This window comes from Talpa europaea, assembly GCF_964194135.1.
Source record: "Talpa europaea genome assembly, chromosome: 6".
NCBI classification, from domain to species: domain Eukaryota; kingdom Metazoa; phylum Chordata; class Mammalia; order Eulipotyphla; family Talpidae; genus Talpa; species Talpa europaea.
The window spans coordinates 71,426,955-71,571,133 of NC_140072.1; the positions used below are offsets into that span (position 1 = coordinate 71,426,955).

General features: G+C 37.5%; 2 protein-coding genes across 4 annotated transcripts in view; both read left to right on the plus strand.

Moving 5' to 3' along the window:
• The first annotated feature begins 11,172 nt into the window (after nt 1-11,172).
• Nucleotides 11,173-64,140, plus strand: GCC2 (GRIP and coiled-coil domain containing 2). 2 transcript variants are annotated; one of them, XM_084235683.1, is made up of 19 exons: nt 11,173-11,256; nt 12,161-14,617; nt 15,279-15,348; nt 29,517-29,617; nt 29,721-29,819; nt 34,506-34,625; nt 35,064-35,228; nt 35,528-35,632; nt 36,568-36,730; nt 45,445-45,545; nt 45,641-45,718; nt 46,387-46,524; nt 47,235-47,356; nt 48,959-49,135; nt 54,266-54,483; nt 56,024-56,212; nt 57,172-57,326; nt 58,821-59,022; nt 63,744-64,140. In XM_084235683.1, the coding sequence occupies exons 1-19, from the start codon at nt 11,239-11,241 to the stop codon at nt 63,812-63,814; spliced, it is 4,749 nt and encodes a 1,582-aa protein (XP_084091809.1). In that variant the 5' UTR covers nt 11,173-11,238; the 3' UTR covers nt 63,815-64,140. The 2 variants fall into 2 exon arrangements, with proteins under 2 accessions (XP_084091809.1, XP_084091808.1); XM_084235682.1 differs by having other exon boundaries at nt 11,198-11,256; nt 57,187-57,326.
• A 31,493-nt stretch (nt 64,141-95,633) lies between these two features.
• Nucleotides 95,634-144,179, plus strand: part of LIMS1 (LIM zinc finger domain containing 1) — a gene marked incomplete at both ends in the record, with an annotated part of 151,834 nt that continues 103,288 nt past the window's right edge. For both annotated transcript variants that reach the window (XM_084234719.1, XM_084234718.1), the window contains one exon: nt 95,634-95,665. In XM_084234719.1, the coding sequence (XP_084090845.1) occupies nt 95,634-95,665 (32 nt within the window). The remainder of the gene's footprint in view (nt 95,666-144,179) is intronic.

Sequence of the window (144,179 nt, forward strand, 5' to 3'; positions counted from 1 at the left end):
ACCCGCGCAGACTGGGTCTGTCTCACCTTGGTGAGATACCATCCTTCGCGGTTACCTTGTCCTGCTATACAATTTGCCGCAGCCGCAGACTCCTGTCTCCTCAGTTCTCCTTATCACTTTAAGCGTCTCCTCTACTTGATCGCCGGAAAGGTTTCTACTCAGACAAGTTTCGTGTCTGGGACTAGGAACGTATTCTGACCACTGGGTGTGATTTTGTCTTGCAGGATCCTGTTCAAGATGGGGTGGCTTCTCCAGCCCCCCCGGGGACCGGGAAATCTAAGGTGAAGAGAATCCCTAACTAGCCGGCTCCCTGACGGGTAGAAGGGTGATGAATTGGAAAGTTTTGGCATGGGGAGAGGGGTGACCTATTTAAAAGAAATAGCTTTTGTCCAAGGAACATTGGTTTTGACTTACCAGTTACCCATCTATTTCCTTGTGTTTTTACTTTTTACGTTTCCTGGTATTTAAAGAGTTGACTTGTTTGCTTCCTGTCCCTCGGTAGCACTGCTAAAAGATTCAGCAATTTTTCAAGCATCCAAACAAAGCATTCTTATTTACGAAAATTATGTAGTGACAAAGCAATGACACAGGTAGAGAGACGTTGTTCTTTCTGTGGGCTCCTTCTATGATGTGAAAAGAAAGTTAAGTAATTTTTATGGCCCTGTGCTGTTTAATTTACTCAGTGAGTCTAACAAATAGTGATTTATTATTGAGGTTCATTGCTTGCATGCTAAGTTTCAGATACTTGCCTGCCTAAATGCTCAGTTACTTGATTTAAGCTCATAAGATAGGTACTATTGTTATCCCTATCTTACAGTTGAGAAAACTAGCTTAATTTCCCCTGGTTTTTCATTCAAAGCCTAAATGTAGCCCTACTCATCTTCCTGTAAATATGTTTACCTTTTTTAATCTTGAGTAGATTAAAATAATTTTATAGTTCTAAGGAACTTTAAGTAGAATTAGCCCTAGTCTAAGCTTGCAAGTAAAGAAATCAAAACCTAGAAAGTGCTTTAATCTATGACAAGAATATCTGTAAGACAATATGTGCTGTTTTAAAATTTTTAAAGTAGTTACTTAACTAATAGTTTTTTAGTTGAAGTTTCATTTGCTAATTTTTTTAAAATGTGCTGTTTTGTTGACAAAGATTTATTGAGTAGAATGTTCTTATTTTTAGGCAGACATTTTGTGTTTTTTGTTAAAACAAGTCAGTAATATCTATATCTTTCAGCTGGAAACGTTGCCCAAGGAAGATCTCATCAAGTTTGCCAAGAAACAGATGATGCTAATACAGAAAGCTAAATCAAGATGTACAGGTATTGGGTTGAAAATACTCATCTTAATCACAATCTCATTTAATCCTGATTCAAGTTTTTAGTCTTGGTTTTTGTTTTTTGGTATTTGTTTTTTTTTTTGGGGGGGTAGTACATTGACTTATTTACACTAGTAAAATCTTGGATAGTATAGTGGAATCTTTTTAGCATTTAGCACTCTAACAATTTGTTTGATATTTATCCTCTCATAGCTCTAAATTTCATTTACTTTCAAATAATTAAAATAAATTCAGAAGGATTTTAAAAAACAATTCTTTAAGCATTGTCTTTCTTCACATGGGTTGATTATTATTCAGAGTAAAGAATTTTTTCTGGGGTAATCAGTTGAAATGTTAGAGACAAGGTTATGGGCCCAAAGAAAGTAAAAAGAGGCCACAAGTAAAGTAGTGCAAGATTTCTTTCCTGGAATTTTAAAGTATGTTTATTTGCTGAAGTTGATTGATTCCCTATTCATTTCCCCTTTTTTATATTTCAAACAGATAAAGGGATCAGTGTTCTTTTTTAGTATGTGTGGGTGAGCACTTGCATTTCCAGTGACTTGACATATGTTAACTACCCAGCCTAAAAGCCAACTTGCTTTATACTAGAAAAGATCAAATTGTGTTTTTGGATGTTGGATGGTATGGTAAACAGAGTGCTTTCTTTGGAAATGCGTTCCAGCTCTAGACCTAATGAGTAGACAAAACAGATTGACTTTTTTGCTTACTAGAAGATTAGTTGTTACTTTAAGATTATAGAGTAAGAACTTATTTAGAGCTGAAATAATAGAATATCTGACATTTGCTTCAAAAATATCAAAATGGTAAGAAAAGATGGGAAGGAGAAAAATACAGGTTGGGATGAGGTAGGAGTAGCCATGTAATTGCTATATCAAGATGATAAGTGCATAGAGATTAGTCACATTGTTCTTTTTATTTGTTTGTTTGAAGTTTTCCATAACAAAAAAGGGAAATAAAAGGTAATTCTGGGGAAAGTTGATTTTAAAATACTGCTTCTGAAATTTATTTTATTGTGTTTTTATAAGAATATGCTTATCACTTCAGCCAAAAATATTCATTTCTAAACTAGAATCTTTTACATTTTTTTTCTTTTTTTTAAGAATTAGAGAAAGAAATTGAAGAATTCAAATCAAAACCTGTTGCTGGAGGAACTGATGATATTATTAAGGTAATGAAACAGTTGTGAATATTGTTTTAATTTTTATTTATTTGGAAGAAATATCTAATGATAAGTCGAATTTCTTTGAGGACTCTCAGCCAGCTAGAGCTCTGTCTTTACATCTTGTGTTACTACTTCTTTTCTGCCCTTGATTAAGTTTTTTACCTTTGTAGTGGAGTGTAAAAAAGAGGATTAAGTAACTTCTCCATCCCTTTCTCTTCTGACATGAGTACTCTAATCTCTCCTGATTATCCCACATACTCTAATTATGATTGTTGCCTCAATCCCAGTCATGTACTTCCCTCTCCCCCTCCAAAATCCATCCACATCAGGATTTTAATTTGGGGGCTGATTATCTATAGATAGTATATAACAGAGCAGATTAGTTTAGATAAAATGACAACTGACCCATATCTCACAGTTGTGTTTCTAGCTTTTAGGAAATAAAATCTTCACCCGTTTCCGTTTTCTTCCTTCATACTCAGCATGACTGACTCTTCTTCCCTGGACTTTTTCAGGTCTTTTTACTTTGGAGACTTCAGCTTTTCAGTTTCCTTTCTCCTCAATCTGTGTCAGTGACCAGAGGCCTCTTGTTCCTGTAATATAATGCTGTACTTTATCCTCTCTTTCTCCATTTCCATGAATATGTCAAATACCTCATATCTTATTTGACATTTTGTTAACCCCCTTACTAGACTTTCTCTTTTTAGTGTTACATAGTCCCAAGTCACACATTTCTGTTTTGATTTTGTTCCCTATTTAAAAACTGGAGTTGCTTATTTCTTACTCCCTTAATGCTGTTTTTTCCTTCCTCCACTTGGCCTAAACTTTTTTTTTTTAAATTAAAGTAACATAGCTTATAACACTATATGATTCAGAGGTATAGGATCACACCTCTTTAGATGTATGTAACCACACCCCACCTACCACCAAGGCATCCATATTCCTCCACTATAGTCCATTCAGCCCCCTTTAAATCCTGTGCTCCCTACTTTTACCCTTTGCCCCTCTGTAGCCTCAGTTCTACAGTCAGACTCATGGGGTTTCTTTTGGTTTGGTTCTTTCTGACCCTTTGTTTTGTTTCTCTGTATTCCACATTGAAACTGTCTAATAGTTGTCTTTCTGCTTCTGATTTCTTTCACTTTACATTATCTCCTTCAAGCCTAACCTTCTTTAATATTTCTTTAGCTTCTCAAAGTTGTGCTGTAATTTTTTTTCTTGCTTTTTAGCCACATTTATAATTTGAATCTTGCTATTTATTCTTTGTATATCATCTTACTTTCTCATTATGTGACTCCCAACTTGTGAGTAGTACACGATTGAGGAACTCCCAGGGAGTTAGTACAAGGGGTCTTTAACTCTCTATTTATATTATACTATCTGGAGCCAGACTCCCTGGTTAAGAGCCACAGATGCCTGCTCTTCCACTTATTAGCTATGTGATGAGCATGGCAGAGTTTCTTAACTTCTTTCCCTGTAACTCAGTTCCTTCATCTGCATTAACAATAATACATACTTTCCATGGGGTAGTTGGGTAGTTGTGAGCTTTATGAGGTAATACATTTATAGCACTTAGAACTGTGTCTGTCACAAAAGTTCTCAGTAATTATTCATTGTCATTATCACCACTTATTTTTTTGTGGAGAGCATTTCATACAGACACCCACACACTGAAAGGTCTTTGTATGAGGTTATTTTCTCACAAAGATTCTTCTCTGATTTTGTATTAGTTAACTCTTACCCCTTAAAATACTTCTATACAATTGTATTTCAGGATACCTAAATACTTGCCCATATTTCCTGCTTATCACCTTTCCCTTATTCCCCTGTACTGTCAAAACTACCCTAAAGATGAGTTGTTTTTTTTTAAGATTTATTTATTTATACATGCAAGATCTGGGGTACAGGTCAGAGGTGTGGGGGGTGAGAAGATTCACCAGAGACAGAGTGGGGAATAGAACAGGAAGACTGACAAATACACTGCTGAGGGGAGCAGCGGGTGAGCCAGGAGAGGTCTGCTGTGCCATGTGGGTTGCTCCCTGGCCAGCTGGGAAATCGAACTCGTGCTGTGGAGGCTGCAGACAGCTTCATAGGTTGTGTCTTAACCCGTGAGCCACCAGGGAGGCCCTAAAGATGAGATTTTAAAAATTTCTTTAGGTAACTTTACCTTTCAGGTTCTAATTGAATATTAAGCATTTTATCCTGACCACTCAAGCCTCAGGAAAAAAAAAATTGGTAAATTTAAATGAGAATGAAATCTGGATTTCCAAAGATCATCTTAGGCTAATGAGAAAATTATTTTGGGTAATGATTAAAATATGTATGAGATAATTATTTAGCCGCTCTAAATATTCTATAATATTTTAATAAAAATCAAATTGTATACTCTGTAACTCTGGAAAACTGAAAAACTGTTCTTGCTAAGTTTTGTTTCTTCATTGTGAAAAGTACACAAGAAAGACATGATTTTTAATACAGAATGTTCTGTTCTTCATATTTATCACTTTGTACAGTTTTTAATTTAGAGATTCCTGATAGTCATCTTCTAGTGCATTGCAATACATCTAAAGTTATTGCAAGCCTAACATTTTTTATCTTAAAAAAATTAAAAATAGGGCCTCCTTGGTGGCACGGGGGTTGAGCACTGCACTGTGAGGCAATCCGAAGCCTCTGCAGCAGGAGTTCAATCCCTGGCCAGGCAGCAACCCACATGGCGCAGCAGACCTCTCCTGTCTTGCCCACTGTTCCCCTCAGCAGTGTATTTCAGTCAATCAGCCTATTCTGCTCCCTGCTCTGTCTCTGGTGGGTCCTGTCCACCCCCTCATCTCTGGTCTGTGCCCCAGCTCTTGTTTGCATAAATAGATGGAGCTTTAAAAAAAAAAATTTTTTTTTTAATAAAAGCCCATATTTCCCATATCAAAATTTGAGGTATATGGTATAACAATGAATGTATGGACTTCTTTCAAATGCAAAAAGAAAGTGAAAGCTGCATTTTAAGATATTAGAATTTTTAGTACATATCACTCATGTTTTCTTTTTGCTGGACCGGGTTTGTATTTTTTAAAAAGTAACTTAATAATTCTATGCCTCTGATCTTTAAAGTTTTTTATAGCTCTTTTCAATTAATGGCTCTTTATCTCTTAAAATTAATGAATGTATTTAGACTTTTTCAGCTATTTGCCAATCATAAATTTATGTCGCATTACCTTATATAACATAAAAAAAATTTAAAACTAAAATTATTTAAACTAAGGTAGTGTGGGTACATGATCTAGAGATAGAACTAATAATTACTTCATTATAATAAATAACTTCTGGAAATTATGTCTGTATTTCTAAATAAATATGCTTCTTTTGTTATTTCTTAATTCATTTTAGATATTAAGCTGTTAGCTTCCTGTTACTGTTCCTGCTAGCAGATTAATAGCTGTATTTCACAATGACTCCTGCTTTCCAAATGGTCAAACAAATAATCTTTTATATTTTTTCCTGGACACTTGCCAGGAAATGCTGCACTAATTTGGTTAAGTTGTTCTCTACATCTACTGTACAGTTTTCCAGGATATAGAAATGCCTTTTGCCGTTATCCTATGTGTGTGTATACTACCTCACCTATCCCATCCTCAAATTTGCTCTGTCATCATTCATTTTTTTGGTTAACCTCATTTTAGGAGAGCATGTCCTTCTGCAGCTTTCTAAGAATAGATTCATGAGAGGAAATCTTCATGTCTTATACTTTAAAATGACTATATTCATGCACACTTAAGTAATAACTGTAGCTTGAATATATGGCTGTTCTGTTATCTTGAGCAGCAGAGTATTTCACATAAGTTCAGAGGTAGTCATTTCTGGTATGATTGTAAACTGATGTTTATTTGAGATTTTAACATTTAGAATTAACTTTATCTGAATTCATGGTTAAATGAGTCTGAATTTCCTGTCTGCATAACTTTGGGTCAGGTTATGCCAGTTTTATAGAGTAACTTAGAAATTCATGCTTTTTTTATTTGTCTTGTACAGGCTCATCTGTAACTGGGATAATCTGTTCCTTGCAAATTTGATAGGCAATCAACTATAAAACTTGCAATTTCTTTGGTGGACAATTTTTAAGTCCCAAGTTTGATTTTTTTTTTAATATCCCCAATTTTTTTGTTTTTTTAAATTTAGTTCATGTTTGTTTTCTTTATACTACATATGAGTGAAAGCATTTAGTGTTGTGCTCTGGCTTGTTTCACTACACATAATACCATCTCTGTTGCTGGAAATGACAGTATTTAATCTTTTTTCAATAGCTGAACAGTATTTCATTGTGTGTATATCACTTCTGAGTCAATTTGTCAATTGATGGGCACCTAAGTAGTTCCCAGTTATTATAAATAGTATATAAATATTTGCTGCAGTAAACACAGGCATGCATATCCCTTCAAATAATGGTTTTGGGTGAATACCCAGAAGTGAGATAATTGGATCTTATGAAATTCCTACTTAAAACAAAGGAGCTAAGAGCACACAACAGAGTAAGGAATCTCTCTTCCATAAATAGTATCAGGAAAACTGGACAACCACAGACTGTAGAGTGAATTGTGCCACTATTTTACAACAGGCACAAAAATTAATTTAAAATGGCTTAAAAACTTGGATGTCAAGTAAAATACTTAGAAGAAAACATAGGTGATTATAGTCCTTCACATAGTCCTTGACATGTTTGGGGACTCAGTTTATGACCAGAATAATGTTGCTATTAAATGTGCTTCAGTGGATATGTGAGTACGTGTGTCTCTTTGAGTTAGTGTTTCTGCATTCTTACCTAGGAGTGCAATATGGTAGATCTGTTTTTATGTTTGAGAATCCCACATGCAGCTTGCCATAGGGATTGGACCATTCTACATTAACACCAATGCTGGGACACCAATGCAGTCAGAGAGCTTTTTTCCACACCTTTGCTAACTAGGTCTTTTTTGGTTTGGACCATCCTCATAGGTATGAGATGGTATCTTGTTGTGCTTTTCATTTGTACTTCTCTGATAAGTGATACATTTTTTTATGTGCCTGTTTACCATTTATGTTGTCCTTCAAGAAATATCTGTCTAGCTCTTCCACCCATTTTCTGATTGATTGGGTTTTTTGTTGTTGAATTGTAAGAATTCTTTGTCGATCTTATAGCCCCTTGTCAGATGTATGATGTGCAAGTATTTTATACCATTCAGTAGGGTGCTTTTTGTTTTAATGACATTTTCTTTAGCTGTGAAAAGCATTTTAGTTTGGTACAGTTCCACTTGTTTACTTTTGCTTTTATTTCCTTTGGCATAGGAGTTGAGTCCCCAAATATATCACTAAGACCGATTTGGTGGAGTGTTTTGCCTGTGTTTTCTCCTATTTTATCGTTCTTTATATTTTGTGGTTTTAGGTCTTACATTCAAGTCTTTAATCTGAGATTGTTTTCTAATCACTTATTTTGAGCTTATGTTTTTCTTTGGTGTTCACATATGGGTCTCATGGAGACAGCAAAAAGTTGGGTTTTGTTTTCTGATCTGACCAACCACTCTGCCTTTTGATTGGCAAGTTTAGTCCATTTACATTTCAGGTGATTAATCATATTTTGCTACTGTGATTTTTGTCCTTAGTTTTCTGGTTCTATTTCCTTGTTCAGATTTTTGTGGCATATTTTTTGCTTTAGATAGAAAAGCTTTCAGAATTTCTCAGAGGGTAATGCAGTGTTTGCAAACTCCTTCAACTTCTGTTTGTCTCAGGGGGGCCTTTATTTTTCTCTGGTATCTGAAGGATTGTCTCTCAAATATATGGTATATTCTTGGCTAACAGTTTTTATCTTTCAGTATGTCATTCTGTTCTCTCCTGGCTTGTAGGGTTTTCTCAAAGAAGTCTATTGAAAGCCTGATGGGACTACCTTTATTGATTATCTGCATTTTTCCCCTAGCTAATTTCAATATTCTTCCTTTGTCTAAACTCTTAGCGTTGATATGCACATACTCTCTTTTTTTTTTAATTTTTTTTTTTTAAAGAGGCACGTATTTTATTTATTTATTTATTTGTTTATTTGTTTGTTTGTTTATACATGCACTGGGTACAGTCAGAAGCACGGGAGGGTGAGAGAATTCACAAGAGCCAGAGTGGGGAGCAGAGCAGGCAGAAGGACCGAAGTACACTGCTGAGGGGAGCAGCGGGCAGCAGGAGAGGTCTGCATGCCATGTGGGACCCTCCTCCGGTGGCCGGGGAGCAGCTGGGGATCGAACCGGCGCTGCAGAGGCCGCAGGGAGCTTCACAACCCAGCGCTCAACCGCTGCGCCACCGGGGAGGCCCTGCACGTACTCTTTTATCTTCACACACTTGTATATTTAGTTCTTTCCCCATGTTTGGAAACTTCTATTTCTATTATTCTATTATCTATTATTTCTTTGAATTAGTTCTGTATTTCCTTCTTTTCCCCTTGGAATACCCATTACTCTTATATTGTTTAATTTCCTAATGGAATCACATAATTCTTGAATTGTTTCTTTAATTTTTCCCTTCATAGTCCTTTTGTTACTGCCATCTGAGTACTTTGTACATTACCATCTTCAAGATCACTGTTCTTATCTTCTTTTATTCTGCTACCATCACTTTCTCCAGAATTGTTTATCTTTTGATCTTTTTACATCCTGCATGTCTGTTGTTATTTTTAAAGCTTCAACTTCTATTTTCTTTTCATTAATTTCTCAGGTAATTCATTTTTATGAGTTTCCTTCCAATTCTTTGAATTTCTTTATCATGGCAATTTTGAACATTGTACCTGATAGGAAGATAATATCCATGTCTTTTGTGGTTGGATTCTGAAGTGTTGTTCTCTCCTTGTGTTTACATAGTCTTTTGAGGTCTCTAGGTGCCATGGGTTGTATTTTTCCATTTGCCTATTTTGCTGCTGTAGACTTCCCTATATTTTCATTTGCATATCTGCAGTAGGAACTTAAAGATTTCTTCTGCTTTTCCAGCAGGTAGCATTGTAGAGGGTTTTTATGGGTTTGTTTTTTTCCCACCTTTATATGACTTTAGATGTTTGGCCTTTCCAGGTGTCCATAAGTTCAGATTTCTAATCTTGCAGCTCCTGAGTATGGTTAGGGAGTGTTAGGGGGATGGGCCTGGAGGGGTCCAGTCTGGTGAGTGGTGGGGGACTTGGTTGTATTTGTGGCACTCTCAGTATCCCTCCCTTCAGGGTTCCAGACCTGAGTCTGTATGCACTTTCTGTGTGCTTCACAAAATCTGTACTAGCCCCAAGTGGTGAGGGGGAGAGAACACATCCCAGTTCATTGTTCTTGTCTTTTCACTGGGTCCTGGCCTACTGAAGCACCCCAGTTACTCTACAGATACCTTCCTTCAGTCAAGTGTATTTGCCTACACATCATTTAGGTCTCCCTTCCCTAGGTCTCTTGGCCAAATAGCACTGTGGTTTGTGTGACTGCCTCCTGCCCCAGACCACAGCTTCCAAGCATCCACCTGCCTCTTGTTTAATGAAACATGAATATTTTCAGTGCCCCTCTGGTGTGGTCTGTGCTGGTCTCTGATGTCCAAGAATTACTCTGGTTTTGCCCCATGTCACGGGACCTGCTAAATGTAGTACCAGTCGGGGTTAATATTCAGATTATTCTCTCAGAAGCAAATCTGGAAACTTCTAATGAAGCTATCTTGGTCCTGTGTCCTGTATTTAACTCCTTTAAGCCAAATGATCATGAAAAAGCATTGGCAAAAGGGACAACTCCAATACCTTCCTCATTACTTCCAACCTCATGAAACACACTGACAGTGTGTAGACTGTAGAGCCTCCTTGGGTCTGAAACCCCAAAGAGGAAGGCTAGTAGCAGTACCACAAACATAGGCTAGCCATCCTCCTCCCCAGAGCATTCACACCAGTGGCTGAATCCCGCCATGCTCCTCCGTCATCCCTAGTTTGATTTTTGAGTAGTTACAGAGTAATTGTCCTTTTGAGTAGTTACAGAGTAATTGTCCTTTTTACTTGAATTAATGCAGCTGTATTTTTCTGTATATTTTGATCCATTTTATATCAGTTTAAAATGTCACTGCTAAGTACTTGTGCATAACATTCTCTTCAATTGCTTAATTTCTAACTTATATGTAGATAATGTTCTATTTCAATTCATGCTTTTGTTTGTTACTTCTATCTTGCTAGAGATTGCCTATTTTGTTAGCTGTTATCAGAAAACTGACTCTTGGCTTGTTGATCTTTTTTTCCATTTGTTTTATTCCCTCTCCTATTTAATTTTTGCAAAGAATAAACCTCTCTCAGGTTTGAGGACCATGGTAAGGTGATTTCTTACATATTATTCTAGCCACTCACTCAGATTGTGCACCAGTCCCCAATTTTTGAATCCCTCATACCCCTTGGCAATAGCTGGTACTTCCAATTCCTAAGTAGTTTATAGAGAGTATTTGCCAGTTTCTTCTGTGTATTTCCCTGTGCAGATCCTTGGCTTATAGCTTTTTCCTTTAACTCATTTTCAGGGTTTTTTTTTTTAATGTGTTAAAATTGCTCATATTCCACTTTTATACTTACTTTAGCATCATTTGAAAAGGTGAGGAAATAATTATGCATTGGGTTAGTTAGTTCACCATTTTTAACTTTGACCACACAAATCATCCTGTTCCGAAACAGGCACTGACTGAACGTCTAGATGCTATTCTTCTGGAAAAAGCAGAGACTGAGCAACAGTGTCTTTCTCTGAAAAAGGAAAATATTAAGATGAAGCAAGAGGTTGAGGTAAGGCAACTTTTTAGTGTTTTTTTTATTATTAACTTTTATAATGTAGTTATGTGTTTCAGAGCTAAAACTTTAAAAAGCATCTGATCTGCTTTTAGCATTTGAAAAACAAGGTGTCATGTTGTAGTTTACTTATTTAATCTTTTTATTGCTATAATTCCATTCTTTTATAAAAGTGGGGGAAAATATATTTTATTAAAAAGGACTTATATAGGGCCTCCCCTGGTGGCGCAGCAGTTGAGCGCTGGGCTGCGAAGCTGCCCGCAGCCTCTGCAGCGCCGGTTCGATCCCCGGTCGCTGGAGAGGGTCCCACATGGCACAACAGACCTCTCCTACCGTGCCCACTGCTCCCCTCAGCAGTGTATTTCGTCAGTCTGCCTGTTCTTTCCCCAGCTCTGGCTCTGGTGAATTCTCTCACCCTCCTGCGCTTCTGACTGTTCCCAGTGCTTGTATAAATAAATAAATAAATCTTTAAAAAAAAAAGAAAGAAAGAACTTATTTAAAGTGATTATTGATCCTCATACATTCTGGAAATACCATATCTGTTCACTTATAAGATATTCAGTTGCCTGTTGGGATTGGGTTAATTTTCTCCAGAAAGTTCCTTATTAATTCATTCAAGAGACATTTATTACTGCTTTGTGACTTAATACTACTTATAAAGTTTATTACTTTTTAAAAGAAAGAAAACTCAGAAACTTCTTAGCTTTTAATTATTACTTGGAAAAACATGTTAGTAGTGCTAATTAAGCAGAATTCTTGGAATCTCAGTTATCATATTTTTCTAAGTACATTTCTATTCAGTTCCTTTTCTGTCTAGTGAGTCTGTGGCTAATACTTTCCTGAGAGAAGATAAAAATTTTATCTTTTGTCTTAAATACTTTTTGTGTCTTTTTTATAACAGAATTCACTAACTAAGATAGAAGATTTGCACAGGGAGTTTGAACAATCACAAAGAAATTATGTGAAAGAAATGGAAAATTTGAAAAACGAATTAGTGGCAGTACATTTCAGACACAGTGAAGATAAAGCTAGCTTGCAAAAGGAATTGGAAGAAAAAACAAAAAAGCAATTAGAGCTTTCCAAACAACTTAAATTTCAGAGTGACTCTGAAGATAATATTGAAAAACTACAAAAACAGAATCAGGAAATTAGGTCAGCCTTTGAGGAGCAAATTTCATGTATGAAAAAGCAGTTTGACACTACCATAATTGAAAAGGAGCAAGAAATTACCTATCTTCAAGAAGTCATTAAGGCCAATTCTCAGCATTACCAAAAAGATATTAATAATTTACAAGAAGAATTTTTACAATTGAAAGCTACACACGTAGAAGAAGTAAAAGAATTGATGTGCCAAATTGAAGCATCATCTAAAGAACATGAAGTAGTAGATGATGTAAACAAGCTGAAGGAGAACTTAGTTAAACCATGTGAGACAAGTGAAAAGAAATGTGAAAGTGGCGAATTAGAAAACTTAGGGCAAGCTTCAAATGCAAACCAAGAAAATCAGCTGCATTCTTTGCTCTTACAAGAAAATACTTTGGCAGAACAGGTAGTAAATGAAAAAGTCAAACACTTAGAAGATACCTTAAAAGAACTGGAGTCTCAACATAGTATTTTAAAAGATGAGCTAACTTACATGAATAATCTTAAATTAAAACTTGAAATTGATGCCCACAATATAAAGGATGAGTATTTTCATGAAAGGGAAGACTTGGAATTTAAAATTAATGAATTATTATTAGTTAAAGAAGAACAGAATTGTGTAATCGAAAAATTAAAATCTGAGTTAGAGGATTCAAATAGACAATTTTGCTATACAGTAGAACAACATAACAAAGAAATACAAAGTCTTAAGGAAGCACATCAAAAGGAAATATCAGAACTAAATGAGGCATTTATGTCAGGTTCAGAAAAAGAAAAATTAGCATTAATGTTTGAAATACAAGGTCTTAAGGAGCAATGTGACAGCCTACAGCAAGAAAAACAAGAAGCTATTTTAAATTATGAGAGTTTACGAGAGATCATGGAAATATTACAAGCAGAATTGGGGGAATCCGCTGGAAAAATAAGTCAGGAATTGGAATCAATGAAACAACAGCAAGCATCTGATGTTAATGAACTTCAGCAAAAGCTCAGAACTGCTTTTAATGAAAAAGATGCTCTTGCTGAAACTGTGAATTGTCTCCAGAGAGAGAATGAAAAATTATTATTGCTACAAAAATTTGTGCCAGAACTTGAAAATACCATAAAGGACCTTCAGGAAAAGAATGAGGTGTATTTGGTTAGTCTCAACCAAAGAGATACCATATTACAAGAACTTGAAGGCAAGATAAGTTCTCTTACTGAAGAAAAAGATGATTTCATAAGTAAAATTAAAAGTTCTGATGAAGAAATGGATAATCTCCATAAAATACATGAAAGGGAAGAAAGATTGATTGTAGAACTTAGGGAGAAAGTGGAGCAAACTACCCAATATAACTGTGAACTAGAACAAAAGGTAAATGAATTAAAGGGAAGACTAGAAGAAACTTTAGAAGAAAAGGATCAAAATTACCAAAAACTAGAAAAGCTAATGGGCCAATTGAAAACTCTCTCTGAAGATCAGGAATCATTGCCCTCTGAAGTGAAATCTCTTCATGAGGAAAATAATAGACTAAATGCAGAAAAGAACCAAGTGAGTAGGGATTTAGAAGCTCACCTGTCGCAAAAAGAAGAGGATATGCTTAAGGAACAAATTTCTGAATTGGAAAAGAAACTTAAGTTAGCCATTGAAGAACGAGATAATTTAAGCAAATTGTTTGAAAATGAACAAGTTCAGAAATTATTTGTCAAAACTCAGTTGTATGGTTTTCTTAAACAAATGGAGTCAAAAGTTGCAGAAGAAAATGAAGAACAAAATGTTGTAGATGTCATACAAGCTATAGGTGAATCCTTAGCTAAAATGCAAGAAGAAAAACTCAATTTGACATTTCAATATGATGAAAGGATACAAGAGTTAGAAAAAGATGTTAGGTGCCTACAAGAAGAAAATGCAGTTCAATGTGAGGAACTTAGGTCTTTGCTAAGAAACTACGAGCAAGAAAAAGCTCTATTAAGGAAAGAATTAGATGAAACCCTGTCAGAAAAAGAAGCCCTGCAATCTGATCTTCTAGAAATGAAGAATACTAGTGAAAAAACAAGGCTTGAAAATAAGAATCTTTTAATTCAAGTTGAAGAACTATCACAAAAATCATGTAGCAAAAATGAAATAAGTAATGAAAATGAAAAATCTTTTCAAAAAGAATTTGAGAATGTAAAGCAATTACTAGAACAAAAAGAATCTGAACTGCAAGATATGAGAGCAGAGTTAATATTAAAGGTACTGTTAATTTTAACTTCATGAATTTAAATTTTTAGTTTTAGTCATAAAGTCAAAAATATATAAACATTTTTGCACATTGGAATCAACTAATTTTTTAGTGTATAATCTCAAATGCAAAATTTCTGGAGAATGCACTAAACAGTTCTATTTATCATAATATTATCATTTGTTTATCATATTATCATTAAATTTTAGATCATTTTGGAATCTTACATTAATAGGGGTTAAATTATTAGGAGTTAAATGTGTTGACTAAAATTATATAACTGGTCACCAGCCAAACATGAAAAATTTTGGATTTCATTCTTTTATATACATATACCTTTAAAAGAGGACACTTGAGCAAAAAGGCTATGGAAGTATTTAATCCAATATTTTAGAATTTTCTATAAAAAATTATGAATGAAACTAATCAGTGTTTTCCCTTTTATTTGATATGTTAGCTTGTTCATTTTGGCCTTGTATATTTTTTATGGTAAATTCTATATGCATGATAAAGGTCAGTATTACAGGCTCTAGCAAGGGGATCGAGGGGAAAGACTTCACCAAATTGCTTTTTTGTATGTTTTTCTTTGATAATTTTCTCATGCTTAAGATGATGGGCAGTTCATCAAGGGAAGTGAAGTGATTGTGTTTTTGTTTTTTCTGTGAAATCTAGGATTCCGTAGAGAAATCACCTGTAGAAAATCATCAGCCTTCTTCAGTAAAAGATCTGGAAGAAAAAATAGGTAGCTATGGTTTTGCATATGTTGTCACAATTACACAGATTCTTCTTAGTGTTAGAATCAATTGGAAAATGTAACTAAATAGTGAGTTGATAAAAATAAATTAAGTAGCACTCTCTTCCTAATGACTCCTTTCTTACCCCTCTCAAAACTCATTTTCTGTTGTTTAACCCAGGCAGTGATACGATTCCATTTATAAATGGTTCCATAATAGTTTTTGGATTTTTCATTTATTTAGCAAACTTTGTTTGAATGCTCAGGTATCTAGGTACTGGTAATAAAAGGTGATTAAGATATTGGCTATGTCTTCAAAGAGATCACTGTCAGAAGAAACTGTTATTGCAGTAGTTTGAAGTGTGGACAATGTACATTGTGGTCAGTACTGGAAGAAGACTAACTGCTTCTTTTGAAAAACGTCAGAAAGTAATATATGCTCTTTCTTTGCATCTTAAATGAATATTTTAACACAAAAGGTATTCCAGCAATAGGGAACATCAGGAGCTTGTCTGTTAACATGTAACACCAAGGAGCATACTAGGAAGGTCCTGGAAAGGCAAGAGTTCAATCATAAAAGCATTTCTATGACCTGCAGAGGAGTTAGGATATCATCATGCTCGCTTATTCCTCATAGAAACATTATGGAGTCACTCTTACTCTCATTTTAAAATGAAAGAAATAAATACTTGTAAGAGTTAGTTAATGTACCCATAATCTCTCAATTTAATGCCCAGATTGATGGCCGAGAGGTGAAGAGGGTACTTTACATAGTTCGAAAGCCTCCTCTTGTAATGAATGATTGGGGCAAGACAGGTTAGCTGAGAGCAGAAACTGTTTTTATGTTATCCATTTGTTGTTGGGTGACTCATTTTTCTTCACATAATTCTTAAATTCCTTTCATTTTGTTGAAAATGGTTGCATTTTATCCTTTCTTACAGCTGTATATACTGCATCTTCTTCATCCAGTCATCTGTTGAGTTACATTTAGGCTGCTTCCATTTCCTAGCTATGGTAAATAATGCTGTAAACATTGTGGAACATGTGGATTTTTCTGTTGATGGCTTCTGGTTCTGTGAATATAGACCCCAAAGTAGGATTTCTAGGTGGGTCTTAATAATATTTCCATTTTTAGTTTTTCAGAGTAAATCCAGATCACTTTCCCTAATGGTTGGTCCAGTTGACATTCTCACCAATAGCATAACAGGGTTCCATTATCTGTATATGTTTCTAACACTTGGTTGTTGGGAGTATTTTTAATATGTCCTATTTTCAAGGGTATGAGGTAGTACTTCTTTTGTAGTTTTGATCTGTATCTCTTACCACAGATGACATTTTTTAATGTCTTTTGGCCTTCTGGAGATCCTCTTTGTTGAATTATTTGTTCTGTTCATCTGCTGCCCTTTTGTTAACTGGTTGGGTTATTTGATTTTTTATTGTTGAATTGTATGGGGCCTTATATATCTTGTATGTTAATCCCTTCTCATATTTTGTATTAACATTTTCTCCCATTCAGTGGGGTGTCTATTTAATCATCTTGTTTATTCTTTCACTATATAAAAGCTTTTAAATTTTGAGATAATCCCAATTGTGTAAAACACAATGTAATACACAATTAATGTGTATTAATGTAATACACATTACACAATATTTTTGTTTTTAGTTCCTTTCTGTGGGGATTGAGTCACCAAAAATATTTTACTGTTGATATCATGGAACGTATAGCCAGTGTATTCTATATATTTTATTGTTGCAGGTCTTACGGTTGAATCTTTAATCCATTTGGACTTGGTTTTTGTGCATTGGTATTATCAAGTAATCCAACTTCCTTTTTTTATATCTGGCTTTCCATTTTTCCCAGCACCGTTTATTAAAGAGAGAGTCCTTGCTCCATTTTAGAGTTATGGATGCTTTAGCATTGATTAGGTGCTGGTATACAACATGGGTTTGTTTCTCAGTTCAGTTCTGTTGCTTTAGTCCATGTATCTATTTTTGGGACAATACTGTTTTATACTGAAGTTGGAAGTCAGGTAATGTGGTACCTCCATCTCCCCCCTTTTTTCAAAGCACTGCTTTTGCAGTTAGATTCCCTTTATGATTCTGTATAAATTTTAATATTTCTTGTTTCATTTCCTTGATAAATATTAAATTTGCTTAACATTTTAAGCAATATACTAATATTGATTTCTCCCCATCAGTGAACATTGTATATTTTTCTATCTCCTTATGTCACTAAGTCCTTTAATAACATCTTGTAGTTCTCGTTGGTCTTTAATTTTTTTTTTTAAGATTTATTTGTTTATTTATACAAGCACTGGGTACAGTCAGAAGCGTGGGAGGGTGAGAGAATTCACCAGAGTCAGAGCGGAGAGCAGAGCAGGCAGAGTGACGAAGTACACTGCTAAGGGGAACAACGGGCCGCAGGAGAGGTCTGCGCACCATGTGGGGCCCTCAGCTGTCTGCCGGGGATCGAACCAGAGCTGCAGAGGCTGCAGGCAGCTTCTCAACCCAGCGCTCAGCCACTGCGCCACTGGGGAGGCACTGGTCTTTAATTTAGACTTATACTTTAGACAAGTTTTTAATTCTTTCTGAAGCAATTATAAATGGAGTTTTCTTTCTTCTGCTGCTGTTTTTTTGTTTGTATATAAAAAGACTAGATATTTTATGCTGATTTTATAACCTGACCCTTTGCTGTATTCATTTGTTCTTTCTAATAATCTTTTTGTGGAGTCTTGAGGATCCTCTATATATAATATATTGTCTGTGAATAGTATTCACTTTTCTTTTCCTTCTTGTATTTTATTTATTTCCTGTATCTTGTCTGATTAGCTCTGCCAAAACCTCTGGTACTGAGTTAAACAGAAGTTGTGACAGTGAGCATCCTTGCCTTGTTCTGAATTTTATGGGGAAACCTTTCAGATTTTCACCATTGAGTAGTATATAAGTTGTTGGTTTGTAACATATGGCCTTTATTATATTGAGGTAATTTCCTTGTATTACGATGTTGTTTACAGTTTTTGTCATTAATGGGTGCTGAATCTTATCAAATGCTTTTTTTCTATATATTGATATTATATAATTTTTACTTTTGTTGTTATGATGTATTACATTAATTGATTTACTTAAATTAAATTGTCCTTGCATCCCTGGGGTGACTCCCACTTGACCATGATTTATAATCCTTATGGTATGCTGTTGAATTCAGTTAGCTGATATTTTATTGAAATTTTTACATCGAGTGTTCATTGGGGATATTAGTCTATAATTTTCTTGTCCTGTCTATTCACTCTTGGTTTTTAAGTTAATGTTGCCATCATAAAGTATATTAGGGAATATTCCTTCTCGTATTTTTAAAACAATTTGAACAAGGTGGGCATTGGTTCTCCTTTAAAAGTTTGACCAAATTCAGTTGTAAATCTCTCTGACCCTGGACTTCTGTTTTATGGGAAGATTTTTTTATTGCTGTTTGAGGTTCCATGCTTGTGCGCAGTTTATTCATTTGTTTCTTCCTGGGTTAGTCTTGGTGACTTTGCTCTGGAAGTGTATCCGTTGTCTCACCTTATTTGCTATTTGTGTGTAGTAGGGGTTAGGCTTGGGGCACTTGGAATATAGTTTTGTTTTTCTTCTTAGTTTACCTTGGCATGAGGGGGTTTGGGGCTTTAATATGCAATCTCTGTTTGAGGAGTGAAGTTTGTTGCTCCTGTTGGGGGGAAAGGATGTCCTGAGCAAATTCCTTATAGGCTTTGTGGGTGCCACCCCCACTCCATCAAGATACTGGGAACTACAAATCCCATGATCCCCAAAGGGAAATTGTGGGGACCCAAGAGCAGAGTTAAGCAGCCATTTTCTCTGTTTGTAAATAAAACCAGCCATCTTAACAGGGTCGGGGCTCACTTGGCTTGTGCTCTTGGCCAGGCAGGTTTGGTCTCGGCAGGTCATTTGGGATTTTCAGGTTGGTGGAACATGTAGCACACATTTAAGAATTTATTTCCCTCTTTTCTCCCAGAGTTGTACATTTCCTCATTCCCCTTTCCTTATAAATAAACCTTTGGTTAACCTTTTGTGTGTGCCTGCAGTGTAAGTACCTTTTAAGCACACGGGTGAGGACCCATAGTCAGGCAACCAATTTTAGAGTGGGGTTGCCCTGTAACACTCCTACCTCCTCTTTCCTTCCACTGCATGCTGTATTCTGTGCTTAGGTTATCTTATCTTCACACCCTACCTCCCTACTATTCTATTCTTCTGCAGATCTATGATCTATGAAACTTGTCTCTCCTAGTGGAAGGGGCTAGGTCTGGACTGCCAGGTTCAAACTTCATGAATAGGTGCTGCTTGGCAGGCAGGAAGCATCGAGCCTGAGTGTGGCAGGTGGGCATGTACCAGTTTGTTGCTATGGCCCTTTCTGCTCCACCCCTGCATCTGCTGCTGCTTCTGCAGTGCTGCAATATCTGCATGCCATTTGTGTACTTTCCCAGTGGATGCGTAGATTATGTCACAAGGCCTACTCTCTGCTATTGGGCTTTTTATGGAGTCCAGCCTGGCATCTCTTTGGTCTCTTCCAGGAAGGGTATGGGGAGGGAGCTTTAGGTGTCTGTTCCAACAAAGTTCCCACTGCCCCAGGTCAGGTCTGCGCCTACTCAAGTGTCCGCAGAGTTCCTCCAGGAAATTTCACTATGGCCCAGGTTCCCCCTATCATGGCTTGAATGGTTTTACCCTAGCCTGTTCTGCTGGCTGATATATATTTCCCAGTCATGCTCCCCTTTCTTCCTCCCTGCTCCTTTCCCCCAGGGGCCACCAGCCCTAGTTCGTGATCTCCATGGTAAAGTCCTGCCACTGTATACTTGGGACAGAGTGTCTGGATCTTCCTATGAGCAAATTTTTTTTACAGTTGTTTTGAGGGAGAGGGTGGGCCCAGCCTCTCTAGTCTATGTTGTTGTAAAGCCTGTAGTTTCTTTTAATCTTTTTTTTCCCTCTATTGCCATATCCTTACCTGCTTTTGGTTTCAGAGTACTGTCAGCCTGATAAAATGTGCTGGAAATATTCCCTCTTCCTCACTTTTAGGGAAGAATTTGCAAAGCATAGGTATTGTTCCTCTTCAAAGGTTTGGTGGAAATCAGTAGTGAAACCCTCTGGTCTGACCTTTTGTTTTGGGGAGCACTTTTGATTACTGTTTTGTTTTCCTTGTGATTTCAAATTTCTCTTCTCATTCAGTTTTGAAATGTTTGTCCATTTCTTCTACATTATCCAGTTTATGGACATAAAGATGACATGTTGTTACAACTTCTCTTTCACTTCTAATTGCTTTTCTCCCTCATTTTTTCCAGTGAGCCCTAGATAGAGGTTTGTCTATTTTGTTTAATTTTTTAAAGAACCAGATTTTAAGTTCATTGATCTTTTTGATTTCTATTTCATTTATTTCTGCTCTAATTTTTATTATTTCCTTCCTTCTAGTGCCTCTTGATTTCACTTGTTATTTTTCTAGTTCTTTAAGGTATAAACATTAGATTATTTATTTGAATTCTTTTTTGCTTGTTGTAAGTTTATTGTTGCTGTATACAGCCCCCTTACCACTACTTTTGCTGAGTCCATAAGTACTGTCAGGTATTTTTATATTTCTTCTTCATTTTCTCATTAACCCATTAGTCATGCAATACTGTGTTGTTGCTCTGTGTCCACATATTAGAGTTTTCTCACTTTATTTTTGTGGTTATTTTTTCTTTTCTTTTTTTTTTTTAAGTTTTTTTTTTTTTTATAGAGGCATGTTTTATTTGTTTGTTTGTTTGTTTGTTTTGTTTATACATGCACTGGGTACAGTCAGAAGCGCGGGAGGGTGAGAGAATTCACCAGAGCCAGAACGAGGAGCAGAGCAGGCAGAAGGACCGAAGTACACTGCTGAGGGGAGCAGCGGGCTGTAGGAGAGGTCTGCGCGCCATGTGGACCCTCCTCCGGTGGCAGGGGAGAAGCCGGGGATCGAACCGGCACCGCAGAGGCCGTGGGCAGCTTCGCAACCCAACGCTCAACCGCTGCACCACCGGGGAGGCCCTGGTTATTTTTTCTTTAATACCATTGTGATCAGAGAATATACTTGGTATGATTTCAGTCATCATCAATTTATTGACACCTGTTTATTGATTCAATTGATCGTCTATACTTAGGTTTGTTCGATGTGCATTTAGAATGTGTTCTCGGCATTTTGGGAGTATAATGTACTATAAATATTTATTAAGCCCATTGTAGTGCCAGGACAGGGACAGAGCTGGTTTTGTGTGATCGGAGCAGACCAGGTAAAGGAGGAGTCCTGGAGCCCTCGGTGGCTGTCTCAGGCTTTTATTGAGCTTTTACATGTAGTGTAGCAATCAGGTACACAGCAGACAGGGGGGATAGGGAGCCAGGAGGCGGGTTGGCCTCCAAGCCCCCAGCAAGTCTTCACTCTGGGCTTCTCTGGCATTCTTTCTCCCCTTCTCTCTCCTGCCTCTTTCTCCTGCGAGAATAGCTCAATACTACTGCCATGGTCCAGAGAAGTAAACAATGTAACATAACAATGTAACAAAAGGCAGGTGCCCCATCAGGCATGCAGTCCTAATGGCAGGAGGGCAGAAAAACCTGAAAACCATTTACCCTACAATCCACCCTCTCAGGGTTTTCTGCTATACAATCTACATATGTTATATACAATTTTCCCTTAACAAAAATAAACACTGCAGCCATGGCCCATGAAAGAAAAATAAACAATACAACAGAACACAAATAAGGCTGCAGGGCACCAAACTAGTGGCAAAAGATGATTATTGGTACCAGCAGATGATCCACCACTTCTGCTGCCAAAGGCACTGCACATACAAGGAAGGGGAACCACTCAGGAATCTGCCATCACAAGCCAGGAGCCGTCAGGCTTCCTGGCCTTCTCTGGCTTTAGTCTCAGCCACAAGCCTCACGCCGCATCCACCCCCAGGATGCACTCACTCTTGGATTGGCGATTCTGTACTCTTTGGGGATAATTGCCCAATCCTCAAGAGTTTTCTGTCTGCGGTCACTCCAACACTGGGCTTTCATAGCCACCAATGTGACACACAGACCCCTGCACTCAGGCCAACCCATTGCACATGCACATGGGTCAGAGATCCTTGGATACAAGCTCCACATGCGGCCTCTCTTGGTTCCCATCTTTGGCTATGGGCTCCACCACAAGCCATGTTCCCCACCCATCCCCCAAGGAGGGGTTCCTCAGCTCCTCACCCTCAACAATGAACAGGGCATCACCCACAGGTGATTTTAAGAGACTCACTGGCCTTCTTTAACATACTTAGGCTGCTTAACAGCCACTCAGCACCAGTTTTTGCCTTTCTAAGTTGGCTTTTTGATACATCTCCTCCGCCTAGCTGCTGGGCAGTACATGGGCTGCTTTTGGCCACTGTGACCCACTGGCCACCCACAGATTCCCGTCTCCTGGGGTGTACAAACAATACCATCCTCCTTCAGGGTCCGCAAAATACATTACCCTGCCAAAGTTCCTCTGCCGTCTGGCAGGATTGTCAGTCCAAGTCCATCCATTGTTCCCTGTGTCAGCACTGGTGAGCTCCAAATTGTGGACCTTTCTTCCCTGAAGATTATGCTGCCTCAGGTTGTGGGCTGGTCCTCACGGGCCATCTCCTCTTCCACTTGAGGTCTCCTCCCACAGCTCCCAGACCTTGCCCACCTCTGTGGTCCTGCAGCATCTCCAGCTCTTCCCACAGCTCCTGGACTCTGGTCTGCCTTTGCTGCCATGGCACATCCAGCCTTGTCATAGGCAAACACAGTTTGCTACTCTCAGTTCCTACTGAGGTCTTCAGAGGGCTCAGCACCCATCTGCATCGGAACATCGTGCCGACTACGCCAGTTGTAGTGCCAGGACAGGGACAGAGCTGGTTCTGTGTGATAAGAGCAGACCAGGTAAAGGAGGAGTCCTGGAGCCCTCGGTGGCTGTCTCAGGCTTTTATTGAGCTTTTACATGTAGTGTAGCAATCAGGTACACAGCAGACAGAGGGGCTAGGGGGCCAGGAGGCGGGTTGGCCTCCAAGCCCCCAGCAAGTCTTCACTCTGGGCTTGTCTGGCATTCTTTCTCCCCTTCTCTCTCCTGCCTCTTTCTCCTGCTTCTGCTTCTCTTGGTGAATAGCTCAATACTACTGCCATGGTCCAGAGAAGTAAACAATGTAACATAACAATGTAACAAAAGGCAGGTGCCCCATCAGGCAGGCAGTCCTAATGGCAGGAGGGCAGAAAAGCCTGAAAACCATTTACCCTACACCCATGTAGTTTAATTCCTTATTTATGGCCGTTATTTCTTGTTGATTTTCTGACTAGTTGATCTGTCTGTGTTGTGGTATTGAAGTTCATTGCTAAACTAATATTGATGTCAATATCTGTTTTTGGGTTTGTTTAATACTTTGTATATTTTAGTTCTTCTTCATTTGGTGCATATATATTGATGAGTGTTATGATGTCTTCCTGTTGTGCTTGTCTCTTAATTGTTATATAGCGCCCACCCCTGTCTCTTCTTAACCTTTTTTTTCTGGGAGTCTATTTTATTAGATATAAGTTTGACTGTCCTTGCCTTTTTATGGTACTTTGATTGTTCTCTAATCATTTACTTTGGATCTGTGTTTATCTATGGCATTGAAATGGGTCTTCTGGAGAATGCAGAAAGCTGGGTATTGATTTCTTTCTTTTTTTTTTTTTCACATTTTACTTAACTTTTATTTTTTATGTTCCCCATACAGTGACAAAGCCCTTATTCTGACCCAAAGCCCTCCTTTCTCTGCCCCCCAACCCCCATAAGAGTGTCTCTGGTTCACAGTTATTTGTTGATTTTGATATTTTCTTTCCTATAATTATTCATTATCCTGGTCCCTTTTTTAAGTTTTTTAGATTCCTGCTATGAGTGAGACCATCCGGTATTTTTCTTTTTCTTTCTGGCTTATTTCGCTGAGCATGATCCCTTCCAGCGCCATCCATGTTGCTGCAAATTGCTTGTGTTTATCTTTTTTGAATGCTGAGTAATATTCCATGGTATATATGTACCACATCTTCTTGATCCAGTCATCTATTTTTGGGCATTTGGGTTGTTTCCAAAGCTTAGCTATTGTAAACAGTGCTGCTATAAACATAGGGGTGCAGGTGCTCTTTGGAATTGATGTTTCTGTGTCCTATAGGTAAATACCTAGGAGTGGAATTGCTGGATCATATAGAAGCTCTATGTTTAGTAGGTCCAGAAATCTCCACACAGCTCTCCATAGTGGTTGAACCAGTTTGCACTCCCACCAACAGTGCAGGAGAGTTCTTTTTTCTCCACAACCTCGCCAACATTTGTTGTTGCCAGTTTTTTTAATATGTGCCATTCTCACTGGTGTAAGATGGTATCTCATTGTAGTTTGATTTGCATTTCCCTGATTACAAGTGATGTTGAACCTTTTTTCATATGCCAGTTGGCCATTTGCATTTCCTCTTCAGAGAAGTTTCTTTTTAGCTCTTCTGCCCATTTTTTGACTGGATTATTTTCTTTGTTTTTGTTGTGTCTCATCAGCTCTTTGTAGATTTTTGTGATCAGTCCTTTATCATTAGTGTTGGGTGCAAAAATGTTCTCCCAGTCGGTGGGGTTTCTCTTTGTTTTTGTTATTGTCTCTTTTGCTGTGCAGAGGCTCTTTAATTTGATGTAGTCCCAGCTATTGATCTTCGCCTTCACTATCACTGCTTTGGGTGATGTGTCTGTAAAGATGTCTTTGATGTGCATGTCATGTAGTGTTTCGCCTATATTTTCTTCTATGTATTTTATGGTTTCAGGTCTTATATCTAGTTCTTTAATCCATTTTGAGTTGGTTTTTGTGTATGGTGTGAGGTAGTAGTCAAGCTTCATTCTTTTGCATGTAGCGACCCAGTTTTCCCAGCACCATTTATTGAACAAACTTTCTTTTCTCCAATGCATGTTCTTTGCTCCTTTGTCAAAGATTAGTTGACCATAAATCTGTGGGTTTATTTCTGGATTTTTCTATTTGATTCCGTTGGTCTGTGTGTCTGTTCTTGTTCCAATACCATGAAGTTTTGATGATTATGGCTTTGTAGTATAGTTTGAAGTCTGGGAATGTGCTGCCTCCATTCCCTTCTCTTTTTTTCAGGAGAGCTTTGGCTATTCGGGGTTTTTGGTGATTCCATATGAATTTCATCAATAATTGTTCTATTTCTCTGAAGAATGACATAGAAATTTTGATTGGAATAGCATTGAATCTGTATATTGCTTTTGGTAGGATGGCCATTTTAATAATGTTTATTCTTCCAATCCATGAGCAGGGGATGTCTTTCCATTTCTTTGTGTCTTCTTCTATTTCTTTTAACAGTGTTTTATAGTTTTTTTTGTATAGGTCCTTTACTCTTTTGTTAGATTTATTCCCAAGTATTTGATTTTTTTGTTTCGATAATAAAAGGGATGGTTTTCTTGATTTTTTTCTTCTTCAGATTTATTGTTTGTGTATAGGAAGGCTACTGACTCTTGCGTGTTGATTTTGTATCCTGCCACTTTACTGAACTGATTGATTAGTTGAATTAGTTTTTCTGTGGAGCTTTTGGGGTTCTCTATGTATATTATCATATCATCTGCAAATAGTGATAGTTTGACTTCTTCATTTAAAGCAGTCTTTATTGAAGAAAGGTCCCTGTTCTAAAATGGTGCTTTGGAGACAGGCACGCTCTTCCGTGCACCTGGTCTGCCCCTGCTGTGGGTGCCTGTTCTCCGTCTGGGTTTGGACTGCTGGCCTGAAAGGGCCTGGCGTGGGCAAACTTCCCAGCTTACCTCTGGCTCCTCTGGGAGCCTTCTGCCGGTTTCAAGCAGTCTTTATTGACGAAAGGTCCCTATTCTAAAATGGCAATTCGGAGACAGACACACTCTCCCGCACGCTGGATCTGCCCTGGCCGTGGGTGCCCGCTCCCCCTCTGGGCTTGGACTGCTGGTTAGAAGGGGCCTGGCTTGGGCGAACATCCCAGCTCACCTCTGACTCCTCCGGGAGCCTTCTGCCAAATTCAAGCAGACTTTACTGAAGAAGTGTCCCTATTCTAAAATGGCCATTCGGAGACAGGCACACTCTTCCACGCGTCCGGTCTGCCCCAGCCGTGGGTGCCTGCTCCCCCCTGGGCTCAGACTGCTGGTCAGAAGGGGCCTGGCTTGGGTGAACTACCCAGCTCACCTCTGACTCCTCTGGGAGCCTTCTGCTGGTTTCAAACAGTCTTTACTGAAGAAAGGTCCCTATTCTATGGGGTGTTGGTGATTTTTTTTCTAGTCGCTATGTGGCGCCAGAGATAACTCCTAGTGTCCTTGGGGAGCTGTTTTTTTTACCCAGTGGGACAGGGGAACAGAATGGGAGTGGTGGGGAAAGCCTCAACGGCTTTGGGGTGCTGTGTCTGCCTTGTGCCCCACCGTCGTGGGGATCCCACACCCCGAATTTCGTGCCCTAGGTCTCAGTTCCAAAGCCCTCAGGTCCAGGACACCACCTGTAGCCCAGTTCAGTGTCCACAGAAATGGCGCCTTTTACACCCTGCTCCCACATCTGGGCGCCTGGTTTCTGATTACTCAGTGAGGGACTTTCACCTCAGTGAGGGCCCCCACGCATCTCCCCACAAGCCTTGGTCGCAGGCACAGGGACCTGGGCAGCCACCATCCGCATATCCTTTTCAAGCACGCTGCTTTTCCACATAAGCTTACCGGCTGGCCTTGGGCTATGTGTAGGTCTCCTGGAGTCTTTGTTTTTCTCTAATGGCGCCTGGAGCCGTTCACTTACCTCCATGGTGAATCCTGCAGGGTTCTCCACAGCTCCATTTCACGGAGTGTGATGGCTGAAATAGTTCCTCTCACAGTCTCGCTTGATGTGTAGTTTGTTCTTGTTGGTTGTTTCAGTTTTTTTGTTTTTTCCTCCTTTCTGTTGGTCGGAGAGTGCTGACTTTGTGGGGGAGGGTAGCAGGGTTCTGAGCTTTCCTCCCTTCTAGTCCTCTTTTATGGCAACTTTCTTCTTTGGGCAGTTTGCTGGAGCCTCCCGTTTATCTTCCGTGTCCCAGTTCTCACTGCGACCTGCCGCTTTTCTTCCCTATTAATTTTTTTTTAATGGGAGATCTTACTCGCAACATTTCCTCACCACCATGTTGATGTCTCATCCTGGGTTTTGTTTTCTAATCCAACCAGCCACTCATTGCCTTTTGATTATTGAGTTCAGTTCATTTACATTTCAGGTGATTATTGATATTTTAGGATTTGCTACTTCCATTTTGTTTTTCATTTTCTAATTCTTTTTTTTCTCTCAGTTTCTTTATGGATCTCTCTTTGATTTAGATAGCAGAACACCTTTCAACATTTCTCATAGGGGAGATCAAGTGTTGTCAAGTTCCTTCAGTCTTTGTCTTTTCTGAAGGATAGGCATATAGGATATTGCATTCTTAGCTAGCATTTTTTAATCTTTGAATTTTTTTATCATTTCATTCTCACTTTAAGAGTTTCTTCTGAAAAGTCTGGTGAACCTGATAGTTCTTTTATAAGTCACCTCCTTTTCTCCCTAACCACCTTCATGTTCTTTGTCTTTCACTCTTGGTAATTACACTACTGTGTAGCTTAGTGTGTCACTGTATTTAGATAACTAGATCTTCCTTGCTTTGTGACTTTTTGTATTTAGTTCCTTTCCCAGGTTTTGGAAATTTTCACCTGTGATTTCTTTAAGTTGTCCGTCCCCTTCTTCATCTCTTCCCCATCTTCATTATGTTACGTTGTCTTTCCTGATGGGTATTTCTTGATGTTTTTCTGCATTTTTTTCCACTTGTTTTTCTCCATCCTCTACCACCTGGGCCCTTTGAACATTATTATCTTTGAGGTCACTGATATCCTCCATTTGATCTATTCCGCTTCCTTAGCTTTTTCTAGAGGTATTTTTCCCCCTTCATTATATTTTCATTGGATAAACCTTGGCTTACGACTATATATATACGATTTAAGTCTATATTGAACTCTATACATCCTGAATCTCTATTTTCTTATTTAAAGCTTCAATTTATACTTTCTGTTTGTGAATTTTCTGTGCTCATATGTTTTTGTTGTATCTCCTTGACTCTTCTGAGTTTTATTTCTTTAAGTTGCCTTTTTGCATATTCTCTTCTTTGATTTTCTTTATTATAGTAATTTTGAACTCTCTGACATAGGAAAGTATAATCTTCCATATTTTTGTGGTTGGATTTGACAGTGGTTGTCTTATTGTACTGTCATAGTCTCTTGAGTCTATCAGAGCCAAGTGTTGAATTTTTTTACCTGCCCATTTTGCTGCTTTAAGTTTTCCTGAATTTTTGAAACACGTAGTAATAACCTAGAGAATTGCACTACTTTTTCCATTCCTGCAATTGGAGCGTTTTTTGTTTTTTTTTCTTCATTTATTTTACTTTTTTTTTGGATCATGCTATTTTCTGTAGTTATTTAAGACCTGTTTTTTCTTTCTTTCCTTTTTTTAAAAAAAAATTTTAAAAGAACAGGTTTATTAGTAAAAGTAGTAAATAAAAAGGATAAACACCTGCTTAGTTACAGACAGGCAGGAAGGAGAGCTGCCTGAAAACTATTTTTAGTTGCAGAGTCAGAGTGGTTCAGAGAGAGTTAGGGTGATCTAGGAATTGTGGGGAATATGCTGCAAGGGAGGTTTTGTTTGTGGCACTACCGATACCTATCCTCTGTGGGTTCTAGATATGAGACTTAGACTCTGCAATCTGTGTATAGTCTGTGTTGTCATGTGCTGTCCTTACTAGGAAGCCAACAAAATTGGAGAACTCCAATTCCTCATCAAGTTTCCCTTACTCATATTCTTGCCTCCACTCTGCATTGCTTTCTTCTCCTTAGGGCTCCTGGCTTAGCCCAGCTATCTGTGTACCCACTTGGACCACACCTCTAGGCATTTTTCTCCACCTATCTTCTGTTGGAGGATGACTTTTCTCTTTGTTTTCTGTTTAGTGTATGTTGGTGTCTGATGTTTGAGGAGTATTCCAGTTTCATCCAAGCCATAGGATTCTCTTGTGTAGGCTCCCTCTGGTCAACTTATTAGGTGTTCCTCAGGAGTGAAGCAAGGAGCCAGAGAACCTCGGTAGCCGTCTTAATTATGTCTCTCTGTAATTCTTTCAATTTATATTTTAAGGATATTTGGAAAAAGAATCCAAGGAGAAAGAAGAGAAAATAAATAAGATAAAACTGGTTGCAGTAAAGGCAAAGAAAGAGCTAGATTCTAGCAGAAAAGAGGTAAGGTGACTTAAAAATGTATGATTCAAGGAACTTATATTTTAGAAAACCAGGGGATTTTTCTATCTGTAAAAACAAACTCTTTATTGTGTATTTTAAAAAGTCCCAGACTCTACGGGAAGAACTTGAATCTGTACGATCAGAGAAGGATCAGTTGTCTGTTTCCATGAGAGATCTCATTCAAGGAGCAGAAAGCTATAAGGTAAGAATAGTTATTTCAGTAACAAATTACATCTGTAACTTCTTTTTTTTTTTAAAGATGTATTTATTTATACAAGAACTGGGGTACAGTCAGAGGCACGGCGGGTGAGAGAATTCACCAGAGACAGAGCGGGGAGCAGAACAGGCAAATGGGCCAAAGAAGCACCTCCCACTGAGGGGAGCAGTGGGCGAGGCAGGAGAGGTCTGCTGGCCATGTGGGTTTCTCCCTGGCCGGCCGGGAATGAAACCCGCGCTGCAGAGGCTGCAGACAGCTTCACAGTGCAGCGCTCAACCCGCTGCGCCACCAGGGAGGCCCTACATCTGTAACTTCTAAGTGCAAAAATATATCTACAAAAAATTTATAACTTCTTTAATAAGTCACCTTACATTTCTTAGTAACTTTTCCTATTTTTTTAATTAATGTGATGTTATCCTCGTATCAGATTTTTATGTATTTCAGCTTTAAATAGTGTCTTCAAGTTACTGATTTTTAAGAGTAAAATTCTGTTATTTTCTGATAAAATTAATGACAAAAAATTATTTATTACAGAATTACTTAATATTCTGGTTAAGTGAAAAACATATCTAGCAATTGAATGTCATATTCCCAAAACTTAAGAGAGAAATCGCCAGCCAAGAATACTCAATTGGCAAACTCTCCTTAAGATATAGGGGAGAAATAGGGCCACTCTGATGGCACAAGGGGTTAATTCTCAGCATTAAGAAGCTATCCACAGCTTCTGCAGCACAAGTTCAATCTTCAGCCAGGGAGCTGACCCACATGGCACAGCAGACCTCTCCTGTCTTGCCCACTGCTCCCCTCAGCAATGTATTTCAGTCAGTCTACCTGTTCTGCTCCCCACTCTGTCTCTAGTGAAACCTTTCACCACCCTGCACCTCTGGCCTACACCCCAGCTTATATGCAAAATTAAATAAATCTTAAAAAAACTTACCCAAAATAATGAGTCCTGAACCAGATACTTCACAAGTGAATTCTGCCAAACCTTCAAAGATGGTTTGTCATCTGATTTTATCATGATAATAAAGATTATCATACCTGTTCAAACTTTCAAAAAATTGAAAAAGAAGGAATACTTCAAAATACTTCTCTTAAGGCCAACATTACTACCAAAATCAAAAAGGACAACACAAAAAAGAAAATTACAGACCAATATCACTAATGAACACAGACACAAAAATCCTGGACAAAATCCTAGCAAACCATATCCGACAATGCATTAAAAAGATCATACACAACAACCAAGTGGAACTCATCTGAGATACACAAGGATGGTTCAGCATCTGAAAATCAGTAAACGTAATTCACATAAAAAGAAAAATAAAAATTATATGATCATATCAGTAGATGCTGTGAAAACATTTGCTAAAGTTCAACATCCATTTATAGCAAATGCCCTTGAAAACCTTGGGATAAAAGAAACATAACTCTAGCAGAATAAAATCCATATATGACAAACTTACAGCTAGTATTATTCTCAATGGTGAAAACCCAAATGCCTTTCCACTAAGATCTGGTACGCAACAAGGACATCCTCTCTCATCACTGGAGATAGATTAAAAAGGAATCCCAATTAAGGAAGAAGTTATTATTTGTTGACGACATAATGTACATAGAAAACTCTCAAGATTCTATAGAAAAACTAATGGAAACAGTTTAGCAACGTGACAAGGTATAAAATCAACACATATAAATCAGTTTCCTTTCTGTATATGAAAAATGAGATAGAAGAGAAAGAAACTAAGAAAGCGATCCCATTTACTGTTGCACACAAAAAATTTAAATACTTAATGAGTAAACCTAACAAAGGTGGTAAATGATTTATATAAAGAAAACTATAAGAGATTGTTGAGAAATAGAAGACACAAAGAAATGGAAAAATAGGGGCCTCCCCGGTGGCGCAGCGGTTGAGCGCTGGGTTGCGAAACTGCTCACGGCCTCTGCGGCGCCGGTTTGATCCCCGGCTGCTCCCCGGCCACCGGAGGAGGGTCCCACATGGCGCGCAGACCTCTCCTGTCGCCCGCTGCTCCCCTCAGCAGTGTACTTCGGTCCTTCTGCCTGCTCTGCTCCCCGCTCTGGCTCTGGTGAATTCTCTCACCCTCCCGCGCTTCTGACTGTACCCAGTGCATGTATAAACAAAACAAACAAACCAGCAAACAAATAAATAAAGCATGCCTCTATTAAAAAAAAAAAAAAAAAAAAAAAAAGAAATGGAAAAATATTCCTTGCTCATGGATTGAAAGAATCAACATTGTCAGAATGGCTATTCAACCCAAAGCAATGTACAGATTCAATGCTATCCCCCAAAAAATCAATGATATTTTCAAACAATTGTAATAAATACTACTGAAATTCATATGGTATCACAAAATACTGAAATAAAAAAAAAAAACAATATTACAAAGAAGAGAATGAAGGTATCACATTTCCAGACCTCAAGTTACATTATAAAGTGATGGTAATTAAAGCAGCCTGGTACTGGAAATTAAAGACACAGAGACCAATGTAGTAGAATTGAGAGTCCAGAAATAAACCCACTCATATTTGGACTATTAACGTATGACAAAAGAGCCAAAAACATCTGCTGGAAGGATAGCCTCTTCAATAAATGGTGTTGGGAGATCTGGACAGCTGCATGCAAAAGAATGAAACTAGACCACAATCTCACACCATAGACCAGAATCAACTAAAAGTTAATCAAAGACCTGGATGTAAAATATGAAACCATAAAATGCATAGAAGAAAACCCGGGTAAATAAACTTTAGTGGTGCCTTTAGATATTTGTCCCCAACAGCAAGGAATACAAGGAAGTATAAGCAAGTGGGACTACATCAAACCAAAAAGCTTCTGTACAGCAAAAGAAACCATAATTAGAATGAAAAGACACCGTACTCAATGGGAGAATTTATTTGCAAAATATGTATCTGATTAAGGATTTATATCAAAGTTATACAAAGAATTCATAAAACTATTAAAAACAAAGACAATAACCCAATTAAAAAGTGGACAAAGGAACTAAATAGACACTTCTCCAAAGAAGACATTCAGGTAGCCAGCAGGCACGTGAAAGAATATTCACTATCACTCAATAATTAGAGAAATGGCAGATCAAGACCCAATGAGATACCACCTCAAAACTCTGAGAATGCCCATATCAAAAAGACCAGAAACAAGTGCTGGTGAGGATGTGGGGTAAAGGAAAGTCTCCTACACTGCTGATGAGAATGAAAATTGGTCCAGCCCTTATGGAAAGCAGTGGCAGTACCTCAAAACATTAAAAATGGATCTGCCATTTGGCCCAGTAATTCCACTCCTAGGTATCTACCCCAGAAATTCAAAAACACTAATTTAAAAGGAAACTTGCACTCCAATGTTTTTTTAGAATTATTTACTATATCTAAATTATGAAAACAACCAAAGTGCCCTAGAACAGATGAATGGATTAAGAAGATGTAGTGTATACACAGTGGGATATTGCTCTTTAATCATACGGTATTGGGCCTCCCCGGTGACGCAGCGGTTGAGCGTTGGGTTGCGAAGCTGCCCACAGCCTCTGCAGTGCTGGTTCGATCCCCGGGTTGATCCCCAGTCGCCGGGCGAGGGTCCTACATGGCACGCAGACCTCTCCTGCCACCCGCTGCTCCCCTCAGCAGTGTACTTCGTCAGTCTGCCTGCTCTGCTCTCCTCTCTGGCTCTGGTGAATTCTCTCACCCTCCCGTGCTTCTGACTGTACCCAGTGCTTATATAAATAAATAAATAAATAAATAAATAAATAAATAAATAAATAAATAAATAAATAAATAAATCTTTAAAAAAAAAATCATGCAGTATTAACTCATGCCATTTGAGGCAACATGGATAAAACTTGAAATGATAATGCAAAGTGAAATAAGTCAGCAAGAGAGAGAAATACCAGATGGTGTCACTAACATGTGGAATGTAAAGTAACAAAACTCAAAAGTCAGATAAAGACAAGCTGAAAAATTAACCCTTGATAGCTGACTACATAACTGAAGCACTAAAGGGGGCTAGGAGGTGGGAGGAAGGAATTGTGGAGGGGTGAGACCAAAGGAGCTGTTATGTAGCACAGAGGCTGATCTGGACATTCTGTTGTTTTGTTTTGTTTTTTACATTCTGTTCTTAATTAGGGGCCAACTGAGAATATCAAAGTAAAATCAGTTTTAGATTCTTCAGAAAATTTGAACATTTTGACACAGTGTGAAAGACTTACGTGATGTCTTTACAGGTTTTTCCATTAGAATCTCTACCTTTTGTCAGGCCAGACCTGAAATACTGCCCTCATCAGAATTCTTTAAATGGATTGAAAAGATGAATCAGTTAAACTTTTTATCCTCTGTCCTTAAGTTGTTTATGTTTCAGAAGTTAATTTTTTTTGATGACTACAATATTTAACTTATGATACTCTATTTAAATAAAGTCTTGCCCTATATTCTGTATTTTTAAAATTTTCCCCTTTAATAGATTCTTCCTCATACTAAAAGTCATCAGAATTATGCTTATTGTAATAATGTAATATGCCAATTAGGTATTATATCAAATGTTGAACTTGGATAAATGTTAAGTTTCCAGTATGAACTCAAAAAACTTATGTCGAGATGAATGTATAATAATACCCTAAAGTTAAGTCCTTTTGTCTTTCTTTGAAGAATCTCCTATTAGAATATGATAAGCAGTCGGAACAGTTGGATGTGGAAAAAGAACGTGCTAATAATTTTGAGCGTTATATAGAAGACCTTACAAGACAATTAAAGAATTCAGCTGCTCAGGTAACTTTAAATCAAGTAAATGCAGACATTAAAATCTTTCAATTTCAATATTTATTGCATGGAGAAACTAAAACTATGGTGTCGGATGGTATTTTTTTGTTTTTTCCACTATTGGGAGAAAAATGTGACAAAATAACTATATAACCATCCTAATATACTTGTTGTTCTTATCTCAGTTCCCCTAGAGTATTTGTTTTTATTTCCTTTTTTTGCCTTTTCCTCTGCCAGCATTGTTAGTGTCTTGTAATGTTTACCAAATTAATATCAACAGTGAGACTATATAAACTTATTCTTGATTTTGCATTGTCATCTCTGGAATTGATTTTGAAATCTTCGCTTTTCATATATGCCAACGTTCTTACTTTAATGTACCATTTTATTCTTACTCTTCTGTATATATTTCTTGCATTTACAGTAATGAAACATTTATCATTCTAGTGTGAAAAATTAACATCTGATAATGAAGATCTCCTTGCTCGTATTGAGACGCTACAGTCTAATGCCAAGTTATTAGAAGTCCAGATTTTAGAAGTCCAGAGAGCCAAAGCAATGACCGACAAAGAGTTGGAATCTGAAAAACTCCAAAAAGAGCAGAAGATAAAGGTAAAATAGACTTATGGGATTAATTCCCATTATGTTGTGATGCTATTCATCAAAATACTTAAATGAAGCAAACACTTGCTAGTGATTATTCTTGTGAATATAGCAGAATTCATTAATTAATGTACATCAACTATGAATTTAAGAATTTAAACTATGATTTTGGGGTATATATTTTTTAAGTAATGGAATTTTTCCAAACTTTGCATTTTAATATATCAGATTTTTTTGTTGTTGTTAGCCCCTTACAAATAACCTTTTTTAATGTGATTGGCTGAGGTGGGGCTTTATTTTAATTTTAGGAACATGCTCTTTCTGTAAGTGAATTTGAAGAACTTCAGCAACAACTTCAAAAGGAAAAGAAACAGCTTCAGAAAACCATGCAAGAATTAGAGCTGGTTAGAAAGGTAAATTTAAATACCAGACTCAAAACTGATGCCAGTATTCACATTGTTACATTTCTATAAGCATAAAAAAGAAATGTTTTAATAACAAGGTTATTTGTGGAATCAGAATAATCATTTGTAAATTGCTTGTCTTAAAATTGAAAATGTGGGTCTCCCCAGTGGCACAGGGCTGTGAAGCTTTCTGCAGTCCCTGCAGCGCAGGTTCGTTCCGGGCTGGCCAGGGAGATTCCCATATAGCACAACAGACCTCTCCTGTAGTGCCTGCTGCTCCCCTCGGCAGTGCTTTCCATCCATCTGCCTGTTTCTGTCCATCTGCCTGTTCTGCTCCCCATTCTGTCTCTGGTGAATCCTCTCACTCTTCCATGCCTCTGGCCTGTACCCCAGCTATTGTATAAATAAAAAATAAATCTTTAAAAAAAAAAAAATGGAAAATGTGACTTATTTCTGAGTGCCTGTATTTCCTGAAAAATCTAGACTCAGAAATTACTCAACTTTTCTTACACATAATTGTTGCATGACAAATGAAGATTTAATTAATGTCAGTGTTGAAATTTATATTAAACTTTAGCTAATTTTTCTCTGCATTTTCTAAGATGAGGCTACAAAGAAAGGTACTGAAAGACCTTAAAATGTTAGTATTTTATTAGGAAGAGCTCCATAAGAGTAGAAACTACTAATTGTGATTCATGAAAATTACAGTAAAATATAATGAAAGTAAGAAGGTTGGATTGTAGGTAGTACTTTTATTTTATGAACTTATAACTGGTGTCTAATTTTTTGTTTTTTCTTTAATGTATAAACTTCCTATATTACCAAAGAGTATAGTTGAAACCTGTTTATTTCTGTGGTACCATTTAAGCAGTTTTACAAATGAAATTAACTAATCCACTGTTATGTGTGTCTTTTATTTATAATATTATTTATGATATGTGCAGGATGCCCAACAGACCACCTTGATGAATATGGAAATAGCTGATTATGAACGTTTGATGAAAGAACTAAATCAAAAATTAACTAATAAAAACAGCAAAATAGAAGATTTGGAACAAGAAATAAAAATTCAGAAACAGAAACAGGAAACCTTGCAAGAAGAAATGAGTGAGTAAAACAAAATTCCCTTTAACTTAAAATAATTTCATTATAGCGCAGAACAGGGAAATAGCGTTAGTTGTACATTCCAGCAAGCCTTATATCCAGCCAGGTCTCTCACGCATTGCTAAACATTATTAAAGAGCACACTGTTTCTCTTTCATAGTCCAAGTTGGCGCTTGATGCATTCATTTTTTAAAAAATTGTTCATATTATTCAAAGTACTTTTTAATATCCTTTGGATTTCTTCTTTGACCCATAAATTATTTAATAGTATATTATTTAATTCCTAAATATTTAAAGGAATGTTCCAGGTAATGATTTAATGATTTCTAACTTACTTTGTATTTAGAAATCATACTCAATGATTTCTTTTAAATATATTGAATTTTGTTTTATGGTCAAGAATATTTCTTTTAGTAAATGTCCTTATGCATTTTAAAACAATTTGTTTAACTGTTATTAGATGTTGGACAGAGTTTTATGTAATGTCAGTTACATCAAAATTCTGAACTTAAATACATATACATTGAAAATTATTCTTGGTTTTCTCATCCTTTGTTGTTATAAAATGTTTTTTTCATCACTGGTAATACTCCTTTTTCTAAAATCCAACCTGATAATAATATTACTATAACTACTGTTGTTATTCATATAGCATGTCTTTTCCCATAATTTGGCTTTCAGTCTGTTTAAATCTAAGGTTTTTTTTTTGTTTTTTTTTAATTAGCATACAGTTAAATCTTGCTTTTCTTTTTAAGCCGACAATCTCTATTTAACTGGAATATTTAAGCCATTTATTTTAACGTAATTGTTTATGCAATTTGATTTAAATCTTCCACCTTGTTGGTTGCTGTTTATCTTGGAATTTGTGTCCTTTTTCTGCATTTATTTCCTTTTGAATTAGTATTTTATCTGGTGCCATTTTGTCCTTTATTAGCTTCTTAGCTGTACCTTTTTGTTATTTTCTTACTGGTTGCTTTAGGGTTTATATACATGTTGAATTTATCACAGATTACAATAATCCCCTTTTATCTGCAGTTTTGCTTTCAGCATTTTCAGTTATTCTTTTTCAACCATGATCTGAAAATATTACAATACAATATAATACAATGAGATATTTTGAGAGGCAAACATCATGTTCACATAACTTTTATTGCAATTTAATGTTGTAATTATTCTGCTTTATTGGTTACTGTTAACCTCTTACTGTGCCTAATATATGTTATCACAGGATGTATATAAAACAAAACATGAAATAGAGTTCAATACTATCCACAGTTTCAGGCATCCGTGGGTCTTGGGATGTATCTCTTGCAGAAAAGGGGGTACTACCATACTTTCAAGTAAATTATGCAACTTCATGTATAGTAAAAGAATCTTTTAGTAGTATATTTTCCTCCCCTTTTATTTATTTTGCTATTTTTGTCATTTTTTTACTTGAAAGCAGTTTTCTTTTAATGCAGAGTCAGCAAACCATGACCACCTGCCTGCTTTTGTAAATAAAAGTTTTGTTGAAGCACGGTCATGTCCATTTTTTGTGTCATCTGTGGCAAATTTTATGCTACAATAACATAGTTCAGTAATTTATATAGCTTTCAAGCCTATGATTTTTTTGGGGGGTGGGGAACTCTTTTTTTTTAAAGATTTATTTATATATGCATGTAAGAGCTGGGGTGTAGGTCAGAGGTGTGGGGGAGGGGTGTGTGAGAGAATTCACCACACACAGACTGGGGAGCAGAACAGGCAGATGGACTGAAATACACTGCTGAGGGGAGCAGCAAGTAAGACAGGAGAGGTCCGCTATGTCTTGTGGGTTAACTCCCTGGCCAGGGATCGAACTCATGCTGCAGTGGCTTCATAGTGCTGAGACTTAGCCCCTGTCACCACCAGGGAGGCCCTGTATTTTTGGGCTATTTTAAATGGTTACTAACTCCTGTTTAAAAGACATGAAAAATTAGAGAACTTGAAAGGAATAGTTTCCTACATATACACTATTTCTAGTGCTCGTTATTCTTTCATGTATACACCAAATCTGTCCGATATTGCCTGAAGAAATTCCTCGGACTGAACTTAGGTAGATTTATAGGCATTAAATCCTCTTATATTTTCTTTTTAAAATATCTTTAACTTGCCTTTATTTCAGAAAGATAATTTTGCCATATTGTAAAATTTTATAATCTTCCTTTGTTTTTTTCCTTGTTTGTATTCTACTCATGGTTTATTTAGCTTCTTGAATGCATGGGATTTAATAGACTTCTTTCAGTTTGGCATATTTGACCATGATTTCCTTTAATATCTTTTGTCTAAACCCTCCTCCCTTTTGTTTCCTTGGCATTCACTTGACACACATTTTACCACTTGATACAGTCCCATAGGTCAGTGATGCTCTTCAGTTTTTCTCCTTCGTTTACATCCTGAACTGGTTTTGAATAATTTCTCTCTGCACTGTCTAATCTGTTAATCTCATCCAGTGACATTTTCACTATATATATATATATATATATATATATATATATATATATAACATTCTTCATCTCTAGAAGTTCCACTTGGGTTTTTTGTTTTTCATTTATCCTTCATTATGTCCATGTTTTCTGTCAATTTCTTAAGCATATTTAATAGTGGTTTTAATGTTGTGTGCTAATTCTACCATTTGTGTTATTTCTATTCCTCTATCTTTTTGTACAATATGTGATTTCTCCCCTCAGGTGTAGTTCCTGTAATTCTCCCACTCCCACCACCACAGCACCCATGAACCATCACAACAATCCCTTTGCTCTTCCATCTCCCTCTCCTGGGAAGTAATTTTTTTTAAAGATTTATTTATTTATGCAACAAGAACTGGGGTACAGGCCAAAGGTGTGGGGGGTGAGAGGATTCACCAGACACAGAATGGAGAACAAAACAAGCAGATGTACTGAAATAACACTGCTGAGGGGAGCAGCGAGCAAGTCAGGAGAGGTCTGCTGCACCATATGGGTAGCTCCCTGACCTGGGATCGAAATTGTGCTGCAGTGGCTGCGGATAGCTTCATAGGTTATGTCTTAACCCCTTGCACCACCAGGGAGGCCCTGGGAAGTAATTTTTAAGTTGGATTTGAGTTCTATATTGTTGAATACTAAATTTTTTTGTTTGCTTATTCATTTAAAGGAGTTAAGCTTTGCCAAGCATTCAAGTTATTTGTAGATCACTTTTATCCTTTTGTGACTTTTATTTTTTTTTAGCACAATGAGTGTCTTTCCTGTGGATTGAGTTACTACCAAGGTGGGGATCTTCTAGTGACTGTCCATGTAATCTTTTTACTCTGTGAACAACTGATAAAATTGATAGCCCTGTGTGATCTCTGAGAATTACTCAGAGTGAAGCTCCTTACTCATTTCTGTTTCTCTAGCCAACTTTACAAGACTGCCACTTTGTTTGGGATTCCTCTCCCTGTACCACAATCTAGAAGTTGCTTTTAGGCAGATAGCTTATTATAACAGAGCTCATCTTGTTTACCTCCCCCTTGGGGATTAGGTCCCTATACTTTTCATTGTTCATTGTCAGAAAATAGGCTTTTTTCTTAAATTTTGTTGAGTTTTCTAGTTGTTTACAACAGGAAGGTTAAATCTACAACCATTCCCTCTCTTGTGGCCAGAAACAGAGGTTCCATATAATAATTTGATGTGGCTACAAAGATATTACTCCATAACAAGATTTTAGATATAAATGATGAGGTAATGTATAAAAGGGAATACTGAGGCATAGGATGCCAGAGCAAAGAAATCGGAAAACTTACCTTTTAGAAGCAAGGTTAAGGGTTAACCCAGAAAAAAAAGCAAGTAGTCCAATAGAATGAAGTCCAACTGCTTTCTTTACCGACCTTCCCCTTCTACCCCTCAGGTGTAGGTTCTGGCTCATATACCATTGGAACAGGCACACTATTCTTAGTAGTATAAATAAGTCACATTAAGGCAAACATGTTAGAGTAACATTGCTTTGATTTTTTTTTTTCCCAGCATACAGCAGAATTAGGGTATGCATGCCTGAACTCCGGAAGGTGCAGTCGGTGTGGGGGGAAGGCAAGAACTTACAGATAAAATCTCTCATAAAAAAAATTGCTTTTGTGGGCCTCCCCGGTGGCGCAGCGGTTGAGCGCTGGGTTGCAAAGCTGCCCGCAGCCTCTGCAGCGCCGGTTTGATTGCCTGCTGCTCCCCGGCCAACAGAGGAGGATCCCACATGGCACGCAGACCTCTCCTGCTGCCCGCTGCTCCCCTCAACAGTGTGCTTTGGTCCTTCTGCCTGCTCTGCTCCCAGCTCTGGCTCTGGTGAATTCTCTCACCCTCCTGCGTTTCTGACTGTACCCAGTGTTTGTATAAATAAATAAATAAAAATAAATCTTTAAAAAAAAATTGCATTTGGGGCCTCCCTGGTGACGCAAGGGCTTAAGACACAACCTATGAAACTAGCTGCAGCCACTGCAGCACAGGTTCGATCCCTGACTAGGGAGCTGCCCACATGGCACAGCAGACCGCTCCTGACTGGCTTGCTGCTCTCCTCAGCAATGTGTTTCAGTCATTATCTGTTCTGCTCCCCACTCTGTCTCTGGTGAGTCCTTTCACCCTCCACAACTCTGGCCTGTACCCCAGTTCTTGTATGCATAAATAAATAAATCTTTAAAAAAAATTGCTTTTGATTTATAGGAGATTATCTTCAGGGACTCTTATCTCTTTTAAGGTGAAAGTTCTGTTCAGTATCTCAGGCAAACTGCAGGGTGCCTTCATAATGAGCGCTTTGTGATATTCTGACTCAAACCTCTGCAGCTTATTTTATTTTTTCCTTCGTGTCCAAACTTTACTAAGTTTATCCCACATTTGTGAGGGATACTTCATTTATCTGGGAGAAGGATGTATGAGAGAATATTTTCAGCATTTTTTTTAAAGATTTTTTTTTTTTTTATATTCCCCATACATTTGCACCCCCCCTTATTTTGACCCTAATCCCTCCTCTCCCCGTCTCCCCGCCATAGTGTGTCTCTGGTTTATAGTTGTTTGTTGATTTTGATTTTTTCTTTATTATAGTTATTCTTGTTCCTGGTCCCTTATTTAAGTTTTCTAGATTCCTGCTATGAGTGAGACCATCTGGTATTTTTCTTTTTCTTTCTGGCTTATTTCGCTGAGCATGATCCCTTCCAGCGCCATCCATGTTGCTGCAAATTGCATGTGTTTATCTTTTTTGATTGTCATGTAATATTCTATTGTGTATATATATACCACATCTTCTTGATCTAGTCATCTATTTCTGGGCATTTGGGTTGTTTCCAAAGCTTAGCTATTGTAAATAGTGCTGCTATAAACATAGGGGTGCAGGTGCCCTTTTGAATTAATGTTTCTGTGTCATTTGGGTTTTATAAAGGGAACACTGTATCATATGGAGCAGTGGTCCCAGAGCTGGTTTGATTGTCACACAGTATGCAAAAAGCCTTTTAGAAAGCCAGGCTCGGATATAGAAAATCAGAATATTAAAGGGTTAGGCCTTGAAATCTCTTTTCAAAAGGTTTGTGTGTTGTTTTTGAAGTTAGCAGCTAGCTTAGGAATAGCAAACATTGAGAAACAGCAAAAGTTAAAAGTACTAAATTAGTACATGGTATTCAGTAAGAGTTTATTGTATGTATAAAAACAGTTCGGAACTGGAACCTTTCAAAGACTAACAGCTCCAGGGCATGATAGACTATTACCAATGACTATCAAAGTGGAAATGAAGAAGTTGTTTAACCTTTACAATAATTGTTACAGTAGACAAGTGTTATTATACCATTTTTTAAGAAGATATTCTAAGTTTCTTTTATCATTATTGGGGCATTTAAAAGAAGCAATCCAGGGCCTCCCCTGCTGGCGCAGGCAGTTGAGCACAGCTCTGTGAAGCTGTCCACAGCCTCTACAGCGCCAGTTCGATCCCAGCCAACTGGCGAGGGTCCCACATGGCATGACAGACCTCTCCTGTCTCACCCGCTGCTCCCCTCAGCAGTGTATTTCGTCAGTCTGCCTGTTCGGTTGCCCGCTCTGTCTCTGGTGAATCCTCTCACCCTCCCGAGCATCTGGCCTGTGTACCCTGGTTCTTATATAAATAAATCTTTAAAAAAAAAAAAAAGATATAAAAAAAAAAGCAGTTCAGGATAACAAGTTAACATTGGAGAATAAACTAAGTTTTGCTTATGTGGCTTAAATGGTTTTATCTGTTCAGGAAAATCTCAAGTACAGTCCCCATTTTGTATTTATAACTTAAGGAACCACTGATAAGTAGGACTCAGTGGCATAGCATTATTAAATAAAATGACAAATCTTTAATGACTGTTTCATAATGCAACATCATTTTTATCAGCCTGTGACCAAATCAGAGCTCAGTTAGGATGAGTTCATGATTAAACAAATCAATAAATCTTAAGTTGGCAGAGTTCTGGTCATCTACCTATATCCAGAGATAAAATTTAGAATATCCAGATAACTGAATGTATTGTATAGTTCCCAGGTAACTATACCTCTGTCACTCACTTTTCATATTTTCAACTGCATTCTTGGTACAAATTGAACGACAGAGTTTTAGGTTATATTCCTGCAGTGCAAATATTTGGTTTTATGAATTGATAAATTCACATATATTTGATCTAGTGCCTGAAAGTCTTGCTACCTTGAAGAAACTGAAGAGGTGCTTATTTAGGAAGCTTCCTACTTACTTGATAAGTACAGAAAAGAGTGGTACAGGCAGTGAGTGCTGAGAGTTCAGAGACGGGGAGATTCTATAGACCAACAATGAAAAGTGGAGCCTGAGTTGAGCCTTAAAGGTAAGGCTTAGAGAGAAAGCGCAGATTGGGAAAGGATATTCATTTCTATAGCCATGATAATGAGCAAAAATTAAATAATATTACTTTGGAACTTTGACATTTTGAGTCAAAGACTTGACTTAATCGGTTAGAGAGAAGTAAAGTATAATTGGTATGATATTTTTGATCCAGTTCATGAAGTAGATGAATAGCAAAATGTATTTGGATACCTTTTAAAGAGGGTGGGAAGATTAAACTGCTTCCTGTATTAGATTAATTAGAATGATATAGAAAGTAGAAAAAAGCCAGCAGCTTCCTGGCAGCAAAGGCTTTAGAAGAGTGGACAAGGAATTGTGGTAGCGTAGTAAGATGATCGATAGCATCAGGCTGTTCCATCCTCCGCCCCCAAAAGAAATTTGTTGACTCACTCTAATAAATTAATAAATAATTCGTAATCTCAAACCCTTCCAACATCTAAGTCCAGTGTGACATTTCAATTTGAGTCTCATTACTTTCACAGATAGAGAACTATTCATTTTTCCTGAGACACATTTGTACTTTCCCTAACTATATTTCTTCAGCTTTTATTCTTTTTATGCTTTTGCCCTCCCACCCTTATGCTTGCCTTTTACAGACCTTCCTAATCTAAAGCATTTCCTATTCTATGAAATCTTCCTTATTGTCCCTTAACATTTTACCATCTGGATCCCTAGAGCCTTTTGTATTACTTTTTTACATTTATAATTTGCTTTATATTGTTATGTGAATTATTATCCATAGGTTTATTCTGTATTTTTTGAGCTCAGAGACTTACTATATCTTGCTTAAATGGAGCATTTAGCATATGCTTTGTATGGGATTACTGCTTTTTTAGAACTGGCTGTATAGTTGCCAGGAAATAAATGAATTAGGTTTGTTAGTAGATTTATCATAAAAAGCATATTAAAATATATTCTTACCACATAATACATTCTGTATACATACTGTTAAGTTTATAAAGTTATTCATTTCTTACAAAATCTTTCAGCAGTATATTATATAGTACCCATGAACAGGTCGAGCTTGGGCTTCAAACACACTTTTTTGTAAAGGATCAGATAATCTCTACGACTTTGTGGGCTTTGTGGTCTCTATCGGTCCTTTGTTTCATAATAGACTGAGGCCAGCTTTGGCCTGCTGCCTGTTTGATAGCTGTGATTGAGACATCCACTTACTCCTATTTGATATTTGTTTATTTCTTCCTTACCATTGTCAGCATAAAAGTTTTTATCATATTTCAATTTGTTGTATAGTGAACTCACTGATAAACCTACTCTACAAAACAGGTATCTCTGATGTGGCACAATTATAAGTACACAACAACTCTTTTGAGATTATTCGCAAAGCGAGAGCATATATATATATATACACCTTTGTTTTAGAGATATATATGGAAATATTTATAGACAAGTGACTTTCCTATTAAAAAAAAAAAAAAAAAGACCCAGTAAGGGCACAAGGAGTAGGTGATAGATCACAAGGAGGGTATAGTCAGGGGTTGCAAACTTTTTCTGTAAAAAGCTGGAGAAGTAAATATTTGTCTGTTGTTTTTTAACTAAAATATCATAAACAATATGTAAATAAGTGAGCTGGACATGTTCTAATAAAACTTATAAAAACAGCTTGCATCCAAATTTGATGTGTGGGCCTGACTCCTGGGTAAAATAAGATTGGCCTTGTATGTAATTATTTTATTAAAATCTGTATCATAAAAGTGGGGCTTCTACTTTGTAACTGCTGTTGTATATGTCTGAAATATTCCATGATAAAAAGCTACAACGAGCTTACTTTAAAGATAGGTTAATACAATGAAAAAACTCGTCATTTATTTAAATTCACTGAAAAATTGTTTCACCTCTTCTGAAATTATTTCTTATGCTAGGTTCACTACAGTCTTCAGTGCAACAATATGAAGAAAAAAACACCAAAATCAAACAATTACTTGTGAAAGCCAAAAAAGATCTGGCAGATTCAAAGCAAGCAGTATGTTCATTTCTCAGTTTCATATTTCAATACTTATCACTGTGTATTTGTGAGTAACTTCTTTTTTTAATTTAACCAAGATTGTTATTCTGTAGGAAACTGATCACTTGATACTTCAGGCATCTTTAAAGGGAGAGCTGGAGGCAAGCCAGCAGCAAATAGAAGTCTATAAGGTAAAATGCTTTTTTTCCTTGCAAGATTTAAAATAATTTTTCCTAATAGAGGCAAGGAACCAGTTAGGGATATTTGTAAAATACCCTTCTATACTTTCTTTGTTTATAGACACACACACACATTCCCCACCCCCCAAAATATTCTAAACATTTTGAGCAAGAAGAAGCAGTAAGCCAAATACGACATATAACTGGGCTCGAACCATTTAGCTCAAGTTAGATTCTTTTAATAAGTAACAAAATCTGTAATAATAAGAAAAGTGCTTCATAAAATAAAACATGACTGCAAACTTGCATCTGAATTTTCAGAATGTTAATGCAGCCACAATAATCAGTTTATAAAATGATTATTTTATATATATATTGTATTTTTATATATTTACACGCATATTTTTATTATCTATGATAGTTATATGTACTGTAGTATTAGATGAATCATACCATGTAATCTGGAATTTTCTCATGACTGATTGGTTTGATTATAATTATAACTTAAAACTTACTGAGAAAATACTTCTATTGTAGCTACTCTTTAATGATAATAGGTAAAATTTATTGTTTTTATATATTCATGTGTTGTTCCTTAGGTTTATGTTTTTGGGAAAATCTGTTTAACCAGTGAGATTTACTAGATTTACTAGAGCTTAACTGAAAGATTCTGCCCCCAGATTCAGCTTGCTGAAATAACATCTGAAAAACACAAAGTTCATGAGCACCTCAAGACCTCTGTGGACCAGCACCAGCGCACAGTGGGCACATACCAGCAGAAAGTGGCAGCACTTCAGGAAGAGTGCCGCGTTGCCAAGGTGCGTTCCTCACAGAGAAGCACCCTTTCCCAGATGCTGTTACCCAGTAGCTACCAGCTTGCTGAGGGCTGTAGTCCCTTTTCAGTGCTTCCTATTATTTAACAGCACTTAGTGGATGATATCTGGTTTTTCCTATGTGATTCTAACTGAAACCCATCCCCACTCTGTCACTTTGATAACCTTTTTTTGTTGCTAAATGGAAAGACATGGGTACATATTATTTTTATTTCAACCTTATTTTGCATTTTCTATATAAGAAAGTTAATTTTTTTTAAAAAAAATTTCTATTAGAGAAGAGTTAGAATTATTTGTGAGGGCTAAATGATTATAAATAAATAATAGAATGTCTGTGGGATCTACTTTGTTCAACACAGAAAGCAGACAGTAGTTTTGTCAAATCTTCCTAAGTTCCAAAGACAGATAATACCATTATAAAATGTATGGTTGGTAAAGTGATCTACCAAGGAAGAAAACATAGTAGAAACATACCTCTCATCAGAAAAAATTACATCATTCAATGATTTTAAAAGGTGTAAGACCACCAGAAGCACACTTTTTAGCAAAAGTTAATAGAAGACTAAAGACTGTCAGCCTTTTTTCTCCTTTTCAAAAACAGGTTTCATCTTAATTCACTAATATATGAAAGAAAATAGGATAATGTTACAATAGAAAATGCAATAGAAAAAATTTTTTCTCTTTTAATATTGTAGGCAGAACAAGCTGCTATAACCTCTGAATTTGAGAGCTACAAAGTTCGAGTTCATAATGTTCTAAAACAACAGAAAAATAAATCTGTGTCTCAGGCTGAAACCGAGGGAGCTAAACAAGAAAGGTAAAGTCTGAATTAAAAGAAGCATGCAGGGTATCCCCTAAATCTAGGACATATTCTATATCACACAGGTTAAAAATCCTACTTGACTTCTTTAGACTGTAAAATTTTACATGCGATTACCAACAGACATAGTTTTTGGCTTCGCTGGTTCTTCAGACAGCATCAGGAAAATATCACTATAAAGGGCACTGTTATAAACTCAAAAAGATAGTGTGAAATGAACAGTGAAACCATAATATAGTCTTTGAGATGTAAGCTAAATAATTTTATCTTATAGTAGGATCTAGTCATAATAGAATATAGACATTCAAATTATATTATGATTAGTTTTTCCAATTTTGAAAATTTACAAGTAGAATAAAAATGCTTCCTTGATGTGCTTATTATCCTTTAGGCAAAACAGAAGTTGCTTAAAAATATTTAACTCCAGGGCCTCCCCGGTGGCGCAACGGTTGAGCACTGGGTTGCGAAGCTGCCCGCAGCCTCTGCAGCGCCAGTTCGATCCCCAGCTGCTCCCCGGCCACCAGAGGAGCGTCCCATATGGCGCGCAAACCATTCCTGCTGCCCTCTGCTCCCCTCAGCAGTGTACTACCGTCCTTCTGCTCCCCGGTCTGGCCTGGTGAATTCGCTCACCCTTCCCCGCTTCGGAGTGTACCCAGTGCTTGTATAAATAAATAAATCTTTAAAAAAAAAAAAATTTAACTCCAAAAAGTTTTAAATTATATACTAAATTCAGGTCTATAATTAAATTTTTTCTTATTTTGACCATCTCAATGACTGTTTCAGTAGTGTATTGTTTTAAGTTTCTTTAAAGCTAGCATACAGATCACTTTTGTAAATTATTCAAAAATATACTAAAAATAAGGTAGTGGCCATTCTACAGCATGTGTGTTTTGTTAGAAGTAGAGGTTCAGTATTGAAAGTGATATAACATCTGCTCTTACTATTCAAAGTAGGACCTATGTTACTTTTCCAAAACCTACTAAATATGGTCACTATATGCTGAAAAAATGATCTAGCAATAGCTCATTTTAAAACTGAAGTTGATTATTGGCATAATATAAGCCTAACACCATTTGCCGGAGTCGTTTTTTATCATAGCAGAATTTGGGGTTTCATATGTTATTTTAGTGTTTTACATTTCCTCCTGTGCTTTTTAATATCAAATGCTTTTAATTATACTAGTTTGTGGGAGAATAATGGCTTTAATTGTTTTCTCCAGGGATTTTTTTCACTATAGCTTGGTTATCTACTGTACCGTTCTCATAATGGCTAACTTAGAGTTGTGATTTTTTTTTTTTTGGTCCCCTGAATGGCATGGTTCTATGACATAAAATAGGCTGTGTTGATGCCATTTAATCATGTGCTGTACTCGAATATGAAATTAAAAATGAAGAGACTTTTTGTAAATCAGTGAAAGCTGAGATCTAAAATCTCACTATATCTTTCACTTATATTTAATCCTAGTTTCTGAATTATTCTGATTATTTCCTTAGAATCATCCATAATAATAAATTGAGAGATTAAATGACTAAAGGAAAATTTATTTGAAACTTCAAAATCATGTTTTTTAAAAACATTTTAAACTCATTTATTTTTTAGAGAACACCTGGAAATGCTGATTGACCAACTGAAAATCAAATTACAAGATACTCAAAGTAACTTACAGATCAATGTAGCTGAACTGCAAACCTTACAATCTGAACATGATACGCTACTGGAAAGGCACAACAAGATGCTACAGGAAACCGTAGCCAAAGAGGCAGAACTCCGAGAAAAGTAAGGGTACTAGAAACATTGTTTGTGCATAAGGCAACTAAGGATTCCTTTGTTGGAACTCGTAATGTATTGCTCCATGGGATAAGTACAAATTGAAAATAAGAAAGTAGGAATTTTTAAAGGCTTTGTAACTTTGCATTTTCTACATTAACCTCCCCCTTATATGCTTATCCAGTATTCTGTCTCTCCCGTGGCCTTTGTGACCAGGATATTTCTTTAAAAAAAAAAAAAAAAAAACTACTGACCAATTTAGGTGTCAAATTATAGACACTTATCTTTTTTCTCTAGAGGAAAACATTCCAGTAGCCACAGACTAAAAACACTACCAAATTACCTTTGTAACTTAATCTCTGTCTTCAGCTTATCATTTTGTTACACTTTTTTAATAATTTAAATAAAGCATTAGTAGTATTGGAAGAATCCATTAATGTAAGGAACTTAAAATTCCTGCAGTAAACTCAGGAAAGTAATTCTTCATTGAGGATCACATATCAAGGATGGTAGAATGTGGATCTCATTATATTTATGCTAATCTTAAAAGTGAAAAAATCATTTTCTTGGGTGTTTTTTTAAACATATATGTTTTTACAACATTATATATGATTTAGAGTCTTAGGATCACACCCTCTAGATGGATAGTACCACACCACACCCACCATGAAGGTACCCATTGTTTCATCTCCCCACTCTGCTCTCCAACCCTCTCCCCTCTCCCAACACACACACCTCTGGTAGCCTCAATTCTGTAGTCAAGAGTTCTGTGTTTTGTTACTGGTTTGTTTTTCTCTGATCTTGTTTTGTTATTCTAGATTCCACATATAAGTGACCCCATCTAGTATTTGTCTTTCTCCTCCTTCTGTCTTACTGTACTTATTATAATCCCCTCCAGTTCTAACTGTGTTGGTGCAAATATCAAGAGATTTTTTCTCTTTTAAATAGCTAAGTAGTATTATATATAACATATGTGTATTTATGTGTGTGTGTATGTATATATATATAAAAAACATGTTACATTTTGTGTGTGTGTGTGTGTACATACCATTGTCCTAATCTCTAATCTGCTTATCTGTCTTTGGGCACTTAGTTGTTTCGATACCTTGACTATTGTAAATAATGCATACAGCCCTTCAAATTAGTGTTTTTGCATTCTTTGGGTTGATATCTAGGAGTGGAATTCTTGGATCATATGGTAGAACCATTTTTAATATTTTGAGAAACCTCTATACTGTTTTTCATAGAGGCTTTACCAGTCTACATTGCCATCAGCAGTGTAAGAGGTTTCCTTTTTCTCCACATCCTCACCAGTACTTATTTCTGGTCTTTTTGATACAGATCATTCTCACAAGTTTGAGGTGGTATTTTATCTTTTTGATTTGCATTTCCCTCATGATAAGTGATGCTGAGCATTTTTTCAAGTACCAGTATGTCTCTTCTTTGGAGAAGTACCTTTTTAGCTCTTCTATCCATTTTTGATTGGATTATTTATTTTGGTTTTTTTGAGTTTTGTGAATCCTTTAGAGATCTTGGATATCAGTTCCTTGTGAGATGTATGGTGTGCAAATACTTTCTCCCATTTCAATGGGATAGCTGTTCGTTTGTTTTGTTTTGTTTTTTAGATTTATTTATCCATACAAGAGCTGGGGTGCAGGCCAGAGATGCTGGGGGTGAGAGGATTCACCAGAGACAGAGTGGGGAGCAGAACAGGCAGATTGAAATACACTGCTGAGGGGAGAAGTGGGCAGACAGGAGAGGTCTGCGGTGCCATGTGGATTAGCTCCCTGGCCGGGGGTCAAACTTGTGCTGCAGAGGCTATGAATTGCTTCATAGTGCTGGCGTTTAACCCTTGCGCTACAAGGGAGGCCCCTGGGATATCTTTTTATTATATTCTCTGTGGTTTCTCTTGGTATTGGAGATCTATCCACAAAGACTTATCTGAAATCTGTGTTGTGAAATGTATTGTCTGCTTCCTTCTATGTATATTATAACGTAAGGTGTTTTATCCATTTTGAGTTGATTTTTCAGTGTGATGTGAGATTGTGGTCTAGTTTCATGCCATTGCATGATTGTCCAGTTTTCCCAACACCATTTATTGAAGAAGCACTCCTTGTTCCAGTGTGTACTTTTGTCTCCTTTGTCATAGATTAACTGTCCATATATGTGTGGGTTTATTTCTGGGCTCTCAATCTATTCCACTGGTCAGTATGTTTTTTTTTTTTTTATCCTAGTACCATGCTGTTTTGTTTATTATAACATTATATTGTAGTTTGAAGTATAGGAGTGTGATGCCTCCACCCATCTTTTTTTGTCAGGATTGTTTGACTCTTTAATAGGTCTTTTGTTGGTCCATATGAATTTGAGTAATGTTTGTTCTGTTCCTTTGAAGGATGCCATTGAAATTTTGATAGGGATTGCTTTGAATCTGCATGTTGTTTTGGGTATGTTGACTGTTTTAACAATATTCTTCTAGTCCATGAGCAGGAAATATATTTCCCTTTTTTGTGTGTCTTCTATTTCTTTAAATAATGTTTTATAGTTTTCATGTTTTTTATTCTTTTAACAGTGTGATTTATATGTTAAGTAAATAAAATGTTTCAGGGAAGATCTTCAAACTATCTATTCCTAGGACTTCTCTTGAAATTAGCTTATATGTGGTAAAGCCTATTTGGTATTTACATCAGAAACTATTTTTTTTATTTAAATATTATTTTTATATTCCCCATACAATTACAACTCCCTTATTTTGACCCCTTTACCCGCCCCCCACGCCCCCATAGAGTGTCTGTGGTTCATAGTTGTTTCTTGATTTTGATATTTTCTTTGTTATAGTTATTCTTTTTCCTGGTCCCCTTATTTAAGTTTTCTAGATTCCTGCTATGAGTGAGACCATCCAGTATTTCTCTTTTTCTTTCCGGCTTATTTCACTGAGCATGATCCCTTCCAGCTCCATCCATGTTGCTGCAAATTGCATGTGTTTATCTTTTTTGAATGCTGAGTAATATTCCATGGTATATATGTACCACATCTTCTTGATCCAGTCATCTATTTCTGGGCATTTGGGTTGTTTCCAAAGCTTAGCTATTGTAAACAGTGCTGCTATAAACATAGGGGTGCAGGTGCTCTTTGGAATTGATGTTTCTGTGTCCTTTGGGTAAATACCTAGGAGTGGAATTGCTGGATCATATGGAAGCTCTATGTTTAGTAGGTCCAGAAATCTCCACACAGCTCTCCATAGTTGTTGGACCAGTTTGCACTCCCACCAACAGTGCAGGAGAGTTCCTTTTTCTCCACAACCTCGCCAACATTTGTTGTTGCTAGTTTTTTTAATATGTGCCATTCTCACTGGTGTAAGATGGTATCTCATGGTAGTTTTGATTTTCATTTCCCTGATTACAAGTGATGTTGAACCTTTTTTCATATGCCAATTGGCCATTTGCATTTCCTCTTCAGAAGTTTCTTTTTAGCTCTTCTGCCCATTTTTTGACTGGATTATTTTCTTTGTTTTTGTTGTGTCTCATCAGCTCTTTGTAGATTTTTGTGATCAGTCCTTTATCATTAGTGTTGTATGCAAAAATGTTCTCTCCGTCAGTGGGGTTTCTCTTTGTTTTGGCTATTGTCTCTTTTGCTGTGCAGAAGCTCTTTAATTTGATGTAGTCCCAGCTGTTGATCTTTGCCTTCACTATCACTGCTTTGGGTGATGTGTCTGTAAAGATGTCTTTGATGTGCATGTCATGTAGTGTTTCGCCTATATTTTCTTCTATGTATTTTATGGTTTCAGGTCTTATATCTAGTTCTTTAATCCATTTTGAGTTGGTTTTTGTGTATGGTGTGAGGTAGTAGTCAAGCTTCATTCTTTTGCATGAAGCGACCCAGTTTTCCCAGCACCATTTATTGAACAGACTTTCTTTGCTCCAATGCATAGTCTTTGATCCTTTGTCAAAGATTAGTTGACCATAAATCTGTGGATTTATTTCTGGATTTTCTATTCGATTCCATTGGTCTGTGTGTCTATTCTTGTTCCGATACCATGCAGTTTTGATGATTATGGCTTTGTAGTATAGTTTGAAGTCTGGGAGTGTGCTGCCTCCATTCCCTTCTCTTTTTTTCAGCAGAGCTTTGGCTATTCGGGGTTTTTGGTGATTCCATATGAATTTCATCAATAATTGTTCTATTTCTCTGAAGAATGACATAGAAATTTTGATTGGAATAGCATTGAATCGGTATATTGCTTTTGGTAGGATGGCCATTTTAATAATGTTTATTCTTCCAATCCATGAGCAGGGGATGTCTTTCCATTTCTTTGTGTCTTCTTCTATTTCTTTTAACAGTGTTTTATAGTTTTTTTTGTATAGGTCCTTTACTCTTTTGTTAGATTTATTCCCAAGTATTTGATTTTTTTGTTTCGATAATAAAAGGGATGGTTTTCTTGATTTTTTTCTTCTTCAGATTTATTGTTTGTGTATAGGAAGGCTACTGACTCTTGCGTGTTGATTTTGTATCCTGCCACTTTACTGAACTGATTGATTAGTTGAATTAGTTTTTCTGTGGAGCTTTTGGGGTTCTCTATGTATATTATCAGGTACTCTACGGTGAAACCAAATGTATTTTTAACAGTGTACTCCAATGACTCAGCTGTGCAGCAAGATTTGGAAGCAGCTACAGTAAACTAAGTCTTTATGTTTCGGAGTTTTGTGTTAATTGACTCTAAAATGGGTATTTTTCCTTTAAGGCTTTTTTTGTGAATCAAAAGAAAGTGTTCTTTTTTGTGTTTTTAGGGTAGCAGAGAAAAAATAGATTAATCCTATATTTATTTGAGCTGCCACATAAAATAACCTAAAAAGTGGATTAATTTAAATTATAATTATTTTATGCTTTTTAGTGCTATTTTCTGATAACCTCTAAAGGAAGTTCCTCATATGAACCACACAGTTTTCAGCTGAGGTTCATTATCTAAGCTGTCGTACACAGAAAATGATTTAAACTAGATAATGATCAATGTCATTTCTCTCCAGTTGGTTACACAAGTACTACAGATGCATAGGTAAGAAGTCCATTCAGAAGATGTCTCGGGGCTAATTCTCCTGCAGAACCCACTTGAGTAAAGCTGAGTCAGCATGTTCCTCTCACTTTCAGGTTGTGTTCAGTACAATCAGAGAACATGATGATGAAGTCTGAACATGCACAGAGTGTGAATGAGCTGAAGTCCCAGAACGAGGCCCTTCGCAACAGCTTTCGAGATCAAGTACGACATTTGCAGGAAGAGCACAGAAAGACAATGGAAACTTTACAACAGCAGCTCTCCAAGATGGAAGCTCAGCTTTTTCAGCTTAAGAGTGAACCAACCATAAGAAGTGTGTATAGATGAATAGAAATATTAGTTGTTCATGCTCTGGTATATTATCACTTAAATACCATCTGAAATTCATAACTAAGTAGAAATTTGACTAGGTGACAATCAGTGTCATGTCTGTGATTAATGAATTTGCTTACCAAGAAGATATTTGAACCTTCTTGACTATGCAGTCTCTTGGAATACTGATTTTCATATATTTATTAACCTACATGTAATCATAGAGTATTTTCTTCTCTCTAACTCATGCATACTCTGTCAGCCTTGTAATGTGTTCCAGTAGTCACTAGATCTCCATTTACTTCTGTTCTCCATTGTTAGTCATCAAATCTACTTTGAATTCAAATTCAAGCAACACTGGACTTGTGGGATTGGTTGGCCAATACACTTCTTTTTTTTTTTAATGTTTAATCAGTGGTAGTTTTACTTCACCTACAATTACTATTTTCCATTCTATTTCCTAGAAGAAATGGAAATATGTCAGCCAAGATAAGGCTACATTTTAGTGTGGGTATAAAGTTGATACTTTTTTTTAAGTTTCCCATGGAAAATGATATCAGGGCATTGACAACTACGGGTCACTTGTCAGGGTCAGACCAGCTTCAAAAAAAATAAAAACATATGCCATAGGTCAGCAAAGAAAGTAACCAATCAGGGAAACTGGTTGCACAAGAGGATGTAGTCTAGGAATCAATAGTGGAATACACAGCAAAATTTCAGAAACACAAGAAAATGAGTCTCTAATGGCAATCAGAACTAATGTTTGAAAGAAAAGGGGAAACTACTTCATGGAATGGAAAATAAATGAAATTTAAAGTTAAAAAATTTGGATTAGAATTCTAGTCCCTAATCTTATGTGAAGTCATTTATTTTCTCTAACTTAAGGTTCTAGGGACTTACACAGTAATGTGTTTGAGAGTATCTTATAAACCTTGCAGTCCTTTCCAAGTGTTTATTATCAGCAAGCAGGAAAACCTTGTCTAAGAATAATTAGTTCCCCACCCTTTATTCTGCTCTTCTTACCTGAAAACTGAGTGGGCAGGAGTCAGAGCCAGCAGTATAGCAAGAGCAGTCCCAGTGATCAACAAGAATGTCTGCTGAGCCGACTTCAGCAAGCATGTTGTGTCAGAGTATGCAGCAATTCTGAAATACTTAACCATGCAAAATAGCTATAATCTATTTTTAGAATATGTACCAGTGTTTAGCAATGTATAGCCCTCTATATTGTGAGCTTTGTGTTATCTAATAGTTTGTTTTATTTGGCTAGTAACAATCATTTATAGCAGCTATTTAAATTACTTAAATGGTTTAAAGTTCAGTAGCTCAGTTTTAAGACTTTTAGAAATTCTTTTATACATTTGAAAGCTTAAATGCATCCAAACATGATATAAGTTAGAAATTATATACTTGTTCTCTAGTTAAGCTAGATTCCTTCCGAGATCATTTGACAACTCTAGGATCATTTTAGCTTTATTATGTTAATTCTGTTTGGTTTTGAGCTATCTCTCACTTATCCTTAAATAAAAATGTAATTGGCCCAGCTTCTTCCCACCTACCTTCAAAGAATCTTCGAGAAAGGAGAAACACAGACCTTCCCCTTCTGGACATGCATACCATAACGCGGGAAGAAGGAGAAGGAATGGAGACAACTGACACTGAGTCTGTATCTTCCACTGGTACTCACACACAGTCTTTAGAGCAGCTTCTTAATTCTTCTGAAACTAAACTTGGTATGTTTCACTCTAAATGTTTTTCATTTAATTCAGCCTCAATTAATGATCCTCTAAATTATAAATGCTTTTTTGAGCTACCCCAAAAAATTTCTCTCAGAATCCCTCTCCTTTTCAAATAGACAGCCTTTCTGGGGATAAAACTTTTTTTTTTTTTTTTTTTTTAGTAAAATGCAAGTTCTCTCATAAGCTTGAGCCAGAAATAGATGATTGAAGTTCTGTAGTATTAGAAAGTAGAAAAATTATTCCCTCACCCTCCTAGGAAATTGAGAACTTTAAGATGCACTAAGTAGTAGTAATACTAAAGTTTTGGAGTATTTTATCCTTACTTATAGTGACTACTTAAGGGGGAATTTTGTCATCTTTCTGAAGTTTCAAGATCTAGAGTAAGGACTGTCTATACCCACAGGTATTGATTATGATGTGGGTAGAAAGTGGACTCAGGGTTTCTTTGGGCATAGTTAATAGTGGTGAGATGGAGGCATCACGATTGAATGGAAAGAGATGCTAGAATTGGCTTTGTCATTTTTGCCAAAATTGCTTGTTGAGTTTAAGCCTGCTCCCTCATCTACTAAATTTTAGTAATGATACCTGCCCCACCTCATATAAAGATGTTATGAGTCCCTGATAGACATGATCAGTAAATTTTCATCCTTACTCATTTATGAGTAAAATGACATAAACCCTTGAGACATTAGGAAATAGAGAAGGATAAGTGATGAAACTAATAAAGCAGTGTAGAAACACAAGCCCAACAAATTTCAGAATTGGGGCACATAGAGCTTGTATTCAGTTATATCATGTGCTTTACAGTCAACTTCTAACCATTGACATTTGTTGAAGAATGGCAAATAGTGGGCCTGTATAATGCACAAAATATCTATACTTAGATATACCTAGTTGTTTTTCTTATTTAGACTCTTCAGCTGTAATCTCTGATTTTGAAAATTAATTATTAGAACAACATCTTGCAGAGACTCCTTTATGGCATGCCGAATTTACCAAAGAAGAATTGGTTCAGAAGCTCAGTTCCACCACAAAAAGTGCCGATCACTTAAACAGCCTGCTTCGGGAAACAGAGGCAACCAATGCAATCCTTATGGAGCAAATTAAGGTAAGATTAGAAAACTACCGCCAAGAAAATATTCCTGAGATTGAGGAATATTATTTTTTTATCTTATATAAAGCCTATCTTAATATCTTCCTGTTCTAAGACACCATAATAGGTTGAGGAAATAAGATATACTGAAGTCAGTTCTACATTTGCTTGAATAAAAATTTTAAATTGGTATAGGTTCTTCAATTCTAATGATAAAATCGAGCACTTCTGATTCAGTCATTCACCTGATGTTTATGACCCTAAACTGCTTATCACAGTATTCAGTGTGGGTGGAGATGGCAAAGTGGCATAAGATCATTTTCCTATTTAAAGTCGACACCAAGGATTGTTGTATAGCAATTGAGATTGCCCAATGAAATAATTTCCCCATGTCTCTCTAATAATCACTTCTCTAAATATGGTCATACCACTTGATAAGCAGTTCACATTAGCCAAATCCTGAATTTTATATATTTTTAATCCTCATTATCACTAGATGAAAAAACACTTGAGAAGGAACAATTGAAATTCAAACCCTTATTTGTCTGAAAAGCAAATGCTTCTTTTCTGTACTATGCTCCCCAAATAAATCCACCCAACCTGTGTGGAAAACCACCAGCTGTCCTTGTCAGATTAGTATTTTTAATGCTAAGAGCGCATTTATTTACAACAAATTGCATATATTATGATATCCTACCACTAAAGCATATGTATCACTGTAAAATAATATTTTCCCACATAGTCAACACATTGTCAGATCACTGGCCTAGTGAACACAAGTGACTATTCAAATTCTACAGTCCTGCAAATTTACATTCTCACATGATTTCTTGAACTCTGTTGGCACTTTTTAAAATGTCCCCAGGACCCCAGATTTTAGCAGAGTTGGCTAACTTTCCTAGACTGTAGCAGTGTATTTTTTTGTTTGTTTCAACCCACAAATCTTGCTCAAAGACTTTAGCATCTTACCATCTTTTTCATATTATCTTCTGCCCCACTTTTCTGGTAGTATTTTTGATTGTCTTAACATTACTGAATTTTCATTCTGTCCTAGACTGGATTTGTATTTTGGGTAAATGTTGTCATCATGTAACATAAGTTCGCTATGGACATCTTAAGTGCCTAAGGATTTGCCTAAGGTAAAGTGGCCATCATAGGACCAGCCCATGAAGATTTGACATCAGTCCTCAATATCTGTCTGCTATTTTAATATACCTTGTACTTCTAGGACAGGATCACAGTGTTTCTGTGTGATGCATTCTCTCTCTTCTTGTTGGTGGTACTTGATAAGCAGGCAGACCAAGTCATTTCTACTTCATCTGCTTCACATCTTCTAAGAATTTCTTGATATTTCTTACCTGCCTTTTTCTCCTCTTTCAATCTCTTCTTTTGTCATTTTTTGGGGGCATATCGGGGGGAGAGAAGAAAAATGCATGTGTTTAGTCTGCCACATTTAACAAAACCCATTTTCCCCCAAGACTCATTTTTCATTTATTTCTCTACCACCAGCTTCTTAAGAGTGAAATAAGAAGATTGGAAAGAAATCAAGAACGGGAGAAGTCTGTAGCTAATCTGGAATATTTGAAAAATGTCTTGCTGCAGTTCATTTTCCTAAAACCAGGTAGTGAAAGGGAGAGGCTCCTTCCTGTTATAGATACAATGTTGCAGCTCAACCCTGAAGAAAAGGGAAAACTTGCTGCAATTGCTCAAGGTAGGTAAAGAAGGAAAGCCTTATACTTTTGTCTTGTACTTTAAAATTAATGTTGGCCTTGTAATGAGACTATGAATGCTTAAATCTTTTCCATAACACTACCTTAAAATTTTAACTTGGTAACTATGTTTATTTGGGTTAGGTCTGTAATGTGTATAATCTTAGACTTAATTTGAAAAGCTGACGTTTTATCATTTTAGGGCAACTACAGTACATTTATATAATTTTAATATGCAGCAAAATACAATGTTTAGTTTGATCTATTTTTTGAAAATTGAGTATTTCAGTCTAGTGTTGAGTTCTGTCAAAGAATGTGGTTTTGTATCATGCTTTTTAAAATATGTGTTGGTTTGTACTCTATCCCTTCCAACCCCACCCTCCACCCCTTCCCTTTATTACCCTTCCTGTCTTCCCTTCCCCCATAGTCTAGAAACAAAAGATTCATGTGGTTTAATGCTTGGCCCAAATGTAGTAGTCCATTTTTCTGGGCAAATGCAGCTTTAGAGCTGTCATATATTTGGAGTTTAGATTTTCAAAGCTATTTGGTAAAGCTTTGATACTATGATTTCATAAACTCCTTTAAAAATACTCATATCCATCTTTGATTATTATCTGATTTCAGTGAATACTTCAGTGTGTATTATACTCCTGTAATCTATACCTAGTTCATTTTCCTGGGTTATCTTAAATGTCATTTTACAGTATCCCAAGTAGGAATCAACATGTTATGTTTGGTTTATGTTCCTTAAACTTCGTTTTGTTTTTGTTATCTATAGCAGTTCCATATTCCTTTTAGTCATGTCATTCATTAATTGAAGAAACTTGAGACTTGTTTTGTAGAATTCTTAATATGAATTGTGGATGTGGTAACTTGCTTAACAGTTGCTGAGGTGAGAAACTATACATGAAACCTGTACAGCCACAAATATATATTTCTAATATTCTGGAATTGGCTCTGCAAGATAGCTTTTTTTTTTTTTAATGAAATGCTTCACAAATTTGTGTGTCATCCTTACTCAGGGGCCATGCTAAACACTGTATTGTTCAAATTTTTAGTATATGTGCTGCTGAAGTGAGCACAAGATAGCTTTCAACTTGGTCTGATATTGCCTGTAGATAGAATGTTAGTTCTCTGTTTGGATCCAGGTATAACTAGGCAGAATGGGAGACAAAAATACTTCATAGGTGGTATTACATAGTTTCTAAGAAAGCACATCAGTAAGTCCAAAATGTCTGGTTGTCCCACTTTTGACTTTATTTCATCATGTTGGTGCTCTTTAACATGTTCCTGACTAAACTAGAGATTGGCCCAAAATTAAGCAGGTATCAGAATCATGTGGTGATTATTAAAATGCAGATTATGGACTCCATTCCAGTTTCTGATTCAATAATTTTAGAGTGGGACCCAAGAGTTTACATTTTTAACAAATTCCCAGGTAATGCTTGTTCTCTGGTACCATACCTTGAGAACCTCTGACCTAGAGAACAATTAAAGTTAAGATTGAATCCCACCCCCCAACCCCCCAGTACTGAAGTAGTATTGTGTTTTGATTTTTTTCTGTATCTGTTTTCTTTTTTGTTTCTTCTTTGTTACTATGAGGGAAGAATATTCTTGTAGCTGAAACCACTTTTTCAATATAAAATTAGCCAAATCTTTAAGAAGAATATACATTTTTTTATTAAATCATAATTTTCACTGAAATGATATGCTCTCATTATTTAGCATATCTAATAGTCCTCTTTTATAAGTCCAGCATGCTTAGTATAATGTATATGTTACACCACCCAGGTGCTGCTAAGTTGAGGATCCATTGATTAAAAAGATCTCAAAGATAACATCTGTCCCAATAGCACAGATGTTATTGATCATTCTACACATTACTGTGTAGAGAGGTTCATCCAAAACCAATACTCAAATGCAAGCTTTTTAATGTCCTATAAACAAATAGGGAAAACTCCAATTATAAAATTAGTTTACTTTTTAGAGGTTGTCACTTCTATATATGCACAAATAAAATTTACAAAAACTAAATTTAAAAAATAATTATGGTCTGGCAGTAGATTTAGATATGGCTTAAGTGAGAATGACTAGGTGAGAAGGAATTATTCTGAATTCAGCATGGAGACAGTAATAAAAATGGGGATGGGGGAATGATAAAAGAATGTGTGAAAGACAGAGGATAGAATGGAGATCTCTTAACATATATTTAATAATTGTAGTTTCAGAAGGAAAGGAGAAAATAGAATGGAGTAGAAACAGTAATTGAAGAGAATAGCTGATAATTTTCCAGAACTGATGAAGGATATTCATCTACATATTTGAATTTTTCAATAATATTTCAACTAGGTGAAATAAAGGGAAGTCTGCCTCTGCTCACACAAAAGTTTAACCAATGCCAGAAAAAGACAGAAAAAGCTCAGGAACAGCCCAAAAAAAAAAAAAAAAAGAAATACCTGCCTACTTAGTAAAAATATTTTTCAGAATCTTTTCTGACAGAAACTTTAGAACTCCTCCACCATTGGAAATTCTCAACAACATACATTACACATAAGGAAAACTTCACTAGGTCTGAGATGCAAGAGGAAATGTTGCAGAGAGGAAACTTGCCACTAGGCTATATATAGATAAGAATCCTGGGCCTCACTTGCCACACAAGGAACATAAAGGCCCTAAAGATGATAACCCATGTGAATGTGTATGGAGTGACACATGGGAGTCTGAGAGTTTCTCTTTCTGGCACGGAAAAGAAGAGAACCATTAGAGAAAAGAACACAAGTACCTCTTGCCTCCTTCATCTCCTTTGAAGCAATGTTTATGATCTCTGACTTTGTATAGAGTTTCTAACAGTATTTTTCATTTGGATTGCTAACCACTAGTGAATGGTGAAATTAATTTAGTAAATCACAACCAGAATCTTTTTTAAAATGGAATAATTCAAATATTAGAATACACTGAATATGCTAAGGGGTTAGAAATTGTTTCTTGACACTAGGTATATGGATAAATGTTGGAATCTATTTGAATGTATCAGATGCTGATACAAATTTTTTTTCATTGGGTCTGTTACAAATATTTGAGAAACATTAGCATAGGGTATAAAATAGGTTATCCAGTTCTGACAAGCACCATCATATGCCATAAAATACCCATGAAGGACCCAGTTTGCACCCCAGGCAAGTGTCATGAGCTACTCAAAGCTGCCTCTCTGCACAATTGGAATCTCAAGCTAGAAATGAAAGTTACATTTTACGTCTTTACTCCACAGCTATAATTTATAAAATTGCATATTGTTACTTGATATACAACATATACCAAAGTCTCATCCAGAAATCAATAAAGAAGGAAAAGGCCAACAACTCATTAGGAGAATAGGGTAAAGACTAAAATTGCTAAAAACTACAACAACTCAGGTATCCTTCAATGGTAAATAAATAAATTGGTACAGTCTCAAAATGGATACTACTCAGCAATAAAAAGCAGTGAATTACTGATACCCACAGCAATGTGGGTGATTCTGAAATACACTGTGCTAAGTAAAAGATAATGACTCAAAAGACTGTATATAGTGTGATTCTACTTGTGTGATGTTTTGGAAAAGACTAAACCATGAGGACCTGACAGGATTTTGAAGTGTTAGAAATGTACAGTACTTTGGCTTGTGTGATGGCTTTCCACCGTGTGCATCAGGACTCATAATACTATACCTAGAAAGGGTCAATTTTACTATAACTAAATGATACCTTGCTTTGATTTTTTTTTTTCAATTAAGTGGTTGAAAAACAGGGCCTCCCCGGTGGCGCAGCGGTTGAGGGCTGGGTTGCAGGGCTGCCCGCAGCCTCTGCAGCGCCAGTTCAATCCCCGGCTGCCAGGCGAGGGTCCCACATGGCACGCAGACCTCTCCTGCCATGCCTGCTGCTCCCCTCAGCAGTGTACTTCGTCATTCTGCCTGTTCTGTGCCCCGCTCTGGCTCTGGTGAATTCTCTCACCCTCCGCGCTTCTGACTGTACCCAGTGCTTGTATAAATAAATAAATCTTTTTTTTAAAAAAAGGTTGAAAAACATTTTGGTTCAGTTTTGAGCTTTACCATAAATCTACTGGTTCTAGAGTCTAAGCTAAATTACATAAAATCTTCTGTTTTTAAAAAACATAAAAAATTCCCATTTCTTGAGCCAGGAAGGCACAGAGCAGGTTTTCTATGATTGGAGCAGATGGGTAAAGGAGAGTCCTGGAGCCCTGGATGACTTTCTCAGACTTTTATTGAGCTTTTACATGTACACAGCAGATGGGGGTAGGGGTAGGGGAGTCAGGAGGCCAGCAGGCCTGGGCGAATCTTCCCTCTTCACTGTAGGGCTCTCTAGGTTTTCTCTCCTCTCCTGTTCTCTCTCTTTTCTGTGTTTTGCTTGGAAAATATATAAATACTTGGAAAATATATAAATACTGCAGCCAGGGCCCACTGAAGTAAACAATACAACCAAGTATAACAATGTAACAAAATACAGGTGCCCACCATCAGGCGTGCAGTCCTAATGGCAGGAGAGCAGAAAAGCCTGAAAATCATTTACCCTACACCATTTATTATCAAAAATACCTTGAGCTGGGGATTTTATTTTGAAGTTACTTCTGTAATAGAGACAGCAAATATTGAAAGTTCAAGGACAGATTATAACAGCAAAATGTGGTTTGGAAAGATGAATTTTTTTTTTTTTTTTTAACTCCAAAGGTGAGGAAGAAAATGCTTCTCGTTCCTCCGGATGGGCGTCGTATCTGCATAGTTGGTCTGGACTTCGATAGATTGATGGAAAGAACATTATTTATTAACCAAATAGAATTCATTTGGCAAAATTGGTTCCTGTATATTGCTGTCATTCTTTTGTCAAAAAGTGTAGATATATATATTCCTATCTACGTATATATGTATATACATATGTCAATATATTTAAAAACAGCTTGAAATAAAAGTACAACAGCAAGAAGTATTGACACTAGTGCACAACTCTTTGTGATCTCCCAAGCATGCCACAAGGCAAAAACGAGAATGAATTCACTGCCTCTGCTGGAAACTCAGGATCCACCTATATTTGGACAGAACGGTGAATTTTTAAACTAAATTTTGCAGCCAAACCAACTGGAATTCAGGTTTTTAAAATAATGTTACCAAGACTATGTCACAGAATCAAATTTGAGATAGATTGTTACTAATTGTAAATTCTCAAAGAAAATGTGTTGACAGTGAAGCAAAATGCCTCATTGGTAAAATTAACAAGTTTATTAAAGGAAATACCCTGAAGTTAATTATGAGCCCAAGTTAAAATACATTTTACTTACTTTAAAATGAGCTGTTCTTTTTGTCTCTAAAGTATATTCAAAACACATTATGTTGTCAGAAGCTCAAGTGTTGGTTGACTGGTGTACACTGAGTGTGAATAGGTGAAAATGTGGTGCTTACCTGGGGTGATTTCCTGGTGTCTCTCCTGGCTCTTGTTATGGGTCACCTACTTCTGGGCCATGAGTCTGTTTTGAGAATTTTCTCCATCTCCCTAAATAAAAATATTTCAGACATGGGTGATATTTTTCATCATTTAAAAAGGAAACTGGTACTTCCTATGTTTCAGCAGATGATGCCGTTCCATTGCTTTCCACCAGAAGGGATGTTAGAATGATACTAGAAAAACCCCTTAGAGATCATTACTGCATTTCTTGTGACTAGTTCTAGACCGTGGTATTACTTGTCTTTGATGCCTCTGGATTTATTTTACTAACTGGATCAAAATCATAAATTTGGTAATTCAATTTTAATATTTGTATTTTAAAAACATATAGTATGTTCTGTGACATTCTCTTAAGTTTTCCAGTAATATATTTTAATTTGCCGCCTCAGCTGGTAGACTGATAATTTACTCAGAACATTGATTTCCAACTTAATTTAACCAAGATTTGCTGCTGATATATTGTTTATTCTTTAAAAAAATAACTCATGCTATCGTCCCTTCTATTTTAGATGAACAGGCCTAACTAGTGAATGTACTGATGAAAATGCATCTATTTCAGAGCTGACTTTAAGTTTAGATTTTTTACTTTATAAACTGTGAACATGAGTATGCCAGCAGCATACGTTGTTACTAATAGTATTTAAATAAATTTCACTTCCTCTTTAAGTCTAGGCCTTTTTGAAGTCTATATAAACTTGTTTGGAAATATAGTCTACATGATTGTAATTACGAAAATACATTTTGCATTATAAAAAAGAATTACTTTGATTACAAAATGGATATTCTTTCATGGTTTCAGTAATGAGGAAATGTAATGATTATTTTAATATTTCTATTAAATATGTTTGCCTCTACATTGTGTTTTTTATGCTTACTGTTTCTCTTTTGGACACTCTTTAGTGTTAAATTAGTTTATGAATTTGAATTGCATATTCCTTTACTACTGTCTTTAGATGGGACCTGGAATATCAGGTACTTAAGGTTTGAACACAGATTGTTAACCTTTCTCATACATGATGTGTGGAGCATGGTGCCTGCCTTTTCTGATAATTTGCCTTAGCTGATACTGTAAACCACACTTAGCCTTTCTTTGGATACATTTCAAGTTGCAGTTTTTTCTGTGATGTAAGATATCTCTTGTATACAGGGAGCTTTGCTTATGCTCCAGAGAATTAAGACTGGGAATTTTTATTCCTTTAAACAAATTTTGGTAGAGGTAAAACCCAAGCTTACTAGCAAAGCTAAAGCTTGCTGAGGCGTACAGTGCTTCATGTTCTTTATAATCTCACATCTGATATTGTAGCTGGAAATACAAGTATATATAATATATAGCATTGAGGATTGTGAAATTTCCCCATTAAGACAGTTTGGTACTAGATGAATGGCACAGCATACAAAAAATGTACTCATACTGTATGTTTACATTGCAGTGTTATGGTCACAACTTGGTCTAAGATTCTGTTTTAATTTGGGACCAGAAATTCAGCTATTGCTTCAAAATAAATTCACACCAAAACAATGTAATAGAGCTTTGCAGATGTCTTGAGGCTAGTTTCCCCCCATAAACATAAATATTGGACTATTTAGAAGTTATATATAGAAGGTAAAGTTTTTCATCTGCATTAAAATGTGATTACATGGGGAAAAGGAACAAGTTATGACCTTCAAATTGTTACTTTTAAAGAAAAGGGTTGAAGCAGGCATTCTAGTTACAGTGATGCAAGGTGGTAGCCAGACAGGCCTGGATAGCTTATGAAAACCAAATATATAACTTTAAAATAGAATGGACCTAAGAACTCAGAAGCACCCCTTTGTAAAATTTATAATAAAAGGAGTTAATAGTTCTAATGAAGTAGTGGAACTAAGAGCATATCAGCAGAATTTATGAAGCATCAAAGTTGGCCTGCAAGACCTTCTGCACCTAATGATGTCTAAGGAAAACATGAAACTTCCTTAGCCAGGTGAAGGACAGTGTTAAAGCAACTAAACACAAAGAAAAAACACATGCACTTTCCCTTCCCCCATTTGATTTAAGGAGTCTCCATTTTCTCACAGTGGGAAGTTTTCTGTTTTATACACCTCTAAGTACTAAAAAGGAAACTCCCGTTCCAATGCAATTTATCTTAGGATACTATGATAATTTTTTGTCCATTTGATATATATGTTGTGCTACAACAGCACAACAAGAATGTGGGAGGAAGGTTAGGAACCAAACAAAGGATCAGATAAAGTCAAACTAATAAGTTGACTATGGACCAGAGGCTGGAGGGAGGGAAAGGAAATGGATTATGGGAGTTTTAGTGGTGGGTGCAGTCCTGTGCCACCAGTGGAACAGGATCCTATACTTCTAAAGCACAAAAACGATGTAAACAAATGTTACTTTATTTAAAAAAAGGTTTGTGTGAAAAGAACACTGAATATTATGATTAGCAGATAGGATTTCAGTTTCAGTAATGGAGGTGACCATCCAGTTCTCTTCAAGGAGGGACTCGCTCTGCCTCTATGTTGTAGTTTTCTCTGCAGCTTTGTTCTCATTTGGGTTGAACTTACTCTGCATGGTGGAGGCAACCGGTGTTGGATGAACTGGGATCCCAGATAACCAAATAAGTTCACACCTTGGCCTCCAAAATGAAGCCAAAAGCTTAATATAACATCTTTCCTAAGGTTTTAAACTACATTCTTCGTAATTACTAATGAAGTAGGGATCTTTCTTAGCCCTTGCTGTTTCCTGTTGTAAGATGCCCATTTGTGTATTCTATTGCCTGTTTTTACAGTCATCCCCACATGTCAGCCTTATCCAGAGGGCAAGTGTTCCAGAGCCCATTGCCATTTCAGCAGGTAGTACTGAGTCCTATCTATGCTACATTATTTCCTATACAAAGTTTAAATTATAGATTACAGTTTGTAGGGTTTTTCAGGTTTATCTGCCCTCCCACCATTTTCAGGTTTTTGAGGCTTTTCTGCCCTCCACCATTAGGATTGCCCTGCTTGATGGGACACTCCCAGTTGTTATATTGTTGCAAACTGTCTTGTTTACTTCTGTGGGCCAGGGGAGGAGTATTGATACAGTCACCATGAAGCAGAAGCAGGAGAGAAGTAAGAAAGAGAGGCAGGAGAGAAAAGGGGGCCAGAGAAGCCCAGAGTGAACACTTGCCGGGAGCTTGGGGGCCTAATGGCCTCTTGGCCCCCTGGCACTCCTGCCTGTCATTGTATCTGGTTGCTGCAATGCATGTAAAGCTCAATACAAGCCTGAGAAAGCCACTCAGGGCTCCAGGACTCTCCTTTACCCATCTGCCGGATCAGAAAACCTGCTCAGTGCCCATTCTGCCACTACATGGTTAAAGGTTAGAGTTATGGTTAAAGGTTAAAACAGTAACCAGTGATTCAGTAGAACAATTGCAACTATGCTACAATAAAAGTTGTACATTTATCTCACCCTCCAGTGCATCTGGCCTGTACCCCGTTTCATGTATAAATAAATAAATCTTTAAAAAAAAAAAAACAAGAAAATAAAAGGTAATTCAACTTTGGATTGAGGTATTCATAATGTTTGGATGTGAATAACTTACTTGGGTGGGTAACTAACTTGTCAAAGTGCAGGAAATAGGAGACAGTAAGAGAGAACATTTTGCCATATAAACCCTAATAAAGACAGCATGTGCTGTGTGAGTTGGGGTGTGAAGGGGAAGGTGAAAACAGAGAAGTTTGGTAGAGATCTATGTAAAAAAATAGAATAGTTATGCCCACCTAAAGCAGATAGATGAATAATACTTTCTCTCCGTGAGGGAGACTGATTTTTCCAAAAAATGAACAAGAGAAACTTTGGCTCTAGAATAATGAATATATCAGAAAGGGAGGGAAGACTACTTCAGACAAGGGAATTAAGTCCTGGAGGATAGCCATTTCCCATACTGCCTCCCACATCACCCCCTGCTCCTGTTCTATTCCCAGATCCCCATAATTCAGCCTGCCATCTTCACCAAAGGATGATTTTCTTGAGAATTTCAACAGACCCAGTGAAAAAAACAACTGATACTATATTTGAAGATCCCAGAATAAAAATGGTTTATTGTTAACCTAGAGTTAGCGCATTAGTAAAGGAACCCTGCCCCAAACTGACAGTTCCCTTCCAATTAATATCTGATTCTTAAATAGAAAGAGATAACTAAAGATAATCAAATATCCAAGGTGAGCCTTCAGAACAGCATTCTGAAAATAAAAGCAAAAATTTAAAATATTAATATTCTCAGAGTTGAATGTGGTGATTATGAAACAAGATCAGATTCTAAGTGAAAGTTGTTACAACAATGAACTCTTGGAATTAAAATTCAAATTGAAAAATGAGCAAGTAGTCAAGAAAAAGAAAAAGACTATTAAAGAGAGCAATTTAACAAAGAGTTTATATTATTTTAGTGCAGCTTAAAATGACAATAAGGAGCCCTGAGGTTGGAGCGGGAACCCACCCCAGGGCAGACTGGGCGTGCAGGGAGTGCGTCCCGCATGGCCAGTTTAGAACAGGGACATTTCTTCAGTTTAGACTGCTTGAAACCAGCAAAGGCTCCCAGAGGAGCCAGAGGTGAGCTGGGAAGTGTGCCCACTCCAGGCCCCTTTTGGCCTGCAGTCCGAGCCCAGGGGGGGGCGGGCACCCAAGACCGGGACAGACTGGGCACGCAGAGGAGTGTGAACCCACATCGCCTTTTTAGTACAGGGTCCTTTCTTCAGTAAAGCCTGCTTGAAACTGGCAGATGGCTCCTGGAAGAGCCAGAGGTGAGCTGGGAAGTTTGCCCAAGATGCCGGCCAGTACCATTAACAAAGTGTCCCAATGCATACGGCAAATTAGACAACAGACAGTAAGGAGTAGAAAAACCACATGCAACCCAGCAACTCCTCAGGAAAAAAGCACACCACAAAAAGAAAACCACCCCCAGATTGCAACGACAGTAACATGGAAGAACTTCTGAGCCTTCCAGAAAGAGAATTTAAAATTGCCATGATTAAAAAACGGACAGAAGTCATAAAGGAAAACAATGATAAGGGGAAAATAATCAAAGATCAGAAGAATGAAATTGAGTCCCTAAAGAGGGAAGTAAAAGAAATGCAGGAGATCAAAGAATTAATGGAGGCGCTAAAGAACTCTGGGAAAAGCAATGAAAGCAGAATAGATGAAATGGAAGAATGAATAAGTATTCTTGAAGACACAGAAATAAAAAGACCCAAAACAGAAAAGGAAAGAGAAGTACTAAGGAAAAAGACCAAAGAAAGACTTCAGGAACTATCTGACTCCATGAGGAAAGGAAATATAAGAGTTATAGGAATCCCAGAAGGAGAGGAGAGAGATGTAGGAACAGAGAAAATATTCCAGGAGATAATTGAAGAGAACTTCCCAAACGTGAAGAAGGAGCTGAAAATTGATATACAAGAAGCAAGAAGAACACCAAACTTCCATGATGAAAGGAAAAATACAGCAAGACACATAATAGTAAAGCTCCCAAGAATCCAGGACAAGGAAAAAATAATGAAGCTGACAAGAGGGAAGAAACAGATAACATTCAAAGGAAAACCAATCAGACTGACATCAGACTTCTCCGAAGAAACACTACAGGCAAAGAGAGAGTGGAGGGACATAGTCAACAGACTCCAAGAAAACAGATGCCAACCAAGAATACTCTATCCCGCAAAGCTCTCCTTTCTCTATGAAGAAAGAATAAGGACCTTCCCAGACAAACAGAAACTCTGGAATTTCATTATGACTAAACTCCCACTCCAAAAAATACTAGAAGGAGTCCTAAAGTCAGAACCTCAGAGGGACGAATAACAACGAAATAAGGCCAAAAAAAAGTTATTAAAAGAATAAATAAATAAAATCAAAGGAAAGACAAAAACAACGGCAAATACAGATGCTAACATATCAATATTAACTCTAAATGTAAATAGACTAAACTCTTCAATAAAAAGACACAGAGTCGCAGACTGGATTAAGAAAAAAAATCCAACCTTTTGCTGTCTCCAGGAGACTCAAAGTTAAAGGATGGAAAACAATCCTATGAGCAAATGGACCAAAAAAGAAAGCAGGAACAGCTATACTTATATCAGATAAAAGAGCTTTCAAACTCAAAAAGATAAAAAGAGACCCCAACGGTCACTACATTATGATCAAGGGGACAATACTTCAAGAAGAAATTACACTCATTAACATATATTCACCAAACGAAGGAGAACCAAAATATATTAGACAACTATTGTCATATCTGAAAACAGACATCAGAGAATACAAATACGTAGTGGGAGACTTCAACACACCACATCAACAATGGATAGATCAATGAGACAAAAAATAAGTAACACACTAAAGCTCTAAATAAGGATCTAGAGCCCTTGGGCTTAACAGACATCTATAGAACACTAAACCCAAAAAAATCTGAGTACACATTTTTCTCAAGCACACACAGATCATTCTCCAGGATCGATCACATACTGGGACACAAGACAAACATCAACAGATACACCAAGATTGAAATCATACCAATCATCTTTTCTGACCATGAAGGCATCAAACTAGAAATAAACCATAAAAAGAAGGCAAGTAACTCTCCTAATTCATGGAGATTGAAAACCACACTTCTGGAAGACCACTGGACTAACGAGGAGATCAAAGAAGAAATTAAAAATTCTTTGGATTGAATGACAAGGAGGACACCAATTTCCTAAATGTATGGGATGCAGCAAAAACAATAACAAGAGGAAAATATATAGCAATAGAGGCTCACATCAAGAAACAAGAAAGAACTCAAAGAAACAACCTAATCTCAAAGCTCAAAGATCTAGAAAAAGAACAACAAAAAAACCCCAAAACCTGTAGAAGAAATGAAATAATAAAAAACAAAGCAGAAATAAATGAAATCAAAACTGAAAAACAATACAAAAGATCAATGAAACCAAGAGCTGGTTCTTTGAAAAAATAAATAAAATAGACAAACCCCTAGCCAGGCTCACAAAGGAAAAAAGGGAGAAAGCACAAATAAACAGGATCATAAATGAAAGAGGAGAAATCACAATGGACACAGCAGAAATCAAAAGAATAATCAATAACTACTATGAACAGTTATATGGAAACAAGTTCAACAATCTAGAGGAGATGGACAAATTCCTACAACTCCATAATCACCCAAAGCTAGATAAAGAAGCAATAAACACCTAAGCAGACCAATTACAAGCAGCGAATTTGAAATGTTAATCAAAAACCTCCCCAAAAACAAAAGCCCAGGACCTGATGGACTTACAAATGAATTCTACCAAACATTCAGAGACAAATTAGTGCCTATTCTTCACAAACTCTTCCAAAAAGTTGAGAAGGAAGGGATAATACCAAACAAATTCTATGAAGCCAACATTACACTAATACCAAAACCAAACAAGGACAACACACACACACAAAAAAAAAAAAAAACTACAGGCCAATCTCCCTAATGAACACTGATGCAAAAATCCTCAATAAAATTTTAGCTATCAGAATCCAACAATGTATCCATAAGATAATTCACCACAACCAAGTAGGATTCATTCCAGGGACACAAGGATGGCTCAACATCCGAAAATCGATCAACGTTATCCAACACATCAACAAAAAAGAAATATAAAAACCGTATGATAATATCAATAGATGCTGAGAAAGCGTTTGACAAAGTGCAACACCCATTCATGATAAAAGCCCTGGAAATTCTTGGGATGCAAGGAACATACCTCAACATCATAAAGGCCATATATGACAAGCCCACAGCCAGTATCATTCTCAATGGTGAAAAGCTGAAAGCATTCCCATTAAGATCTGGAACAAGACAAGGATGTCCATTCTCACCACTGCTTTTCAATATAATACTGCAAGTCCTAGCCAGAGCAATTAGACAAGAGAAAGACATACAAGGAATCCAAATAGGAAAAGAAGAAGTCAAACTATCACTATTCGCAGATGATATGATAATATACATAGAGAACCCCAAAAACTCCACAGAAAAACTAATTCAACTCATGAATCAGTTCAGTAAAGTGGCAGGATACAAAAAAAACACGCAAAAGTCAGTAGCCTTCCCATACACAAACAATAACTCTGAAGAAGACGAAATCAAGAAAACCATCCCTTTTATTATCAAAACAAAATAAAACAAATACTTGGGAATAAATCTAACAAAAGAGGTAAAGGACCTATACAAAGAAAACTATAAAACACTGTTAAAAGAAATAGAAGACACAAAGAAATGGAAAGACATCCCCTGCTAATGGATTGGAAGAATAAACATTATTAAAATGGCCATCCTACCAAAAGCAATATACAGATTCAATGCTATTCCAATCAAAATTTCAATGTCATTCTTCAGAGAAATAGAACAATTATTGATGAAATTCATATGGAATCACCAAATACCCCAAATAGCCAAAGCTCTCCTGAAAAAAAGAGAAGGAATGGAGGTAACACACTCCCAGACTTCAAACTATACTACAAAGCCATAATCATCAAAACTGCATGGTATTGGAACAAGAACAGACACACAGACCAACGGAATCAAATAGAAAAATCCAGAAATAAACCCACAGATTTATGGTCAACTAATCTTTGACAAAGGAGCAAAGACTATGCATTGGAGCAAAGAAAGTCTGTTCAATAAATGGTGCTGGGAAAACTGGGTCGCTTCATGCAAAAGAATGAAGCTTGACTACTACCTCACACCATACACAAAAACCAACTCAAAATGTATTAAAGAACTAGACATAAGACCTGACACCATAAAATACATAGAAGGAAATATAGGCGAAACACTACATGACATGCACATCAAAGACATCTTTACAGACACATCACCCAAAGCAGTGATAGTGAAGGCAAAGATAAACAGCTGGGACTACATCAAATTAAAGAGCTTCTGCACAGCAGAAGAGACAATAACCAAAACAAAGAGAAACCCCACCGACTGGGAGACTATTTTTGCACACAACATGAATGATAAAGGACTGATCACAAAAATCTGCAAAAAGCTGATGAGACTCAACAACAACAAAGAAAATAATCCAGTAAAAAAATGGGCAGAAGAGCTAAAAAGAAACTTCTCTGAAGAGGAAATGCAAATGGCCAACAGGCATATGAAAAAATGTTCAACATCACTTGTAATCAGGGAAATGCAAATCAAAACTACCATGAGATACCATCTTACACCAGTGAGAATGGCACATATTAAAAAAACTAGCAACAACAAATATTGGCAAGGATGTGGAGAAAAAGGAACTCTCCTGCACTGTTGGTGGGAGTACAAATTGGTCCAACCACTATGGAGAGTTGTGTGGAGATTTCTGGACCTACTAAACATAGAGCTTCCATATGATCCAGCAATTCCACTCCTAGGTATTTACCCAAAGGACACAGAAACATCAATTCCAAAGAGCACCTGCACCCCTATTTTTATAGCAGCATTGTTTACAATAGCTAAGCTTTGGAAACAACCCAAATGCCCAAAAATAGATGACTGGATCAAGAAGATGTGGTACATATACACCATGGAATATTACTCAGCATTCAAAAAAGATAAACACATGCAATTTGCAGCAACATGGATGGCGCTGGAAGGGATCATGCTCAGCGAAATAAGCCAGAAAGAAAAAGAAAAATACCAGATGGTCTCACTCATAGCAGGAATCTAGAAAACTTAAATAAGGGGACCAGAAAAAAGAATAACTATAAGAAAATAAAAATCAAAATCAACAAACAACTATGAACCAGAGACACTCTGTAGGGGGTGGGGGGCTAGGAGGGGAGGGATTGGTGCTAAAATAAGGGGAGTCACAATTGTATGGGGAATATAAAAATAAAATTTATAATAAAAAAATTAAAAAATCACATTGAAGATATCAATAAAAAAATCTAGGAACAAGCAAAAAATATAAATAAATAAAATGACAATAAGATACATTTCCAAAGAAATAAAATTTTCACAAAGTGTGTATCTGTGATAGTCCATAGGACAATGTATCAATCTACCATCTATCCTAAGCATAATTATGAAATCTCTACATTTGGAGGTATAATGTTTTATTTTTATTTTTATAAGGTATCTATATTTTTTTCTTTTTATGAATTTATTTTTAATTGAGGTTATACTAGGATATCCCCATCAGGTATTTTCACCATAGTACACCCACCACCAAATCACCTGTATTTCACCACCATAGTCCACTGTGCTTCCTTCCTGCAGTATTTTCTTTTTAGAAAGAAGAACTGATATTGAGAACTGGATATTGTCCAATGTTTAAGTCATATGATTCATGCTGAATTTGTCACTGAGATCATTCTTTCTGAGACCCATAAAATATGCAGTTAATTTACTTCCATGACTGCATTATTTCCACTTCCTTTCATGGAAAAAAGAGAAGTCATTCAGATAGACTACTACTTTGAAATATTTTTTAAAGAATTCCTTTGTTCTAGATCTGCTCTAGAACAGTACAGTACAGTACAGTAGTCACTAGTCACTAGTAGTACAGTAGTCACTTGTCACATGTGGATAATGAAAGGCCAAAATGTGCTTACTTTAAATGGAGATTCACTATAAGTATAAAATACACACCGGATTTCAAAGTCATGTGAAACAAATGATGTAACATTAAATTTTATAGTCATAAGCTGAAATTTTAACATTTAACATTTGTCTAAATAAAAACTATTATTGATAAAATATACTTTAAAAATTTATTTCATGTATCTATTTAGTAATAGATTATATTAAATATATCTTTAATAATGTGGCTACAAGGGTAGAAGATCTGAACAGATACTTTCCAAAGAGGATATACAGATGGCAGACAAACATATGAAAAAGTGCTTATCATCACTCCTAATAAGGCAAATCAAAAGGCAAATCAAAACCACAAAGAGGTATCATCTCACACTTGTAAGAGTGGCGTACATTAAAAAGACTCCTAATAACAAGTGCTGGTGAGGATGTATAGAAAGAGGAAGTCTTACACACTGTTCATGGGAATGTAAGCTGGTGCATCCCTTTTGGAAAGCATAAACCGTTCTTTAAATACCAAAAATTGAAATATCATATGGCTCAGCAAATCCCAATCCCAATACTGGGTAACCATTTGAAAATATGAAACCATCAGCTCATAAAAGTATATGCTCCACAATGTTTGTTGAGGCATTCATTGCAGTTTGTAAGACAGGGAAGAATCTAAGTGTCCACAGATAAGTGATTGAAAAAATAATATTTGGTGTATATACACAACGGAATACTATTCATGGTGTATATACATAATGAAATACCATTCAGCGATGAAGAGAGATGCAACAGAATGGAACAAACTTGAGGGAATTATGCAAAGTCAAGTTGGCCAGAAAAATAAAGACATATTTGGTGGTTTTATATTTATGGGTAATATAAGGAAACAAAGCAGGTGAAATGACAAACCAAAGTAAAAACAAACTGGTGAACACTGACCATCAAATTGAGGTGACAAGAGGTGAAGAAGTTGCTAGGTTAAGAGAAAGGGTGAAGGGGGAGGTGGGATAAGGGATGCTGGAGGGTATTTTGGTTTTGTTTTTGTTGTTTTCTTCAAAAGCTAAAAAAAAAAAAAAAAGAAGAGAAACATTTTTCTCCTACCCCTTGTAGTCTCCAGGTCTCTCCAGGTGGTCCCTCCAATATGGGGGTCACAGAGTTATCAGATTTCTTACATGGCAATGTTGGATTCAGCAGAAGATTCCAGCTCTCCTAAAAGCTCTGTTGGGATTAACTTTGGCCTTATGGTCATAGCATATGACCATGCTATCTTGGTCAAAGCAGTCCCAGTCCAGCCCAGATTCAAGGGGAGAGGCCAGAGCCTCCACCGTTTAATGGAGGAGTGTCAGAGAGTACAAACTTCTTAATCTGCCCCTAGATGGTATTTATATTAATCAATTCATATAAGGTATTCAACAAATGATTACTGTTAGTATCCTACTAATTACTCTCTCCCTGTTCCCAACAAAGACATGGGCATCCAGCAAACTCTCAATACATATTTCACATCTTAACTCAGTAGAGGAAGTGGGCATATGGAGAACATTCTAGGTTGAAGGGGACCATTGTGTACCAACCCCTGAACCATATTCCACAAACTGGAGGTCCACATGGACAATAATAATTTGGCTACTAGAAAATTTAGAACTTGTTTGTAGGAATCACATTTGTAGCTAGTATTATATTGCTATTACACAATGCTGTTATAGTCATTCCGTAAGTCCTATACTAACTCCAAAGCCTTCCAGGAACATAGTATCAGGTTAGGGGCTTCTTAGAACTTCAAATTCTAAAAGCTAGAAAAAATGAGGAATACACATATCTCTTCAAAAATACTCACTCCCCAAATACAATACACAAATTACATACATTTGGGGAATGTTAAGCTCCTTTTATAAAAATGTAATTTGAAGAAGAATAGGCCTGGTTCATTCCCATTTTAGTATTAAGTATGTAATTAAATAATTAAATTGTCCTTTCCCCAAAACCTGACAACACAAGTTAGCTCTAAGAGAAACACAGGACTACTTCCATATGTGATTCATGAATTGCAGACTAAATTAAAAATCTCTTCTTAAAGAGTAGAAAAAGTGTAGGTTCTATACTGGTCCTCAGAATAAGTGAAAATTCACAAGCCTTGAAAATAACCGTGGTATAAAATAGTTGCATTTTACAAAATAAAACTTTAAATTGGCTTTGAAAATTCTCCACAAGACAGTGAAAACCAGGTTTGCACTGTCAGAGAGAGAAAGAGCAAACCAGCCAAAAGGGACTGCTCAAATGAAACTTGTGGAGCTGGTTTTGAGTCAGAGGTATCATTATAAGTTATGTTATTTTACTACATATGGAGAGAGGGTGAGAAACAATATATTTACATGGATTGGTATACATTAGTATATATTTACATAGCCCTGTTGACTAAGATGAACAACTTAGTGACCAGCTCTTGCTTTTAAAATGTTATCCTCCAATAAAGGAAACCAAGACTCCTTGGTTCCTTCCAGGGCTAAAAATACAGGAAAAATAAAAGGTGAACCTGGACCACATGTGATGCCAGAAAGTAAGAAAGTAATAGAAATAGGGATAGGGTCATGTGAAAGGGACACAGGAACCAAACTGGAAAGGCTCCCAATGGACAAAGCTAAAACAATTTGAGCAACAAAATAAATAACTGTTGGATTTTAGCCCAAAGAATTAAATAAATACCCATGAGTTTCATGTGTGAGTGAAAACATGGAGGAGAAAAGACAACTCTTCCACATAGAAGAGGTTCATTTAATAAATTTGGTAGGCATGAGAGCGATGAAAATAGTGATTGAGATACCGGAGCTAATAATTGCTCTAGGCAAGATCAATTGATGACTATGAAAATTAGTAGACAAATGTTTTAAAGACATTGGGTATTCCATAGCTCAAAGTGTCACCCCCACAAATACTTGTTGACTACAGGAAAACTAGTGACCTGATGCTGGAGAAATCTGGCGGATAGCACCTTAACCAGGGAGCCAAGGTTAACATCCCCAGTTGTGGGAGGTACCAATGCTGTGTGCCCCTGCTAGGATATACCGGGAAGGGTGCTGCACCTCTGTAGTATCCTTCCAAACAATCCTTGCGCTCTACTAACCATGAGAAAATATCAGACAAAATCAGACTGATGAATATTTGAGAAACTAACAAGTATCAAGAATCATAAATTAAATTCCAAAATAGAGACGTTACTGGAGGAAAGGCTGGTAAATTCTAAGGTATAGCGTTTCCTTGGCAATATTTTTCTTTGAGTAAGAATATTACTATTTTGGTTGGGCCTCCCCGGTGGCTCAGCGGTTGAGCGCTGGGCTGCGAAGCTGTCCGCAGCCTCTGCAGCGCCGGTTTGATCCCTGGCGGCCAGGCGAGGGTCCCACATGGCACGCAAATCTCTCCTGCCGCCCGCTGCTCCCCTCAGCAATGTACTTAGTCGCTCTGGCTGTTCTACTCTCTGCTTAGGCTCTGCTGAATTCTCTCACCCTCCCGCACCTCTGACTGTACCCAGTGATTGTATAAATAAATAATTTTTTAAAAAATAAATAAATACTATGTATTAAAAAAAAAGAATATTACTATTTTGGGCTTCCCTGGTGTCGCAAGGGGTTAAGCACCACACTATGAAGAAATCCGCAGCCTCTGCAGCACAAGTTCGATCCCCGGCAGGCCAGGGAGCAACCCACATAGCGCAGCAGACCTCTCCTGACACGCCCGCTGCTCCCCTCAGCAGTGTACTTTGGGCAATCTGCCTGTTCCGTTCCCCAGTCTGTCTCTGGTGAATCCTCTCACCCCCGCAACTCTGGCCTGTACCCCAGCTCTTGTATGCATGGATAAATAAATCTTTTTTTTAAAAAAAGAATATTACTATTTATTTTCACACAGGGAATTTTCCTGAAGCTTCACCATTTCCCTCTGAAAAATAACAAGATAATTTAGATAATTTCAAAGCTTCGAACTGGATTATTTGACACTTTCTCTTCTTTTCTCCTCCCAGTTCAGAAAGCTTGCATCTGTTAATGGCCAGCATCCTTTTGGATCTTCAGTTAGAGTCCACACATCAGATCTCAGCACAATCTTCTTTGTGTTTTAGACTTCTTCCCGAAAATTGCCTTTGTTTGCCCATCATACCCACTCTGCTTCTGAATAGTGCCTCTTTCCGGCATACAGAAAACCCTTGCCCTTCTTTTACTGGGTCACTTAGTGAGGTTGATGCTTTCCACATTACTTGCAGAATGTTCTGGTTTTAGGTACATTGACATCTTTGCAGAAGAGTTGTCAACACAATGAAGACTGGGAATCTGCCATCCACACGCCTCAGCTCACTCACACCTTGTTAGCGATTTTATACCAAAGCTAATTTTTTAGTTCCAATAACTGTACCAAAGTTATAGGAGACATTAACATTGGATGCTAACATCCAATGGCATGAGGGAAGTGGGGGAGCTCTCTGTTCTCTTAGCAGCTGCTCTGTAAATCTAAAATGATATTTCAAAAGTCATGGAATATAGCACTAAAGGTAACTCAAAGGAATTACATAGTCTTCAATATTTATGTTAGAAAAGAAGAAAGACTCAAAAGTAAAGAGTCATTTCCTGCTCCAACAGAATTAGAAGAAAACAAATGATAAAAATAAAAGCATATAATAATGACATACAAAAACAAGAGAAAAAATCAGTAAAGGCATAATTTGGTTCTTTGAGTAAACTAGTAAAATAGACACAACTGTGGCAGATTTGATCAAGAGAAGTAAGAGAGGGGGCGGAGCAACATGGCGGCGAGGAGACGCTGCGAGTAAGATCTCCCATTAAAAAAAGTTAATAGGGAGGAAAAGCGGCAGGTCCCAGTGAGAACTGGGACACGGAAGATAAACGGACGACTCCAGCAAACTGCCCGAAGAAGAAAGTGGCCATAAAAGAGGACTAGAAGGGAGGAAAGCACAGAACCCTGCTCCCCTCCCCCACCCACAGAGGCGGCACTCTCCGACCCGCAGAGAGGAGGAAAACAACAAACTAAAACGACCAACAAGAACAAACAAGGCATCAAGCGAGACTGGGAGTGGAAAGGAACTATTGCAGCCACCACACCCCGTGAACTGGAGCTGTGGAGAACCCTGCAGGATTCGCCGCGGCGGTGAGCGAACGGCTACGGGCGCCATTAGAGAAGAACAAAGACCCCGGGAGATGCGCACACAGCCTGGGCTGCCAGTGAGCTTGCGCGGAAAAGTGGCGCGCTTGGCGCGCTTGAAAAGCAAATGCAGACCTCCATCACGGCTGCCCAGGTCCCCGCGCCTGCGACCTAGGCTTGTGGGGAGACGCACCGAGGCCCTCACTGGGGTGAAAGTCCCTCACTGAGTGAGCAGGAACCAGGCGCCCAGGCACGGGAGCTGGTGCAAAAGACGCCATTCCCGCGCCACTGAACTGGGCTACAGCCCGTGTCCTGGACCTGAGGGCTTTGAACTGAGACCCTGGGGCACGAAAATTCGGGGTGTGGGTTCTCCACTACGGTGGGGCACAGGCAGACACAGCACTCCAAAGCTGTTGAGGTTTACCCTACCATTCCCGCTCTGTTCCCTGTCCCATGGGGTGGGGGGAGGCGAAAAACAGCCCCCCAAGGACAATAGGAGAGATCTCTGGCGCCACCTAGCGACCAGAAAAAAAGTCACTAACACCCCATAGAACAGGAAATTTCTTAAGACTGCTTGAAAAGGGCAGAAGGCTTCTGGAGGACCCAGTGGCCAGCCGGGAAGTTAGCCCACGCCAGGCCCTTCCGACCAGCAGTCTGAGCCCACAGAGGGAGCAGGCACCCACGTCGGGGGCACACAGGGTGCGCAGAAGAGTGTGCCTGAAACCGGATGCGCAGGGACTGCATCCCGCTTCGCCATTTTAGAACAGGGACATTTCTTCAGTAAAAACTGCCTAAAACCAGCAGAAAGCTCCCCCAGAAGCCAGAGATGGCTCCTGGAGGAGCCAGAGGGGAGCGGAGAAGTTCACCCAAGATGCCAGCCAGTCCGAGCAACACAGTGTCCCAATGCATACGACAAATTAGAAAACAGACAGTAGGGAGTAGAAGAACCACACGCAACCTAACAACTCCTCAGGAAAGAAGCACACCACAAAAATAAAACCACTCCCCAGATTGCAACGACAGCAACTTGGAAGAACTTCTGAGCCTTTCAGAAAGAGAATTTAAAATTGCCATGATTAAAAAAGTGATAGATCAGAAGAAGGAAATTGAGTCCCTAAAGAGGGAAAACAATGGTCAGAAGAATGAAATTGAGTCCCTAAAGAGGGAAGTAAAAGAAATGCAGGAGATCAAAGAATTAATGGAGGAACTAAAGAACTCTGGGAAAAGCAATGAAAGCAGAATAGATGAAATGGAAGAACAAATAAGTACTCTTGAAGACACAGAAATAAAAAGAACCAAAACAGAAAAGGAAAGAGAAGTATGAAGGAAAAAGAATGAAGAAAGACTTTGGGAACTATCTGACTCCATGAGGAAAGGAAATATAAGAGTTATAGGAATTCCAGAAGGAGAGGAGAGAGATGTAGGAACAGAGAAAATATTCCAGGAGATAATAGAAGAGAACTTCCCAAATGCGAAAAAGGAGCTGAAAATTGATATACAAGAAGCAAGAAGAACACCAAACTTCCACGACGAAAGGAAAAACACAACAAGACACATAATAGTAAAGCTCCCAAGAATCCAGGACAAGGAAAAAATAATGAAGCTGACAAGAGGGAAGAAACAGATAACATTCAAAGGAAAACCAATCAGGCTGACATCAGACTTCTCTGAAGAAACACTACGGGCAAGGAGAGAGTGGAGGGACATAGTCAACAGACTCCAAGAAAACAGATGCCAACCAAGAATACTCTATCCCGCAAAGCTCTCTTTCCTCCATGAAGAAAGAATATGGACCTTCCCAGACAAAGAGAAACTCCGGAATTTCATTACGACTAAACCCCCACTCCAAAAAATACTACAAGGAATCCTAAAGCCAGCACCTCAGAGGGACGAATAACAACGAAAGAAGACCAAAAAAAAAAAAAAAGTTATTAAAAGAATAAATAAATAAAATCAAAGGAAAGACAAACACAATGGCAAATACAGATGCTAACATATGAATATTAACTCTAAATGTAAATGGACTAAACTCTTCAATAAAAAGACACAGAGTTGCAGCCTGGATTAAGAAACAAAACCCAACCTTTTGCTGTCTCCAGGAAACACATTTAGCTACAAAAGATAAAAATAGGCTCAAAGTCAAAGGATGGAGGGCCTCCCCGGTGGCGCTGCGGTTGAGCGCTGGGTTGCGAAGCTGCCCGCAGCCTCTGCGGTGCCGGTTCGATCCCCGGCTGCTCCCCGGCCACCCGAGGAGGGTCCCACATGGTGCGCAGACCTCTCCTGCCGCCCGCTGCTCCCCTCAGCAGTGTACTTCGGTCCTTCTGCCTGCTCTGCTCCCCGCTCTGGCTCTGGTGAATTCTCTCACCCTCCCGCGCTTCTGACTGTACCCAGTGCATGTATAAACCAAACAAACAAACAAATAATAAATAAATAAATAAGACATGCCTCTAGAAAATTAAAAAAAAAAAAAAGTCAAAGGATGGAAAACAATCCGACAAGCAAATGGGCCAAAAAAGAAAGCAGGAACAGCTATACTTATATCAGATAAAACAGACTTCAAACTCAAAAAAATAAAAAGAGACCCCAATGGTCACTACATTATGATCAAGGGGACAATACTTCAAGAAGAAATAACACTCATTAACATATACTCACCAAACGAAAGAGCACCAAAATATATCAGACAACTGTTGTCCTCTCTGAAAACAGACATCAGAGAAAACACATACGTAGTGGGAGACTTCAACACACCACTATCAACAATGGATAGATCAACAAGACAAAAAATAAGTAAAGAAACTAAAGCTCTAAATAAGGACCTAGAGCATTTGGGCTTAACAGACATCTATAGAACACTAAACCCCAAAAAAACGGAGTACACATTTTTCTCAAGCGCACACGGATCATTCTCCAGGATCGATCACATACTGGGGCACAAGACAAACATCAACATATACACCAAGATTGAAATCATATCAACCATCTTTTCTGACCATGAAGGCATCAAACTAGAAATAAACCATAAAAAGAAGGCAAGGAACTATCCTACCTCATGGAGATTAAAAACCACACTACTGGAAGACCACTGGACTAACGAGGAGATCAAAGAAGAAATTAAAAAATTCTTTGAATTGAATGACAAGGAGGACACCAATATCCTAAATGTATGGGATGCAGCAAAAGCAGTAATAAGAGGAAAATATATAGCAATAGAAGCTCACATCAAAAAACAAGAAAGAACTCAAAGAAACAACCTAATCTCGAAGCTCAGAGATCTAGAAAAAGAACAACAAAAAAAACCCCCAAAACCAGTAGAAGAAAAGAAATAATAAAAACCAAAGCAGAAATAAATGAAATTGAAACTAAAAAAACAATCCAAAAGATCAATGAAACCAAGAGCTGGTTCTTTGAAAAAATCAATAAAATAGACAAACCCCTAGCCAGGCTCACAAAGGAAAAAAGGGAGAAAGCACAAATACACAGGATCATAAATGAAAGAGGAGAAATCACAACAGACACAGCAGAAATCAAAAGAATAATCAGTAACTACTATGAACAGTTATATGGAAACAAGTTCAACAATCTAGAGGAGATGGACAAATTCCTACAACTCTACAATCACCCAAAGCTAGATAAAGAAGAAATAGAACACCTAAACAGACCAATTACAATTAGCGAAATTGAAATGGTAATCAAAAACCTCCCCAAAAACAAAAGCCCAGGACCTGATGGATTTACAAATGAATTCTACCAAACATTCAGAGACGAATTAGTGCCTATCCTTCACAAACTCTTCCAAAAAATTGAGAAGGAAGGGACAATACCAAACACGTTCTATGAAGCCAACATTACACTAATACCAAAACTGAACAAGGACAACACAAAAAAGGAAAACTACAGGCCAATCTCCCTAATGAACACTGATGCAAAAATCCTCAATAAAATTTTAGCTATCAGAATCCAACAGTGTATCCATAAGATAATTCACCACGACCAAGTTGGATTCATTCCAGGGACACAAGGATGGTTTAACATCCGAAAATCAATCAACGTTATCCAACACATCAACAAAAAGAAATATAAAAACCATATGATAGTATCAATAGATGCTGAGAAAGCTTTCGACAAAGTGCAACACCCATTCATGATAAAAGCCCTTGAAATTCTTGGGATACAAGGAACATACCTCAACATCGTAAAGGCCATCTATGACAAGCCAACAGCCAGTATCATTTTCAGTGGTGAAAAGCTGAAAGCAATTCCATTAAGATCTGGAACAAGACAAGGATGTCCACTCTCACCACTGCTTTTCAATATAATACTGGAAGTCCTAGCCAGAGCAATAAGACAAGAGAAAGACATACAAGGAATCCAAATAGGAAAAGAAGAAGTCAAACTATCACTATTTGCAGATGATATGATAATATACATAGAGAACCCCAAAATCTCCACAGAAAAACTAATTCAACTCATCAATCAATTCAGTAAAGTGGCAGGATACAAAATCAACACGCAAAAGTCAGTAGCCTTCCTATACACAAACAACAAATCTGAAGAAGAAGAAATGAAAAAAACCATCCCTTTTATTATCGAAACAAAAAAAATCAAATATTTGGGAATAAATCTAACAAAAGAGGTAAAGGACCTATACAAAGAAAACTATAAAACACAGTTAAAAGAAATAGAAGAAGACACAAAGAAATGGAAAGACATCCCCTGCTAATGGATTGGAAGAATAAACATTATTAAAATGGCCATCCTACCAAAAGCAATATACAGATTCAATGCTATTCCAATCAAAATTTCAATGTCATTCTTCAAAGAAATAGAACAATTATTGATGAAATTCATATGGAATCACCAAAAACCCCGAATAGCCAAAGCTCTACTGAAAAAAAAAAGAAGGAAATGGAGGCATCACACTCCCAGACTTCAAACTATACTACAAAGCCATAATCATCAAAACTGCATTGTATTGGAACAAGAACAGACATACAGACCAATGGAATCGAATAGAAAATCCAGAAATAAACCCACAGATTTATGGTCAACTAATCTTTGACAAAGGAGCAAAGACTATGCATTGGAGCAAAGAAAGTTTGTTCAATAAATGGTGCTGGGAAAACTGGGTCGCTACATGCAAAAGAATGAAGCTTGACCAATACCTCACACCATACACAAAAATCAACTCAAAATGGATTAAAGAACTAGACATAAGACCTGAAACCATAAAATACATAGAAGGAAATATAGGCGAAACACTACGGGATTTGCACATCAAAGACATCTTTACAGACACATCACCCAAAGCAGTGATAGTGAAGGCAAAGATCAACAGCTGGGACTACATCAAATTAAAGAGCTTCTGCACAGCAAAAGAGACAATAACAAAAACAGAGAGAAACCCCACCAACGGGGAGAACATTTTTGCACCCAACACTAATGATAAAGGACTGATCACAAAAATCTGCAAAGAGCTGATGAGACTCAGCAACAACAAAGAAAATAATCCAGTCAAAAAATGGGCAGAAGAGCTAAAAAGAAAAGAAACTTCTCTGAAGAGGAAATGCAAATGGCCAACAGGCATATGAAAAAATGTTCAACATCACTTGTAATCAGGGAAATGCAAATCAAAACTACCATGAGATACCATCTCACACCAGTGAGAATGGCACATATTAAAAAAACTAGCAACAACAAATGTTGGCCAGGGTGTGGAGAAAAAGGAACTCTTCTGCACTGTTGGTGGGAGTGCAAACTGGTCCAACCACTATGGAGAGCTGTGTGGAGATTTCTGGACCTACTAAACATAGAGCTTCCATATGATCCAGCAATTCCACTCCTAGGTATTTACCCAAAGGACACAGAAACATCAATTCCAAAGAACACCTGCACCCCTATGTTTATAGCAGCACTGTTTACAATAGCTAAGCTTTGGAAACAACCCAAATGCCCAAAAATAGATGACTGGATCAAGAAGATGTGGTCCATATACACCATGGAATATTACTCAGCATTCAAAAAAGATAAACACATGCAATTTGCAGCAACATGGATGGCGCTGGAAGGGATCATGCTCAGCGAAATAAGCCAAAAAGAAAAAGAAAAATACCGGATGGTCTCACTCATAGCAGGAATCTAGAAAACTAAAATAAGGGACCAGGAAAATAAATATAAGAAAGTGAAAATCAAAATCAACAAAAAACTATGAACCAGAGACACTTTTTGGGGGGTGGGGGGCGGGAGGGGAAGGATTGGGGTCAGAATGGGGCGTTTGCAATTGTATGGGGGAATATAAAAATAAAATTTATTATTTAAAAAAAAAAGAGAAGTAAGAGAAATGATACAAGTAAGTAATTTTATTAATATACAGGGGAATTTGTACTAAGTATAATTTTAAAAGATATGACAATAATAGAAATAAATTTGTGCTAACACTTTTGAAACTTCAGAGAACAAATAGACCAATTCCTTTAATATTTAAATATACTCTGTAGATGCTGTGTACCTGCAGTGATCACTTATAGTAGGAATATAGGGGAACCAAATAAGGGATCAGGGAAAAAAAATAATGAATAAACACAGTTACCCAGCAACTATAAATCAGAGACATTCTGCAAGGGAGGTGGAGGCAGAGGGATTAAAACAGTGGAGGGAAGAGCACAAGGAAGGGACTATGGTGATGGCGCATGGGTGAATTGGTGGTGGGAATTTTATGGGGGCTACACCTGAGAGGAGAAAGCAAACATTGTACAAAAATGAATAATGATGTAATATACATATATAAATATTTTAAAAATTAAAAAAAGTTAAATATTCCTATAACTATAAAAGAAGTTTGCATGGTTCTAATCTCTTCCCAAAAGAAAATGCAAAGATCAAATAGATTTAATGACACAACCAAACTTTCAAAAGTAATAATAGTCCCAAACATATGCAGATTTATTCAGACAATAAGAAAAAATTCTCCAACTTATTCTATAAGGCCAGCATAATCCCTGTTGTCACAATCAGATAGGATATAGGGCCTCCCCAGTGGCACAGTGGTTGAGAGCTGGGCTGCAAGGCTGCCCGCGGCCTCTGCAGCACCAGTTTGATCCCCGGCTGCTGGTCAGGGTCCCACATGGCATGTACATCTCTCCTGCCTCGCCCGCTGCTCCTCTCAGCAGTGTACTTCGTCAGTTTGCCTGTTCTGCTCCCAACTCTGGCTCTGGTGAATTCTCTCACCCTCCCACGCTTCTGACTGTACCCAGTGCTTGTATAAATAAATAAATAAATGTTTTAAAAAAAAAAAAGATAGGATATAATGAGAAAGGAATACTGCAAATTCTACCTTATGGGTAGGACTTGTGCAAAAATTCTAAACAAAATAAAATTAACAAATTAAATGCTACTGTGTATAAAAGAAGGTGACTTATGATTAAGCTGGGTTTATCTTAGGCCTGCAATGATAGGTTGATATTAGAAAGTCCATAAATATTAACAGATAAAAAGAGAAATGTTTTTTGATCAAATTCAACACACATTCCTATAAACTCTTAGTAAATTAAAAGTAGAAGAAAAATATTTTATACTAATAAAGAGTGTATCCATGAAAAGTAAGGAGGAATTGTCAACCTAACCAAGCACTGAGAATTAGGGACTGGCACATAAGGCAGCATTGACCAGGCAATACATAAGAGACAGGTCTGGGCAGGTGTAGGACCCGGTGCACAAAGGTGTGGTAGTGTCTGATCCCTACTGGCAACAGCTGTCAGAGTAGAAAAGCAAAAAGTTGGTTCTGTAAAAGTGGTAATGGTGGTAGCAGCATCTGAGTAAGGCTGTGAGTCTCCTCTGGTACATATGACCAAATTAAGATGGTGATAAGAGGGAGGTTCCTGACTTCATCATCAGGAGTAATAGCTAACAATTACCTTGAAGAGACACTACATTTAGAGAGGCCCGTGGATACAACTAAGACTCTCTTGAGCACCCCTTGGACTTTGGATACCAGTGCACAGATCACACTAAAGAGATTAAAGACGCATTTGAGTAGGATGTGAATGAGAGAGGCTGTGGAGGAACAAGTGGCTGTGGTAGGAACAGGTGTCAGATAGGGTTGTCAGCTCAGCAAGGGGCCTCAGGGAGGAGAAAGTGGAGACTGCATGGATCACACATCCTTGAACAAGGGGGAAACCATGTGGAGAAGCTGGGATACTCAACACAAGCTTGTTTCCTGGTAAAGATAAGAGCAGAGCCATCACTCTGGTTTACATGCCCCTTTCCTTACCTCCTGGGATGGCTGCTTAGCTCATGAGACACAGTGAGAATGTACAGACTGATCTGAAGACCAAAGATCAGTGGTATCTGTGGTGCCACAAGCACACTCATTAGCACCAATATCTGTATACCTCCAGAACCCCCCTTCACCTGCTGAATCAACAACTACAAAACAGATCAAGTACATAAAGAAGCATGCAAAGGAAAAAATAAAATAAAACAAAAGTACAGCACCATCTATGGAGAAAGTAAATGCAGTTCATACTAATTTACCGCTACAGACATTTAAAAATATAGGCTGACTTCAAGTAGCATGGACAGATGAAAATATATAGCACATGGCAACTTCACACATCAAAAGAATATGCTATTACAAGATGAGAACAGTGCTCCAGAATCCAAACACATTAATATGGTAGATTATATTGCTATCAGTAAAAGCGCTCAGAATTACTATAATAAAAAAACTCAAAGAAATTGAAGAAAATTTAGAAAAGTCAAAATGATACAAGAGAAATCAGAAAAGCTAATCAAAAAGATACAACAAAATTTAAAAAAACATATAGATGAGTTCAGTAATAAAGTCAATGAAAAATAAGGCTTACACCTTATACTTGCAGTCATTTTTTCAAAGAGATTTTTATTAAATTATTTTTTATTTTAACATTTATCATATCATTTTTTACATTTTTAGACAATATTTGCTTCCCCCATCCCCTCAGATTAAGCGCCCATAGAATTTCCTTCCCCAAGGCACCCCTGCACCATCACTACAGTCCCCTGTGCTCCTCACTCCCTCCCACTCACCCTTCTCCCTCCTCTTCCCCTGCAGTATGTCTCTGATTTATAATTGTCTGTTTTTGTTTTGTTGTGTTTTGTACTTTTTTTTTTTTTACATGGATGTCTTATTTGGTTCCTCTATATTCCTGTTATAAGTGAAACCAACCGATATTTTTCTTCTTCCTTCTGGCTTATTTCACTTGGCATAATTCCTTCTAGCTCTATCCACATTGCTGCGAATGGCATGAGTTGATCTTTTTTGATTGCTGAATAATATTCCATTGTGTATGTATACCACATCTTCTTGATCCAGTCATCTGTTTTTGGGCATTTGGGTTGTTTCCAGGTTTTACCTATTGTAAATAGTGCTGCAATAAACATAGGTGTACAGGTGCTCTTTTGAATCACTGTTTTTGTGTCCTTTGGGTAGATCCCTAGGAGTAGAATTGCCGGATCATATGGTAGCTCCATTTTTAATAGACTAAGGAACCTCCATACAGCTTTCCATAGTGGTTGGACCAGTTTGCACTCCCACTTCCTTTTACCACATCCTTGCCAACATTTGTTGTTGCTTGTTTTTTTGATATGTGCCGTTCTTACTGGTGTAGGGTGGTATCTCATTGTGGTCTTGATTTGCATTTCCCTGATTATAAGGGATGTTGATCATTTTCCATATGCCTGTTGGCCATTTGCATTTCCTCTTTGGAGAAGTATCTTCTAAGTTCTACCCATTTCTTGAATGGATTGTTTACTTTGTTTTTGTTGAGTCCTGTAAGTTCTTCATATATCTTTGTGATCAGTCCCTTATCATTTGTTTGGAGTACAAAGATTTTTTCCCAATCAGTAGGATGTCTCTTTGATTTGGTTAATGCCTCTTCTGCTGAACAGAAGCTTTTCAGTTTGATGTAATCCTAGGTGTTTGTCTTTTCCTTAACTTTCTTTGCTTTGGGTGATGAGTCTTTAAAGATGTTACTGAGATGTATATCTTGTAGTGTTTTACCTATATTTTCTTCTATATATTTTATGGTTTCAGGTCTTATGTCCATATCTTTTACCCATTTCAAGTTGATTTTTGTGCATGGCGAGAGGTAGTGGTCTAGTTTCATTCTTTCATATGTGGTGGTCCAGTTTTCCTAGTGCCATTTATTGAACAAACTGTGCATATTTCATTGCATATTCTTTGCTCTTTTGTCAAAGATTAGTTATCCAAATAAGTGTGGCTTTATTTCTGGGCTTTCTATTTGGTTCCATTGGTCTGTGTATTTGTTTTTGTTTTAATACATACTGTTTTAATTATTATGGCTTTGCAGTATAGTTTGAAGTTTGGACATGTGATATCTCCATTCTCCTTCATTTTCATCAGTAGGGTTCTGGCTATTTGCATTTTTTTGTGGTTTCATATGAATTTCATAAGTATTTGTTCTATTTCTTTGAAGAATGTCACTGAGATTTTTTATTGGAATAGCATTTGAATCCGTAAATTGCTTTTGGTAGGATGGCCATTTTAATAATGTTAATTCTTCCAATCCATGAGCAGGAGATGTCTTTCCATTTCTTTGTGTCTTCTTCTATTTCTTTTAACATCGTTTTAAAATTTTCTTTGTGTAGGTTCTTCACCTGTTTTGTTAGGTTTATTCCAAGTATTTGTTTTTGTTCATTTGTTTGTTTAATTTATATTAGGGATGGTTTTCTTGAATTCTCCTTCAGACTTATGGTTTGTGTATATAGGAAGACTACTGATTTTTGTTTGTTGATTTTGTATCCTTTTACTTTACTAAACTGGTTGATTATTTTAATTAGTTTTTCTGTGGAGTTTTTAGGGTTCTCTGTATATTATCATATCATCTGAAAATAGTGATAGTTTTACTTCTTCTTTTCCTATTTGGATTCCTTCTATGTCTTTCTCTTGTCTTATTGCTCTGGCTAGTACTCCAGTATTATATTGAAGAGCATCACCACTGCTTTTCAATATAATACTGGAAGTCCTAGCTAGAGCAATTAGGCAAGAGAAAGACATACATGGAATACAAATTGGGAAAAAAGTAAAGTTCTCATTATTTGCAGATGATGTGGTAATATATGGTGAGAACCCTTAAAAATCCACAGAAAAATAAGTATAACAATAAACCAGATCAGTATAATGGCAGGTTACAAAATCATTACACAAAAATAAGTTGTTTTCCTACATGCAAACAATCAGCCTGAAGAAGAGAAGAAGAAGAAATTAAGAAAACCATCCTATTTACAATCATATCAAAAAAAAAATTAAATGCCTGGGAATAAACCTAACAAAGAAGGTGAAGAAACTATAAAAGTAAAAGTATAGAAGATTGTTAAAGGAAATAGAAGATAAAAATACATGGAAAAATAGTCCCTGCCCATGGATTGGAATAATTAAATTATCAAAATGACCATCCTACCCAAAGAAATTTACAGATTACATTTCAATAGAAATTGCAATGGAAATCTTGAAAGAAATAGAAAAAATACTGCTGACATTCATGTGGTATCACAGAAGACCTGAATAACAAAATCTCTCCTGTAAAAAGGGGGAGGATGGGAGTATTACAAGACCAGATGTCAAACTATACTACAAAGCAATAATAATAAAAACAGCTTGGTATTGGAACAAAAACAGACACTCAGATCAATGGAATTGAATTTAAAGTCCCAAAATAAATTACACATAGATGGTCAATTAATTTATGACAAAGTAGCAAAGTATATATACAGTGGAACAGGACAGTGTCTTCATTAAACGCTGCTGGGTAATTCAGATTGCCACCTACAAAAGAAACTCGATCACTATTTCATACCATAAACAAAAGTCAATTCAAAAAGGATAAATGTCTTGGATGTAAGACTTGAAACCATACAATATATAGAAGAAAATAGAGGCAAAATACTTCCAGGCATAACTTTCAGAAACATCTTTGAGGATATGTCTCCAAAAGCAAAGAAAACAAAGGAGAATATAAATAACTGAGACTACATCAAACTAAAAAGCTTCTGTGCAGCAAAAGAGAGAGTAACCAGAATGAAGAGATAGCCTACAAATGGGAGAAACTATTTGCACACCATAAATTTGACAAGGGAATGCAATCAAAGATCTACAAAGAGCTCATATAACTTGACAAAAACAAATCAAACAACCTAATTAAAAATTGGGCAGAAGAGCTAAAAAGACACTTCTTCAATGAAGAAATGCAAATTTCCAATAGGCATATGAAAATATGTTCATCATCACTTATAAGGGAAATGTAAATCAAAACCTCAATGAGATACCACATCACACCTGTGAGTTATGGCCTGTATTAAAAAAAAAAAAAAAAAACAGAATCAACAAGTGCTGGCAAGGATATGGAGAAAAAGGAATCCTCTTACACTGCTGATTAAAATGTAAAATTCTGCTTTGGAAAGCTGTGTTAAAATGTTAAAATGTTAAAATGTTAAAAGAATAAAATTGTATCTGCCATATGACCCAGCTATTCCACAACTAGAAATCTACCCAAAGGACACAAAACAATAATTCAAAAGGAAATTTGCACTTCTATGTTTACTACAGCACTATTTACAATAGCCAAGATACAGAAATAACTCATGCTCCAAAACAGATGAATGAGGGGAGGGAAGGGGGATGATAGGGAGGGGGGAGGTGGAGGAGGTACAGGGCGACCTCTCCTGTAGTGCCTGCTGCTCCCCTCAGCAGTGTGTTTCCGTCCATCTGCCTGTTCTGCTTCCTGCTCTGTCTCTGGTGAATCCTCTCACCCTTCCCGCACCTCTGGTCTACACCCCAGCTCTTACATGCATTAATAAATAAATCTTTCAAAAAATAAATAAAACAATACACTGTAATAGAAGTTATGTGAATGTTGTCTGTACTGAGGATAGGAGGGATTACTCTCTGTAAAATAATATACATACCATTCATTGCTGATCTAGTCAACCATTTCTTGTGGTTGTGATACAGTGGAATGTAAATTACCAAGAGATATAGTGAAGTCAGACTGGATTTTAATGAAACTTCACTGATTTCATGGTGTATGGGAGTGTTCATGTATAACTCAAAGGAGTAAAGATTTAGGAATATTTATAAAAGCTAAGTCCTCCTTCACCTTGCAACATCTTAAGCACTACATTCCTAGTCCTGGCCTCTTTCTTACAAACATGAGAAGCAATGGGCATTCTCAAGGGGACTAGGTAGGCGCCTTAGAAAGCTACTCTTGACACCCTGGTCCCATGATTGGAATTATGAAGCAATGACTCTTCTGTCAGCAATGTAAGGTCACTTAGGGCTCAGAGAATTCTGTCTTGACCCCAACAATGTTGCTCAAAGTCATATATCCTATTCCTTCTCCCTATGACCAACATCATATATGACATGAATATCAATTCCTGTCACTGCTGTGACAGGAATTCCACAGAGGAAACATGTAATGTGAAGAATGACAATGTTATTTTAAGAAGACAATCATTTTCAAAGATCAGAATGAACGCAGACTATCAACTGAAAGCTGATACTGGTAAATAAAAGGCAAATTAAGGTGAGTAAAAGTGGGAAAGAAATGAAGCTTGCAGGCCTGTTATGAGTGCTCATTGAGAAAATCATATGTGTACCCATATAGCTAGGTAGCATGTGCCAATTCCTTTGGAATATCCTACTTTTTAAGCTGTCCCAAATCTATTTTTTAATAATTAGGATTAAGTGCAGAATGATATAGTCATTCTGAAGAGCAATCTGCAAAATCTAGAAAAAATAATACCACTGTACATTATGACCCAATTCTCCCACTTCTGGGAATTCCATTCTAGAGCAGCATGTATACCAGGAAGAGAATACACACCTAAGCATAATTTCAAGGAGCTGGAGGGAGTCAACCTTTAGGGGAATGTGAAGGTGCATTTTACTGTGAGGTGAGGTCATTAGTGCTCAAGTGTAGAACGTAAGTATAGGGATTGTCACTTAAACAAAGGGTACAGTGGAAAAGCAAGGAAGAAAACGAGATCTATTCTTTTTTCCCTCTTAAGCCTCTGTATATAGATTGTGTATTTTTCTCAGAGTTGTTCTGATTCCTTTTATAAGGAATTTAGACCTTTTTTTGGTCATACATCTTATAAATATTTTTCTCGGTTGCTATTTGCCATATTTGTTTGCTCTGCAGAAATTTAAGATTTCTATTTGGGCACATTTATCAATCTTTAATTTTATGACTTTGGGAGCTTATATTCTGTTTGAAAAGTTTCTTTCCACTCCAACCTTAATTTTTTTTCTCACAGTTTTTTAATGTTATTTTTAAAAACATAAATATCTGGTGTTAATTTATTTTGATATAAAGATGTCCAAGGCATCCAGTGTTTTTACACATATATCTAGCATGGTTGAAGATCGATTTAGAAAGTATGTATAGTTACAAAATCAGTTACCCCAGACGAGGTCATTTATGTCCAAGATTAATAACTTCATTAAATCTTGCAGATAGGAGGTTTTGGTAGAGGGGATGGGGCAAAAGAATGAGGACCGAAAGGAAACGGTGTAGAAACAGGACTGAATGTTTCAAAGGAAGGTTGTCTTCCTATAAAAGCAGTGAAAATCCTAGGGAGCAGCCCATTATGTGCCAGGCTTGCAGTACAGGACCTCTGGGGTGCCCAGTATAGACAAGGACCCCTTCCCGGAAGCCTGGTGAGCTAGACACCCCCTTCTCACAGTCTCCTCAGCATCTCACCAGGCTCTTGGGCGCACCTTGGGGCGCGCAACACCTTGGTCCCAAAGACCTCTGCTAGAGCTACACGGTCCAGCTGGAGGCTTAAAATGCGGTCACCCCGGAGGCAGCAAGCCCCGGGCTACCGGGTAACCTCTGGGACCCCGCCCGGCCTTCGTACACGCCTCTCAGGCCAGGCTCGGGGCGCGCGCCGCGGGCGGGCAAGGCGGTGTCGACTGGGCGTGCGCGCGGAGCGGGTTGGCGACCCCGGCTGGGGCGGGCCGGCGGGGAGGGTAGGTCCGACAAGGGTGGGCGGCGCCGCGGTCAGACCGGCGGCCGGGCGGTGCTGGGGTCGGGACGACGTGGGTCGAGACCGGCCGGGGGCGGGTCCGTGCCGGGGGCGGGGCCCAGGCCAGGCGGCCCGGAGGGGGCGGGGCCTGAGGCCGGGGGCGGGCTCGCCGGCGCCTCGCGTCCCCGGCCCCGCGTTCCCCGCCCGGCCTCCTCCCGGCGCGCGCCCCCGCGCGGCCAGCCCGCCCCTCTGCCGGCTCTGGGCGGGAGGCGGCCACCTCCCCGCCCCTGCCCGCCTTCCCTTCCTGCGCGTGGCCCGCCCGCCTGGCCGCAGAGGCGACGGAGGACGTGGTTGCCGCGGCGCGGGCAGCGGAGGTGCTGAGGGCCGGTGGCCGACGGCGCGGAGATGCTGGGCGTGGCGGCAGGAATGACCAACAGGTAAGGCCGGACCCGGCCGCCACTCTCCACCCGCCACGTCGGCGCGGACTCGCCCTCGGCCTGCTCCTCCCGGGCCCGGCCGTGGGCGGGCGGCCTGCGCTCCCGGGCGCTTCCGGCCGCCCCGAGCCGAGGCGTGCGGGCGTCCCGGGACGGGACGGCGTCCGGCTGGGCGACCCGCGCCGGGAGGGCCCCGCGCCGAGGCCTCGCGGCCGGGCTGCTGCGGGGCGGTGGTTTCGGGGTGTCGTCGACGTGTCCTGTGCGCTGAGGGCGCTGTGCGGCGGCCACTCGCTCCCTGTGGCAGAGCGCGGGACCAGCCAGTGTTTCCTTAGTGAATAATTTAAATCCTGCCAGCCGGGGTACACTGTGGGCAAGCGCTTCTCGGACGTCATGGTCTTAGCACCCGTTTTAAAGCTAGAAAAGAAATTCTGCTTATGATGGTTCTACCTACAGATACTTTATTAAAAATGAAAACTGAGACTGAAAAATATTTTTTAATTAGCAGTATAAACAGTAAGTCCATGATAAGTTAACGTACATCACATATTTTAATGAAAATATTTTCCAATATAGAAAAATTAGTGCAACGAGTGGCATTTTTACAGTTTGCAGACCTTTCCAATGTTTGCCATGATACTACATTGAAGGCGGCTGGATTTTTCTAGCTGCTTTGCTTTTAGTCTATTGTGATACATTTTGATTTAACTGTATGAACAAAAGTTGGTGTTAGGTAGTTGGAAAGGGAGGAATATTTTAATAGATTTTTCAAATAATTGTGGGTATATTTTGTTATTGCACCAAAACTAGCTAAGTGGTAGTACTTAAAGATTGCTTTGGGTGTGAAATCTGAAGTCCTACCTTACCAATGAATTTTTCGCACTGTTGCATAGAATTTATTGGCTTTAGTTGCTGAAGAGAGAAACTGTACATCTGAAACCTATGCACTGTTGTATGCTAATGTTACTGCAACAACAAAAAAAATTTCATTGGTCTTTCTTGCAGTTTAAATGGACTTATTTCTCATTGTAATATCACATGTTTATCACTTGGAAAATATCGGTTCAATAATGCTGAAACATTTTACTTATACAAGATCACTAAATAACATTTGTTATTATCACCATTGATTTCATACCTCTCATTAGTTTCAAAAGTCTTCTATTTTTGTGAAGCTGTGATATTCAAAGTGGTGGCTATAAGTTTTCCAAAATTCTCATTTTCAGTTGAAACTTGATTTTATCGCTGGCAGGATTCTGTTGTCAATGGTTTTCCTCAAAGTGATAGGTTCACTTTGTTTAAAGAAATGTCTGCCAAATACAGGCCTAAAAAACAGTTTGTCAGTTATTCTGTCCAGTAAAAATGGTGTGTCATAAAAAAAGTATTTAATTCAGCTCTTTACTCAGTGATACGTGCTCTTCCTCCAGGCAGTCATCTTAACACCCACACTGGTATGCAGCAGAAGTGCTTTATGCATACCTTCCTACTCATCACAAGTAACAGAAAGGTCAGAATCAAGCTTTAATAATAATTTGTACTGTTTCTAGGACATTTTTTCTTTTTTTAAAGATTATTGAATATTAAGTCATACAAACTTTTAGATATGTAAAATATAAAGAATAATGATACAGTGGATAGACAGTATAACTAAGGATTACAACAGTTTGCTTTTAAGATGCTTGAACCCCTTCCTCATCTAGTGTCCCTTCTTGATCCCATCTCCTTCCATTCTCTGAATTTTCCATTAACAATCCCCTACCTTTTTTTTTTTTTAACTTTCATATGTCACATGAGCATTTGTGTGCTCATCGTCACCATAACCTTACATTTTGCAGAACTGAAAGTCTATGCTTATTAAACAACTTCCCACCACTGGTAACCCATGTTCCATTTTCTGTCTCTGATTTTGACTTTCAGGTATCTCATGTTAGTGAAATCACCCAGTATTTGTTTTTTGTGTATGTGACTTATTTTATTAGCATAATTCCTCAAGGTTCACCTATGTTGAATCATGTCAGAATTTCTTTTTTAAAATTGACTGATATTCCATTATAGTTATAGACAATTTGTTTTGTTTATTCATTCATCCCTTTGATGGACACTTTGGTTGCTTCATGGTTTTGTTGTGAAATGATGCTGCTATAAACACAGATGTACACTTTTTAATAGAAGTTTTATTGAGTTAATTGTCGATTGCCACACAGTTATAGGAACTAATACAGAGAGATCTGGTGTATCTTTTACCCACTTTCCCCCATTGGTAACATTTTGTAAAACCATAGTATATTATTACTCATGCCTAATTGGAGACAAACAGTAATATCTAAGGTATCAAGAGTAATATTTGGGTTTCTCAATTTTACTTATACTCATTTGCATGTATATTCCATATGTGTAATTTTAGCTGAGCTGTTAAGTAAATGGATCTATCTCCACAGTCAAGATAGAACAGTTAGTTCTGTCATCACAAGGTCCCTCATAACCACTTGCACTATCATGTTTTCCTACTCTTCCTTATATCCTGGAAACCACTCATCTGTTCAACAGTTCTAAAATGTTGTCACCCCCAAAATGTTATTTAAGTGCAAACATACAGTATATAACCTTAAGAATCGACTTTTTAAAAATTCAGCTTAATTCCCTGGAGATTCATCCTTGATGTTACATGCATCATCATGCATCATTATTTGTTTGTGTTTATTGCTGAGTAGTATGCCATGGTATAGGTGTTTGACAGTTTATTTGTTCACCTGTTGAAGGACATTTGGGCTGTTTCTAGTTTTTGGCTGTTTAAGAATAAAGCTGCTAAGAACATCTTTAGACAGGTTTGTTGTTTTTTTTTAAGATTGATTGATTGATTGATTGATTGATTGATTGATTTATACAAGAACCAGGGTACAGGCCAGATGCACAGGAGGGTGAGGGGATTCACCAGACACAGAGCAGGGAGCAGAACAGGCAGACTGATGAAATACACTGCTGAGGGGAGCGGCAGGCGTGACAGGAGAGGTCTGCTGGGCCATGTGGGACCCTCGCCGGCTGGCCAGGATCAAACCCGGAGCTTCAGAGGCTGCGGACAGCTTCACAGTGCGGTACTCAACCGCCTGCACCACCAGGGGAGGCCCTATGGACAGGTTTTTATGTAAATATACTTTTACCTTTCTCTGGGATAAATGTCCAAAAGTGCAACTGTCAGTCGTATAGTAATGCCATGTTCACCTTTTTTTTTCTTTAAAGATTTATTTTATTTATTTATGTATACAAGAACTAGGGTCTAGGCAACAGGTATAGAGGATGAGAGGATTCACCAGAGACAGAATGGGGAGCAGAGCAGGCAGATTGACTGAAATACACTGCTGAGGGGAGCAGCCAGCCAGTCAGGAAAGGTCTGTTGCACCATGTGGGTCAGCTCCCTGGCTGGGGATCCCGGGATCCAACTCATGATGCAGTGGCTGGACACAGCTTGATAGTGCAGAGACTTTAACCCTTGTGCCACCAGCTCATGTTCTTCTTTTTAGAAATTGATGGACTTTTCTGGGAGTGGTTGTATCTTTTTCATCAAGGACACCTAAAAGAGAAATTGGCTTTTTTTTTTCCCTGCAGGTATACCGAAGTGAAGAACTTGATTATACTACCACTACCTTTATTAGTGCTAAGAGACCAGCAGTTGTACCCACTATTACTTATGCACTGTTAGTGAAACTGTCAACATAGTGCAAATGGCTACAGTAGCTTCTTAAGAATGTTTAAACATTATTTGAAAGTAGTTTTGATTTCCCAGGCCTCTTGAAACTGCCTTGGAGACACACTCCTCTTTCCCAGCATTTCAGGGCCACAACTTGAGAACCACTGTTAATGAAAAAGTCCTAAACGATGATGGAAGCTGCAGCTATACCTGTGCTTTCTAGTTTGAGGAGCTTTAATAACTTATTATTAACTTAAAAAACTTCATAACTAAGATTTGAAGAATACAGTGGAAAAAGCAACTTTCCCTGACACAATGGACCAGTATTGTGAAGAGTGAAAATGTCACAGCCATGAATATCTTCATAAAACTTCAGTGCTCTGTGCCTGTATGTATGCTGAGAAAATTGAGCTCTTTGTTTTTATTTATTTATTTTTAATTATTATTATTTATTTATACAAGCACTGGGTACAGTCAGAAGCACAGGAGGGCGAGAGAATTCACCAGAGCCAGAGCAGGGAGCAGAGCAGGCAGAAGGACCGAAGTACACTGCTGAGGGGAGCAGCGGGCGGCAGGAGAGGTCTGCGCGCCATGCGGGACCCTTGTCCTCGGCCGGGGAGCAGCTGGGGATGGAAACGGCGCTGCAAAGGCTGCGGGCAGCTTCGCAACCCAGGGCTCAACCGGGGAGGCCCATGAGCTCTTTGTTTTTAATGAAAAGTAAGCAGAAGAGGAAAAAGCCTTCAGTGCTGATTATCCTGTGCCCTGTAGACTTACTGCTAACTATCAAGATTGTGCTGTCTTGATTTTTTAAAAATTATCCCCATACTTTTCCTTTTTGGTAACCCCTGTAGCCATCTCCTGGAGTGCTCTTCTGATTGTGAGCACAGTGAGTGAACTTTCCTATCCTCCAAGAGAAGGCTTTCCTGACCCTCCTCTGGGTCAGAGAAACTTGAACGGTTACATCAAGAACAGCTTTACTGTCTCTTCTTTCAATAATGTTGTGTTTATTTTCAGATATTCACTTAACTAAATCTCAGTACAGATTATATTCTTAGCTGGCATTGTCCTTAAATAGAAGGAAAAACTTCTCAAACCATTTGTCAACTTTCCATTTCTTGTAATTATGCTTAGAGTCTTAGGCTGTGGTATCCCACCCACAGGAATACCATTCTCATTACATGCTGGGCTGTTGCCACATTGTCATCCCAAAACTTTCATTATAAGGTGTTTGAGGTGTAAGAGCTGTATTACCCTCTGCCACATACTTTGCTTTCCGGAGCTTTGGGGATTTTATTCCCCTTACACCGATGATGTCATCTCTTCTTTTTTTCTAACCTCACCAGACATTTCCACACATGAACTTAATGGAAAGGATCAGCATTTTCCTACTTTTTTTTTTTTTTTTAATGTTAGAGCTTATTTTGGATTTTGATGAGCCCACCATGACATTTAAGGTAGGAGCTGGGAAACTACAGTTAAATCACATCTGAATAGTGTGTTTTATGTGTGTTAGCACACCTAGAACTGTGGAGCCTTGCTAAGATGTCTGGCAAGATAAAGTCTAAAACATTTTTACGTACATTCTATTTGTATAAAAATGAGATTATAGTTATACTATCTTGCAGTTGCCTTTTTTTGCATTAGAAAATTGTAGTAAAAAATATATAACAGTTTTTTGCATATGTTGTCATTACATAAATCACATTGTTGTCTGAATATTACCACTGCCCACCTCCAGAACTTTTTCATCATCCCAAGCTTAAATACTATGCCCATGAAACAGTAACTCCCTATTTATGGATGTTGCTTTTTAAACTTAATACATTATTTTGGAGATTATCCTGTATCACACATCTGGATTTAGAATTTGTTTTTTAACCTTATTTTTAATGGCTGCATAGTATTTCACAGTGTATGTATGATTGATCACCTGTCCTTAATGGATAGATAATAGCAATCCTTACTGGACATTGGGATTCTGTTTTTTTGTTATTGCAGACACTTTGAACATCTGCCAGTGTTTTCTGTGGAAGATCCCTGCGTGTAGAATGGGTTTGTGCATGGTTGATTGGGCCCATGTTCTAATTCCTGCTCTGTCTCTTCATGACTCATGACTTTGCCCAGATAATCTCTTTAAAGCTCAGTTTCTTAATTTATAAATTAATACCATCTACCCCAGAGAGTGTGAAAATTAAATATGATGGCAAGTATCAACATTTGAAAGGATCCAATTGAAATTAATAATTGTTGCCTTTGGGGAAGTTTAGGAATCTAGAAATTTTAGGATTCCAGAATAAGGGAATTTTTTCATTGCATGTCTTTGTAGTTTTTTGGTTTTTTAACCATGTGCATGTAATAATTATAAAAGATTTAACATCATGTTGGGAACTTTTTAGATGCTCATTTAATGATAACTGTAATTGATGTTCTTGTTGAATTTATTATTTCCTTTCTTATTTCTTTCTTAATGACTTTATTTTCACCCTGGTCCTGATTAGCTTTCCGATGATCATAACAGATTTAAGACTGGGAAGACTTTATAGAGAATACTAAAAAAGAAACCCATATGCATATTAAACAGTGAGGTGGAACAAATAATTTTTTGTGTGTTCCTGTTTTTCATTAAATGTTTATGAAGTGCAGATCTTTCTTTTTAAAAGGATTATGGGATATGGTAGTATTTTTATGGTATGTGCTTTATCCATTAGCATGAACTCAAAATACAATTACAGTAATGTGAAGATCTAAGAAATTTGTTAGACATTAAAAAAAGACTTCATATGTGGAAAGTTTACTAAACTTTAATTTTTTAAAGATTTATTTACTTATTTGTGCATAGAAGAACTGGAGTGTAGACCAGAGGTGCAGGGGATGAGAGGATTCACCAGAACAGAATGGAGAGCAGAACAGGTGGCTCTACTGAAATACACTGCTAAGGGGAACAATGGCAAGATAGGAGAGGTCTGCTGCATCATATGTGGTTTAGCTCTCTGGTGGGGGATCGAACTCAGGCCACAGCTGTGATAGCACTGAGACTTAACCCCTATGCCAACAGGAAGTCCCCCTACTAAACTGTTCATAGATCAGGAGTTACTTAGAGAGGAAAATGGTTTATGCTAGGCCATAGAGGGAGTTAACACAGACTTTGGAGAGGTAACAGGGTCTCCTCTATTGTAACATACTAGTTGGCTTTATTATTTCATTCAAATAAAATTGTTATAGTTTATTACATATTTTTCATCTTTCATTCTATATTGTAAATGCCTTGAGAGGTGAGATTTTACATCTGAGCCCCATCGTAGTAATTCTGGAGGTATCTGAAGAAATTATTAATGTTGCCTCCAAATTATCCCATTATAAGCATCATCTATGCCACTCTCCAGAGTTTTTCTTTTATATGTTGTTTTCTTGGGAATGGCCTATTCCTAAGCACATGTGCTGGTGGTTATAATTCTTTCTCCCAGAGACCTGGGTTCTCACTCAACGGTGTATACACTAGCCCTGCATGGCACAGTCTAAGAGATCTTCCTGTGAACTGGCTTCCTTACTGATACACAAGTGACAAATATCACCAACTGCTTAGATTATAAGTTATTTCTCACTGGGAAATGTAGTGGTTGTGTTTTGTTTTGATTTGTGGTTTTTGTTTTTTTTTTAAATTTTTAGAACTGGATACATTGCTATCCTACATAGAGTCCATCTTGTTGATACAGTTAGGAGGAGAGGGAGAATGGACACTGGGTGGGCAGTTGTTTCCTCTGCCACAGTTGGTTGTCCCTCCTCCTCAGTGCAGTAGATTTAACAGCTTTTTTAATATGCAAAAGTACAGTGTAAATGTAACTGAGGAGATTGAAAAGGTTACTAAAACATGGTCTCTTGAGAATCTTTTTTCACTGTTTTGTCATTTATCTTGGTTCCAGATTTTCCTAAGGCACCACTTAGATCCTATCACTCCTCTTTTTAAAATGGCGTTAAGACTTCTTACTGCCTATCAAAGTCAAAATTTAATGCTATTTTTTTATCTGACCTTAGCCCTTCTTCAGCCTTCATACTCTGTTCCCTTAGTTTTTGTTTCATTAAATTAACCCACTTGTCACCTTCAGAAAACATCTGGTGCTTTCCCATCTCAGTGCCATCGCTCACACTTGTCTTGCACTAGCCATCTTCTGTGTTGTCTACTCAGCAGTTGGGGCAAAATTATGACTTTTCCCACAAAATAATGCATTCTTGAAAGATTTATTGTGTCCCATTGTGTGCTGGGGAATTAGAGATTCAGATATTGTGTCTTTTCCCAAAGAATTTGACTTAAAAGGTTTTTTTTGATAAATTTCTATTTTGTATTATGGCCATCCATCTGTCTCCCTGTCTGGTCTTTTCTGTCAAACTGTAATCTCTGAGAATAAAGGGATGTCTAAATCAAATTTTTAAGTTGTCCGAAGAAAAACAAACTGGATTTCAAAATACTTTATTTCTCCTTCACACTGGGTCTGTTTAGTGCTTATGGCATTGTTTGAATAGACTCACAAAACCTTGAGTAAGTAAGTAAGCCTTCATTTTTGGTTTAACTTAACTATGCAGCGTTATCAGCCTACTAGTGGCAGAGACCCAGTATCCACAGAGTCTTGGAAAGAAATTCAAATGATGTTTCCTTATCCCTGTTTTGATTATTTCATTTCACTGCCAGGCCACTCTTGAAACTTTCTTAGTAATAACCATCTTTTATTAATTACCTGCTTTGACACAAGTACTTTATAGATGTTAAACATTTATGTAACAGATTTATCCTTCGCAGCCACACCATAAAGTCAGGGTTTTATGCCCCCTTTACAGATGAGAAAACTGAGCTCCCGAGGTTAAGAATTCACCAAGTGACAGAGCTCAAGTTCACACTGAAGTGCCCTGCAGAACCTCCTGTCCCTTCAGTGCATGTCTCTGTGAAGAAGAGACTGCTCCCTACTCCTTTTCCTAGGTTTCAAGGCTTTATCTCTGCATGCCCAATCAGCACACCCAGTTTTAATTCCTACTGCTCTTTCTTTAGCTTATATCATCTTTTCACAGCTCCATCTGAACTTGGCTTTTCCTTTGGTGTGAGTTGGGGGGGAGCATGTAATTACACTTTAGCAAGGGATTGCACATTATCTTGTAGCTATTCGTGTGCAAATATATAAGTTAAAAGTCTTAACTAAAGACTTTAACTTAAAGGAGGATTTCATCTGTTAACAGTTATTGTAGATGTATTGTTATTTATTTAAGACATGAGAACCACTCAGATGATTATTGAGCTCAGGAGGTAGAGATGTCAGTCATAGTGGTGTTCAACCAGAGGCCTGACTTATTTGAAATGTTTTGGAGGAAATTCATGAAATCAAGTAGAGCAGTGTTTTTAAAACATAGGCTGCTGACCACTCAGCATGGGGTCCATAGGAGATGTACAGATTGTTTAGCCTCATCTCATACTTCTTGGAGGAGAAATGTCATGAAGTCTATACTTTTTAAATTTTCTTTATGGGGATTTAAGATACATACAAAAATAGGGAGGATATTATATCTTATATGCTACCATTCACCAATAATTATTGACTGATGGTAAATATTTGAGGGCCAGTCTTTCATTACTCCTCTCTTCCCTATATCATAAAGATTTTAATATGTGGCCTTAAGAGTTAAGAACTTTTCAAACATAACTATATCATTTTCATACCTTAAAAAGATTGCCAGTAAGTACTTTGATGGCATCAACTACCCAGTTTTCCATTATCTCAGACACCCATTTGACTTCATAATTTTTCTAAATTGAAGCTGAGATAAGGTCCACACATTTTGATAGTTTCATGTCAAATACTTTGATAAGTATTTTAGTTTCTTTTACCATATGGGCACATCTTTCATTCCTTCCCTCCTTCCATCTTGTGATTATTACTTTTTTGGTTGAGGAAACAGGGTTTCTGTTTGAACAATTTCTCAAAGTCTGGATTTCGCAGATTGCATCCTCAGGGTAGGTTTTAACATATTTTCTTTCCTATATAGCCTGCAAATTGGTAGTTGGATCTAACAAAAGCTGGTCTCCAATTTCTTGGCCTCAGGACCATTTTATAAAATCATTGACGAACCTGATGTGTTTATTATATTTTATGTCATATATATTCTGGAAAACTCCACTGTATACGTGTGAGATGAGAAGGAAAAGGCAAAACCATTGTAGTATTGTTACAAAAATAGTTTTGGTTTCTAAATCTTCTTGGAAAATGCTCTAAAAGTCTGATAAAATTCAGGTCTAATCCCCATACCTCCCTAGCCCAGCGAGATAGATGGTGCTGGATTCTTCTGTAGGGAAGTAAATAATTCTGGTTGTGTCTTTTTTTGTGATATTAGCAGCTGTGGAAGATCAGTGCCCTAGATCACTGGTGGAAAACTTTTCTCTAAAGGGCCAGATAGTAAATATTTTTAGCTCAGGGGGCCATACAGTCTCTCACAGCTGCTCAACTCTGCTGTTGCAGTGTGAAAGCAGCCACAGACAGTAGTAAGTAAATGAGAATGATTGTGTTCCAGTAACATTTTAGCATAGACACTAAATTTGAACTTCTTGTAATTTTCATTTCACAAAATACTATACTTTTGAGTTATTCCTTAGTATTTAAAATACAAGACAGATCAGATGTACATTTTCCTATTCCTCTAAGTACAACTAAAAATACTGAATATTATATATAAAACAAACTTAAGAGTTGATAAATGTTGAGGGAAGAGAAATACTGACTTGGGACCATGGTGAGGAGGTTAGTGAGGTCTCAGGATTTTCTTTTTTGCTTTTTCACTGCCAGGCTACTTATAAAACTTTCTTAGTAATAATCATCATTTATTAATTGATGGAGACTTGGAGCTGAAAAGACTGGCAATCTGGAAATGCCAGGATGTATGCACATTTAAAAAAAAAAAAGCAAAACCCATAATAAAGACTTCTGTAGCCAAAGGACCAAGAAAGATACAGTCTAACAAGACAAAATGTGTAGACCTAAATACTCTGCTTCAGCCAAACATCCAGCAAAAACTGACACAAACCCTTCTCTAGAGGACTCTTGCAGAGGCAAAGTAGAGAGCCTACACTTGTACTTCCAACAGGCTACAACTAGCTTTCCAATGCCCCTGTTGGATGGCATCAGGGAAACCTAAGTAGGGAGCCAACAGTTTCTTTTCAACCACTTGTAATTACTGCCCCCATTATCACAGGGTCAGAGGAGATGATGTAAGGAACCAGAATTCCTATACTAACCCATCATTTATGAGTAGTTCCCCTCCTGGATGTCACTAGATAGGGAACCTTGACTTCTGCATCTATCTGGCAGTAATGAGGGAGCTCCCCTGCCAGAGAGATATCAGAAAAAGCCTGTTAAAACATTAAGATAAAATAAAATTCTGTCTTATAATGTCATTTGAATGTTTACATTTCATTAGAAAGTCATTTGTCTCATATCAAGAACCAGGAAGATCAAAGTGAGTGGGAAAAAGCAATGAATAGATACCACCACCAAGATAACAGAAAAAATGTTAGAATCACCTTACAAAGATTTTAGAGTAGTCATAAAAATGCTTTAGTGAAAACCTGTTAAGCTATTTGAAACAAATGAAATAGAAAACCTTTGCAAAGAAATACTAGCTATAAAGAAGACCTGAGTGGATATTCTGCAGCTGAAAAATACAGTAACCAAAATAAAAAGCTCTGTGAATAAGCTCACAGTGGATGGGATCAACTGTAGGAATGGGACAAAGAATCAGTGAACTGCAAGAAAAAAATAATAGAAATTATCCAGTATAAACAATAGAAAGAAAATAGCCTACTGGGGAGAAAAAGAACAAAACCTCAGGGACCTAACTTAGAGCCAACATTTGTATCATTAGAATCCCAAAAGAAAAGGAGAAAGAGGTTGGGGTAAAAATGTTCTAGAGAAACTAATGGCTGCACATAGCCTCCAGTTGGCAAGAAACAGAAGTCTGCATATTTGAGAAGCTGCACAAACCACAAACAGGATAAATCCAAAGGAATTTGGGGTAAGACACATCACAGTTACATTTCTGAAAACCAAAGACATAAAAAATGTGTGAAAGCAGCCAGAGAAAAATTACCTTATTTAAAATGACACATTATGGAATGTATTTTGAATAAAAACTTTTTTTAAAATCAGAAGTTATGGCAGAAGGAAGTGGCAAAATATTTTTATTATTAATGTTCTTAATGAAGTACCATTATTTTACATCTGGTTAATTTTTTCACAGTATATTCTTCCTTCCAGTGAGGTCACCATAGTTCTCCCACCACGAAAGCACTCATAATTATCCACTAGAGTCCATTGTACTCTCTCCTTTCCCATCCCCATATAGTCAGCTTCAGATCTGTGGTCAGCATGCAAGTGTTGACTTTATAAAGTTTGTGTTTGATTTCTCAATATTCCACATTAGAGTGAAACCATCCAGTATTTATCTTTCTTTTTTATTCTGATGTATTTTGCTTAGCATAATCCCTTCCATTTCCTTTGATGTTGCTGCAAATGGCTGAGTTTCTTCTTTGATTGCTGAATAGTATTCCACTTTTTTTTTTAGATTTATTTATTTTTATACAAGAGCTGGGGTACAGGCCAGAGGCGTGGGAGGGTGAGAGGATTCACCAGAGACAGAGCAGGGAGCAGAACAGGCAGACTACTGAAACGCGCTGCTGAGGGGAGCAGCAGGCGCGACAGGAGAGGTCTGCCGTACCATGTGGGAATCTCCCTGGCCAGCTGGGATTTGAACCCGTGCTGCAGAGGCTGTAGACAGCTTCACAGCACTGAGCTCAACCCGCTGCGCCACTGGGGAGGCCCTATACCATATCTTCTTGATCCACTCATCTGTTCTGGAGTAAACAAGTTGGCTTGTTAGCGTATCTTGTCTTCTATTTGTAAATAGTTCTATTATAAACATAGGAGTGCAGGTTTCCTTTCAAATTAATGTTCTTGGGGGCCTCCCTGGTGGCGCAGGGGATTAAGATGCATCACTGTGAAGCTGTCCACAGCCACTGCAGCACAAGTTCGATTCCCCGCCAGGGAGTTAACCCACATGGCACAGCAGGCCTCTCCTGTCTCCTCTGCTGCTCCCCTCAGCAGTGTATTTCAGTAGATCTGCCTGTTCTCCCCACTCTGTCTCTGGTGAATCCTCTCACCCCAGCACCTCTGGCCTGTACCCCATTTCTTGTATGCATAAATAAATAAATCTTTTAAAAAAAAAGTGTTTTTGTATTCTTTGGGTAGATAACTAAGAGTGGTATTGCTGAGTCATGGGTAGAGCCATTTTTAGTCATTTGAGGAATTGCCACTCTTCTTTCCATAGGGGTTGGACTGGTTACTTTCCCACTAATAGTGTAAGAGGCTTCCTTTTTCTCCATATGCTGGCCAGCACTTGTTTCTGGTTTTGGGGGGTTTTATTTGATAGGCCATTCTCACAGGTGTGAGGTGACATCTCATTGTGGTTTTGATTTGCATTTCCCTGGTGGTTAGTGATGATGAAATTTTTCATATGCCTGTTGGCCATCCATATATCTCCTTTGCAAAAGCACCTATTTAACTCTTCTGCACATTTTTTTATTTTTGTTGTTGTTGTTGTTGTTATTGTTGTTGAGTTGTATGAGCTCTTTGTAGATCTTCCATTTCAATCCCTTGTCAGATGTGTGGTGTGCAAATATTTTCTCCCTTTCAGTTGGGTGTCTCTTCGATTCAGTTACTGTCTCTTTTGCTGTGCAGAAACTTTTTAGTTAGATATAGTCCTTGTTTATATTCTGCTTTGTTTTCCTTGCTGCTGGAGATAAAAATGCAAAGATCTTTCAGAAGTTTATGCTATGGCGTATTTTACCCATGTTTTCTTCCATGTATTTTATGGTTTCAAATCTTACATTCAAGTCTTTTTTCCACTTTGAGTTCATTTTTGTGTGTGGTGTGAGATGGTGATCTAGTTTCATTCTTTTGCATGTGGCAGTCCAATTTTCCCATCATGGCTTATTGAAGAGGCCTTCCTTGTTACAGTGTATGTACTTTGCTACTTGTCATGTATTAGTTATCCATAAATATGTGGTACTTTTTCTGGGCTCTCAATTCTATTCCATTGATATGTCTGTTTTTGTTCTATTACTATGCAGTTATGATTATTATGGCTTTATAGTATAGTTTCAAATCTGAGAGTTTGAGGCTTCCATTTTTTCTCTTTTAAGTCAAAGAACTTTGACTATTTAGGATCTTTTGTGATTCCATATGGAATTCGGTACTACTTTCTTTGAAGAATGCCATTGGGATTTTTTTTTGGGATTGCATTGTCTCAGTAAATTGCTTTGGGTAGGATGTCCATTCTGATGATGTTATTTCTTCTGATCCATGTGCAGGAAATATCTTTGCATTTCTTTGTGTCTTCTGTTTCTTTTAACAATGTTCTGTATGTTTTCTTTTTTAGGGGTTTTCACCTTCTTTGTTTGATTTATTCCCAAGTATTTAAATTTTCTTGGTGAGATTGTAAATGGGCTGGCTTTCTTAATTTCTTTTTCTAGTTCATTATTTGTATATAAGAAGGCAACTGAGGGCCTTCCTAGTAGCGCAGCGGTTGAGCACTGGGTTGCGAAGCTGCTCGCAGCCTCTGCAGCACCAGTTCGATCCCCGGCTGCTCCCCGGCCACAGGACGAGGGTCCCACATGGCGTGCAGACCATGGCGTGCAGACCTCTCCTGCCGCCCGCTGCTCCCCTCAGCAGTGTACTTCGGTCCTTCTGCCTGCTCTGCTCCCGCTCTGGCTCTGGTGAATTCTCTCACCCTCCTGCGCTTCTGACTGTACCCAGTGCTTGTATAAATAAACAAACAAACAAACAAATAAATAATTTAAAATAAATAAATAAATAAAGAAGGCAACTGATTTTTGTGCATTGATTTTGTATTCTACCACTTTGTTGAACTAGGTTATTGTTTTAATTTGTTTTTCTGTGGAGTCTCATGGGTTCTCTGTGTATATTATATCATCTGCAAATAATGATAGTTTTACTTCCTTTCCAGTTTGGATTCCTTATATAGCTTTCTCTTTCTAATTGTTCTGTCTAGGCCTTCTAATACTATGTTGGATAGTAATGGTAAGAGAGGACATCCTTCTCTGGTGCCAGATCTTAGTGGAAAGGCTTTTGGTTTTTCACAGTTGAGAATGATGATAAATATGGGTTTATTGTCTATGGCTTTTATTATGTTAAGCTATGTTCTATTTATCCCCAAATTTTCACAGATTTTCATCATCATGGAAGCTGAATCTCATGAAATGCTTCCTCAGCATTTCCTTTTTTTCTTTCTGTAATTGATTTCTGTTCATTCATTTTATGGTCAGAGAGAATAAATGCTATGATTTTGATCTTCATTAATGTATGTGTCTTGTCCTGTACCCCACTATGTGACCACTCCTCAAGAATGACACGTGTTCTTGAGTAAAATGTGTATTCAGCTTTTTGGTGTTGCAGTGCCCTCTAAATTGCTGTTAAACTTACGTGTTTTCATTCAGGGTCATTGTGTCCTAATTCATTATCTGTCTAGTTGACCTGTCATTGGTGGTGAGTTGGGTGTTGAGTCTCCAACCACATGTTTTCAGATATTGTGTGATGTGTTTTGGTCCTCCTTCATTTGGTGAGTACACCTTGATGTGTGTCATGTCTTCCTGTTGTGTTATTACCTGAATCATTATATAGTATCCATTCTGTCTCTTGCTACCTTTTCAGGCTGGGAGTCTAATTTTATCTAATAAAGGTATGGCTGTATATACCTTCCTTTGGGTGCCATTTGCTTATAGATTTCCATCCCTATACTTTTGGTCTCTCTTTGTCCTTGGAATTAAGGTGTGTTTCCTGGAGGCAGCAGGAAGTTGGATTCTGTTTCCTAATCCAGATATGGACACTTTGTCTTTTTATTGGTAGGTTTAGACCATTGACATATAGAGTGATTATTGACATAGGAAGGTCTACTACTGCCATTGCCATTTCTTCCCTTTGTTTTGTGTTTCTATTTAATTGCTTTTTCAGTCCTAGTGTTTATTCCCCTCTTTGGTTTAAATATAAAGCTCTTTTAATCCATGGAGTGGGGATTTAGTGGTTGCAAACTACCTAAGATTCTGTTAGTCTGAGAAGACCTTCATTTCTTCAGTGTATAGAAAGCAGTGCTTTGTGGGATAGAAAACTCTTGGCTGGATGTTTTTTTTCCTTGGAGTATTTTTTTTTTTAAACATTTATTTATTTATGCATACAAGAGCTGGGGCACAGGCCAGAGATGTGGGGTGGGATGGGGTGGGGTGGTAGTGCTGAGAAGATCCACCAGAGACAGAGTGGGGAACAGAACAGGCAGAGTGACTGAAATACACTGCTGTGGGGAGCAGTGGGCGAGACAATAGAGGCCTGGCTTGCCATGTGGGTTTCTCCCCGGCCAGCTGGGGATTGAATTCATGCTGCAGAGGCTGCGGACTGCTTCATAGTGCTGTGCTTAGCAACTTGCACCACCAGGGAGGCCCTTCTTGGAGTATTTTGAATATATTCCTCCATTCTCTTCTTGCCTGTAGTGTTTTTCAGCATAAGACTATGCTGATGTTAGTCTAATTGAGGTTCCATTATAGGTTATCTGTTTGTTTCCCTTCATCCGCTTCATTATTTTTTCCTTATCTTGTATTCTTAGACGTTTTACTACTATGTGTCTTGATGTAAGTCTCATGTTGTTTAAGTAGCTTGGTGTTCTTTTAGCATCCTGTATTTGTGTGTTCAGGTCCTGCAAGTGTGGAAAGATTTCTTCCATTATTTTTATTTATTTATTTATTTTTTTTTTTAAAGATTTATTTATTTATTATACAAGCACTGGGTACAGTCAGAAGCGTGGGAGGGTGAGAGAATTCACCAGAGCCAGAGCGGGGAGCAGAACAGACAGACTGATAAAGTACACTGCTGAGGGGAGCAGTGGGGTGGCAGGAGAGGTCTGCGCGCCATGTGGGACCCTCGCCTGTGGCTGGGGAGTGAACCGGCACTGCAGAGGCTGCTGGCAGCTTCGCAGCCCAGCACTCAACCGCTGCGCCACCAGGGGAGGCCCTCTTCCATTATTTTTAAAATAATTTTTCAATTTTCTTCTACTCCTTTGTGATGCTTATGATTCTGATATTTCCTCTACTTATTCATTTTTTTCTTTTTGTATCTTTCTTTCTCTATTTTGATTCTTTCTTCATTTGCTTCTTTGAGCACACTGAGTCAATCTTCCATTTGGTTTATGCTACTTCCCTGCTTTTTCCAGAATTTTTCATATCCTCCATTGATATTTCTATATTCTGTACTTTCATCCTTTTCTTGCATAAAGTGTCAGTTTTGATCTTTTGTTTCTTGATTGTACTTCTCATAACATTCATTTGCTTTTCTGTGTTTACTTACATATCTCTGAACTGTTTTTCTGCATTTTCTTCATATTGTGTTATATTTCTTCACATTCATGGCAATTTTGAATTCTATGATAGGTTATATAAAGCTCTTCTATGTCTTTATGGTTTGATTCTGGAGTTTTGTTTTCTCATTGTGGTGTATTGTTCCCCTGAGGACTTAGTTAGCCATTTGTATTTTACTTTCTCTGCATTGTTTTCTTTGGGTTTGATCTGCTATAGTTGGGGCTTTTTGTTTTGTGTGGGTCCCTCTCCCACTGTTCTTGGTGTTTACTGTTTTTGTGGGTATGACCTTGTGGGGTCTATGCTGATTCTGGAATCTCTCCATTATCTTGGGGTGTTCTTCTGGCTGGATGGCTGTCTGGGGCTGGGTAGGGGACACGGTCGATAGTGCAGGCCACTGGAGCTCATCCCATATTCGTCGGGACATCCTTCCAGTGGCCAGGACACCCAGTGCTGGGCACCCAGTACAGAGTGTCTGGGAACACAACAGTTTTCAAGTGCAAAGGAAATACTATCATCCTTGAATCATACCCTCTGAAAATATCTGTCAGGAATGGAGGGGATTCAAGACATTCTGAGATGAAGGGAAAATAAGAAAATTATACCAGGGGATTTGACACTCCTCCTTCCCCTAATATGGGCAAGGGAAATTTTATAAACTGAAAGAAAATAAAAGAATGAACTTTTAAATATCAAGAAACAAAACTGTGGTAAACAAAGAAAACTTTCTTTTTAATTTTCTGAATTATGTGCAGAGGTTGAAGCATACCTATAACACTGATGTGATTTTTAATTATATAAAGGAAATACCTACGACATTTATAAACAGGAGAGTAAAGGGACATAAAAGGATGTAAGGTTTGTATACTAGTGCATGCAAACTGGTAAAATGATGACAATAGTAGACTGTAAGTTCCATATACAGTTATATTTTGCTGAACTGGGGTATATTCTAAGAAATATATTGTTGGCACTTTTGTTGTAGTATAAATATCATAGTGGTAAGTTATTCTTCAATTAATAGTTCTCCATTTCATTGTCATAGTGGTTGTTGGAAAAGTCATATGCATTTTTGCAACAGGTAGCACTAGTTCATTTTTAAAGTACAAGAGTCATTCACATTTATGTTATTGCTAGTTACTTGACAGTTGACAGTTCTAACCTCATTCTAAAAAAAAAAAAAAATGAGTGATTTGGTTGAGTTTTGGAGATTTTACAAATTGAAAATGGAAGACCACACTGCATTTTCACATTTTACTCTTTTACTTCCTTAAAGGAAAGATCATGTGTCAAGCTTGTGGAAGTTGCATAAAGTTTATGATTACAATGCTCTACAAGAATGTCAGTGCCAACAGTGGTTCATGAAATTCTATGCTGGTAATTTTGATCTTGCCAATACTTCTCCATCAGGGAGGCCCATCAAGGTTGATGACAGCAATATAAAGGCACTGATTGAGTCAAACCCATGTTACACAACAAGAGAGATTGCAGAACATTGAACATCCATCATTCAAGCATTCATGACCACCTGAAAAAGCTGGGATATTTAAGCAAGCTTGATGTTTAGATTCCTTATGAACTCAAAGAAATTCATTTGGTGGCATATATAAACATCTGCAATGTGTTCATTAAACATGAGAAAGACAACGTTTTTTGAAACAACTGATAACTGGTGATGAGAAGTAGACTGTTTACAACTATGTGGTGCACAAACAGTCTTGGTCCTGATGTGATGGTTTGCTTCAAATGACAATGAAAGCAGACATTTGTCAGAGGAAAGCTGTGCTTTCAGTGTGATAGGATTTTAAAGGTGTCACGTTTTTCGAGCTCCTACCAAGGTACCAATCAATCAATTCGAATGTGCACTGTCAGCAATTGGACAGTTTGAATGACTCCATCATCCAGAAATACCTAGAGCTGGTTAATCATAAGGGAATTGTGTTCCATCACAACGATGTGAGACCACACATAAGTTTGATCACCTGTCAATAATTATCAGAGCTTGGATGGGATGTGTTGCCACATCCACCTTACTCGCCTGACCTTTGCCGTCCGACTTCGACTTGCTTTACCCTCTTCAAAACTCCTTGTGTGGTATAATGTTTAATTCAGATGAGGGTGTAAATCAGCACCTTGTTCAGTTTTTTGCTTATAAAGACAGGTTCTTCTATGAAGGAGGAATGATGAAACTCACTGAAAGATGGCAAAAAGTTATAGAACAAAACGGGCAATACATCATTGATTGATCTTTGTTCTTTATGTAAATAAATGACCTTTGAAAACAGAAAAAACACCATATGACTTTTCCAACAACCCAATAATTCAGGAGGACATCTTTTTTTATTAATTAATTTTTTACATCATTATTCATTTTTAAACAATATTTGCTTCCCCCTATCCCCTCAGGTGTTGTCCCCATAGAGTTTCCTTCACCAGTGCACCCATGCCTCATCACCTCAGTCCCCTGTGTTCCTCCCTCTGATCCTTCTCCTGCCTCCTCCCCTGCAGTATGTCTCTGACTTATAATTGTCTGTTTTTGCTTTGTTGTGTTTTGCACTGTTATTATTTTTTTTACACTGATATCTTACTTGGATCCCCTGTATTCCTGCTATAAGTGAAACCATCCGATATTTTTCTTCTTCCTTCTGGCTTATTTCACTGAGCATAATTCCTTCTAGCTCCATCCAAACAATCTTTTTTGACTGCTGAATAATATTCCATTGTGTATATATACCACATCTTCTTGATCCAGTCATCTGTTTTTGGGCATTTGGATTGTTTCCAGGTTTTACCTATTGTAAATAGTGCTGCAATAAACATCGGGGTACAGGTGGTCTTTTGAATCAATGTTTTTGTGTCCTTTGGGTAGATCCCTAGGAGTGAAATTGCCAGGTCATATGGTAGTTCCATTTTTAGTAGACTGAGGAACCTTCAGGAGGACATCTTTGGAGAGGATCTGGGTCATCCTTAACTTCTTATTGCTCCTTTAATGCACTGGCACTGTGTGCTACAGTATGACTAGGAAATAGGGATTTTAGGACCACTATTGTATTTGTGGAACAACATTGATCAAAATGTCATTATGCAGCACATGACTAATGTTATAGCTTTGCAACCACTAAGAAGCTATTCAAAGAGATATTTTCAGAATGCTTCAAATTGAAATTCTTTTTTTTTTTAAGATTTATTTATTCATGCATACAAGAACCGGGGTGCAGGCCAGATGTGCGGGAGGGTGAGAGGATTCACCAGAGACAGAGTAGGGAGCAGAACAGGCAGACTGACTGAAATACATTGCTGAGGGGAGCAGCAGGCATGACAGGAGAGGTGTGCTGGGCCATGTGGGACCCTCGCTGGCCGGCCAGGATCAAACCCGGAGCTGCAGAGGCTGCGGACAGCTTCACAGGGCTACACTTAACCGCCTGCACCACCAGGGGAGGCCCCAAATTGGAATTCTTAAAAATGTTGAAGTAACCCATAGGAAAGCAAAAATAAAATACATAAGACATAGAGACTAATTAGACAATAAAAATGACAGCGCAAACCCCAGAATATCAGTAAATACATTACATGTAAATAAGCTAAATACATCAATAAAATATTAGTATATATGTTTCATTAAAGTATATGAACTACTTACAAGACACTTCAGGTATAATGATGTAGACAGATTGAAAGTAAAAGTATGGAAAAGGATACATCATACAAACATCAGTCAAAAGCAATACAGAATGACTATGTTAATATGCCAGATACCAGATAAAGTAGACTTCAGAGCAAGACAAATTGCCAGAGACAGAATGGTATTATATGAAGATCAGTCCACTAAGAAGACATAACAATTCTAAATATGCCTGTATCAGATAACAGAACCACAAAACATGAGAAATAGAACAAGATAAATGAAAAAGGAAATAGATAAAGCTACGACTATATCTGGAGGCTTCCAAAATCTTTTCTAAAATGGACAGATGCAGCAGGCAGAAAATTAGTAAGAACATAATTGAACTCAATACCATCAACCACTGGATATTGACATCTGTAGGCAACAATAGCACACCACATTTCTTCTCAAGCTTACATGGAATATTCACTAAGATAGGCCACACTCCAAGCCATAAAAAAACAAAAAATATGCTTTACCTAATTTAAAAAACAATAGAAACCACACACTAGCTGCTGTCAAACCACAATTAAACTCGAAGGCAATAACAAAAAAAGTTGGAAAACCACAAAATATAGTTGACCCTTGAACAACATGGATTTGTATTGTATGGGTCCACTTATATGTGGATTTTTTTCCAAGCAGACAATGTGTATGTGAGGTATCAATAAATACCAGCACAGAACTGTAAATGTATTTTCTCATAATTTTTTAATAGCATGGTTCTACACTTATTTTAAGAATACAGTACATATAACATACAAAGTGTGTGTTAATTTACTCTTTATGTTATTGGCAAGACTTCCAGTCAACAGCACACTATTAATAGTTTTTGGTGAGTGAAAATTTATACATGGATTGTTGACTGCATGGAAAGTGTGTATGTGTGTGTTTGGGGGGTGCCTCTAGCCCTCAGGTTGTTCAAGAGTCAGCTGCACTTTGAGATTAAAACATACTCTGAATAACATGGGTCAAAGAAGAAATCTTGAGGGAAATTTTAAAAATATTTTTCATTAAAATATTTTTAATTAAATGAAAATATAACTTAAAGTTTATGGGATACTGTGGAAGCAGTTCATAGAAGGAAATTTATAACACCAAATGTGTATTTTAGAAAAGAAAAGATAAAAATCAGTAGTCTTATTTTCTGTCTTATGAAATAGAAAGGAAGAACAAATTAAGTTCAAAATAAGCATAAAAAGAGAAATAAGAATTAGAGCAGAGATCAGTGAAATTGAAAATAGGAAATCAGTAGAAAAAATCAGTGAAACCAGAAACTGATTCTTTGAAAAAGTTCGTTACAATTTATAAATCTTTAGACAGACTAAGAAAAATAGAAAGAATACAAATTACTAATATTGAAAGTAAGCAAAACCTACAAGGAAAAGGGCGTGACCTAGTTGGTGTTTCTCACCTGCATACTTACCACTGCAGCAAACAACCCCAAACACACACAAGCACAGAAACAACACCACAGTTTATTTACATGGAGTGAGAAGAGAAATAGAGGAGGGGAGGGAAAGCAGGAGAGAGGCAAGGGACGAGAGAGAGAGAGAGAGAGAGAGAGAGAGAGAGAGAGAGAGAGAGAGAGAGTGTTTATAGACTGCATGGCCTATGCAGACTGTCCTATCCTAGAGAATTTCCTGTAGCAGAATCCAAACCAAGAGCTGCATGTGGAAGGTGACAGCTGTCCACAAGAATGGAAGAAAAAAGGGTGACACCCAGTTTAGAAGTGGTGAACTGGAGCTGGACATATAGTACCACTGGAGCTCAGGGACTGAAGGTCAAGCTGGTGCCATCAAGAGGGATGTTTTTGTTTTTAATGTCTTCATGGCCACTCTCCAACTCCCCTCACTCCCAGCAGCCCCCTTTGGGCAGGGGATTTGGAGTCCAGAATTCCACCTTCTACCTTGAGCACCATCCACTGCCTGGGGGTGGTTATTGGTCCTGGCCTTCATCCGGGTCTCAGGGAAGGTGGTGGGTCCATCCACTGCACCAGTATGGTGCAGGGAGATCTGATACGGTGTGAAGGCATAGGGGCCACCAACCTCAGCACAGTCCATCCCACATCACAGTGTGCTTGGCCTCATGGTTTCCTGCTCCTAGGCTAGCAGCAACTGCATTGTAGTCCCGCTCCATAAGAGGGGCTGACAACTGCAGTTGGCAAGGAAAATGGAGCCCAGTTGAGGGAGATTGGTAGCAGTGGGGTCTTGGAGGTGGTTGCTCCAGCAATATCAGAAATGAAATGGGGAACATCACTACAGATCTCTTGGAAGTTAAAAGGACGGTAAAGGAATACTGTGAACAATCTCACCAATTAGATAACCTGGATGAAATCAACCAATTCCTTGAAAAAGCAAATCTGCCAAGAATCACATAAGAAATAGATAATGTGAATAGGGCTACAGCTGTTAAAGCAATTAAATCAATAATTAATAACCTTTCAAAACAGAAAGCACCAGGTTCATATGAGTTCATTGCTGAATTCTACCAAACATTTTAGGAAGAAATTATATCAGTTCTCTAGAATCTTTTTCAGAGGATGGAAGCAGAGGAATACTTACTAAGTCATCTGATTAGGCCAACATTATGATAATACCAAAACCAGAAGAGAGACAATACAAGAAAAGAAAATACAAGAAAATCCATCTCTTTCATGAACACAGATGCAAAAATCCTCAACAAAATATTAGCAAATTGAATATTAGTAATATAAAAAGAATTATACATTTCAACCTACTAGGTTTTATTTCAGGTATCCGAGGTTTAACATTCAAGAAGCAACTTTATTTTTAATACCCAATACTAGAAACAGCCCAGATGTCCTTCAGCAAGTAATGGTTAAATAAAATAGTAATTCATATCATGGGATACTATTCAGCAATAAAAAGGAATGAACTATTGATTTTTGTAGCAATTTGAATGGATCTCAAAGACATACTGACTGGGGAAAAAAGACAATCAAAAGTTCACATACTGCATGGTTCATTTTATATAATGTTCTCTAAATGACAAAATTATAAAGATGGAAAACATTTGTGTTTGCTAGGGGTTAAGAGGAGGTGGGATTAAGGACAGAGGGGAGAAAGTAAGATATAGGTATAAAAGGGCAATGTGAAGGATTCTTGTGGTAATCTTCAGTCTTCAACATGGTTGTAATCTTGCACTATAGTTTTGTAAGATGTTACCATAGGAAGAAAATGGTGAAGTGAACATAAGGTCTCTATGTCGCTTCTTAGACCTGCATATGAACGAAATGATCTCAAAACATTTAATTTTTAAAAATGCATATTTTCCTAAAAGGAACAGCTGTCTTCTTCCCACCTGTGCGCCACTGAAAATATTAGATAACAATAATTTTCCTAGATAACACATTTTCCTAATTTTCACTGAATTTCTCCAACAATAAAATGGAGAGTGAGTTAGAGAAAATCAACATTTTTTAGGCCACATAAATTATTCTGCCATTCATTTCCTACCTCATTTACTAAAAAGGAAAGTGAAATACAAAGTTGAAGCAATTATTGGAGTAATGTACACTTCCTATGTTGGACCCTCACATCTCCAAATGGTAATGACTAAAAAAATTTTTAAGTACCCTTTATATCTCTCAGATTTCTGTAATCTTCTGTCAGAAACACAGGCTGGCTTTTCCAGATGAAAATCATCTAATTTAGAACTGGAGACTTTGAAATCTGAAATTTTGTATGGGTAGGCATAAGGAAGCTGTATTTTCATCTCAGGTGCTTTTGGGACAGAACTCAGGAATAATGTTTTCAGAGCTGTTGTGTTTAAGAGACTCACACATTCTAGTAAGTTTGTCCAGAATTTTGCTGAGGAAAGTTGGACTGTCAACAATGATTGGGTCCTTAGTAATGATTATTTTCAATACCAGTCTATTTGTGCATTGTTTGAGAATTTATAAAATGTTTTGTTTTGTCTTCCAGTCTCTGCCATTCCAGCTCCATTTATTATCCATCCTCTCCTACTCCAACTGCCCAGTAGATGTGTTGAACACTTTTAGAACTGTTTGAAATTAAGACTTATCTGCTTTTTCTTCATATTTTTGCATACCCTGTTTTCTCAATATTGTATGCCCTACGATATTCCTGATCTTTCAGGACTTTCAAGACTCACTTCTCCATGATGTTTTCCCCTCACGTAACATTCCCCTCTTGCTCATGCAGGGAAATGTCACACATTCCTTTCTATGTTCCTATAATTATATATATATATATATATATATATATATTATTATTATTACACACACACAGAGTTCCTGTAGTGTGTAAAGGATTATTTTCCCATATTTCCACTTCAGACTCTGATTTCCTTGAGGGAAATGTCTTTACTCCATTCACCTTTATGTTCTAAAATATGAAAATAATTCCTGTGCATAATAGGTGCTTAATAAGTAAATGAAAGAGTTAAATTTGAGTCTTCTTTTTTTTTTAATGTGCACATATTTTCTCACTTAGAATTGGAGATTTAGAAATTTAAAAGATGTACTCAGACTGCAAAGCTGGTATTGGGAAGAGCTAGAGCTTGAATTCTTATAACTTGAAGAACAGTGGTTTTTCTACTTAGGATACCTAGGTGGAATGAGTATACGTTTACTAGTTTTACCTTACTGAAAGGAAAAGAGCTGTGTGTTTTCACTGATCTGTGCTCATTAGACATTACAAATGGAAATCTCCACACAGCTCTCCATAGTGGTTGGACCAGTTTGCACTCCCACCAACAGTGCAGAAGAGTTCCTTTTTCTCCACAACCTCGCTAACATTTGTTGTTGCTAGTTTTTTTAATATGTGCCATTCTCACTGGTGTAAGATGGTATCTCATGGTAGTTTTGATTTGCATTTCCCTGATTACAAGTGATGTTGAACATTTTTTCATATGCCTGTTGGCCATTCGCATTTCCTCTTCAGAGAAGTTTCTTTTTAGCTCCTCTGTCCATTTTTTGACTGGATTATTTTCTTTGTTGTTGTTGAGTCTCATCAGCTCTTTGCAGATTTTTGTGATCAGTCCTTTATCATTAGTGTTGTGTGCAAAAATTTTCTCCCAGTTGATGGGGTTTCTCTTTGTTTTTGTTATTGTCTCTTCTGCTGTGCAGAAGCTCTTTAATTTGATGTAGTCCCAGCTGTTGATCTTTGCCTTCACTATCACTGCTTTGGGTGATGTGTCTGTAAGATGTCTTTGATATGCAAATCACGTAGTGTTTCGCCTATATTTCCTTCCTACTAAACATAGAGCTTCCACAGGATCCAGCAATTCCACTCCTAGGTATTTACCCAAAGAACACAGAAACATCAATTCCAAAGAACACCTGCACCCCTATGTTTATAGCAGCACTATTTACAATAGCTAAGCTTTGGAAACAGCCCAAATGCCCAAAAATAGATGACTGGATCAAGAAGATGTGGTACATATATACCATGGAATATTACTCAGCATCCAAAAAAGATAAACACATGCAATTTGCAGCAACATGGATGGCGCTGGAAGGGATCATGCTCAGTGAAATAAGCCAAAAAGAAAAAGAAAAATACTGGATGGTCTCACTCATAGCGGGAATCTAGAATACTTAAATAAGGGACCAGGAAAATGAATAACTCTAAGAAAGTGAAAATCAAAATCAACAAAAACTATGAACCAGAGACACTTTTTGGGGGGTGGGGGCGGGAGGGGAGGGTGTGGGGTCAGAATGGGGGGATTGCAATTATATGGGGAATATAAAAATAAAATTTACTAATTAAAAAAAAAAGACATTACAAATGGAAACAGTGCATATAGAGTTGAGAGCATTGACTACGGAGATAAATTATCTGTGTACAAACCCCAGTTTGTTATCTGTCCGTAACTGCCTAACTTCTCTCTGCCTCATGTCAAAAATGAAAATAATATAATTCATCTTACATGTATGGTTGTCATAGAGTTAAACAAGTTACTATATATAAAACATTTACAACAGTGCTGAGTACATTAAGCGCTCTGTGTATTTACTATATACCACTGCTGTATAATACTAGACAGGAGATATGTGCTCAGGAAAACACATTGCCCCTGATACCTATATAATGCTTAAGTGTTGTATGCTTTAGTATATAAGTACTTCAGTTAAATTTGAGATCCTCCATTCTCTGACTTGGACCAGGGTTTTTCCCCCTAATCTCAGGCTGCCTTCCTTTTCTCTAATGGGATGTTGCTCTTGTATTACAAGCCCCCGTGGTGAGTGTGGCATCTGGTACTTCCTGGAAACCCAGTGGACAGAGAGTGGATCATTCTTGCTCCTAGCTAATAACCCCTGTTCTTTCACTAATTGCCATGCCTTTGAAGAATATAGTTAATGTTTGTGTTGCTTATAACTGGCAGAATTTAGTTATTCATTACTTAGCATACCTGACACTAATTTTGATTATCCTTTTTTAAATCAGTGGTACATACAAATAATTCTATGTTAAATATCATGGAGTTTGAAATGTTTTTCAGTGAAAAACAGGAGAAAAATCATTTCTAAAGGACAAACTAAGTTGCTTATAGAATCTTAAAAAGCACCTGCAAAACCTTCAGATGTTAATGATGTCCTTTTTTTAAAAATGAAAACAAAATTTTCTTAACAGTGCTTGTTTGAATTATAACTTTCTCCTTTCTAGTAGTTGGCCTAATCTGACTGAAGAAATGTAATGACTCATTCATTAAATGATATGAAGAATGGATAATGGACTTTGCTAGGTGGGATTGTGTTCTGAAATTAAATTCAATATAAATTCTGAGTAAAGCGCTTTCCTCTTCCTTTGGATTATGAAATAGTTGTTAAACTTTAGATTCACCACAAAATCAGTATGCTTCCACACTTACTGATAGTGTGGTTGAAATTTAAGTTGCTGGGAAGTCAGCCAAGTGATAGTCCAGAGCAGTGAATGGCCATGTGTGACTTCTTTGAGAATTATCTGCATTCTACACTTCCTCATCAAAGGACGGTGCTGGGAGAGGGGAAGATATCTTTTCTCCAGTCTTTAGAACTTGATGGCAAGAGAATATAAGCACAGGTTAGCTTACCTACTACTGACTGTGGGTGGAGTGGCTGGAGTGGCTGGAGACCCTCTGGGGTAGTATTTCACTTAGTCCTGGGCTCATAGACAGAGATACAAAAACAGTCAGATAAAAATGATATTCGCTAAGCCCACAATTAAAGAAAGGACCTTTGGCATGTTGATGTATGCTTTTTATCCAGTTTAGATTTATTCTTTGGATGTCCTAGAAGGTAAAATACATGACTGTGGGTTAAAGTTTAGTCCTGTTCCTTAGATTTTTGTTGAATGGCACTGTTACATTAATGGAAAACATGAAAACGAAACAAACATTCATTCACTACTCTAAAATTTTCTCAGAGAGCATATGGGAGAACGATGTTTAGAATGTCACAGTTCAAGGTCATTGCTCACATTAGAATACACTGAGAAAATCAGGTTATTGCCAGTCTTCAGAATATAATGTGGGTTTTGTCAAAGTAAAACACATTTCAGGGAATGTACAGTAGTCTTCATTAGAATATTGAGATGGAATTTTTCATCCACCAAAAGAGCAACCTTTTGTTTTCAGGAGTGTGAGTAGTGATATTTTTATATAGCCACTAATCCTTTGTAAACATGTCCAGAAACTAGCTTTGTCTATTTACTTTATTTTTTTTTTTTTAAGATTTATTTATTTATTTATACGAGCACTGGGTACAGTCAGAAGCACGGGAGGGAGAGAGAATTCACCAGAGTCAGAGTGGAGAGCAGAGCAGGCAGACAGATGAAGTACACTGCTGAGGGGAGCAGCGGGCGGCGAGCGAGGTCTGCATGCCATGTGGGACCCCCGCCCGGCGGCCAGGTATTGAACTGGCGCTGCAGAGGCTGCGGGCAGCTTCACAACCCAGCGCTCAACTGCTGCGCCACTGGGGAGGCCCAGCTTTGTCTAATTAAACATGAGTTCAAGAAAGTAGAGCTTTGTGCCTAACTCAATGACATATGACAAGTTCTATTAGCATTTACCCCATTTCAGGTGATGGACTATATTTACATGACTGAGGATAATGATGGAAAAATGTGTTGATTTTTTTGGAAAGGTCTATGTGTATGTCACCAAGTTATTTGTTTTATAAGATGGACCAGAATTACAATGATATAATTTTGAAGTGAGAGCAAGGCTAGCATCTGAAAAAATTTAACGATGTTTCTGAACCTACCATGTGTGTTTTTAAATACAACATTAAAATTCACATCAGGAAATGCGAGCATTTTTTGTCCTTTGGGCATTTGCCAGATGTGTATAAAGCATGAGACATTGCAGATGTCTGTTTAAGGCAATTTCCTTATGCTTTGTAATATAATGTTTAACCAATATACTTGTATGTTACACAGAAATATTAAAACAACTTTTTGTTACTCTATTTTAGAACTGGGTGTTCAAATAATTGTCAGGTGTTTTCCTTTGGAGAGTGTTATTTATAATGACAGAGGGTATTGGTGAAATGTGGAAAATGATGCTTAATTTTAATATGTAACTGTTGAATTTGACAACAGGAAAAAATGTTTGTTTCAGTGATTCCTCAAAATTTCAGAGGTCTGCTTTTTCCCACAAGGGTCATTTTTGGGACCGTGAGACCAGACTTAAGAAGAAGAGTTTTCTAAGCTTGAACCCTTTTGATTTTTAAAATAAAGAAGCTCCCACATCTTCTGATAATATGTTAGGTCATTTAGAATGTTTTCTATGAAGGAAGTTGTGACCATACTTATGGAATGTGAAGGCTACAGCAAACAAGAGCAGTTAAGAGAAGGGGGTGGTGGGAATTCCAAGGGCCTGGGAACATTTTAGAAATGGATTTTTCTTTTGTTCAATCATTGTTAATAATACTTTCCAGGAGGAAGTATTGCTACAGATAAACTAAATACATAGGATGAAAGTCAAAATAGAAGGTTGAGTTTTTTGGTAATTTTAATAAAGAAGTTAACGTCTAAGAATTTAGTAAAAGCTACTTATGTTTTGGGGGGATACCTATGTATCTTACACTTGCACGACATTGTGTAGCTACTTGGTAAATACTTTTCAAATTAAAAAGTAATGATGTGGTTTGTTTTACTTGGTATATGTAGTTTTTTTCCTTCATTTAATTATGTAATTTTTAGTTGTCATTAAATAAGACCTCAAGGTTCATTCTAGATATGCATGATTACAATAATACTGTAAACTGCAGTGGTTTTTTTCCTTACGTAAGAATTAGGGGAGGAGCACACAGGACTGTGGTGATGGTACACGGGTGCATTCATGAAGAAAATTCTAAGGGGACTACACCTGAGGGGGTGGGGGAAGCAAATATTGCTTAAAAATGAACAATGATGTAAAAAAAATTAAAACATTAATTAAAAAAGAATTATTACTGAAACATTGATTTGACATGAAAATAGGCTCTATTTTGTATCAATGAAGCTTTCAAAGTGAATGAGTTACGACTTTTATATCAAACATTAACTTTTTTATTGAACTTTTTCAATTTTCCTTATTAATAAATTGCTTCATTACTATTAATCAGAAAGTAAAACAGGAGATAAAAATGGAAGCAAAAGAAAATGGAACCAATGTACAAAAATTATAAAAAAATGTTCAATATGATTAGTGTTTCACCAGAGAAGTACTTATTAAAATAGATAATAGCTGCCTGGAGTGTTAGCAGATCTTGTTAAAGACATAATTATCATTTATTTCTTGTCTGAAGGTATATTGACAACATTTGCTAGTAAGATAATTTGGCAGTATGTAGCAAGACTGAAATTTTTTACAACTTGTAATCCACAGTTTCCACTTCTATAAATCAAACTTAAGAAAGTAATTTTAACTGTGAAGAGAATTGTAAGTGAAAAGATTTTAGCAGAATAATATATACTGTTGGAAGTTTGAAAATACATAAATTACAGTAAAGGATCAGTTAAAATAATACCTATTTAGTGAAATTATGTAGGTATTTAAAATTATTAATGTGACTTTTGCGTGTTGATTTTGTATCCTGCCACTTTACTGAATTGATTGATGAGTTGAATTAGTTTTTCTGTGGAGATTTTGGGGTTCTCCATGTATATTATCATATCATCTGCAAATAGTGATAGTTTGACTTCTTCTTTTCCTATTTGGATTCCTTGTATGTCTTTCTCTTGTCTTATTGCTCTGGCTAGGACTTCTAGTATTATATTGAAAAGCAGTGGTGAGAGTGGACATCCTTGTCTTGTTCCAGATCTTAATGGAATTGCTTTCAGCTTTTCACCATTGAGAATGATACTGGCTGTTGGCTTGTCATAGATGGCCTTTATGATGTTGAGGTATGTTCCTTGTATCCCAAGAATTTCAAGGGCTTTTATCATGAATGGGTGTTGCACTTTGTCGAAAGCTTTCTCAGCATCTATTGATATTATCATATGGTTTTTATATTTCTTTTTGTTGATGTGTTGGATAACGTTGATTGATTTTCGGATGTTAAACCATCCTTGTGTCCCTGGAATGAATCCAACTTGGTCGTGGTGAATTATCTTATGGATACATTGTTGGATTCTGATAGCTAAAATTTTATTGAGGATTTTTGCATCAGTGTTCATTAGGGAGATTGGCCTGTAGTTTTCCTTTTTTGTGTTGTCCTTATTCGGTTTTGGTATTAGTGTAATATTGGCTTCATAGAACGTGTTTGGTATTGTCCCTTCCTTCTCAATTTTTTGGAAGAGTTTGAAGGATAGGCACTAATTCGTCTCTGAATGTTTGGTAGAATTCATTTGTAAATCCATCAGGTCCTGGGCTTTTGTTTTTGGGGAGGTTTTTGATTACCATTTCAATTTCGCTAATTGTAATTGGTCTGTTTAGGTGTTCTATTTCTTCTTTATCTAGCTTTGGGTGATTGTAGAGTTGTAGGAATTTGTCCAACTCCTCTAGATTGTTGAACTTGTGGCAGGATACAAAATCAACACGCAAAAGTCAGTAGCCTTCCTATACACAAACAATAAATCTGAAGGAGAAGAAATCAAAAAAACCATCCCTTTTATTATCGAAACAAAAAAAATCAAATATTTGGGAATAAATCTAACAAAAGAGGTAAAGGACCTATACAAAGAAAACTATAAAACACAGTTAAAAGAAATAGAAGAAGACACAAAGAAATGGAAAGACATCCCCTGCTAATGGATTGGAAGAATAAACATTATTAAAATGGCCATCCTACCAAAAGCAATATACAGATTCAATGCTATTCCAATCAAAATTTCAATGTCATTCTTCAAAGAACTAGAACAATTATTGATGAAATTCATATGGAATCACCAAAAACCCCGAATAGCCAAAGCTCTACTGAAAAAAAAAAGAAGGAAATGGAGGCATCACACTCCCAGACTTCAAACTATACTACAAAGCCATAATCATCAAAACTGCATGGTATTGGAACAAGAACAGATATACAGACCAATGGAATCGAATAGAAAATCCAGAAATAAACCCACAGATTTATGGTCAACTAATCTTTGACAAAGGAGCAAAGACTATGCATTGGAGCAAAGAAAGTTTGTTCAATAAATGGTGCTGGGAAAACTGGGTCGCTACATGCAAAAGAATGACGCTTGACCACTACCTCACACCATACACAAAAATCAACTCAAAATGGATTAAAGAACTAGACATAAGACCTGAAACCATAAAATACATAGAAGGAAATATAGGCGAAACACTACGGGATTTGCACATCAAAGACATCTTTACAGACACATCACCCAAAGCAGTGATAGTGAAGGCAAAGATCAACAGCTGGGACTACATCAAATTAAAGAGCTTCTGCACAGCAAAAGAGACAATAACAAAAACAGAGAGAAACCCCACCGACTGGGAGAACATTTTTGCACCCAACGCTAATGATAAAGGACTGATCACAAAAATCTGCAAAAAGCTGATGAGACTCAACAACAACAAAGAAAATAATCCAGTCAAAAAATGGGCAGAAGAGCTAAAAAGAAACTTCTCTGAAGAGGAAATGCAAATGGCCAACAGGCATATGAAAAAATGTTCAACATCACTTGTCATCAGGGAAATGCAAATCAAAACTACCATGAGATACCATCTTACACCAGTGAGAATGGCACATATTAAAAAAACTAGCAACAACAAATGTTGGCGAGGGTGTGGAGAAAAAGGAACTCTTCTGCACTGTTGGTGGGAGTGCAAACTGGTCCAACCACTGTGGAAAGCTGTGTGGAGATTTCTGGACCTACTAAACATAGAGCTTCCATATGATCCAGCAATTCCACTCCTAGGTATTTACCCAAAGGACACAGAAACATCAATTCCAAAGAACACCTGCACCCCTATGTTTACAGCAGCACTGTTTACAATAGCTAAGCTTTGGAAACAACCCAAATGCCCAAAAATAGTTGACTGGATCAAGAAGATGTGGTACATATAAACCATGGAATATTACTCAGCATTCAAAAAAGATAAACACATGCAATTTGCAGCAACATGGATGGCGCTGGAAGGGATCATGCTCAGCGAAATAAGCCAAAAAGAAAAAGAAAAATACCGGATGGTCTCACTCATAGCAGGAATCTAGAAAACTTAAATAAGGGACCAGGAAAATGAATAACTATAAGAAAGTGAAAATCAAAATCAACAAAAAACTATGAACCAGAGACACTTTTAGGGGGGCGGGGGCGGGAGGGGAGGGATTGGGGTCAGAATGGGGGGGCTGCAATTGTATGGAGAATATAACAATAAAATTTATAAAAAAAAAAAAAACTAGCAACAACAAATGTTGGCGAGGGTGTGGAGAAAAAGGAACTCTTCTGCACTGTTGGTGGGAGTGCAAACTGGTCCAACCACTATGGAGAGCTGTGTGGAGATTTCTGGACCTACTAAACATAGAGCTTCCATATGATCCAGCAATTCCACTCCTAGGTATTTACCCAAAGGACACAGAAACATCAATTCCAAAGAACACCTGCACCCCTATGTTTATAGCAGCACTGTTTACAATAGCTAAGCTTTGGAAACAACCCAAATGCCCAAAAATAGATGACTGGATCAAGAAGATGTGGTACATATACACCATGGAATATTACTCAGCATTCAAAAAAGATAAACACATGCAATTTGCAGCAACATGGATGGCGCTGGAAGGGATCATGCTCAGCGAAATAAGCCAAAAAGAAAAAGAAAAATACCGGATGGTCTCACTCATAGCAGGAATCTAGAAAACTTAAAGAAGGGACCAGGAAAATGAATATAAGAAAGTGAAAATCAAAATCAACAAAAAACTATCAACCAGAGACACTTGTTGGGGGGTGGGGGGCGGGAGGGGAGGGAGTGGGGTCAGAATGGGGCATTTGCAATTGTATGGGGGAATATAAAAATAAAATTTATTATTTAAAAAATAAAATAAAATAAAATTATTAATGTGTTATAAAATGATCACTTTCTAGTTAAGAAAAGCAGTATGTGAAATTATAAATATGACTGCAACTTTATATTTAAGCATAAAATGCCTAGGAAAATAAAAGGTGCTTTCAGAAAATCATATTTATTGAAGTATAATTTGTATTCCATTAAAAGTTGCCAAGCAAATGGTGGAAGAGGAAGACAAAGAGGAGGAAGTGGGGCAGGAGGATGAATAAAAACACTTCCTGCCTGTGAATACCTTAGAATCGTGGAGCTACATAGACACCTGACAGTTGCCCTCATTAGATTGAGTCACATAATTGGATCATGATCATTTTGTAGTCTCTCAGAGTGCCCTAGGAATTGCCAGTGGTTTACTTGAAGTAGCCCAGGAGTGTCCAGGGCTCCCAGAAACTATGTCAAAGTTGTACATATTTGTCAACATTTTTAAAACTCAGAAGACGCTCATGTTCACCTTGCTTTGTGCACTTTGTATTTAGAGGTTTTTTTTTTTTTTTTTTTTTTTTTTATTTAAAAGGTGGCGTTAACTATATGGTTACCGGCTAGGAATCCTGAGTTATCAACTGTGCATATATGTAAGTTTGTAAAGAGAACAAAACAACCAAAACAAACCCTAGGTGCTCCTTGCATGGCAGTGAGGCTTTAGGGAAGGCGCCTTTTGGAGGGATGGTGTCTCAGGGTGCACACTGGGAGACTGGACCTGTGGCCACTGCAGTGGGCATCCATTTAGCTTCAGGTTGTTTTGATTTTGTATGTAGTAATATAGCATTCTGCTGCCATTCTTAGCTGTGGAAAGAGGGCTCAGCAAGCATGAGAAATGTTTGGATTTCTTTAGTTCAGTGCTGTATTTTTAAAGTGTTTTTTCTAAACAAATTAGTACTCTTCATCTTCAGCCAAGGAAAGAGCCTCTCTATCAAAGAAAGTTCAAAATCCTTCTGTATTAAACAATTTTCAACAATTTATTATTTGTTTGGTATGTTTAGAATGCTGAGATATTTTTGAAATTAAATAAACAGCATTGTGTTTTTTGTTTTCTTTTTTAAAGTTGGGAGTAATCTTTTATAAAGAATGGGAGTAATCATTACCCTGAGACTTCCCTGGACACAAAAATTTGGCAACCAGCCTTTCCCTTTCTCTGTGTACATTGCCTTTTACTAACTTAGTCATTTCTCTATTGTTCCATATATTTATCTTTAGAGCAATACCACCACACTGTCTTGAGTACTGTAACTGCATAGTAATTTTTAAATTGGGGAGTATGACTCTTTTACCTGTCTATCTTTTTCAAGAATTCTGCCCTATTCTGGGTTCCTTGGCTTTTCCGTATGAATTTTAGGGTCAGCTTGTCAATTTTGCAGAGATGAATTTTGATAAGGATTGAATTGAATTTGTAGATCAATTTAGGAAGTATTGCCATCTTACCATTATCGAATATTTTAGTCCATGAATGTGGATTTCTTAAGATTTGTGTAGCTCTTTAATTTCTTTCAATGTTAAATTTATTTTTGATGCTATTTGTAAATGGAATTTTATTTTTGAATTGCTCATTGCTAGGTGTTAGAAATACAACTGAATTTTTGTATATTCTTTTATTGCATATTGCTTAAACCAGTGTGGTGTGGATATGTGTGTGTTCCTTAGGATTTTCTAAATGCGGGATCATGTTTTTTGTAGATAGTTTTAGTTCTTCCTGAAGTGCTCTGGCTAGATCTGCCTATACCTTGTTGACTTCCCTGTCTTATTTCTGTCCTTTTGGAGAGGGCATTCTAGTTTTGTTATGTTTTTGTTACCAAAGAATGTTGCATTTTATCACAAGTTTTTTCTTTTTTCTTTCTTTTTTTTTTTTTTTAAGATTTATTTATTTATTTATTTATTTATTTATGCAAGCACTGGGTACAGTCAGAAACGCGGGAGGGTGAGAGAATTCACCAGAGCCAGAGCAGGGAGCAGAAGAGGCAGAAGGACCAAAGTGCACTGCTGAGGGGAGCAGAGGGCGGCAGGAGAGGTCTGGGGACCCTCCTCAGGTGGCCGGGGAGCAGCTGGGGATCGAACGGGCCCTGCAGAGGCTGCAGGCAGCTTTGCAACCCAACACTCAACCGCTACGCCACCGGGGAAGCCCTTATCACAAGCTTTTTCTATGCCCATTAAAAGAATCAGGGGTTTCGTTTGTATTTCATTCCATTTTGTGGTAATATTACATTGATTGATTTTTTTGGATATTAAACTAAACTTGCATTCTAAGGATAAATCCCACATGATTTTTGTGTGTAATCCTTTTGAAATGTCTGCTGGTATGTATATTTTTATGTTTCCTACTTGTTTTGTTTTTAGGATTTTTGAGTCTATAATCATTATATTCTGTAATTTTCTTATATTTATGTCTGCTTTTTATTGTCAGGATAATAGTGCATTGGCTTCATGGAATGAATTGGGAAGAATTCAAGAGCTTTCTTTTGTCCTCAGTTGTACTATGAATCCTAATGCACAACTTAGTAGTTCATTATTGTTATTGGTTCTTGTGAGTATACATCTCTCATGGAGCAAGTCAGAGCCTCAGTTGAATCCCACATGTCTTTTTCTGCAGCTTTCTTTTTCTGATCATTTTCCTTTGCACATTTCAAGAAGATTATTCTGGTTTTAGAGTGTTTAATGTGCTCCCATTGCACATTAACTCTCATGACAAGGATCTTGCATTATTTATAGCAAAGTGTCAAGTGTGCAGCTTTAAATAAAGCATTATAGTAGACCCTATCATAATAAAATGTGTGGAAAATTTTTAAAGTGCTATTCCTTTGATGTCTGAAATTTATTGGTCATAAAATACTAAAAGGATTTATTCCATGTTTTCAGAAAAACAAGGGCTATATATGCTGGATCACATCTTTTCCTATATATTTGAAGATGCAAGTGAAACATTGGGAGATGCAATTTTATCTGAAATTTAACTCAACAGTAGATTTTAAAGGTGAGTTATATAGGCTATGCAGGGAGTGAGTAGTTCAGAATTTGTCTGTAGTCACTCTGTCCACTGGGCTTTTCTGGTTGCAACCAACAGAAAACAACTCTGGCTAACTTAAATCAAGAAAGGGAATTATTGAAAGGCCATGAAATAGATAAAAGAAAAATTGATCATTCATATCTTGAAAGTGCTGGAATATTAGTCATAGTCGCTTCAGATTGTCATCTTTGGATGCATTATTTCCAGTTGTTTTACATTCTGTGTCTTTTTTTGCAGAGAAGTGGATTTTTTTTAAACAATATTTGCTTCCCCCTACCCCCTCTGGTTGAGTCCCCCTAGAATTTCCTTCCCCAAGGCACCTGTGCACCATCACCACAGTCTCCTGTTCTCCTCTCTCCCTCCCTCTGATCCCTTTCCCTCCTCCTCCCCTGCAGTATGTCTCTGATTTATAATTGTCTGTTTTTGCTTTGTTGTGTTTTGTACTGTTGTTATTTATTTTTTTTTTACACTGATGTCTTATTTGGTTCCCTTATATTCCTGTTGTAAGTGTTTTGCTTTTTAAGGAGAAAAATTGGAGTTGTCAAAAGTTATAATAGTTGACAAAACATTAAGAGAAATATGAGTGTGGATAACACAGAATAGCCTGAAGGAACTTGGCTGTAATCATCCAGAGGGGAGGTGTTCTACCCTGGGGTGACATGAACACATAAGGGAGAAAAGAAGCCTGCTCTGCACTTTCAAGGAAAGGTAATATTTTAGGCCACAGATCTCTGAGCTTTCTTCAAGTTTGTTTCTTTGGAAACCCAGAATTGCTCCATAAATGCTTTGATCTCTAAAATTCTTGATTCTTTTAACTCAGCCTTGTTCTTTGTGAATACCGCTAGAAGCCAGGCAATAATTTATTTTTTTCTCTCGGGGGTAGTCTTGCGCATTCCACAAGGGTGGTCAAAGTGAGATGTATATAAGGTTGCTACAGTGAGTGATATTGCCCTGTTAGGGCTTAACCAAGGTGAATCAATTTGTGGCAAGGTTACTAAAGTGGATGCTTTAAAATTTAGTGGAAATAAAGGGCTATGGTCCATGTTTGGAATGTAACTTAGTGTTGTGAGCGTGATAGATAAGCTTCAATCAGAAGTTGGCTCTCAAAGAGAATTTTATTCCTATATTGGTCACACACACACACAAGTTCATATAACTGAAGACAGTTATATGAAGACAGTAGACAGACTGACTGAAGACAGTAGCTGCAACGTGTCTTAGCCGGGCCTTCCACCTAGGTGGAAGTCCTCTGGCTGTGGAAGTCTCTAGGCTCGAGGGCCCGCAGTGTGGATGGTCGCACAGGGTGTTTCTCGGGGAGCAGAGCTGGGAAGTGCAGGTTGGGTCACGGTGTGCCAAACCCTCAGGAAGCCGGGAGTGATGAGCAGGGCAAGGAGAGCTTTCGGCTGGAGAGTGAGTCTGAGTCCATAGGGAGGCATCGAGCTGGACTCCAGTAGCCTCAGGCAAGTCCTTTGCTCTCAGCCAGTTTTTAGGACTGCTCTGAGTCTGCTTCAGGTAGCTGCTCCTTTTATACCTTATCAGGCTTAGGCTCTGGCACCATCTGCTTTATCAGTCTTTAACACTCAGTATGAGGCCTCAGCAACTTTGACTCAGTGCTTGCAGGCACCTTAATATTTTCAGTTTTACTTGTAAGCTTTATATGTTTGTTACACTTAGTCATTTAGTAGTCAGAGAGTGCTAACTAGCTCTTTCTTGGTTAGAAAAAGAAATAAATTTATTTAAACTACATCTTGAGATAGAGTTAAAATTTTGTATAGCAAGGTAGCTGAATATTAAAATTAATGCTTAAGCGGGGGATAAATTTTGAGGGTAAAAAGGCAGTAAGAGTAGAGAACATTTTAAACTAGTCTTTGGAAATGTCAATTGTAATATAAAATTATTTCACTTAATCCATTTGATCATTTAATTGACTTTTGGGACATTGTTCTTATGGACTGCTTTACATGTTATTTTTTACATTACTAGCTCTGTTTTATGTCTGCAATAAAATGGAGTGGTTCAGAGTTATTGGGCTGTGTCACTTCCTTTGGTCTGGGTAAATTAGGACATGTCTCTGCTTCCTTTTACTCATTAGCAAAGTGGGGATTATAATTCTGCCTAATTTTTTTCCTTTGAGGATTGAAAAGAATCCTGGTCAATCACCAAGAACAATACACGCCTCATTAAACCTTGAATTCATGTTGCTGCCTTGATGATTGTGTTGCAGTTAATCATTCCCTGGGGACAGAATTAAGGAATCCAACTTTGTCTTCTGTAGCAGCAGTTGTCATCTAATCTTCAGATCAACTTTCTAAGATATGTATTATTTATAACCTCATTGATAGAGATGAGGAAACTGACTCGGTAACTTTTCCAAAGCCACACAGTAAAAGGAAGAGCAAACTGAAGTTAAATGTGGGTCTGTAAGACTCAAACACCATACTCTTTGAAACATAACATGCTTCTTAAAAATTGTGGTTAAAAGTACATATAATAAAATTCACCATCTTAACAGTTTTAAGTCTAAGTTTTAGTGTTAAGTATTAAAAATATTTCATTGTTGTGGAATTGATCTCCAGAACTTTTTTATATTGTACAACTGAAACTCATATTCATTAAGTAATTCCCCATTTCTCCTCTCCCAACTTATAACCATCATTCTACTTCTTATAGCTATGAATTTCACTTTTGACACCTCATATGAGTGAAATCATCCAGTATCTGTCCTGTTGCGAAGGAGTAGCTTATTCACATAACAATCTCCTCACCTATTCTGTGAACTTGTGACAGAACTAGCTTGTGACAGAACTTGTGACAGAACTAGCTTGTGACAAAACTTTGCTTTCCTTTTAAAGTTGCATAGTATCTCATTGTATGTGTATATATCCCATTTTCTTCATTCATTCATTGATAAGTGTTTAGCTTTTCCTCTTGGCTGTTGTATGTAGTGCTGCTGTGAACATGGGTGTGCATATACCTCTTTGAGACCCTGCTTTCAGTCCTTTCGAATACATATCCAAAAGTGGGATTTCTGAATATGGTAGCTCTTTAATTTTCTGAGGAATTGGTTCTCATAACAAATGCACCATTTTATGATCCCACCAACAGAGTACAAGGATTCCAGCTTCTCTACATGCCTACCAACGCTTGTCATTTTCTGGATTTTTGTTGTTGTCTATAATAGTCATCCAAATGGCTTTGTGGTCTGGCTATTTGATTTTTGTTATTGAATTGTAGTTCTATATATATTTTGAATATTAACCCCTTATCACATGTGATTTGCAAATATTTTCTCCCCTTGTATCCTTTGATACACAGAAGTTTTTAAGTTTGAGTCCCATTTGCCTATTTTGCTTTTGTTACCTGTGCTTTTTGGTAATAATATCCAAGAAATCATTGCCCAGTCAAATGTCATGCAGTTTTTTCCCTGTGTTTTCTAGCAGTTTTATAGGGTTGGGTCTGACATTTAAGTCTTTAACTCATGAGTTAATATTTCTATGTAGTTTAAGGATCCACCTTTATCATTTTGCATGTGGATATCCAAGTTTCGCAGCATCATTTATTGAAGAGACTCCTTTCCCATCATGTGTTTTTCATTTTCAATTTTTGTTAGGGTAGAGGAGAGGGGGTGATAAGTGAGGAGAGAGAGTTCGGTGAAAAACAATGCTAACGTAACTCTAATCTTCTTTACTGCTACATAATAGAGAATGGTATATGTAAACCTTATCTTGTATGTTTATAAGAACGATGAGAACTTTTTTCCTTGATGGTTTTGAACTATTGTTTATATTTATAAGGAGAAAAAGAAATCAAAACATTATAGTAGTACCTCTTCTTTTATATATATTCTTTTATATATTTTATATATCTTATATATATATTTTATATATATATTCTTTTCTAGATTCCTGCTATGAGTGAGACCATCTGGTATTTTTCTTTTTCTTTCTGGCTTATTTCGCTGAGCATGATCCCTTCCAACTCCATCCATGTTGCTGCAAATTGCATGTGTTTATCTTTTTTGAATGCTGAGTAATATTCCATTGTGTATATGTACCACATCTTCTTGATCCAGTCATACCCCAATGCCCAAAAATAGTTGCTGGCAGGTTTAATGGCATACTAATAGGTACATGTGTTCCACCCCTTCATCAGGCAACAGTGACAACTGAGGCCAGTATTTGAAGTTCTTTTGCACTTGGTAATTGAGCTGTAACATGTGCAGAGGACTTGGGGGTGGGGGAAAGGCTCATTTTAATGTAATATTATAGCATTGGTAAAATGTGGGTAATGATAAGTTAATATTTACATTTGCTCCAATGTTAATTTTTACTAACTTTTTATACATTTATGTCCTTAATAAATGCCACTATCTCTATATTATAGCATCATCGTATTTTTTAAGTTAGAGAAAAAGTTTCTTAGGGTGTTTTTAAACTACTGTTTAGCATTTCTGGTACCTTATAAAATAGTATTTTGGTATAGTAGTTTAAAAATGAAAACCTGGGGGCCTCCCCGGTGGCGCAGTGGTTGAGCGCTGGGTTGCGAAGCTGCCTGCAGCCTCTGCAGCGCCGGTTCGATTCCCGGCTGCTCCCCGGCCACCGGAGGAGGGTCCCACATGGTGCGCAGACCTCTCCTGCCGCCCGCTGCTCCCCTCAGCAGTGTACTTCGGTCCTTCTGCCTGCTCTGCTCCCTGCTCTGGCTGTGGTGAATTCTCTCACCCTCCCGCGCTTCTGACTGTACCCAGTGCATGTATAAACGAAACAAACGAACAAACAAACAAATAAATAAATAAATAAAACATGCCTCTATAAAAAAAAAAAAAAAGAAAAAAAAATTAAAAAAAAAAAAAAATGAAAACCTGGGCCTCCCCTGGTGGCGCAGGCGTTTGAGCGCCGCGCTGTGAAGCTGTCCGCAGCCTCTGCAGTGCCAGTTTGATCCTGGCTGGCTGGCGAGAGTCCCACATGGAGCAGCAGACCTTTACTGTCACTCCTGCTGCTCCCTCAGCCGTGTATTTTGTCAGTCTGCCTTTTCTGTTCCCCGCTCTGTCTCTGGTGAATCCTCTCACCCTTCCCCACATCTGGTCTGTGCCCTGGTTCTTGTATAAAACAAATAAATAAATCTTAAAAAAATAAATAAATAAATATTTAAAAATAAAATAACAATGAAAACCTATTTTTTTCTAGGAAATATCTTCTCCACTTGTTCTTCCTTCTTACCAAATGACTGTTGAATATGCTCATGAGATTATATAGATATTGATATTATAGTGAAATATATAATAAAATTTCCAATTAGTTACTAGTAATTACTAATTATGACTCATTTCTTCTTCCTTCTTCAATTGAATTATTTTTAACAGAGTACATCCTTTGTACTTTGGTATATAAAAAGTTGTTTCATGTATTTCTGATCCATATGCACAGTGTGTTTCTTACACTCCCTTTAACTGCAGGTACTTTTATTCTGAAATAATTTTCTGATTCAAACTTAATAATATAACTTGGTTTTCTAAGATCTTGACCATATGGATTACAAAATATCTATGCTTTCCTCCATCCGATTTTCAGAGATTTCTTTAATCAAGGGGTAATGCTTTAGAAAAAATGATGATGTAGGGAGATCCTTTTTCCTTAAGAGTAAATTTAATCTTAAATTTCAGGTTAGTACTCTAGATTCACTATCTCTGGTATGTGTATAGTCATGGGGCATAGGAACTCTCATGCCAAAGTGTATTTTCCAAAATGTGATTTTTGTATTTCAACTAACATTCACTTTGAAATGATACAGAATTTCATACCAAAATATCTTAGGTTTGGCTTTACTTATATGATTTCATTTTATCTGTCTTGTAGCCCTGAAATTTAGATAGAATAATTATTACCCCGTGTTATAAAGATGCTAAAGCTGAATATCAAATATTTTGACTGAACCAAGATGTCCAAACTAGTATGTGTTACGAATCTGGGAGATTTTATTTGTAGTTAATGCACCCTCTACCATTATATGGTGTTTCCATGCATTCTAAACTTGTTAGTTACCTATACCTGTGGTTTTCAGTTATGTTAAATGTATTTAAAATATTGTAGTGATGTGTGAGAGACATGTAAAAGATTGCACAAATCTTAGGAATACCTGAAGACTTTTCACAAAGTAAACACAGTCAAATTATTTAAAATATGAATTAATATTAAAATAAATTAACATTGAATGTTCACGGTTTCTTGACTCCAAAGATATATGTTTATTTTTTTTTTTTTTAATTTTTTTTTATAGAGGCATGTTTTATTTATTTATTTGTTTGTTTCTTTGCTTGTTTATACATGCACTGGGTACAGTCAGAAGCGCGGGAGGGTGAGAGAATTCACCAGAGCCAGAGCGGGGAGCAGAACAGGCAGAAGGACCGAAGTACACTGCTGAGGGGAGCAGCGGGCGGCAGGAGAGGTCCGCGCACCATGTGGGACCCTCCTCAGGTGGACGGGGAGCAGCCGGGGATCGAACCGGCACCGCAGAGGCCACGGGCAGCTTCGCAACCCAGCGCTCAACCGCTATGCCACCTGGGAGGCCCGATATATGTTTATTTTAAGCCTCTGTGCACTTCCCTCAATACTAACCGGAATTTTTAAAATGTACTTCTGATTTCCTGGTGTATCCATTTACTTGGTAAGTATTTGCAGAGAGCCTGCTCCCTGCTAATGTTGTGCTTAAGTCTAGGGGGACACCACGGTGAGTAACGACACCATTTGGAATAAACTTATATTGAGGTGAGACTATCAGGAATGAGGTAAATGCAGTTTGGGCTGTTTAAGCTTTATTTTAGTAATAAGTACCTATGGGAACATGAATGACCAGTCTGAGGGGTTTAGGAAAAATTCCTATAATATCTAAGACTGAGTCCTGTATGATGAATGGCAATCTTCCAGCGATGGCACTCTAGGGAGGAAGAGCAGAAAGTACAAAGGCCCAAGAGGGAAGAGAAGGTAGGATTGTGAGATGTGATAGGTAGATCCACATGACTGAAGTATGCGGAGTGTGGAATGGTAGCCCTGATAGATTCTGGTAAATCAAGTTGGGTGAAATGACTCGAAATAGTTGAAAGGCCAGAGAGGAGAAGATACGCAAGTCCATTCAAGTTAGAAAATACATTATGTCCATTCAGAGAATAGTCTTTGAAAACCATTTATTCTAATTTGTTTTACATCTGTGAGTCTTGTCAAGAAAAAAGAAAGCAGTGCAGTAGATAGGTGAAAAAAGGCACTTAGTCTAGCTTGAGATGATATAGAACTGTAGCTCCATCTGCTGGAGAGAAACAAACCCACGCCTGCACAGAACATATTGAATAGATGTTAGCGGTCCTCACGGATTAGAGTGAGCTGACTGATATCTGTAATATTAAGTATTTCTGTGTGCCAGATAGAACTTTGTTAGACTCTAGGGTAACAATAAACTTAGACACATTCTCTGTTCCCACTGAGCTTAGCTTTGAGAGGCTTTCTGCTTTTGAGGAAAAGATTTTCATTTTGCTGGTGTGCTCCTGTGTTCTAAGTTCCTTTCTTAGACTTCTTGGGTGACTTTTAAAAAGTCATGTCACCTCTTACTGAGCATCATTTTCAGTGTCTCTTCATAGGCTCTGTGTAGTTAAACTGTATGAACTTCATAGTGTACAGACTGGTATAGTTACAGGGGCATAAGATAAGAATCTAGTTCCTGCCCTTCAGGAGATGTGAAAAATAATTCCTTGTAATATAAGTGAGAAGGGCTTATAGAAGCCCTGAGGAGGAGTGCCAGATCCAGACAAGAGAGTGGACTGGTGACGGGTTAGTCAGGTTTCTTAAAAATCTGGTTTTTCACCTTAGGGATGTTAGAGTTAACACAGAGAAGATGACAGAAGCCGTTCTAGGCTGAGGGGTCAGTATAAGCAGCAGCATTGAAATGAGGGGGGTGCATGGTGTGTGTGTGTGTGTGTGTGTGTCTGCTGGGTTGCTTGGTAGAGAGTATCCAGAAATGAGGATTTGAGGAAATAGTTGGGCCAGGTTATGTAGGATTTGTATGCTTCATTAAGATGGTAGACTCTGTGCTCGATTCAGTGGAGAGTCATTGAAGAGTTAAAGCAAGTTCCCCCTAAAGGTACCCTGCTAGCTAGAGCGATCACTGTGTCTCTTGGACTTGGCTGAAGGGCATCAGGCTGGTGACAGTGAATCTAGAAGACTGCTGCAGCTGACCAGGGGTGCAGTGATGACATCTGGAGCTGTGGGGTGAGGCTAAAAATGAAAGTGAGATGTGGCAAGGACACACTAGAAAACTACTTAAGAAGTACACTTGGCAGAAGCAGGTGATTTGAAGACAAGAAGTCAGGGATGACTGGGAGATTTCTGGTTTGGGTGACTAGATAATGTGGCCATACCTTAGATAGGACAAGTTAAGAGGAAGGACCAGATGTCAGAACGACAGGGAAGGGGTGAGTGATTTATTTAATGAACTTGAGTTTGATTGCCAAATTAGGATGTCTCTGTGTAAACAGCCAGAAGAGAATATAATGTTACTCATGGTGGTGTTTACGGTGGAGCCATGAGAGATGATGAAATCACCAGGAAATGCCAGTGGGACAGGAAGGATCAAAGGTCAGAATTAGAGAAGTTGTTATATCTAAAAGGCAGGCAGAGGGAGAGGGTCCTGTAGAGGAGACAGTGATGGGATTTGATTAAAGAGGTGGAAGTGTAATCATGTGGACACCAAAGAAATTGAATTGAAAATTTCCAGGAGAGCATTGTTTATAAATGCCAAATGTAAGATAAGGTTGAAAATGTCTTCTGGATTTGTTTTTTAAGAGATATTTATGACCTTAAGAAAGAGATCTTTGTAGATTGTAATACACTGAAGGGTAAATGTGAGGCTGTGCTTAGAAAAATATCTCTAAAAGAAGAGTGAAAGAAGGAGACAGGGTATCCAGAGACTAAGGATAGACTTCTCCTGATCACCCAACCTAAGCATCCATGCCCCAGTTCTTCACAGCACATGGTGACCCTCAAAGAATTGGGACACAGAATGTCAGATGTTTCCCTCTCTTGGATTTTAGCTTTAACAATGTAAATTAATTTCTTACAGGGAATTCCATATCCTGGAGCTCTAACTCAATCTTTTGTTCTGTTTTCCTTTTTCCAAGAGAAATTATGGCTGCTTTTAGATACAATCTGGCATCTATGGTATAAGGACTCACACTAAAAATCAGGGCTCAGTCAGCACTCCTGTAGCAGGGAGTTTCATTTTCACATTGAAATCTAAAATCCAGGGGCCTCCCGGGTGGCACAGTGGGTTGAGCGCAGCGCTCTGAAGCTGGTAGTGGATCGAAGGTGGTCTGCTTCTTACCCACAATCTTTGTACTTCCAGCTTCCTTCTGCATGCTACTGTTTCTCAAAAGAAGGTAAATAAATCAAAGGCAGAAAAGTATTCTGGTTGGAATATTACTGCACTGAGTATTTTTTAGTGTATTTATTACCTCATCCTTCATTTTTGTACAATATGTGATTTCCCTGTGAAATTCTCACCACCAATTCACGCGTGCACCATCACCAAAGTCCCTTGTGCTCTGCCCACCCCTGTCCTGATCCCTTTCCCTCCTCCTCCCCTACACAATGTCTCTGGTCTATGGTTGCCTGTTAATTTTGATTTTTACTTTATTATAGTTATTTTTTTTCCTGACCCCTTATTTGGTTCCTCTACATTCCTTCTATAACTGAAACCATCTGATATTTTTCTTTTTCTTTCTGGCTTATTTTGCTGATCATAATCCCTTCCAACTCCTTCAATGTTGCTGCGAATGGCATGAGTTTATCCTTTTTGACTGCCGAGTAATATTCCTTGTGTATATATATTATACCACGTCTTCTTGATCCTGTCATCTATTTTTGGGCATTGATGTTGCTTTCATATCTTACCTATTGTAAATAGTTTACTGCACTGAGTAATGTATGAGTAACTCAAACCCAGCTCTGATGGTTAGATTTTAGATTTCTTTCCTTTAAAGATTTATTTATTTTTATACAAGAGCTGGGGTATAGGCCAGAGGCGCAGGAGGGTGAGAGGATTTACCAGAGACAGAGCGGGGAGCAGAACAGGCAGATGACCAAAGTACACTGCTGAGGGGAGCAGCAGGAGGGACAGGAGAGGTCTACCGTGCCATGTGGGAATCTCCTTGTCCGGCCGGGAATCAAACCCACGCTGCAGATGCTGTGGACAGCTTTACAGCGCTGCGCTCAACCCACTGCGCCACCCGGGAGGCCCCTGGATTTTAGATTTCAATGTGAAAATGAAACTCCCTGCTACAGGAGTGCTGGACTGAGCCCTGATTTTTAGTATTCACTCACTTTCATCTTGTCTTTTTGACAAGCTTGAGTGTGTCAGGCATTAACTCCTTCCCTATGAAATAGAGGTGCCTTTGACTTCTACTCCTAATACTTTTGCCGTCTCTGAGTGTTACATAATACTCAGTTTATAGTGTTAGTGTAACAAGCAAAGGTGATGAGTGATTTTCTTGTCTTCACAGGTTAACTTTAGGTCCTATAATTGAAAAAATGCTATTACCATCTTAAAAATGACTTTTCTATAATTAGGAAATTGGCTAAAAAATTTTCTTGTATTTTCAATGAATCAAGGCAAGTGAGCTTTCATTCTTGGAACAGGAAGACTGTATGAATTGCTTCAGTGTTCTTCCTCTATCTCAATCAGAGATCCCTTTATCGTTTTTCAGTGGGTTCTTGGCACCAAAAATCCTGGAAGGTGACTCAGTTGGGTGTTTGAGCCCTTAGCGACATTGGCCTTGCTCCCCCTCTGCTCTGTTCTTGTGTGGGATATCTGGGGCAGAAGGAACTGTTTCCAGTGCACAGCTAGACAGAGCCTGGCTTGCCTGTCTCTAAGCTTGGCTGAGCCACGGGGAAGGGAAGCTACAGACTAGCTGTTAAACACTACAGTGGTAAAGCATTCAGAGGAGGCTTAAAAGAAGCTCCGTTAACTTAGACATGTAAATACTGTCGAGACCTAAAAATGGAAGCTGTTAATGAAATTTTACCTCTTTTTTCTCCATGCTGATTGATTATTGTTCATTTTTGTAAATATTTTTCTGCATATTACAAGTACTTGCAATAAATTTGTGGAAGAATTTCTTAACAGTAAAGTATGAAAACACTCAACAGGATGTGAGTTATGACATTTAGGGGTGTTGTCTCATTGCTTCAGAACTGTGGTATTATTGTATGACACTCCATGTCATAA

Bases quoted from the DNA above. Each gene is read 5' to 3' on its own strand.
- GCC2 (XM_084235683.1), top strand. The intron at 14,618-15,278 runs GTACTGTTAATT...TGTGAAATCTAG, and splicing joins GAGCAGAGTTAATATTAAAG to GATTCCGTAGAGAAATCACC. The intron at 54,484-56,023 runs GTGTGTATAGAT...TAATTGGCCCAG, and splicing joins GAGTGAACCAACCATAAGAA to CTTCTTCCCACCTACCTTCA.